This window comes from Adiantum capillus-veneris, chromosome 29 (genome assembly GCF_014529385.1).
Source record: "Adiantum capillus-veneris isolate H3 chromosome 29, ASM1452938v2, whole genome shotgun sequence".
NCBI lineage: Eukaryota > Viridiplantae > Streptophyta > Polypodiopsida > Polypodiales > Pteridaceae > Adiantum > Adiantum capillus-veneris.
Genome location: NC_140959.1, coordinates 53,798,875 through 53,943,053, shown reverse-complemented (window position 1 = coordinate 53,943,053; position 144,179 = coordinate 53,798,875). Strand labels below are relative to the sequence as shown.

The window sequence follows — 144,179 nt, the reverse complement described above, 5'->3', positions numbered from 1 at the left end:
TTTCTTGGTACCATCAGAATCATCATGATTAGTAGATGTTATGGTATCAAAAGTTCTGGATTTGGACAAGTTTTTGTAATTCAAAAGCAAGTTCTTCTGTCTGTCCTGCAGTTTTTGACTAGTTTTTGTATTTGGCTATTTTGACCAACTTTTTTTCCAATTTTTTGACATGACCCCTTTTGGAAAAGCTGTTCCAAATGATATCAGGGATGTACTTGTCAAATATCAACCCCAAATGTCAAAAAGGTACATGGATCGCGATCCATATTTGGTAGCATTTTTTGATGAATTTTGTTATGCAGGTTCTCTATGTCCTAAAGAAGCCAAATATCACCCCTTTTTGAATTTGGATCCCAAAATCTCAAGATTTGCTCAATTTTGTGTCTGCAATGTCTGTTTTGCTATTTTTTCCCTAACAGCCAATTCTGATGTGATTTTTGAGTTTTTCTTTCAAGCAAACTTGATCAGAGCACTTTTCCGCTGATGCTCACTGTAACTGGTCACTTTTCACCAAAAATGGTTTTTTGGGGTACATCCATGTTCCTCCACAGAATCTGGCCAAACTTCTTAGATTGCTTCTAGAGAGTATATTGATGTCCTAGATCCACAAATTTTTGAATTTGGATCACTTTTGAGGTCTCTACCATCAAATTTTCACAATTTTAGAGTTATGGTCATTTCAGTCAAAATATGGTTTTCACCCTTTTTTCCTTCAATCTTTTAGCCCAAATTTGATGGTGGTAGTTTCTACTTACCCTACTCCTAAGTACTGAAATGAAACATGAAATAAAAACAAACTGAACGGTACAAAATAAAGTCGAAACGAAAAATGGAACAGCACTCTGAAAGCATAGAGAAAATTGAAGAATGAAATGCTTGTGGCTATCTCACTCACAACCCTCTTTACTTCTCAAGAATAGATCTAGCAAGTCCTCGACTTCTAGACTCTATCAAGCACTAAACCCCATGTCTAGCTACTTCACTGCTAAGGTGTAAATGGAATGGAAGACAAATCTTTAGAAAAAGAACGCTCTAAATACGGACCAGGTCACTCACCATCTAAGGATCATATCCCCGATAGCGGCGCCAATGTTAGCGGGTCGCCGCGACGTCTGCAGAATAGCTTTCTGGCACTAACATAATGTCAATACTCAGGGAAAGTGACTCTGATGGGGCACAGAGACTCTATGAGATCGTCAATCTCATGAAGTGAACCTTAACAAGCAAACACACTAGCTCAACAAGCAAACCAATACTCAATGATCAGGGAAATCTGCCTATGTCCTTTCTCACAGCTCTAGGTCATCACACCATTTCGGCACTCGAACAGACTCCAAATGCAACGAAACTTTAGGAGGAGGTCTAGGAGACCTAGGGACACTATCCTAGCAAGTCTGGTCGCAATCCAATAAGGTACCAAAATCACAATCCATCATGAAAAAGGTCATGAAAACTGCAACTATCCAGAACTGTCGTTCTATGGTCTAAGAACACTCTCCTGTGGTCAAAACGACTAAAAACAGCGATTTAAGCACTCAAATCTACAATTATAGCTCACAGATGCGTAGTCGCGAACCACAGCAAAACTGACAATGCTTACACTAGAATGAAAGAGCAAAGAAAGAGGAACACAATGCAAGTTTCGGAACTGAAATTAGATTACCAAATCATTAGTTGCGTTGATTACAAGTTTGGAGCAGCTCGTAGCTTGAGCATACGTTTTTTGAGCTCCCTTCTTCTTCTAAAGATAAGCCTCCTTTCACATTAAGGTTATCGACCTTTATACCTAGGGCATTCTAAATGGCCAGTGGCCGGTTTACATGGACCTTTACAAATATCATTACAACATTACAACTCAGGGAATTGATCCATTACTCTGGAATCAGGATTTACGCAGAGTATCACTACACTAGCGTGGACAAAATAATAAACTACAAATGTGGTGTTCGGCTACGTATCCGACCAGTTGGGCGCCCGTTTGATTTATCCTCAAAAAAAATCTCCTAAGAGTAGGGTAAATCATTTTTTCTTCCACCCTTAGGGTTCTATACCAATCCCCAGCCTTCCCACGTAAGGTTAGGCTGAAGGAATTACTCTTATACAGGTCATTGTGTTCTCCTAGAGAATCGTATATTTGTTCAAACACTTCGATATGCTTTCTCACATCCTCGTCCCCACTAAATTTTTGTGTGAGCTTGGCAATTTGTACTGCCTTACTTCCACTACAAGAGGCTATTCATATTAGCGACGCTCACACAGTGACGCTCAAAAAAAAAAATCCCGGCGTCGCTATGAGCGTCGCTATAAGCGTCACAAATTTACAAAGAAATTTGCGACGCTCATAGCGACGCCGGCTGGGGTAAAAAAATAACCGAGCGCGCCCAAAAACTCAGATCTCAGATCTGAGTTTTTCGGCGCCCTCAAGCAAGGAGCAGGTAACGCTCTCCCTCACTCTCTCTCTCTCTCTCTCTCTCTCTCTCTCTCTCTCTCTTTTTCTTCTCCACACACACACACACACACGAGGAGAGGAAGGAGAGCCAGGTATGCTCCTTCCCTCTCCTCATTCTCATGTTCCCTTCCCCTCTTTCTCTCTCCCTCTCTCTCTCTCACACACACACACATACACACACACACATAGTGTTTTTGAGAGAGAGAGAGAGAGAGAGAGAGAGAGAGAGTACAAACAAAAACAAAAACACACACACACATACATAAACAAAGAATGCACACACACAATGAGAGAGAAAAAGAGAGAGAGAGCATGCAAAAACAAAAAACGCACGCATTGAGAGAGGAAAAGAGAGAGATAACATGCATAAACAAAAAACGCACACATTGAGAGAGGAAAAGAGAGAGAAAACATGCATACGATCCAAAAAAATGCACACACATTGAGAGAGAAAGAGAGAGAAACTAATTTAACGTCGTAGGAAACTAATTAAAATTAAAAGACCTAAAGATCTAGCCGACGAGGAGTTGAACTCAAGACCTATTATTCAAGAGGGAAATGGCATAATCAATCTATCATACTTGGCATGGGTGATAGAAAGGTTATACCATTTATCTCTTTTTATTGGCACACACATCCACACACGCGCACACACACAAGAAGAAGAGAGTTATAACGTCGTAGGAAACTATCTTAAAAGACGTTAAAGATTAGGTTATATGTAGACTTACATTAAATTAGATTTAGGTTTATTTTTAACTAGATTTACGTTTATTTAAGCTAGATTTAGATTTACGTTATATTAGATTAGATTTAGGTCTCCATAGACTGCGATGCCTGCATGAAGCGGGTGAAGAAAGCCCTCCATGGAATATAGGGTATTGCTGCCTTCACTCATGGTGGGCTCCGTCGATCCAAAAGTACTGGTGAAATGTCTTCAGAAGATAGGGAAGAAGGTGGATCTTCAGGGCGGCAAGAGTCACTACATCCCCGACACAATGACCATCTAGACAACCTCTAGTCATTAGACTTACGTTAAATTAGATTTAGCTTTATTTTTAGTTAGATTTACGTTTATTTAGATTTACGCTTATTTACGTTAGATCGAGTCCACGCAAGAATTACTTACGGTTTAGGGTTTAGAGTTAGACGAACAGTGAAAAGATCTACTGTGAAAAGATGTTAAGATGCTGTGAAGTTCTACAGCTAGAGAAGAGGCAAAGGGGTTTTGTCCACTACATGCAGTATCATGTAGACGTGGGTGTGTAGATTTCTTGTACCCACAAATATAGGTATTGACCAATAAAGACGAGATTATAACCCGGTGGTTCTGATCTCCGTGCACCTCTAGACCGAGGTGTGCGGGGATTGGACATGACTAGAGAATGTGAGGTAAAGAGAGAGAGAGAGAGAGAGAGAGAGAGAGAGAGAGAGAGAGAGAGAGAGATAAGACGAAGAATGCCAATAGAATATTAAATTTGTTGTCCAGGTTATAAGTTTTTTATCCTCATTATGAGTAGCGACGAGGATGTGGGACCGTCCAACCGAAACACCTATCTCTCAACGAGGGTCTTATGTCCTTGTAATCAATGCAAGCATGCTGTGCGACGGACAAGACGTGTTTCTTTGCAGCACGTTCGCGAATTTGGCGAGTTCGATCCATCTATTATAGATTGAGTTGTTGCCAATTATAACTCGTCGGACTCTGACGCTGGCCAACAAGCAGCAATCTTGCAACCCAATAGACGTGTTCGCAGGCGCTTTGGTCAAGCAGCATATGTGAGGCCACAAGATGTAGCCTCTGACAGCTCGGGGGATGATCATGCAGAGCACATTCCCAACGAGGCAATGTTTGAGCCCGATATTGATGAAATGATCGAGACGATCATGGATTCAGAAAGGCTTATCTATGATGATATGAAAAGTGAAGCCGATACGCCATTGTATAATGGAGCACGTATGTTTAGATTGAAAGCACTCCTGGTTCTTCTCAACATGCAGGCAAAGTTTGGATGGAGTGACACTAGCGTCACAGCGCTTTTCAGGTGATCTATTACAATTAGTTTACTTTAATAGAACTCTAAATGTATAATGATCTGATAGATTTTTACACGACTGTATCATATTTTTATGTTGTGTAGATTGCTGAAAGAGCACATACTACCAGCTGACAATGTGATGCCAGATTCCCGAGATGAAGCAAGAAAGATTTTGCGAAACTTGGGGATGGATTACAATTCTATCCACGCTTGTCCTAACGACTGCATTCTTTTCAGAGGGGAATACATAGACATGGAGAAGTGTCCGAAATGTGATTCCGAAAGAAATCGAGTAGATCTCCACGGGACAAAAATTCCACAAAAGGTTTTGCGACATTTCCCTCTGCTTCCTCGCATCAAGCATTTCTTCGAATGTAAGTCCATGGCCGCCCTAGCATCATGGCATGAGGAGAATAAATCTTCGGATGGTGTGCTACGAATTCCTGCAGATTGCGTAGCGTGGAAACATATAGATGGAACATGGTCGGATTTTGCCAGGGAAGCTCGAAATTTGCGCTTAGGCCTGGCTATGGATGGCGTAAATCCATTTGGTCAAAGATCAACATCTTACAGTGTATGGCCCGTTGTCATCGTCAACTACAACATTCCCCCGTGGTTGACTACGAAGAAGGGGCACCTATGGCTAAGCTTGATTGTGCCAGGGCGATATAAAGTGGGGAATATGGATGTGTATCTTCGTCCACTATTGGAAGAGCTACAACAATTGTGGATTGGCATAGAGGTGGTGGATATGAGCCGACACACAGGACGACGGAATGCTTTGATCAGAGGCATTCTAATGTGGACCATGCATGACTATCCCGGGCTAACAGAATGCTCAGGTGATCTATTGACACTCCTCACTCAGACACTGTAAATCTTGTTTTTTCCCATAGTTGATCTATTATCATGTGTATACATGCAGGGCTTCAAACAAGCGGATACAGAGCATGTGTCACATGTGGACCTAGACTGAATCCGTAACACAATCTACAAACTTGCAAAGCTGGTGCAATGGATCTCACAAAAGGAGATCAACGTAGACTCCATACCATTCGCCAAACTAAATGCTGCGGAGCTTGTGTGCATGTTTGAGAAACATTTTCCTACTACAATGCTAACCATTCAGGTGCATCTTCTTGTTCACATAGTTGATGAGGTGGAAATAGCTGGCACAGTTCATTCCAGATGGATGTTCTTCTTAGAGCGTTTCATGAAAACGCTTAAGGGATATGTGCGTCAAAAGGCACGTCCGGAGGGTAGCATGGCAGAAGGTTGGTTGGTATCAGAGTCCCTAGTGTACATTGGAGAGTGTCTAGACGGATTTGATAAATCCCGGGACACGCTATGGCGAACCATAGATGATGAGCGCATATCTGGGATTGTCATGTGCAATCTCGGTGTTGAGAAGAAGACGACGGAAGATCTAGAGGCTAAAATCAACCGATTTTGCATGCTTCACAATCCAGTGATGCAAAAGTGGATTTCACAATATGAGGATGCAAAGCAAGAGCGACAAAGGGCACGAATCGAGTGGAGACGGGGAAGACGACCATCGATGCACTATCCAGCGGTTCTGGAGAGCCTACCAACCTTCATGAGCTTAAGATGGTTGCACAACCAATTGAAAAGCGCACAACAATGCGGTGACGAAGTGACTGAAGAAGAGTTGGAGTACTCTCGGGGTTGCGCGACCAAGGTAAGTTTGCAATGTACGACTAGCAAGTGACTTTATTTATAAACGTTTGAACGGCCACTCATAATCTTTGTTCGTTGTAGTATAAGTCATACACAGCAGCATGGTGTAAAGGTCGACATTTTAGGGTGGAACGAATCGACAAAAAGCGTTTTACTCAAGATTGTGGAATCATGGCAAAATTTGAACAGTCTAGTCGACGACGTTCCTCTGATGCAGATCCTGTGGTGGCGGAACTCACTTACTTCGGCACGCTGCAAGAGATTTTGAGGATCGATTACAGAGGATTTTTTGTCGACTTGTTCGACGTGCAATGGTTCAAGATAATCATGGAGGGTCGCAACGCTACTGTGCGTAGAGGAGAGTCTGGTTTTCTTGAGGTGGATTCTACTAAGAAATGGACTGACCTAAGAGACACTTTCGTACTACCCGAGCATTGTGAACAAGTAAGTATGTAAATAGTTAACATCCCCCTTTTACAAGTTATGTGCTTGAAAGCTCTCATGTAAGTTATGTGGCTCTGGCAGGTAATATTTCATCCTACAAAGTCTACATCAAACTGGTGGTACGTCATAGAGGTAGCCCCTCGTAGTGCAAGGACGTATGAAGGCTACCATGTGCCAATCACAACGACATCAATGGAGGAGATCAGAGAAGATGCTCAATCAGAAGCCGCTGCGGTGGTGCCAGACGAGCATCAAGATGCTACTACTCTATATGGGGTGCATGCAGAGGAGCTACAAAATGAAACAGAGGATATGTGTTTAAACGGAGAGCTCTATATAGATATAGGAAGTTATGCTGAGTTATGCGAGGATGAGAGAGAGATCTCTTAAAGCCACAAATATTGTATTTGAACAATTTTGCTCCGTGTTGTAAAAGCTCTGGCTCTCTAAGTACCTTCCATGGTGTATAACGCTCTTTTCTACTCGCGCTCACATCTTTTGATTGAAAATTCTGAGTTTTCGACTTGCCTCTTCTATCACTCAATTCATTGCGTCATTGTATTTATATGCGTCATTACGTCATTGTATTTAATGGTCTTTGCGTCATTGTCTACTCTATTCATTCAATATTAAGTTTAAATATTCGTGTGTTTAATGCAGGTATGGATGATGAGGAGTTTCTTTCTTCTTTGTCACCGCAGCAGAGACAGTGGTACGTGGAGCGTCATCGCTCTGGCGCATCATCGCGCGTTCCTACTCCATCCGCATCTCCCTCTCTTTCGGAGCATTCGGCGCGCTCCGAAGCTTCGGCGTCGACGAGACGAGCTTCACACTCGTCTAGACACCGGCGCTCTAGTGGTGGCGGTGGCGGTTGTTGTGGGGATTCCGCCACCGATGCCTCCACACCGCCTCGTGTTCGACGAGGCTCTTTACCCTCCCCTTCTTTGCCCGCCCCCACACCAGCCACAGCATCGCCATCTACGCCAGGTTTTGCACGACTGACTGTTCCTAGAAGCTACACACCTCTACCTACTCCGCCAGGAGCCACCCCACTCGACACTCCTCGCTTCGGGGCCCAGACGCCGGTGGAGACACCTGACGTCCGTACCCCCATCGACACGCCGCTAGAGACCCCTGCCGGGACACCCAGGTTCACGCGTCACCGGCCAGAGGGCTTGCCTTACTCCGTCGACATCAGCGGCGGCATCATCATGGATGATGACGGCAAGAAGGTGATCTCGCGCATGCGTGGTCTTTGCTCTCAGCTGTTTAGACACTACATACTAAACAAATGGAGTGAAGTACCAAGTGATTTAAAAAACAGAGTCATCAGCATACTTCATGATGAGTTTCCCGTTCCAACACGGGATCAGCGCTTCAATGAAGACCTGATGAAGATTCGAATGCGCGAATACTGCAAACACAAGCGTTCCGAAGTGCAAAAAGCAATCAAGAATGGGTGGAACAGGCCAGATTGGCTGGCCAAAGAAGATTGGAAGAATGCGAAGAAAGCAGCGCGTGAGAATCCCGACAAGTGGAAGCAACAAAAGGATGCAGCCAGAGCGCGAGTAGAGGCAGGGAGCTCGCACCACTTGGGGAGCGGTGGATGGGCATCATTTGAGGCCGATTTTGTAAGTGTTTTCACATTGCTCTTTATGTTCGATAGTTTAGGGTTTATGAGTTTTTTAGTTCTAACATAATGAAATCTTTGTATGTTTTGACAGTGGTCGATAACAGGACGTGATCCCACACCGTACGAGCGCGAGTACGCAGGGCAGGAAGGGCTTAAACGCCCTGATGGACATTCTCAGTTCTCGCGGCGGCATGGTTAGTATTAGGGTTTACTCTTTTTTATTTTTTGTATTGTTTTATAAATGTCGTTATATGTTTATACTTACTGAAAGCTGTCTTATTGTCTTTTTTTGCAGAATCCGACAGATACGCCGCTTGGACGCGATGAGACGTCTGACTAGACGACGTCAGTTTAGCCGTAGCTAGATAGCATTAGTTTAGGGTTTCTCATAGCTTATGTATCATGAGACAGATTTTATACGTCTTTTTGAACCATGTATATTATTACATTTGTCACCACAGTTCCTTTTGCCAATCAATTCTTTATGCCTATGATGTTGTACAATTGTCATTATTACATTTTCCAATCAATTCATTTTGCCTATGATGTGTACAATTGTCAATTTTGCAAACAATGCGTCTTGTGGGTGACTATTTTGGGTCTATTATCTACCCTTGCACTTTTTTTAAAAAGTGAATCAAGTACAATATGGTTGATGGGTGGCAGGGCATGGCATTGAATGCCCTGCCACCAAAAAAAAAAATCTTTCGGGCGTCGCTATAAGCGTCGCTATTTATGGCTCTGTAGCGTCGCTATGAGTGTCGCTATAGTCTTCTGTGTAAACGTCGCTATATGCGTCGCTATAGACGTCGCTATATGCGTCGCTATGAGCGTCGCTATATAGCGACGCATATAGCGACGCTCTCGTAGCGACGCTCGTAGCGACGGTTTTAGCGACGCCGGGGGTTATAAAAACCCAGTGTATTTCCGTCGCTAACAGCGTCACAAGAGCACACAACCTCTTGTAGTGTTCTAGGTTCTCTATCAGGCGTGTTACGCATATTCTCAGCAATAGATCGACCGATAGCTTGAGCAAATGTTGCCAAGTCACCTAATTGAGCAGGCACCTCATAGAGGAACGTAAGGTTGTGTATACAAAAAGGCTCAAAGAAAACCTATCGATGGAAGCAATGGAGATTATGACGGTCCCGCGATATTTAAGGAAATAGAGTTACTAGACCCAGGAGAAGAGTCCAAACTTGTTTTCATTGCCCAAGATCTGACAGAAACTGAGGAGTGCGTACTTAAAGAACTTCTCAAGGAATTTAGGGATGTATTTGCTTGGAAATATCATGATATGAAAGGTGTTCCACCTTCCATGGTGCAACACACAATTGCCATGAATAGCATGGCTAAACCAGTTCAACAACACGATCCTACCCAATGAATCCTAAATATGCAAAGATCGTTCAAGAAGAGATTGGAAAGCCTGTGAAATGCGGATTTATATACCCTATTGAGCACTCAGAATGGGTGTCTCCAATAGTGATTGTACCGAAAAAGAATGGGAAACTCAGAGTGTGCGTGGATCTCAAGAAGGTCAATGCCGCCACTAGAAGGGACCATTACCCCTTGCCATATTCAAAACACGTGCTTGAAAGAGTTGAAGGGAAGGAAGCTTATAGCTTTTTAGATGGGTACTCTGGATACAACCAATTCACAACTGCAGAGGACAAAGCTAAAATGGCTTTTATAACCGAATTTGGAGTGTTTTCATTTCTTGTTATGGCTTTTGGCTTAACCAATGCCCCATGCTACCTTTCAAAGATTAATAAACACTGCTTTTAGAGAATATTTGAGGGAGTTTTGCAAAGCTTTCTTAGATGACCTTTGTGTTTATTCCTCTTGGAAAGAACATCTATCATGCTTACGAAAAGTGTTTGAGAAGTGCAAATTGTATCGCATCTCCTTAAACCCTTTCAAATGCCAATTTTCGGTTAAACATGGAGTCATTTTAGGACATATAGTGTCCAAAAATGGGATTTCCACAGATGAGAGCAAAATTAAATCCATTGCTAAATTGCTACCACCTACAAACTATAAAGTAATTCAAAGGTTCATCCACCATGTTGGTTATATAGCGGTTTATTCTAAACTTTGCCGAGATAGCTCGTCCTTTGTACAAGCTTCTTATTGAGTTCCACTGTGTTGGGGTATAAAGCCCAATATGGTCGCCCAGGTAAGTGGGCGGGCCGCCAGGTATGTACACATATTCTTTTGTAAAAACCTAATAAGAACTCACTATGCTCTGTACATTACAACAGAGCGAGTTCACCATATCGTCGTGCTCTTCTTCTCGCACTCTCTCTCGCGTCGCACTTCCGCTCGTACTCCTTCAATTGGTATCAGAGCTCAGATCGAGGCTGGGACAGCACTGCAAGAAGCTAGAGTCACCTGCTTAGATTGGAGTGAGATTCGACAGGCGAAGACACGGCCCACCGTTCGGCTTCGACAAAGTTCTGCGCAGGCCATTTTCGACTACGTGGTCTCGGCGGGTGCATATCCGACTCTGCAAATTTGGGGTTTCGGCCTACGATTGCAGGTGTTGAGGATATCTGCTCTTTGAGAGTACTGATTTGTGGCTGTCTACACATCGAAGGACGGCTCACAGTTCTTGGAGGCGTGTCACATACGACACGGGCGCATCTACACACAGACTGTAGGCGACATCCACTAGTTCATCAGGTAGCTTGTGTTTGCTGCTTAATATTCCAGATTTCATCCTGACATTGCAGGTACTTCCACATGGGATGTATTGTCAGAGATGATGTATGTCTGTTGAGGGTTTGCTGGCTGTGAGTCACGCAGCAAACAACCGCCGCAGCAGTTACAACATACAGTGGGAAATTTGTGGATGTATGACTTTGTGGGAAGTCTATGTATTGTCAGATTTACTGCAGCCTTTGTTGAGGGTCAAGTGAGGTTTTATTGAGCTGGGGGATTCTCGAATGTTGAGATCCTTTCGGTGATACAGGTCTTGAAGCGATCCCTCGAGCACCCTTAGATAGGCAGCTAGGATGTATTGACTGTGAGTTAGACAGTTGGGATTGCATCTTTGCTTTACTGCCGTTGAGGCATTGTCGTAGTCTATGCTTACAGGACAGTGAGAGACAGTACAGGTGCAGGACAGGTTTACCCACAGCTTACAGTGTTAGAGAGACAATGGTTTTTTGAGCTGTTTTTTGGTATGTTTTTTGAGTACACCAGAGCCATTTTACAAAGGAGACTCTGCCGAAATTTATGCAGAATCTGAAGCTTTCTTGGTTCATTTGACAGGTTGATATTGGTTCAGAGGTCAGTTTACAGGGGAAACTCTGTCGAATTTTTCCCAGGAAAGTAAACTACTGTGAAGCGTAGCTATGGCTGGATCACAGGACACTACTCTTTACAATATCAAGAAGCTGGATGAAACCAATTTCCCATTGTGGAAGAAGCAGATTTGGCACGTGTTGGTACAAAAGAAGCAGATAAAACCTATAAAGCTCAAGGGGATAAAACCAGAAGATATGGACGTAGATGAATGGAGCGAAATGGATGAATTGGCACTTTCTACCATTATGCTGACTTTGGCAGAAAGCGTTTACTTCAATGTAGCAGACGAGATGTCGGCTTATCAAGCATGGACAAAGCTGAGTGATCTTTATGAGAAGCAGAGTGCAGCTTCACAGGTATATTGGCTTAAGAAGCTTGTTGACTTGAAGATGAAAGAAGGGACCCCTATGTCCAATCATCTGAATGAATTCAACACCATCTATAGTTAGTTGTCAGCTCAAGGTGTCAAGTTTGATGAACCTGTTAAAGCTATGTTCCTGTTGATCACATTGCCGGAAAGTTGGGACACTTTTCGCACAGCTTTGAGTAATTCTGCACCTCCAGATGGTTTGACCATAGCAGGTGTAGAAGGCAGTCTGCTTACTGAAGAAACCAACAGAAAGACAATGGACAAAGGCAAAGGAACAGCCTTAGTTGTCAGGGGAAGGACCAAAGAAAAGTACAAAAGGTGGAAAGAGGGATCAGACTCGTAGCAAGTCCGCAGTGCTAAAGGCAAGAGTGACATAGAATGCTACCATTGTGGCAAGAAGGGTCACATGAAAAGAGACTGCAGAGAATGGAAAGCAGAAAAAGGCAAAGAGAAAGCAGAAGACCATGGTGAGAAGAACAAGTCCTCAGTGAAGATTCAAGAAATAAATGTGACAAACACTGTTGCAGAGGATGACAGTCTAGTGTCAGGAGACATCTACTTCTTGAAGAATACAATGGACTCAGCTCTTCTTACAGCATCTGATGGACCTGCACTGAGTGACTGGATTATAGACTCAGGGACATCACTTCATGTGTCTTCAAACAAGGAGTGGTTTACCTCTTATTTGACCACTAAAGATCATGTTCGGCTAGGCAATGGGCAGACATGTGAGATCTTAGGTGTTGGAGATGTTCAATTGAAGTTTCAGAATGGCTCTTCTTTCACGCTGAAAAATGTGAGACATGTTCCCGCTATTACAAAGAGCTTGATCAGCACAGGTTTACTTGATGATGTTGGCTACGTCACCACTTTTGGACAAAACATGTGGAAGATATCCAAGGGTTTTATGATAGTAGCACATGGAGTAAAGTCTGGAGGACTTTACATGATTTATGTATCAAATGTCTCTAAAAATGTAATCAATGTAACCGAGCAGCCGAATGTTTCTTTGTGGCATAGCCGGTTAGGACATATGCCCAAGAAGGGAATGGAAATCTTGTCTCGTTCTGGTTATTTGCCTGGCTTTTCATTTAATGATTTTGAATTCTGTGAACATTGTCTGTATGGTAAGCAAACACATCAACCACATAAGCATAGAAGCAGTAGAAGAGATACACAATTGGCACTTGTTCATAGTGATTTGTGTGGACCTATGCCTAACCTATCTCTAGGGGGAGCTTCTTACTTTATGACATTTATAGATGATTACTCGAGGAAAGTATGGGTTTACTTTCTCAAGCACAAGGATGAAGCGTTTACTGTTTTCAAAACGTTTGTGACACTTGTGGAGAATCAGAGTGGCAAGAAGCTTAAATGCTTACGCACTGACAATGGTGGAGAGTAGGTTTCAAAGGCCTTTCAGGACTTTTGTGAGTCAAAAGGTATAAAACGTGAACTTACTGCTCGTTACAATCCTCCTCAAAATGGTGTTGCTGAGAGGATGAATAGGACCATACAAGAGAAGGTCAGAAGTATGTTGTCTAATGCACAACTGCCAAATGGGTTTTGGGCTGAAGCTGTATCAACAGCTGTTCATCTTATAAATAGATCTCCTAGCAAGGTTTTTCCAAAGGATTCAGTGGCAGAGATGGTATGGTCAGGCAAAAGCTCTCATACAAGCATCTCAGAGTCTTTGGCTGTGAGGCATACACTCATGTTACAAAGGAATTTAGGAACAAACTTGAGCCAAAGAGTAGAAAGTGCATCTTTCTAGGCTATGGTAATTTTGGTGAGATGGGGTATAGACTTTGGGATCCCAAATCGAGAAAGGTTATCCGCAGCAATGATGTTCACTTTAATGAAGCCAAATATCATTCTAAACCAGAGAGGGTTGAGGAGATTAGAAGAGTTGTCTTCCAAGAAGATGTACCTGCACGTGCAAGACAAAATGTCAGGGCTCAAGAGGAGCAAGGACAGGATAGAGTGGAACCACAGGTTGTGGCTGAGCCTGAGCCACCTATTGTGCGTAGATCTGGACGTATCACGCAACCTCCTGATAGGTTTGTTCCATCTATGAACTATGTCATGTTGACTGATTGCAATGAGCCTTCATGTTACAAGGAAGAAGTGCAAATGAAGGAATCCGGGAATTGGCAATTGGCCATGCAGTCAGAGATGACAGCTCTGCATAAAAACCAGACATGGAAGCTAGTTAAGTTACCACAGGGCAAAAAGGCTCTACCTTGTAAATGGGTTTACAGGTATAAGATCACCGCTCATGATAGCCAGCCAAAGTACAAAGCAAGGCTTGTTGCCAAGGGCTTTAAGCAAGAACAAGGCATTGACTTTGATGAAGTCTTCTCTCCGGTGGTCAAGATGACTACATTGAGATGCTTTCTTGCATTGGTTGCCATGTTAAATTTGGTGTTGCACCAAATGGATGTCAAGACAGCGTTCTTGCATGGTGATTTAGATGTGGAAATTTAGATGCAGCAGCCAGAAGGGTTTGTTGAGAAAGGCAAGGAAGATTTGGTATGCCAGTTGTTAAAGAGTTTTTATGGCTTAAAACAATCACCGAGGGCATGGTACCATAAGTTCCACAAGTTTATGCTTTCTCAAGGCTACAAACGTAGTGAGTTCGATCATTGTCTATATACAAAGAAGGCTAAGGATGGCAGTTGGCTGATCCTTATTTTGTATGTGGATTACATGTTGATTGCTGGCAAGCACTTGGAAGAAATTTCAGCTTTGAAGTCAAAGATAGCAAAATCGTTTGACATGAAAGACATGGGTGAGGCAAGTCATATACTTGGTATGCGCATTGAGAGAGACAGATCAAAGAAGTTGATTTGGTTATCTCAAACATAGTATATTGACAAGGTTTTGCAACGTTTCAATATGGAGAAGGGAAAGGCATTGAGTGTTCCATTGCCACCATATGTGAAACTTAGCAAACAAAATTGTCCTGTGTCTGAGGAAGAACATGTTGAAATGGATAAGATTCCATATGCGTCTGCAGTGGGTAGTTTGATGTATGCAATGATTGCTACTCGCCCAGACATTGCATTTGCAGTTGGAGTAGTAAGTCGATACATGTCAAACCCAGGCAAGAAACATTGGGAGGCAGTGAAAGGAATATTGAGATACCTGAAAGCTACAAAGAGTATGCGTATATGCTATGGGAGTCACGAGCTAAGTGTAAAGGGTTTTACAGACTCAGATTATGCAGGTGACTTAGACAACCGAAGGTCTACGTCAGGGTATGTCTTTACATTGGCGTTCTAGATTACAAGATTGTGTTACTCAGTCTACTACAGAGGCTGAATATGTTGTAGCATCAGAGGCATGCAAAGAATCAATTTGGCTTAATCGACTAGTAACAGATTTGGGAATCAAAGAAGAGATGCCTGTGTTATATTGTGATAGTCAGAGTGCTATACAATTGGCTCGCAATCCAGTTTATCACTCAAAGACAAAGCATGTGGATGTGAAGTATCACTTCATCAGGGAAATGCTCGAGGATAAGCAAATTCAGCTTGTCAAAGTTCACACCACAGAAAATCCTGCTGATCTACTTACAAAAGGACTTCCCTCAAAGAGCTTTGCGCATTTTCGCAAGCAATTAGGTGTAGGGTAGTACATCACTTCTCTACATCTCTTGTATATTAGCTTGTATAGTAGCTTCTCTCACACTTAAAGTACCACATTGGACTTTAAGTGGGAGGTTGTTGGGGTATAAAGCCCAATGTGGTCGCCCAGGTAAGTGGGCGGGCCGCCAGGTATGTACACATATTCTTTTGTAAAAACCTAATAAGAACTCACTATGCTCTGTACATTACAATAGAGCGAGTTCACCATATCGTCGTGCTCTTCTTCTCGCACTCTCTCTCGCGTCGCACTTCCGCTCGTACTCCTTCACACTGGACCGGGGAGTGTGACCATGCTTATGAGTCATTGAAAAAGACCTTGACTAGCGCTCCTATTCTACGAGTGCCCGATTGGAATGTAATTTTCCATGTGCATATTGATGCATCAAACTTTGCTATTGGGTGTGTTCTAGCTCAACTAGGAGAACATAAATTGGACTACCCATTAGCTTTGCAAGTCGTCAATTGAATGATGCCGAGAGAAACTACACCACTACAAAGAGGGAAGGGTTAGGTATGATTTACGTAGTGAAAAAAATTTGCTACTACCTTCTTGCCAGAAGTTTGTTTTCTATGTGGATCATCAAGCCTTGTTGTATCTAGTAAATAAACCTTGTTTCACGGGAAGAATTACACGGTGGTTGTTAATTCTCCTTGAGTTTGATTTTACGGTTGTGGTGAGACTTGGTAAAAGACATGTCATGTCGAATCATTTGTCTCGCATACCCAATGGTGAAGCCCCTATTGGAGTCGATGATGAATTGCCCGATACTTCTCTATTCCTAGTCAAAACCATACCTGAATGGAGTGAGAAGATTGTGAACTTTCTAGTTAATGGTTTTCCACCCAAACAGCTTCGTAAGGACATAGCTTGAAAACTGTTAAAAGAATGTGAGCCTTATTCTCTCATTGCAGGAATTCTCTACAAGCTAGGGAAGGATGATATTCTTACACGTTGTGCCCATGAGGATGAGTATTTATACATACTGCAAAGAAGCCCACATGGGTATAGCCGGAGGAAATTTCTCAGGGGAACTAATAGCTAGAAAGGTGTTGCAATAAGGCTATTGGTGGCCTACCTTATTCAAAGATGCATCACTTTTTGCAAAAGGATGTGATGAATGCCAATGTTACAAGATCACACAACGAAAGGATAAGATGCCCTTACATCCTGTTAAAGTGACTCAACCATTTGAAAAATGGGGGTTGGACTTTGTAGTCCCAATTAGTCCGGCATCTTGTAGCACTCAATCTCGGTATATTATCGTTGCCACTGACTATGTGACAAAGTGGACGGAAGCCAGGGCGACACGTAAGACTGATGCAAGGTCAACTGCCAAGTTTCTTTTTTAGAACATTATTACAAGATTTAGTTGTCCCTTTGAGATTGTGAGTGACAATGGCACTCATTATATAAATGGAGTGATAAAAGAACTCACTACCAACTTCATTATAGCTCACCATAAGTCCACACCTTATTATCCACAAACAAATGTGCAAGCTAAGAGCACCAACAAGACCTTAATCTCTATCTTGACCAAAACAGTGAAAGCTCATCACACAAATTGGGATTTGAAGCTGACTTCAGCCCTTTGGGCTTATCGTACTTCTTACAAAGTGGCTATTAATTGTACACCATTCAAAATGGTATACGGTCAAGAAGCAGTTATGCCATGGGAGTTTTTAATTCCTAATCTGCGTGTAGCTTCACAAGAAGGTTGGGATGTAACCCTTTAGTTGAGCGCTTATATATCCTTGAAATATTAGATGAAGAAAGGCAATTGGCTATGCAAAACGCACTTGTGGAGAAAGATAGGAGGAAGAAATGGTTTGACCGTCATCTAAAGAACAAGGATATCAATGTTGGTGATAAAATCCTTATGTATGGAGTGCATAACAAAAAGAAAAAGTTGAAATATGCGGGAAAAGGACCATATAAAATTGTCCCACAAGGGACCATTCGTGTGGAGACTCTTGATGGAGTTGAAACCCTTGGATTCTTCAATGGGAGCAAATTTAAAAGATATTATGATCCTTTAAGCCAAGAGGAACTACGTGTCATCCATCAAAAAAAGGCAGCCAAGGCACAAACAGAATTGAAGAAGATACAAGCTCAAGATGAGGCTAAGGAGCAACAACAACGCATAAGACGCCAATGAGAGGCTAACCTTGGAGTTACACATGCATTCCACGTTGAAACCGACAAGGATTGGTTGGACTCTGACACACCTCTACGATACTCTATTGAGCTAAACAATGCCTATGGAAAAGTGCTATATAACGCCTTATTGGACACGGGTGCTAAGTATAATCTGTTGTCATATGGAGTGTGGTGTCAATTGGGAAAGCCACCTCTATCTGAGAGTATTATCCAAGTCAAGGGTGTCAACAAGAAAAAAACTGCAGTTTTTGGAATCTGACACACTTCTGTCAGTTATGACAATGGGGTTGTAGGTCAAGACTTTTTGGTCATGCCTGGAACTATGGAGGGTAATATAAACCTAGGATGCACGTGGATGATAGTCGTCAAATGCACTATTGATTGGGGGACTCGGGGTGTCACAACGCAGAAACCAACTCTTAGCCCTGCAGCTCAAGCCATAGTCCCTGAGATATTGCCTCTCAAGGAAATAAAACCCAAAACATTACATGTCCAAGAGGTTGAACCATATGTCCCCATAGCCCAACTCTCTAGAGTTTCAATTGTTGCAGTTGAAATAAAGCTTGAGACACACAAGACCCATCTTAATATAACAAAGAAAACATACAAGTGGGTCCCTAAAGCTTCTGTAGCGACCATAGCTAGTGCTAAAAGACAAGAGCCTGGTAAGAGACGTCCCACTCGCCCCAAGAAATGTAAAGAAACGTTGCATTGGATTCCAAAAAAACTATTGGAAGCCCAAGGCTACTATGAAGGAAATGATCAAATCTGGGTGCCAAAATGTAAATTGTGCTCTTACTTGTTACCTGACTCATGTGAGCCCAATCCTCTAGCTCCAAAATGAATTGACGATCACAGAAAGGAAAAAATCGTAGAATGCTACACACCCGCTCCAGAGCTAGTTTGGGTACCGAAGAAAGAATGATTTGTTCCACTTAGCTCAGCAAACAACAGGGAAGTCAAATGAAGCTTCTTGCGCTTCATATAGTTCCTATACGGAAATAGAAGCTTCAACACAACCTCCACCTACAATTGTACATATCCATACAAACAAGGAAGAATTTGCACCTCCCGTTGTAAGTTCAACACCTACAACAACGTTGCAAATAAAATCATGGGAGAGTACCTTACCACCCTTGCAACTAGATGAAATGCCTAGGGTCGTCTTTACCCATAACAACTTGGAACAATTGGTTTCAAAAGGTGACGACATCATTCCAAAAGGTATGATCTACCCAATGAAGGGGGGAGTGTTTGTTGACATTCATCATTCACTCACTTCCCTCTCAACCTTCCTCCCTAACTTCTCAATCTCTAATCTTAGGGAATGTATATATAAAGCCTTATACTCATAAAAGACAAAAATAGAAAAGCAAAAGAGCAAGAGCCCCCAAACAAAAATCTGGAAACATGCGAGTTCTATACATAGCACAAAATCATAAAAACACATTATGCACAAGGACACTGTAGTGGAATTGATATTTTGAAAAATGCTCACTCTTGCACGGGGGGAGATTGCACCCAATGTTTGTTTTGCTCTTCTCTTCTCTCCTCTCCACTCTTCTCTCTCGTCGTGCCAGCGTAGCACTCCGCTCTAGGAGGTGCGCCTACACGTGCCCTTCTGTGTGTGTGTGTGTGTGTGTGTGTGTGTGTGTGTGTGTGTGTGTGTGTGTGTGTGTGTTCGCATACGTCGTGGTTTATGTGCTATGGGAATCGTCAGGTATGCAGATTTGTCAGTTTATGCTAGATATTGTGTTATCTTGGGTATTTTGCAGAGCAGGCATGTTTTCCGTCTGTAGCAGTGGTATCAAAGCTTAGGATTATGTTCCAAATGATGCAAGTACATTTTTGGAGAGCTCCAAGGGATAGAGCTAAGTTCCTTTTCCTTTTTGTGTGTTAATATTACTCTTACATGGTGAAAATATTTTCTTATATGTGTATTTAACAAAGCAAAATACTATGTGTACTTAAGTGAAAAATTATTGGTGTGTTTATTTTCTCTCTCCTGTAAAGAAAGGTCATATGCCTACACAATTGGTGTACATAACTGAGCATCATAGACATGCATGTCAATTTAGGTATATAGCCGATCTCAAATGACTGATGTAATAGCATAACTAAGCATAAAAATCCATTTACCACAATTCGTGATTTGGCATCGTGGACAAAGAGAGTATCAAAAGGGGGAAAAGAAATTGCCATGCGAATGACAGTTGGTGAAGTGTTTTAATAAATCAAAGAGGAAGGACAATTAAGCTGACGATGGATGTTATTAGCATTGAGCAACTAGGCGATTATCTGCAAGAGCAGGATGTTGGTGTCATTGGAGGTGTCGGCTACGAGCAACAACAACAGCAGGCTCGACACTCGACAATGCAAGAAATCGTTCTCTCTCTCTCTCTCTCTCTCTCTCTCTCTCTCTCTCTCTCTCTCTCTCTCTCTCTCTCTCTCTCTCTCTCTCTCTCTCTCTCTCTCTCACTCACTCACTCTCTCCTCCACTAGCCGCCATGCACCATTTGCAGCGGTGGTCACTTCACGAGCAGCACTCAACCTGCCTCTCTCTATTTTTCCTTACCTGACAACCACATGCACAACCTTTTGGTTGCATGGTATGCGTGCCAACCACACACATTTGCTTGCGTACGTTATCAACTCTCTATAATGGGATGCATGCAGGTCAACAGACGTGAAGTCGCCCAAGCCACCAACTAATGCATGACCACTGGTGTCTCACTCTCTCTTTCTCTCTTATCCTGCGTTTGTAACACATATGCACACCAACTCTCTCTTTGTCTTCAGTCGTCGCCCCACACTCCCTACCTAACTCCAGCCACCCTGCACACACACTCACACAAAATGCCGTTGAACTCTCTCTCTCTCTCTCTCTCTCTCTCTCTCTCTCTCTCTCTCTCTCTCTCTCTCTCTCTCTCTCTCTCTCTCTCTCTCTCTCGTCGATAGCTAATGACGTCAACATTTTTTTTGCCTGCACGTCTCCCTTGCTTCACATACTCATGCCCACCCCTTCTTTGGCATGTTTACTCGCAGGTACCACTGCACGTGCATCTCAGTACTCATGCAATACACCCTCCACTCATACAACGAACTCAATCCTCCAGCCAACCAGCGTAAATCTACTGCATGCTTCTCTCTCGTCGCTCTCTGTGACTTAGGGCGCCCATACACCTGCAACCATATCCATTGCACATGCAGTAGTAGTAACCCTTGACGTAACTTCCATCGTCAATCTTGATCCCTAGCCATCACGTTTGCAACTCCCAGAAGCAGTAGCGATGTCTATAATCACGTTCATCAGGTCAATCAAGGACTTCATCAGGCCGACATGCGGTCAGGGGTTGGTGTCCGCATTGTCCTTCATACCTTCTGACACCAGAACGAGGCTCGTGGCTACAGAAACCCCTCTGAGCGAGAATGGTTTGAGACTCCTCTAGTTGCTTTGCTAGTTGTCTCGCCGTCTCAGTTGCCCCTCCATTTTCCAACTTCTCGTATAGATACATCGTAGCTCCTTTGAATTTATTATCATAATGATATCGACCACATGTTGTGCGCTGACTAAGCTTCCACGGACTCCTGCTAATTTGCAGGTTCCTTCTCAATTGTGTTGTCCACAGTAGTAGGTAAGTTTCTCATCGTTATGGCTTGATCATCCTCTACCCCTTGTTGCATTGCAAGTTGCTACAATACTATTCGCTCTAGGATAAATACGTGCTTGCACCTTGCAACACATGCCACACAGTAACCCATGCACATGAATATTTGCATCTAAGAAAGACAGTTGTAGCCATGGAGCTTGAAACTTTTGATTTGACAGACAACACATCGATTGCTATAAGTTTATGTAGCTTTTTTTTTCCTGAGGCAGCTCAAGTCTGACTCGACCCAACAAAAAGGTTGTACATGTAGGATTGAGCATGGAAGCTACTCGGCACCTCATAGTAGTGATAGAGCCACTTGATATTGAGCACCAAATTGACAATGGGAATGGGTCTTGGTAATGGTCAGGTGCGTGAAATATTATGGCACCCACAAAACTATGTAATGTGTTGGGCATATTGTGTTTCTCCAAGATGAAATGAACGCTTTCCATGCTAAGGATCCAACTCCATAGCTTTGCTACAATCATCGTAAGCCTTGATCCACCTGACTAGCAGCAAAAGGCATTGTGCTCGGTTACAATAAGCCAATACAAGCAATTAGCATTGTTGTTTAAACTTAATAGCACTTGATATTTTTAATAGAATGAGAGCCTTTTTTTAGGGTTTTTTTTTCTTTTCTTTTCCCGTTCGAATGTCTCTACTAGGAATTGAACCTAGCCTGCATCAAGAAATTTTCAAATGAACAATGAAGATACTTTTGAGGATAAGGTGTTGCATCAACCCAATGGCCCATACTCTCTACTTTCCTATAAGCCTCACCTCACTTTACTCCATCCTCGTAACTTATTTTGGATGAAAGTGGAGTTCGCCTTTTATTTGCACATAATCCATGATTAGGAAGGTGTGTTCAGTGAGTATTGACACTCAAGGATCCCGTTAGCTTAATAAAGAGGTTTAACAATGATCTTTGTAATGTATCCTTCCAAGTCTCTCAGATGGACTATCCCATCCCGCGAGTAACTTTTAATTTAAGTAGGGGTTTACTTTTCCCTTCTCTTGATTTCATGCATTCATCGATTTAAAGGAGAGAATATTAACTTGACTCCTCTAGATGACAATGAATTTTATTCTCTGTGATGGTTAGATTGCTGATTAAAACATAACTTTTTGAGTCAAACGACTTTAAGGCTTTGAATATGTTTTTTGGTTTTGCCCAAGAGAACATTTTAAAGGCAGGTGATTGCTTGCAATGGTCTTCATATTTAGGGACTGTATACATAGATGAGTCATGATGGTTGGAATAGACTCAAGATATTCCGCCTTTGGCCACATAAATTTAGTGTATGATTAGATTGTTGTTGAATTTAACACAAAGTCGTTTTTAGTGCTTTGTTTTTTAGAAAAGTTTTGCAGATAAATCTAAATAGAATGTTCTCATATGAAGCTCTAGGTATGTCATTTCTTAATGCATTTTGATAATACCCCTCTTGAAACATGATTTCATTTATTCTTGATAAGTAAGATCTATCTTTGACCTCAAAGTAGCATTCTCTAATTCACCTCAAGTTCCTATCCCATCTCTTCTCTTATCTTGGCCCCTCCAAATTCTCCCACTCTTCACTACATATCCTTATGCGCGAATCCTCTAGTTTAATAGTGGTTTGATAAATTAATGTTTATTATATTTGATTCCTTTTAAGTGAGTCTTTTTGCAGATATTCTCACACCCCTACAAATACCCAAGCACCTTTTCAGCAGGCAAGAATTTTTTTCCAGATGCTTTAAGACGACAAAACTTCCTTACTTGTTTACATTATGTTGCAAAATCCATTGTTTCTAATATCATGGCTTTTATTTTCTCCTGAGATGACTTGTCATACCACTACTTACATGAGCTCAGTTGGTGTGCAATGATCACTGAGATTTGATACATGCTTCCACATTCCAGTCTATTCCAATTTCATATCAAACAGGTCATTTATCTTTCACTTTTTATGTCTAGCCTAGTCCATTGGTCACAAACTCATAGATTCGTCGATTTAGGCAGTGTGTAGATACTTATCTTGGTGTAGATCAGCTGATTTAGATAGCACATGGATAAAACAAAAGATTCATGATTTTAAAACAATATCCAATGCAGATTCGCCAATTTTGGCAGCATTAATGCAGATTCGTCGATTTAGGCAGCACGTCTTATTGGTGTAGATTCGCCGATTTAGGCAACACCAATCACAAAATCATGCTACAGTGGCCACCACTGTAAACTGGTATGATTTTGTTACTCGGGTATACAAAATGAAAGATATTTGGATTTGGGTTTGGATTTATTTTGATAGATATTTGGATTTGGATTTGAAAAGGGTATATGATGATTTTTTGTCGCGATAATATTAATAGAATTGGACTTGAGACTGATGAGAATTCATCATTGAACGATGAGTGTGACCAATGATATCCTGATTCATCAGGGTATGACATATATTGCTTATTCTAGTGGTATGGGACACTAGAATAGGTAGTATGTGGATGACGGCAGGCATAAGCAATGTTGTTTAGTTTCATCATTTTTTCTTTTCCTATGCGATATATTTTTGATAGAATACTAATCATTGTTTTTTAAAAGTATGATTTGCAGATTCTTATCTTTGCAACTGAGGACAGTTGCTTTCCAATGGAGAGGTATGTAGTGGAATTGATATTTTGATATTTTATGCAGCTAATAGGTGGAAAAGTCCAAGGGTTATGCAAAAGGATAATATATTTTATCATTTAAGTGCTCTTTATGAGCCATGGCCAATTATTGCCCGGCTGGTCAATATGTATTCATTTGAGCATTCACTAATCTATAAATAAATACGTGCAAGAGGAAAATGCTCACTCTTGCACGGGGGAAGATTCACCCACTGTTTGTGTTGCTCTTCTCTTGTCTCCTCTCCACTCTTCTCTCTCGCCGTGCCGGCGTAGCACTCCGCTCTAGGAGGTGCACCTACACGTGACCTTTGCTCTCTCTCTCTCTCTCTCTCTCTCTCTCTCTCTCTCTCTCTCTCTCTTCCTCTTCGCATAGGTCGTGGTTTATGTGCTATGGGAATCGTCAGGTATGCAGATTTGTCAGTTTATGCTAGATATTGTGTCATCTTGGGTATTTTGCAGGGCAGCCATGTTTTTCGTATGTAGTAGCAGACACGACCTTTTGACACGACCCTTGTAATATTTGCACTCTAACCATCATCTATCTGTGTGTACAGATATCGCTAGTACGCTAGAGTCATCCACTCCTACCTTGGGTGAGAGGTGCCCTCGTTGCTGATACGTCTCCTGACCACAACTGATACATACTTAGTAGAGAGCGTCTCTCCCATTGCACAAGACTACCCTCTTGACCAAGATGACTATAGGCGTTTAGTGACCTTCTTATTAAACATTGGTGCCTCTAATGATGAAGACGATTTACATGATTACACAGATGGCACATATGGTCTCACGGATCATGACTTTGTTTTTCTCGACGATGAGGATAGGGCTTTAGCCTTAGGGTTCCCCCCCAATCTCTACAATATCCTATTCCCTTGATTCTCTAGGGGGAGTGCAAATAATTAGGTTAGGGTTCCTTATGTCTTTTAATTGTGTTCAATAAGGATTGGTACCTTTTCCCACTGATGTGCCTCTGGAAGGTGGATGTTTGGTGGTGACTATTGTGCACTTTGTGGCTACATAAGGATGCATGTGAAGGACAACGAAAATGGATGTTTACATGTTGCAACGGATGTTCTCCATTATATCAGGTGTACTACTTCCTTTTATCTATGCTTTCCACAATTACATATTTGCATCTTGTCATTTGAATTCTAACAATGCATAAAATTTATGAAGTTGTGACATTGCCAATTTAGATGCTATAATTTTTTCAAACTTCTAGTGCCTTGTTCTTCTCTTTGAGTTTGGTCTATTAGTTGGCTTTAAGTAGGTATCAAGACCTTAGGCTAAATAGGCCACTTAATTGCTGACTTTAATTCCTAAATAGTTTATTAATTGTAGTAACTTTAGTAATGTTTTACGCTATGAGGATATAGTTCTCTCCAGCTTATTCCACCTAAGTGTGACTTATGTTGTGGAAGTCCATGTGTTAATCTTATATTTGAGACCTCGAGTCTCCCAGCTCTACTGGATTTGAGACCTCGAGTCCCCCAGCGACTTGTAGCAACTATGACAACAACAACAACAAAAAAGAAAAAAAAAAGAGAAATCAAATAGCACAAACTTCCTTGTATTTTATGTTGATCACACTTAGGTGGTATAAGTGACAAGATCACTAGTGTTTAGACCCCGGCGAGCATTCCTAGGGTGAACTACTCTTTAGTCAATATTTTTTAATTAACGTTGGACAGTCTAGTACGTACTTTAGCCCTAGCTCTTGTGTACTTCTCTTAGAGTCAACCTAATAGACCTTAACTCAATTGCATTTTATTTAGGTACTACACTTGTTCTAGTTGGCAATGTTACAATTCATTAATTTTTTTGCATTTCCTCGAATATCATGTATGCATCTCACTTATTGCACGCCTGCACAACTGCCTTTGAGCTTTCACAATGTTGTTTTTCTTCTGCCTACAGGTGCTCCTATCGTGGATCCCGATGCTGGACTGTTATATTCCGAGGACGAAATCTACATCAAGAAGGGGGGCATGTTACCACCAAGCGACCACCTTTTATGTAGCCATGGGCCGGGCTTGTCGGACCCGCTAGTAGTGTATTATGTTATTGGCGGGGCTTGTCAGTCAGGTAGGAATGGTTAAGAGTAATCGCCAATGAGAGGCGCACTCTAAAACTGGAATCTATAATGTTTGGGTAAGATTGGCTAAGTGTGGGCACCCAAATGTGAACGGGCAAGCCCATATAAAAGTCAATCTAAACCTAAAATACCTCATTCTCTCATTTGTGCAATGCAAGAAGAGTGCTCTTGCTCCATCTCCTTTTCCATTTCCTTTGTGTACGAGTGTGTGTGTGTGTGTGTGTGTGTGTTTGAGAGAGAGAGAGAGAGAGAGAGAGAGAGAGAGAGAGAGAGAGAGAGAGAGAGAGAGTGATCGAGCATTGAGGCAGCACGACGACAGCGAGGCGGTTGAGCGCGACACAGCGGCATCTCCCTCTTCTTTGTGACGAGGAATCCTCCACGACAGCAAGCGTAGAGCGGTGAGTGACACACCGTTGTCATCTTTGAGCTACTAGTTTAGGCTAGTTGCGTGCTTGGAGCCATCTGTGGCTCGCACACAATGTTAGGCAAGTCCCTTGCTTCGATACGTGCGGCAGAAGCCCACAGGTGGATATTTAGTATGCAATCTCACAAGTCAGCATATTTATGCATAGCCCAGGGTCTAAGCTTTGACAGGTTGTTAAGCGGATCTTTTGCTACTTGAATGGCACTTTACATCTTGGGTTGTTTTACCCCAAGGGGGATCATTGCCACTAGATTTACATGCTTTTTTGGACTCAAATTGGGTTGGTTTTTTTAACACGCGAGTGTCCACAAGTGGTTTTGTTTCATGTGACAATTCATGTATATCATGGTTGAGCAAGAAGCAACCTACTGTGGCCACTTCCAGTTGTGAGGCTGAGTATAGGGTAGTATTCACAGCTACGGTTGAGTGTGTATGGCTCATACGCCTTATGGTTGATTTGGATGTTGGACAGGACACTGTCAATGCCATCTACATTGATAGTCAAAGGGCATTGGCAGTTGCAAGAAACCCTATTTTTCATGCTTGCACAAAGCACATTGAGGTGCATCATCACTATTTCAGGGAGAGACTCTCGGAAGGAAAGATTAGCTTGGCTTATGTGCCAACACAGGACAACCTTGCAGATCTTTTCACAAAGGCATTGTCTTGTGAGAAGTCCAAAGATTTACGCAAAGCTTTGGGCTTAATCCTCTTTGTAGACTGATCATGTTCTCAGGGCATGGCACTTCCCTATACTCTATGTGCCAGTTCTTGTTCACCGCATCACTCCCAGAGGGGGATTTGTGACCATACATATATGGTAGTGATGTGTGTGAACACACTTAGGACACTGGAGCATTTTTTTCCCTCACTAGGAGGTTTCCCCCCCCGTGCATTGTATATACCCCCATCACTCTAGGGCTATCTTATCTTTCATTGTGAAGTAGTAAATATATTGTCTTTTATGCCGCCTTGCGTAGTCCATTGGTTATGTGCACACCGATTTGCCGATTTAGGTAGTGTGCAAATTCTCATCTTAGTGTAGATTTTCCAATTTAGGCAACATCAATTATCCAAATAGATTTGTCAATTTAAGTAGCAGGAGTGAAGATTTGCTAATTTAAACAGCACACCAACAAACAACATATTTACTAGTTTAAACACTATCATTTGTCAATTTAGGCAGCATGTGTAGATTCACGATTTAAGCAACATGACTAATTGGTGTTGATTAGTTAATCTAGGCAACACCGATTACAAAATCATGCTACAATGGATGGCCACCATTGCCCCTAGTATGATTTCGCTAACTTGGGTATATAACAAAAGGGATTTGGATATGGACTTGGACTTGGACTTGGGTTTGGTTTATGATCATATGAGGGTGACATTGTTTGTGATTTTAAATTTGGAATCAAACAATTAGTGTGACTAATGATATCCTAATACATTAGGATTTGACATATATTGCTTATTCTCGTGGTATGGAACACTAGAATATGCAGTATGTGGATGATAGCAAGTAAAATCAAATTAGTATGTTTAGTTTATTAGATTTTATTTTCATAATTTTGACACTTAACTTTAACCACTTTATACTTTTTTTCACAAGTATGATTACCAAATTCTTAACTTATCATTCGAGAGTAGTTGCTTTCCTAACGGAGAGGTATATAATGGAAATTGATAAATATTTATTTATTGTAACTTATAGGTGGCCAAAGCATAAATGAATTTTGGACTATGCAAAAGAATAACAAGTTTATGGATATTTCATTATTAAATTGCTCTTTATGAGCAATGGTCATTTTATGTCCGAGAGGACAATTTGTACTCATTCTGGGCATTCAAAAAATTTATAAGTAAGTATATGCAAGAGGAAAATTCTCAATCTTACATAGAGGGAGATTGTAGCTCTGTGTCCTTCTTCTCTCCTCTCCTCTCCTCTCTTGCAATATGCATAGCACTCTACTTTAATAGGTGTGCATGCATGCACTCTCGTGATATCTCTGGCTCTCTATCTCTCCTCGATTGCTCTTGTGTTGGATCATGGATGTATATGTGTTGCCAGGTATGCAGATATCTGGATTTTATCATTTGTACCATGGTATTTTGTGTCTTTTGTATGCACGTTGCGCTTTCGTTTGTAGCACTACATGTAATACCTATACATGACATGCATTCAAGGACTATTTATAAAAAGCCCCTTACTTGTGACCTTTTCACCAATAAAAGGAAACCTTTTTTTATTCAATCTGCAAATTTTCTTTCAAGATCATTTTTCCAACACCCTTCACCATGCGAAAATGTAAGAAAATAGGAATAAAATAATCCCCACTATGGAACCCAGATGATAGGCGCCATTTTTCAATTGTAGTGCCCCCCCCCCCGAGGATGGTATGTGAATTTTAGTGCATTGAATCATGAGACAACCATGGTGAATGGTTTAAGGCTACAAAATTTGGACAACCTTGGATATGTTGAAACTAGGGATGATACTACACATCCTATTGCACATATAAGAAATGTGTCATTGTTCTTGATAGAGAGAAAAGTGAAGTACTTGGCTAATGTATTGCATGTAACCAATATTGCAAAGGAATTCATGTTTATAAGGAAAATGGGTGAGCAAGGTAGATTGGACGTTATTCCGGTTTACATTTCCTCTCGTGAACATATTTTTTAAGCTAGATAGCTAATAAATCATAAACATATTTATGTCAATCCTAAAGTAGTCATTATTCTCGGTTTTACGCTATCCTGTGGTGATCTTACATTCATTGAAGAAGCTTCTGGAGATCTTATTAAATATAGAAGAGATTCAACTCAGTTGGTTTGCAATTAGAAGGTCCATCAACAAGGAAGAAAGTCGACATAATGTTTGTACCCCAAAAGAAAGTTCCAAGGTTTGCACAAGGTTCAAGAGTCGTGGCAAATATTGATGTTTGGTATAAGCATTTTGGGCATGAGAATGTGCAAATGATAAAAACAATGCAAATTCATCAACTTCTTTGAGGTTCTCCAATGTTCAAGGTGGCTAAAATGCATAAGGTATGGGAGACTTGTTAGTTTGGGAAGCTTGCAAAGGCAGCTTTTCTCCATGATAAGCATGTACACAAAAACTGTGTTACTAGAACATTCTAATGTATGTGGTCCTACAAAGACTGTATCTATGGGTGGATGCAAGATTTAGGTGAGGATCATTGATGAACATACAAGGAAATTATGGGTCTCTTCATGTAGAACAAAAGTAAATTGTTTACTCACTTTTAGAATTTCAAGGTTGTGGTTGAAAAACACATTGAAAACTAACTACACTGCTCGAGGTCAGATGAAGAGGGACAATAGTAGGTATATTCCATAGCAAAAATGCTATTGGTGAGCAGAAGAAAAGGCATATTGAAGAAGTTGTAAGGGCAATGATAGATGAGAATAATACGTCTCATTGTTATTGGGCTAACACAATCTCTATGTCTACATTATGAACACAATTCCCATTGTTGCAGTACAAATTATTAGACTTGAGGAGAAGTATACTAGTAGGAAACTTTATTTGTCATACCTTAACGATGTCTTCCTTACGTGCATGTGCCACATGAGTTGCAGACTAAGCTTGATCCATAAGCAAAAAAATGTGTGTTTATTGGTTATTACCTTAAGCAAAAAGGATGTAAATGTTGCAAGTCTTAACACATGCCAAATGAGGGTGAGCAAGGATGTCATAGTTCATGAAATGAAGAGCTGGTATGCTCACATAAAATGCGATCGTGGAGCCGAATTTGGCTATAGAAAATGTCGGATCACAGTCATGGACTTTTGAGTGGACCGCAAGGGTCATCTGGTCCAAGTCAATATAAGAATCCTTGGAATATCAGGTTGCGTCATGAAGCAAGTTCTCAAAATTAATCAAGTGTAACTAGGAAAGGAAAAAAAAGACCGATGACTTCTCAAGGATGCCAAATTTGAGTGTTGTTCATGACGATGGAGATTCAAGCGGCCCAGAGAAAGGCCTTGATGAGAATTTTGGCATGCCCTCTATGAAGGCAAAAAATATAGGGCATTGATAGTGACGATGGCCCACATAAATCTAGGAGAGTGAGAAATTATATGCTACATGTCCGCTATAACCATTATGTGGCTCACAATCGTGCTGTATATGGCAAAGATTGTGTAGAATGTACAACCCACTTACTTTGAGGAAGCTTTTGGAAATGCAAAGTGGCAACAAAGTATGGAAGAGGCAATGGATACCTTGATGCAAATGAGACCTGGGATAATGTGCCATTGGCTACCAATGGGTTGACAAGGTGAAGCATAAAGAAAATGGCATAGTGAGCCGTTATAAGGCTAGATTGGCAACAAAAGTCTATGCATAAACTTACGGGATTAATTGTGAGGAGACATTCAACCCATAGCTACGATGGATACCATTCATGCTATTATTGCATTAGCTATGTCAAATGGTTGGATTTTACATCATATGGATGTAAAGAATGCATTCTTGCACAATGACTTGCAAGAAGAGGTGTATATGGAGCGAGCACAAGGATATAAAGATGTGAACACTACAAAGTATGTAAGCTGAAAAGAGCACTTTAAGAGCTAAAGCAGGCACCTAGAGCTTGGCATGAAAGGATTACAACATATTTGCAACCATTGGATTTTGTAGTGCATATTACTCTTTGTATGTATAAGAGAATGACTTGGTTGCTGGAGGCAACCATGAGGGTGAAGCTGAGCTTGTAAAGAGCCTCTTAAAGCAAGAATTGGACATGAAAGATTTGGGTGAGCTATGAGAGTTTACAAAAATAATATGCATAAATATGGTGTCAAAATATGGCATGGTTGATTATAAGCCTATTGCTATGCCCTTAAATTCAAATTTGAAGGTTCAAAGTGATGTGCTTGAAAATGCCACCATGTCTTATGGATAGCTTGATCTACTCGACAATCTCATGCCTGAATTTGAGTTATATAACTGGAATGGAGAGTCATTTTATGTACTTCCTAGGACACCACACGTGGATGCAATAAGGTGCACATTGTACTATGGGAGTGCTACGTAGGATCATGCACTCTGTTATGAGGCTAGCACAAAGTTGCAGCTATATGGGAACACATATGTAGATTGGACGGTAGTCTATCTGATTGATGATCTACTAGTGGATTTATCTTTTCCTTAGGACTACTACTATCTTTTCCTTAGGATTGCTACTATCACATGGAGCAACAAGAAGCAATACACGCTTGTTGTGCCGAGTACAAAGGCTGAGTACAAGGGTTCTCCATATAGTAGCATGTGAGGTAGCACAATTGTAGATGCCACATGGAGAGCTGGGTACATACTCAGGGAGGTTACCTAAGAAAAATGTAACCTATCACATGAGTTCAACAAAAGGGTATTTAAAGTTCTTTAAACTTACGAAATATATATACATTAGGATACTATTTTTTCAATTTTGAAAAAAACTTACAGATTTAAAAAGAAAATGGTACATTATATTCTTAAAAAAATTCAAGATAAGGGGTTTTACAAACATGTCTTGAACCCACGTGATATGGTAGTTTTACACATAGTGAACCCCCCGAGGGTACATATGTATATAGGCTAATTGTCATTCATTGTGAATATTTTATCAACATGTAGTTGGCACAAAACTTAGTGTTACATGCAAGGACAAAGCATTTAAGGTGCATCCACTTCATGAGAGACAAGTTCTTAGCTGGTGACATCGACCTTAGGTATGGGGGGATGGATGAGTAGATTGCAGGCATCTTCACAAAGGCCCTAGGAGCAAAGAGATGTGATTCAGCTTGGATCTCAACTTGGACTACGAGAGATGTGATTCAACTTGGATCTCAACTTGGACTATGAGAGATGTGATTCAGCTTGAGGGGAAGTGTTGAGATATTAAGCTCAACAAATAGTACCAAGATGACTTCTCACTCACACTCATCACTAGCATGAGGTAGCGGACATGAGGATCATTGCTAGTGCTGCTATAGCTGTACTTCGCCAGCTTGGTCTACATACCGAGAGACATGACTCTTATCTTTCCAACTACTTACTAGCAATTTCTCATTGATCATTGTGCATAGTCACTTTATTATGTCGTGTTTCTCAATTATGTATTTTACATATTCTTATGTTTTTGAGTAGTGAAGAAGAAGCGGTAGGTTTCAACCCCCATCTCAGTTGTGGACTCTACAAATTGTGTGCGAGTGTGCGAGTGTGCTTGCAAGAGCTTGAGCTCTCTCTTGATCTATCTATTTACATCTCTCTCTCTCTCTCTCTCTCTCTCTCTCTCTCTCTCTTGTATATGTTTTTATATATCCTTCTATGACTTGCATGCCTATATAGGAGGGAGGAGATGCAACGATGTTGGGTTATTTGAACAAGATGGGCATGCATAACTCTAGCAATGACAGGTGGAAAGATCTGCTCATCAAACATAGAGGCCTCCCCCTTGCCCAATGCATTTCTCATTGAACTCACTCATAAACCCAGAAAGCACATTTTTCGTTGGATAAGTCTACCATGATCTCTGGTTGGATTCAGACGAGTGCGGTGGAAGGAAAGCTTAGAGGAGGAAGAGTGAAAAAGAGGGAGAGGTTGAGAGAGGCGTGAGCTCTTGGGGGGGAGGAAGGGGGGGGGGGGGGGGGGGGGGGGGCTCGAAAGAAGTATGGGGGGCCCGGAGGAAGAGAGGCTCCAACTGCAACGAACTAGGAATAGCCACACATTTTGACGCTCCTGTGGGAAGAATTGCCACCGCCTCGTCTAAACCCAGCCTATGATTAGGAGTCACTAGATGCTATAGAGAAACCACACAAAACATTTGCCCCACATACTTCCGTGTGAGGGAGCTTTTATATGGTTTGTGTACCATGTGCACACCCCAACACTATATGGCACGGGCATATTCAAATGGGATCAAGGGTGGAGGTAAAAATGGTGAGGCGCGTGCATTGTGGGACGTGCGATCGGACGTACAAGATCGCGCACCCCGAATTTACTAGCCGACCCGCATTTACATATGTGCCATTGAAATGCCACATATTTCAGTGAACGCATGCGGATGTGGTGGTTAGATCACATGCATCGTACGGGGGAGACCGTGGGTTCAAAGCTCAAGATGCGGACCCGAATTTACCTAGTGTCCCAAATTTACACGATTGCCCGAATTTACAATAATGAATGACCTCCGCAGTCGATCCCATTTGAAAACACTCGTGCCAAATAGTGCGGAGGATGCGCACATGCTCGGAACAATGGTATCCTCGGAGTTGCTCTCGAGTACTTGTGCATCAACCTCCTCGACGATTTTCTCGCTTTCCTCTTCATCGCCATTGAAGCCTCCTCCTTACTGTCGACTGACCTTCGGCTCTCAGAATTCAATCCCCTTGCGCCTCCATTGGCCCCACTTTGCCCCTACGCAGAAGCGCATCTGTTTCAAGTTCTTCTCGAACAGAATCATGGGTAATTTTTCCTCAAGCTCTTCGATGCAGAAAGCAGGAAAACTCTGTTACTGAAAACTGAGTGTTGTATGCATGTTTCTTTCAGCTGCAGTCTCGCTTGAACTTGGCATGAAGACTTACAAGCTTTCTGAACTCAATGATACCGAACTGAGAAGCCTCAGAGAGCGCCCGCGCATAGATTTTTCATCAATCTTTCAAATAGTAATTTTCTGTGTTTTGTTTTCCTCTCGTGTTTCTCTCTCTCTTATAATTAATGGTTTCTTCTGCAAATCAGGTGAGCCCCATAGTAGAGGATGTTCGAACTCGGGGGGATTCTGCAGTGATTGAGTATGCGTTTTCTCACTTCATTTTCTGCTTTTGATGTTACCTTGAAGCCTTTATGAAAAAAAACATTGAATTTGGATTGAGGATGACATTCTCATATCTTAAGATAATTGCTCCACTAAATTTGAAAGCTTGCCTTGAAATTCAATCATGCATGGACTCAATTGCAAATGTGCCATTCTTTTATCATCATGCCTGTGGAGGAGTTTGGTAAGGGGATAGTAAAGCTGGTACTAATCTGATCTCGACAATGGCTGTCAAAGATTTTATCAAAGTTGTCTTAACTCTGAGAGAGAGAGGGACCAAGTGCTTTATTTGAATTTTATTACGGGTTTCTAATAATCCTTATGCCTCCTTCACACCCGTAAATGTAAAGACTCCAGCCTGGTCCTTCACCTAGCAAAAGGTTTTACAAGAGCAGATTTGCAATGAGGAATCCTTACACTTGTCCGGAAAATGAGATAATGATCTAAAGGAAAGAGGAGTCAATGTGGCTTTCTGGCATGATCTCAGAAAGTGGATCGTGAGCTGCAAGCCTGAAATTTACATTCGCTCATTTGAAGTTCCTTTGTAGATAGCAAAGGGTCTGAAGTGCATGGTTGATGGTTGCAACCATTTGTGTACCCTGTTCCTTGTTTTCATACCATATGTAGGGTACATAGTACGTACTGTATGTATTCCAGGGATCGGTTCACTTGAATTTCCAAATCTCTCTCTCTCTCTCTCTCTCTCTCTCTCTCTTGCATGCACGCCAGATGCACACACACAGAGCTTCTCGGCGAAGCTCTCACTTCAGCCCCCCCCCCCCCCCCCCTCCTCTCTCTCTTTCTCTCTCTCTCTCTCTAATGATTTGGCTGCTCCCGCGTTCGTGAAGAGCGCGTAGAGACCACGGAGCACGCATGAAAGGTGTAAGGCAGCCCGCAGAGCTTGTGTGCGTCCCTGCGGGGAATACACGCACTCAGACAAGCGCAAAACCGGCTGTCCACACAAATTTCAGCACTCCGACTGAGCCCAAAAGCAAATTTTAGCTAAAGAGAACTCGTGTGGGTACTCCCTACGCGAGTGAATAACAACAGAAGCATTTCCCGCCTAGAAAAATCTTAGTGCAAAGCAGACTTAGCCATTCACGGCTACATGTATGAAAAATTTCAGCTTATGAAATTCATGCATTCTTATGCTTCAGAGTAGTATTTGGGATATGAGTAGCGTATGCTGTTTCGGATTTATTTTTCTTGTAATTGTTTAGAAGTAATAAGAAAAACTCCTTCAAGGGGGGGAGAGGACCAACCCATCTTCTGGTCCCTAATGCCGTGTCTGTCTTTTGTGTCATACTTTCTTTTTGTGTGGAATCTCAAAAGAAAAGTTAGACTAATTTTAAAGTTATAAGTTTATGCTTCCGTTTATAAGTTATAAGTTTATGCTGCCGTTTCAGCAACATCGTCTCAGTGGTCTAGTGTGCAGGATCAGTTGGCAGTCTCAATAGTAGTCGCAGTTAAGTGTACCTCAGGTCTATCCATTGGGCATGGCAGATCTATACTGGACCACCCTTGGTCAATTGTATGAGCAGCTTGTTATTAGCATGGAGAGCCTTTCCGAGATCTCTCTCTCTCTTATTCTCAGATGTCCCGTCTCTTTCCACCTCTGTGATCTCTCTTCTCCAGAGGTGCCTTGTTCTTGTATGTAGCATTGCAGATGTTCTAGATCGGAGTCGGTGTCCACCGGATCACGAGCCAGTTCTCGACTTCATTGCATCTTATGTTGCCATCCTGATGAGTCAAGGGGTGGGTGGCGGGAGCATCGAAAAGGGAATATTCCATAGACAGGAGGTATTCCGAACTGAGTTAGAATTGTGCACTAGAGATGAGACAAGCACTTGAATGAAGATGGGTTCAGAGTATGCTTTGAGGAAATGCAGTTGCTTTCTGAAAAAGCGAGTTGCTTTTCGCAAAGCAAATGCTTTCCTGTAAAGGAGTCTATGTTCGCATTACATTTGTGCATGAGACTGTATCCAAGGACGCTTGGGTTGTGAGTGTGTAAGCATTGGTCTCAGCTTATAAGGTTTTACATAGTTTTTAACAGGTTCATACCGCAAATAAAAAAGGCAGCAAAAACAGGGCGCTCCCTTCTAGTAGTTATTTTTGGCCAAGATCTCTCTCTCTCTCTCTCTCTCTCTCTCTCTCTCTCTCGCGTGCACATGCTTCATCCACTCCTAGAGCCAATTTTCCAGTTTTAGAACCCTCTTGCATAAATTGTTTGCACAAGCGTTTTGACAGATGTTAGTACACTACAGTGGGCATTTGGCATGACGTGCATGAAGTTTTAGGTCAGAGGAATCCAACGAGCCGTTCCCCGCATCAATCTGATTCCGAGATCGACAGATATGTAACAGTTTCACCCGAAACTTAGCCCCGGTTAAAAACTTATAAATTAAATCATTTAATGATTTAGTTTGTTGGGTTGGTGGACAGTTTGCCCTAACGTAACCTAAACAAGTTTATAACCTGTAAATCTCACCTATAAAGGGAGCATCCAACCTAGTGTTCGAACACAAGTGGAGATAGCGCTAAGGGCAGCCAACGTTTTTGAGCATTCAGCCTTAATTTTTTCTGCAGCCAGCCATCAGCGTTTTGGCAGAGATCAGCTAGGGTTTTCAGATTTCAACCCTATCGTGACTTTTTCCTGCAGATCAGCCCTAGCCTTTTCAGTTTTCAGCCCTTCCCTTACTGGTGGCTCGGATCTGCAGCCGCTAGCCATCCCCATTGCGGTCCGGTACTTCGGCAGCCCATTGAGCCTCTTCTTGGCCATTCCCTTGCCTCATCGAGTGTTTCCATTGCTGTCCATCATCGGCATCATCGAGATCTCGTTTTCAGCCCTTCTTTCCTCTCACATTGGGAGCATAATTTTGCCCCAGATCTACCCCTTGGTGGCCATCCGCAATCCCACATCAAGAAGGATCCAAAGGTGCATCAAATTAGCCCGGAGGTGCCTCCTCTTGAGGAGTTACGGTCATAGTTACATGGGACGGCGGGTCGGGGTCAGGAACGGGGACGGGGACGGGGAAAGGACGGCAAAAATCAGGAAATGGGGACAGGGGTCGGGACGGCAAAAAAAAATTTAGAGTTTTTTGGCATTTTTTGACCTATATACATGTCACACACATAGAGCATCACTTTGACCACAAATTTACACTAAATAGACCAAAGAACATGAGTCATATAGACGCAAATGTGCTAATAAAACATCGAGAAATGAGGACCCAAAGGGTGGCTTTTATAGCCATTGGGGTGCTTCAAAGTTTAAACATATGGCTATTAGAGAGAAACTAGCCTCTAGAAATGATCAGGTTTTCAAATTAAAAAAAAAGTCCCCTCCCATCCCCTGCCGTCCCCTGCCGTCCCCTCCGTCCCCTGCTGTTCCCTGCCGTCCCCGGGACGTTTTGCTTGCGTTCCCACTTGGCAGCCATTTTTCTGTCCGTCCCCTGCCGTCCCCACCCGTCCCCGTCCCAGAAGTGGGCGTCCCCCGTCCCTAGGGTCCGTCCCCTCCGTCCCCTGTAACTATGGTTACGGTGGCGACATCCACTTCGAGTCAGTAGAGTCTTCACTTGAGGTATTGCATGTGTGTACATTCTATTTACACAATCTAAAGCAAATACCACATCGGCTACGGTGTGGGACGCCCTTTGGTTGGGACCCCCTCTCTCTCTCTCTCTCCCCCCTCCCCCCGCCCCCCGCCCCCCCCTCGCTTGCACATCTCTACCACCCTCTCTCATTCCTTCTCTTCGGGGAAAAGTAAAAGGAACCACCATTAAAGCAAAAGGGAATCCCTAATGCAAAGAAAAGAAATAAAGGATTTGTGGAAGTGTAAAACCCAGATCTTTGTGAGAGTGTGTGTGTGCGGAAGAGAGAGAGAGAGAGAGAGAGAGAGAGAGAGAGAGAGAGAGAGGCAGTAGACCACAAACGCTATATATGGTGAAGAGGGGGCGATCAGCCCCCCGTGACTACCATGAGCAGAAGACTCAATAGTAAATACACAATGACCAGATGATCTCTGTGTGATGAGATGTGGAAGTGGGTACCCCCTGGCCCCTTATATAGGTGCCCAAGGGGAGGTAGGGCAAAGCCTGGAAAATTCCCCAACAACCCAACAAGAAAATAATGATATATGGAAATATATGCGGACAGACAAAGTGGGCGGCCGGATCAGGTACAACCTAGACTATGGGTGGCCAGCCCGGAGACATACTAGCCGTACAAGTATGCCCTAGACCTCTGAAGCAGTAGAACCGTGTAAGTCTTAACACCCCCTCTCAGCACCTGATGCTGAACAAACTGCGTGAAGCCGAAGATGTGAGGCAAGTGATGAAGATGTCTGCTGCGATGTCCACTGAAAGACAATACTTCGGTGAACTCCGCGAGTGTAGTAGCAGTCTGGGGTGTCACGACCGCCAAGAAATCTCCATGGTGCGATGCCGTCACTAGTAGTGTAGCAAGCTGCTGTACTCCATCGATACATGGTGAAGATACTGTGTGAAGGTCCCGAACTGAGTGTGAAAACAACTCCTTGTCGTAAAAGAAGAGCCAATAGACCTGCAAGTGTCCTGCCCAATAGGATCTGTGGTGTCTGTAGTTAAACCGTCTAGAGAAAATGTGGAAGCCCAAAAACCATCATGAGAACGATCAGAAGCCTGTCAATGCATGAACCTGTAACCGAGTGTGGCCAGGTGGCTAAGCTGTGTAAGACTCCACGAAGGCCAGAAGTAGTAATCTGCGTGTCACAAACTTATGACGTGGCAGTGCAACCCGGACACTCACAAAGTGATGACGTTGCTGACTGTACGGACGCCCTGAAAGTACGTTGATTGGCTGATGTGGCAGACCGTACGGACGCCCAGAAAACGCACTGTCTGGTTGACGTGGCAGTTGTACCGATTTTCCACGTTTTACGCTGGCTGCTGAATCTTGCTTTTGAGTTTAATGCTTTTGGGGCTCTGCTTTTAGCAACCCTTGGAGCCTTTATAAGTGACCCAAGGGGCTCACTTCTCAGGGCATTTGGACGCAGAGTCTGAGAGCGAGCACTTGCGGGCTGTTGTACTTTGCTCAAAGATTAATATAAAAGAAATACCGAAAGGGGTGCTAGTCTTTGGGGCCAATCTCTCTTCGCACGGAACTACGCCAGGCCGTGTTGTCAAACTGGTGACGTGGCTGCTGTACACACATGGCTGCCCACTACGCACACACACTCCCGCCCTGGCTGCTGGCTGCAGTGACACGTGGCAGTGGACCGTACGGACAGTTCCGTGTTTTGCGGTGCAGATCACGGAAATCTGTACAACTGACGTGGCAGAACTGCGTACGGAAATTGCTGGCAGATTTTGGGCTGCTTTTTGGCTACGCAAGGCAGCTGAGAAAGAGAGAGAGAGCTTTTGCTTTATTTGCTCAAGAGAGCTTGTGAGAGAGAGAACAGGCTTTTGATTTTCAAGCTTTTGGGGCCCTGCTTTTTAGCATCCCTCGTAAACCTATATAATAGTTGCTTGGGCTCTAACTTCTTAGAGCATCTGGACGGAGAGTCTGAGAGCGAGTCCCAACCAATCCCTTGTACTTTAGAGTTGCAGATTAATACAAACAGAAATACCGAAAGGGGCGCCAGTCTTTGGGGCCAATATCTCTAGGCATGGAACTCCGCGGGCCAGTGTCGAATCAATTTTGAACTGTGAACTGTTTTGAAGTGAATTCTTGTGGTGTCGCGATAGATTCTCGACTTGGAGTGTCCAAGTCTGTTACAATGGTATCAGAGCGCAACCAATTTCTCTTTTACCGGGAAATCAGATCCTTTTTACGCGGCACTTATGGCTTCAGACAGAGATCAGTCGACTTCCTCTGCATTCGGAGATGCGGGAAGAGATCACGAAGAAGATTCACGCGAGGAGTACGGCCTGCCTCGGCCTACTCCGGCGGAGCTTGAAGAGATGGAGCGTGGACGATTGATCGACGATGCAGGAAAGATGATGCCGGAAATTTGCAAAATTTATGACCCAGACCTCCTTCGACGAGGTGTATGCACAGTGGCAGCAAATCACAGAACCACCCCCCAAACCGGTACTCAAGAAACCTCCTACTCCAAGGATGTTTACTGAGCAAGAATTAGAAGAGGTGTTTGATGCATGGATTTCTCAGCTTTTTGACGCGCAGAACAAAACTGAAAAGCACGACAAAAAGCAGAAGAAAGGAACTGACTTCCCGGGTTACTTGGGTTGTCAATCTACTTTTGCCTCGGCAAGAAAGCAAAAGAAGCGTGTGCGGTTTGAAGGATTACCTAGTTCTTCTTCTTCTTCTTCGAGTTCTTCTAGCTCTTCCGATTCAAGCGAAGAAGATAGAAAAGGCGAAAAGCGAAGCAAAAAGCAACGCTTCGGAAAGGGCAAGAAAAAGGCAAAGAAGTCTAAATCTCGCCCAGTTTCGGATAGTTCTACAGAGGACTTGTCTTCGGATAGTTCGGACTCCGATGACAGCAGATTTTATGCAAGGAAGAAGAACTTTTACAAAGCCAGCCAGTATGACTTTCTGGAAGATAAAAGCAAGAAAGGCCGAGAGTTCAAAGAAGGTGGACAGTCAATTGAATTTGACACGTTTTCTGGTTTTCGAGATGCTTCGAAGGCTTTGGCCTTCATACTGCAGTTTGACATGGATTTCTCTGGAGGGCGTTACTTAGAGCACTCCAAGATTCGGAGGGCTACTTCTTACTTCAGGGAAAATGCTCAAACTCGGTGGTCCACGCTTCTATTGAACAAGAAAGCGCCAGTTAAATGGCTGAAATTTAAAAGGCTTTTTATTTCTTCCTGGTTGACTCGGGAGTACGAACGCGACATACGAACTGCTTGGAACCATCTTCGGATGACCAAGAGAGATTCTTTGGACGCATATTGCGAGAGATTCTGGAGCTCTTTTCTACTAGCCTCTTCATTTAAGAAGATCTCCTTCAAAGAGCAGATTGAGCGGTTTACCTTGGGACTTCCTACAGAGATCCGAATCACTGCTTAGAGCAAAAGTCAGATTGCGTTCAGGAATTGATGAGTCATGCGAAACGGGGTTTTGCCATTCACTCAGGCAGTTTGACCTACCCCACATATGAAATCATGACGCAGAGGAACGAACAGACTTCGAACAATGAAAGTAGAAAGAAGAAGAGCAACCCAGAAAAGTAAGAAAAGGATGCGCGACCCAAGCTTACTCTTCGGGAGAGAGCTCTCTACATCAAAGAGGGGAAGTGCTTTGGATGTGGGGAAACTGGGCATATCTCCGCAAAGTGCCCTAAAAAGGCACCGAAAGAACATAACAACAAGGATGAAGACAGGCTTGAGGGTTCGAAAGCAGCTGAGGAACGTGGACGAAAAGGCAAGATGAAAGTAGGACTGGTTCCGGATTGCATGGGTACTGATCCAAGCACGATTGATGAGAGTACATAACTTTGCCGAGCTTGGGGCAAAGTGAAAGACCAAGAAGCCCTGATTTTCTTTGATGGAGGAGTCAAGGCCAACTTCATTTCACCTGAATTGGCGGCGCAGCTTGAGATCACTCCCGATTGGATGGGACCACTAGCAGAGGCAGTTCTAGCGGCACCCCGCACCCGGAAGTGACTTAGCCATTACACCTGTCATTGGCAAACTTCGGTTGCATTGTCAGGGGTATTTGGGACACGAGGACTTCTACATAATGCCCTTGGAAGGTTGTGATGTCCTCCTGAGAATTCCCTGGTACCATAAGAACAACACCGTGGTCGACTATCGGGCGAGAAAAGCGACTTTGACTACAGAAAAAGGGCGAACCATTGTACTTGATGTGAAACTTAAGGGCGAGTCTGTCCCTATTGTATCGGCTTCGGCCGTTTCAAAATTAATAAAATTCAGTCTGCTTGTTTACTCGATCTTTTTGAGAGAGTTGACTGATGAGCATAGGACAAATATGTGTGAACTTGATAAAAAACGCCAGGATTTTCTCCACACTCATGCCGATTGCTTTTCAGAGGGCCTGCAAGGCGAGTTACCACCCGCTCGTCTTGAGGATCATACCATTGATCTGATACCTGGAAGCACACCAGCGAACCGGCCACCTTACCGTGTGAGCCGAGCCCAGAACGAAGAAATTATGAACCAAGTGAAAGACCTCTTGGAAAAGGGTCTTGTCCAGCCTAGTACTTCACCGTATTGCTCTCCAGTGTTGTTGGATTTGAAGAAAGACGGATCCTGGAGAATGTGCATCGATTATAGAGCACTCAACAAAATCACCATCAAGAACAGATTTCCGATTCCTAGGATCGATGATATTCTTGACCGACTACAGGTGAAACCGCTTTCACCTGAAATTCTTTACTTTAGACACACACAGAGTACTTTGCAAAGGTAACCTGTAACGAGGATTAACACCTAAGTACACACACGGCTCGGGAGCTAGAATGCTCCGAGCAGACGCCGACAACATGTAGGCCCCAAAATTGGCGCCCCTTTCGGTATTTCTTTATTCTTTAACAGAGGGAATAAAACTTGTGTTCTCCTACAAGCTGCCCCACACAATCTAGGCTAAGAAACACCTGTTCTGGCCCGATTTCGGCAGCATAACTGTACTAGGACGCTTCACAGTCAGTATCCCCACGCAATAGGTGACTTTCCCGACGCATACGGACACTTTGCAAAACCTGGCGAGAATCTGCAGCACGCTGAATTCTCTGTTTTCTGCCCCGAAAATGCGCCAGTTCACCTGTACAGCGGTCCCCTCGCGTCCCCGAACCTCCTGGGGGTATTAGGGTCCGTTTAGGGCCGAAACCCTAAACCTGCAAAAATACACAGCAGGCTGTAATTCCCTGTTTTGGGCTCCGTTTCGCGTGCCGGTCGCATCTGTAGCAAGACCTCGAGCTCCCGCACTTTTAGGGCTACTTGCCCTTTGAATCGGACGAGATTTCTGGCGTGAAACCTCTCCGAATTCACCTTTACCTGCGGGGGATTAGCCGCTAGCTAATCCAGTACCTGTGCAAGAGGCTCTTGCCTCGGCAATCGCGCATGAACCCACATAACTGTACATTGGTCAAATGAAAAGCCCACTAGTGGGGCATAACATACTGCTCGTAGGGGAGAGAGAGAGGGCAGTGCGTAGCGTGCTGGGCATCACTCTTGGCACCGCACTGTACATAAGAGGGAAAGGAAGCACTCCATAGCTCTTAACCTATGACAGAGTGTTGCAAAGGAGCCTCCCTTCTCTAAATTCAGCGCCAACTCCTCCTTGCATTGGAAAGTGCACAAAAATGTGACACTTGGCGCATTTACAAGCATTTCCCGTTTCGGGTTCGTCGCTTAAAAATATCCTGACGGTTGCCCAGTTGACTTCGCAGCAGAGTTGTAAAATGTTCCCCTAGTCATACCGGAGGTAATGACGTGAACACATTTCTCGGCCCAAAATAATTTTAGGAGATGCTTCCGTTGGGCTCCCACTGGTCTTCTGACCATCTATCCTCATTGGGACTGCATCCAAAAATGCAATGTGGCCCAACTATCGGATACTTTCACTTGGTAGTCACACCTTGACTTTAGGCCTTTATTGAGTTCACTTCCTAGTATCCACCAACTTGCTAAGTGCGACGGGGGGACCTATATGATCTTGCTCTGAGCCTAGACATCCTCTTACCATACGAATTCCAGTGCCGACCACTACCCATCTGCAGGTGAAACTACCGTTCACATTGCCATGCAATGTCCGACCGTTTGCTACTTCAAGAAGAGGGTCTCAAAAATAAAACAAAACCCCTTGGAAAGAAACCAACAACTAAAGTTAGCATTTGCCAAGTCCTCGTGACATAGTTAACAGTTGCCACGTCCCCGTGACATACCCCCCTCTTGAAATCGCAAACGTCCTCGATTGCATACCATAAATACACGCCACTGATGATCTTGTGCTATTAACACTCTTTTATCATCGCATGTATCCGCAAGAAAGGTCATAACACATAGATACAAATGACTTAATGAGGCCTTCATACTTTTGTCATTTCCATCTATTACACTGAATTCATATGTACATTTGATGTACTAGCTCTATCATTACCCCTCCTTTGCACAAGTTGGGTTGGGGCATAAGTAGGCTGTAACCCAAAGGCTTCAAGGTAAAGCTGCAATACATTCGGTGACTGTGACAGTTCATGCTCTTCCATCCACTTTGCATCCATAGGCGGATAGTTCTTGAACTTCACCAAATAGCGTCTTGCAACTTGTCCTTTAACTTTTCTGTCCTTATGTGCCAAAACTTGCTTTGGTACCAGGATCTCATCAAGTTCCTCAACTTCTGGCTGATCCTCATTTGGCATATCTTCTGGCACATCACCCACGAAGGGTCTTAGAAGACTCACGTGAAACGCATTATGAATCTTCCACGCATCAAGCAATTTCAGCCTGTAAGCCACATCGCTGATCTTGTCAAGCACTTGAAAAGGCCCATAGTAACGCATGCTGAGCTTAAGAAAGCAAAAGATAAAGTCCATAGCAATGCTTTCCCATGGCCTGTCTGGAATCGGCAGTGGTTGTAACAACCCTGGTGTCTTTTGCCTGTCAAACTTGACCTTTTGGCAAACTATGCATGCTTGCACAAAGGCATCCACATCTCTCCTCAAGGTAGGCCAATAGGAGAATGTCTCTACCGCTTTAACTGTTGTTTCAATGCCAGGATGCCCTGCATACGGTGGGACATGACTCTCTTCCATGACCTTATGGCGCAGTGGCCTATTGACACAAAGTCTGCCATGCATCATCATAAAACTATCTCTGAGGAGGTAGTGCTCGTGATGTTGCCCCTCTTGTAACTGTTCAAAGATCCTTGCAAAATCTTCATCAGCAGTATACTGTTCCTTCATGTCATCTAACTCATGATGATAAGGAATCGACATAGCTGAAATTTGTGTCTTTCTTGATAATGCATCAGCCACAACATTCTTCTTGCCTTCCACATGCATAATCTGGAAGTGGAACATGGAAAGAATGTTTGCCCATCGCATATGCTTTTCGGATAACTTTGATTGTGTCAAGAAGTATCGCAAGGTCTGATGATCTGTTTGGACAACAAAATCAGCACCTAAGAGGTAGTGCTTCCAACTAGAAAGCGCATGAATCACGGCCAAGAGCTCTTTCTTTTAGACTTGCATAGTCCTCTCTGGCCCTTGCAAAATTCGGCTTTCATAAGCTACTACCCGTCCATCTTGCATTAGCACTGCTCCGATGCTACTGCCACACTCGTCACACTGGACCACAAATGACTTCCTGAGATCTGGCAAAACAATAACTGGATCTGAAGTCAACTTTTCCTTTAAGAGACTAAAAGCTGAAATCTCTTTTTGGGTCCATCTGAAAGTGACCTCTTTCTTTTGCAATGCGTGAAGAGGCGATGCTATCTCTGCAAAATTTCTGATAAACCTTCTATAGTAGGAACACAATCCCAAGAAGCTTCTAACATCGTGCACAGTCTTCATGTCTGGCCATTTCTTGATAGGTTCGACCTTTGCGGGATCCATTCTAACACCATCCTTTGAGACTATGTGGCCCAGAAAGTGGATCTCTTCGAGGAAGAATTCACTTTTCTTAGGATTGACAAGTAACCTGTGACTGCACAGCTCTTCGAACACAATGGTCAAGTGACGCCTATGCTCCTCTTCATTCTTCGAATACACTATCATGTCATCGAAGAACGCTCCAACAAACTGTTGATGCGAGCGGAAAATCCGGTCCATCATTCTGTTGAACGTGGCAGGAGCATTTGTTAGGCCAAACGGCATCACTAGAAACTCAGAAAGACCAAATGTCGTTCTAAACGCAGTCTTGTGCACATCCTCTGGCCTTATAGGAATCTGATGGTACCCACTCTTAAGGTCTATCCCGCTGAAAATTGCAGCACCCTCTAAACGATCGAGAAATCATCAATTCTAGGAATAGGTAACCTATTTTTGATGGTATTCTTATTCAACGCACGGTAATCAATACACATGCGCCATGAGCCATCCTTCTTCTGTACTAGGAGCACTGGGGAGCAAAAGGGTGAAGAACTAGGGTGAATCAGCCCCTTCTCTAATAACTCCTCAACCTGGTCCATAATCTCTTTTTGTTGCGCCGCACTAACCCTGTAGGGAGGTCTATTTGGTGGGCTACACCTTGGCATCAAATCTATCCGATGGTCCTCAGGTCTCTCTGGTGGCAATTGCGACGGATTTTACTGTCTTCATAGACCATCAGAGTTTACGCTACTTCTTGTCACAGAAGCAGCTATCGGAAAAGCAGATGCGGTGGGCGAACATCTTGTCACAGTTTCACTTCTAGATTGTCCATGTGCAGGGACAGAAGAATTTGGTGGCGGATGCTTTGTCTCGGAAGCCGTTGGTTCTGGCTATTTCCGCGATACATTATAGGAGCTTCGAGGATATGGTCGATCAATATGCCACGGATACAGATTTTGCAGTTATTTTCACTCGGATACAGAATGGGGAGATAGTAGCGGGATATTCCATTCGGGATGGCTACTTGATGAGGAAAACCATGTTGTGCGTTACACATCCGTTGAGGGAAAAGGTTATGACCGAATGCCACTGTCCACCTTTTACGGGTCACCTCGAAATTGCTACCACCTTGAAAGGGGTAGAGAGATACTTCTTGTAACTAACTGCTGAAACCCTAATTCTGGAAACCCTAACCCTAAAACCTGCAATGTAATAGACATGGACACTCCAAGTCAAGAATCAATCACCACAGCACCAAATAACCACTTCAAAACAATTCATAGATCACAATAGATTTGCACTGGCCCGGTGGAGTTCCGTGCCTAGAGATATTGGCCCCTAAGACTGGTGCCCCTTTCGGTATTTCTTTATGTATTAAATCAATGTCAAAGTACAAAGAGCGGTTAGGGTTTCTGTTGCTAAATTGGCTTTATCTGACATAAAAAATAATTCTAAATGAATTATTGGATTTATAAGTTAGAGGGTTTTCTCGCTTGGAACAATTATTGGAATTTTAAGTGAGAGGGTTTTTCTCACTGGAGACATCCGAGTACAGAGTATTCCTAGTGCGTCATTCAAAGTAATGACGGAAGCATTGAAAACGGGAATATCTGTAAGGCCACCAGGAAGGGGTAATTATGATGCGTCACATCGGATGGGTGACAGGGAGCATCGGGAAGAAGTATCCGACCATCCAGGAACGGACATCTCTGATGCGTCATAGGATGGGTGACATAGAGCATCGTGAAGGAGATTGTACCGTAAGTTAGGTAGGAAAGGACTAGGTGATGGGTATTCCTGATGCGTCACAAGGTGGGTGACGGGTGCATCGGAAAGGGGATATCCATAGTCGAGAGGAAATCCGAATTGGAAAAGAGGAATACGCGTAAAGACGCAAGCACAAGAATAAAGATGGCTTCCCAAAAGCGGAAAATTTGAACGAGTTTTCCGGGAAGAGCAGACGCTTTCCCATGAGGAATCTATGTTTGCATTGCATTCGTGCATGTGGTTGCATCTAGGGACGCCTTGGAAGTGTTGTGAAAAGCATTGTTTTAAACTGAAAAGGTTTTATTGAGTTTTTGGGCAGGTTCATACCAATTTTAAAATATGCCGCCCGCACACTTAATAAGTGGGCAGCCACTTGGAAAATAAAGCAACAAAACCAGCCAGCGAATTCTCTCTCCATACTTCGAGTAGAACAGCCAAAAAAAAGAAAATAGGCCGCGATCTCTACGTGAGCAGCTATTCGTGCCGTTGCCAAGGAGCTATAAAAGCACCACATGTCCTCACTGAAAAGGAGTTCCCAACGTCAGCAAGAGAAGACTCTACCGCCAGATAACGCAAGAGATCGCGAGACTACGAAGCATGGAAGTTGCTTTTCCCGCGCAAGAGCGACAGTATCTATTGTGGATTCGCCATACGAATTGTTGTTGCGTGTTTGCATGTGTGTTTGCAAGTACTTCATGGCGAAGGAGAAGCGAGAAGGCTTCGGTCTAAGCTTGGGAATTCCGGAAACGAAATTCGGAAATTGTCTACGGAGTCTCAACTCCGAGTATAGGCAGAAAAAGGATTGAGAGCTTGTCTCTCGGATTTCCCTTACGGGAAGAAACGACCATCGTGTCAGAGAATTAGAACGGAGGGGTTTTCTCCGGTTCTTGTGCTTGTAAAAAGATTCTCCCTAATAAAGGATTCTCTTTACGGGGGGGGACTAGCCCATCTTCTGGTCCCCAGTACTGTGTCGATCTTCTCACTCTCTCTCTCTCTCTATCTATTTCTCTCTGTATCCTTTGGCTTCAATATTAAGTGATAAATTCTATTTATCTGAGTATATTTTATATTGGTATGCGCTCGCGTTTGTGACAGTGGTATGAGAGCATGGTCTCCTGTTTTCTCTGTAAAGGAGGACGACTCTGGGAAGATACGGGAAGAAGCCATGACAAGCCAAGAGAGAAATAAGCAGGCGGAACCCGAAGTCTTGCAAGGAAAAGCTCGCAGAGTTGGGAAAATGTTTTCTCTCTGCAAGAAGTCAATACAAGACTTGGGATTCTCTGCGAAGGTGACAAGAGCATGATGCTTAAGAACCTAGAGAATCCAAGGAGCGGAATGCTCAAGATACTTCAAAACCCAAAAGATATCCATGAACATCAATCCAAAACCATAGCCAAGAAATCCCGTCATTTCGGGAAGGATAGGAAGAAGGTCTCTAGACCTAGGAACACTCCAATCAAGTTTGATACTTTTAAAGGAAGGAATCATTCCGCGATTTCAAGCAAGAACAACTTTCACTAAGCTTGAGTACCTTATGAAAACCAACACTCCTTACCCGGGAAAATATAGTAGTGCTTTTCGCACAAATGAAGGAATACTCTCTTTACGAGGGAAGGAACAAGCGACGACTACGGCCTATGATCAAGGAATCCAAGGAATAAAATCCTAAGTTTATTTGGTGAGCAGGTTTTGCTCTGAGATTGAGCCAAGGGATCCTCAGGTTGAGCGTCTTCGCTCTAAGGATCTTACGAAGGGAAGGTAATTTCCTAGGCTCAATGAAACTTAGGTACACCTTTGGGTACATGGATAACACACGAAGATGCAGACCTATGCTAAGGTGGGTCATCTACCAAACGAATTTCTTTCTTGCTGAACGGAATGAGATGAACCAACTTCCTTTTCAGGAACGGGACGGGAGTTTGTTATACTCTCTTGAGCGCCTTTTTGCGCGCAAGGATATTCCGACACGAGAATCTCTATTTGAGATGTGTTCGGTAGAAGGACTTTGAGTCTCTACAGAGAAGAGGTTTTCTGATGATCGTTGATCATTGAGTACGCTATGTGCTTGTACCATTACAGAAGCAACTTTTGGTTACGGTATATGTTTCTCCATGAGCAGGTCAAGTAGCATTTACACGCTGCTGGAATAAATTCGAACTATTATGTTCGTAAGAATATAGTTCGCCAACCGTTTCAAAATGGTAAGAATCAAAGAGGGTTCGCTCTATTGTAAACCGGGTTTGAACGTACGTTCAAAAAATGCTATGGCTAGAATCCTATCTGTTTGAGATTTTGCAAGGCGTCATTGATGCTCGCAAGGTGAATCAACTTTTATGATTCTGTAAGGAAGAGACTCTAATGGGCGTGTGGAAAACACTGCTGGTGGTAATAACGCGCAGGAGGAAAAGATTGGAAGGGAGTGCCGCCTTGCACAAGGAATCTTCGGATTGGAACCGTCCGCCTACGTTGAGCGACAGCCCGGAACAAGAACCTTCTTTAATGTCGTCGCAAACTCTCTTTGTGAAAGAAAGACATCGAGCTTAATGCTCTATGACTTGGGCATTCCCTATGTGGGAGGACACAAGAGGTTTCATACCCTATGGACTAACAGCGCAGGATTATGCGCAAGGACAGATACCTAGATTGATTTCTAGAAAGATTATTCTTCTCGAATTTGAGAAGACGGAATAAGGAAACTTTGGATCTGAACAATTGGCCTACCCAAAGCAAAGGCTTCGGAATAAGAACTTACTTTGGTAAGATGGCCACAGGAAGACTCACATGAGCTTAATGCTCTCGACATGCCCTATGCGAGAGGACACAAGAGGTTTAATATCCTCAGGACTAATAGCGCAAGGTTATGTGCAAGGGCAAAGACCTAGATTGATTTCTAGGAGGATTATTCTTCTCGGGATTGAGAAGGTGGAATTGAGTTAACAGATTCTCGGATAAGGAAAACTTCCGATCTGTTGGAAAGACGTGAATGATGAGTTCTTACATGGCTCGTAAGTCTGATGATTGGTGAAGGATATCCTCGAGGTACTAGAGGAAGGACATGAACCGGTAAGGTAAGTATTGAATTCTTGAATTTTTGTTTAATTTAATTTTTAAGTTCTCTTTTGAGAAAGGACTAGCTCAATTCACCCTTGAGCAAGATTTGGAATCTTTCGGTTTCTCCCCGGCAGTTTAGTTGGACCTCTACAGTTGAGGACAACTGTTTATAAGTGAGAGGGATGTTGCTAAATTGGCTTTATGTGACATAAAAAATAATTCTAAATGAATTATTGGATGTATAAGTGAGAGGGTTCTCTCGCTTGGAACACCAGGAAAAATAATTCTAAATGAATTATTGGAATTTTAAGTGTGTTTTTCTCATTGGAGACATCCGAGTACAGAGTATTCCTAGTGCGTCATTCAAAGTAATTACGGAAGCATTGAGAACGAGAATATGTGTAAAGCCACCAGGAAGGGGTACTTATGATGCGTCACATCGGATGGGTGACAGGGAGCATCGGGAAGAAGTATCCGACCATCCAGGAACGGACATCTTTGATGCGTCATAGGATGGGTGACATAGAGCATCGTGAAGGAGATTGTACCGTAAGTTCGGTAGGAAAGGACTAGGTGATGGGTATTCCTGATGCGTCACAAGGTGGGTGACGGGTGCATCGGAAAGGGGATATCCATAGTCGAGAGGAAATCCGAATTGGAAAAGAGGAAGACGCGTATAGACGCAAGCACAAGAATAAAGATGGGTTCTGAGAAGCTTTTCTTAAAAAGCGGAAAATTTGAACGAGTTTTCCGGGAAGAGTAGACGCTTTCCTGCGAGGAATCTATGTTTGCATTGCATTCGTGCATGTGGTTGCATCTAGGGACGCCTGGGAAGTGTTGTGAAAAGCATTGTTTTAAACTCAAAAGGTTTTATTGAGTTTTTGGGCAGGTTCAGACCAATTTTAAAATATGCCGCCCGCCCACTTAATAAGTGGGCAGCCACTGAGAAAATAAAGCAACAAAACTAGCCAGCGAATTCTCTCTCCCTATTGCAGGAAGAACAAAAAAAAAAGAAAAAAAAAGGGCCGTGATCTCTTTGCGAGCAGCTATTCGTTGCGTGGCCAATGAGCTATAAAAGCACCACATGCCCTCACTGAAAAGGAGTTACCAACGTCAGCAAGAGAAGACTCTGCCGCCAGATAATGCAAGAGATCGCGGGACTACGAAGCACGGAAGTCGCTTTTCCCGCGCAAGAGCGACAGGTATCTATTGTGGATTCGCTATACGAATTGTTGTCGCGTGTTTGCGTGTGTGTTTGCAAGTACTTCATCGCGAAGGAGAAGCGAAAAGGCTTCGGCCTACGCTTGGGAATTCCGGGACCGAAATTCGGAAATTGTCTACGGAGTCTCAACTCCGAGTACAGGCGGAAAAAGGATTGAGAGCTTGTCTCTCGGATTTCCCTTACGGGAAGGAACGACCATCGAGTCAGAGAATTAAAACGGAGGGGTTTTCTCCGGTTCTTGTGCTTGTAAAAAGATTCTCCCTAATAAAGGATTCTCTTTAAGGGGGGGGACTAGCCCATCTTCTGGTCCCCAGTTCTGTGTCGATCTTCTCACTCTCTCTCTCTCTCTCTCTCTCTCTATCTATTTCTCTCTATATCCTTTGGCTTCAATATTAAGTGATAAATTCTATTTATCTGAGTATATTTTATATTGGTATGCGCTCCCGTTTGTGACAGTGGTATGAGAGCATGGTCTCCTCTCTTTCTCTGTAAAGGAGGACGAGATACGGGAAGAGGCCATGACAAGCCAAGAGAGAAATAAGCAGGCGGAACCCGAAGTCCTGCAAGGAAAAGCTCGCAGAGTTGGGAAAATTTTTTCTCTCTGCAAGAAGTCGACACAAGACTTGGGATTCTCTGCGAAGGTGACAAGAGCATGATGCTTAAGAACCTAGAGAATCCAAGGAGGGGAATGCTCAAGATACTTCAAAACCCAAAAGATATCCATGAACATCAATCCAGTACCATAGCCAAAAAATCCCGTCATTTTGGGAAGGACAGGAAGAAGGTCTCTAGACCTAGGAACACTCCAGTCAAGTTTGATACTTTTAAAGGAAGGAATCATTCCGCGATTTCAAGCAAGAACAACTTTCACTAAGCTTGAGTACCTTATGAAAACCAACACTCCTTACCCGGGAAAATATAGTAGTGCTTTTCGCACAAATGAAGGAATACTCTCTTTACGAGGGAAGGAACAAGCGACGACTACGGCCTATGATCAAGGAATCCAAGGAATAAAATCCTAAGTTTATTTGGTGAGCGGGTTTTGCTCTGAGATTGAGCCAAGGGATCGTCAGGTTGAGCGTCTTCGCTCTAAGGATCTTACGAAGGGAAGGTAATTTCCTAGGCTCACTGAAACTTAGGTACACCTTTGGGTACATGGATAACACACGAAGATGCAGACCTATGCTAAGGTGGGTCATCTACCAAACGAATTTCTTTCTTGCTGAACGGAATGAGATGAACCAACTTCCTTTTCAGGAACGGGACGGGAGTTTGTTTTACTCTCTTGAGCACCTTTTTGTGCGCAAGGATATTCCGACACGAGAATTGCACGTTGTTGGAATAAATTCGAACTATTATGTTCGTAAGAATATAGTTCGCCAACCGTTTTAAAATAGTAAGAATCAAAGAGGGTTCGCTCTATTCTGAACCGGGTTTGAACGTATGTTCAGAAAATGCTATGGCTAGAATCCTATCTGTTTGAGATTTTGCAAGGCGTCATTGATGCTCGCAAGGTGAATCAACTTTTATGATTCTGTAAGGAAGAGACTCTAATGGGCGTGTGGAAAACACTGCTGGTGGTAATAACGAGCAGGAGGAAAAGATTGGAAGGGAGTGTCGCCCTGCACAAGGAATCTTCGGATTGGAACTGTCCGCCTACGTTGAGCGACGGCCCGGAACAAGAACCTTCTTTAATGTCGTCGCAAACTCTCTTTGTGAAAGAAAGACATCGAGCTTAATGCTCTATGACTTGGGCATTCCCTATGTGGGAGGACACAAGAGGTTTCATACCCTCTGGACTAACAGCGCAGGATTATGCGCAAGGACAAATACCTAGATTGATTTCTAGAAAGATTATTCTTCTCGAATTTGAGAAGACGGAATAAGGAAACTTTGGATCTGAACAATTGGCCTACCCAAAGCAAAGGCTTCGGAATAAGAACTTACTTTGGTAAGATGGCCATAGGAAGACTCACATGAGCTCAATGCTCTCGACATGCCCTATGCGAGAGGACACAAGAGGTTTAATATCCTCAGGACTAATAGCGCAAGGTTATGTGCAAGGGCAAAGACCTAGATTGATTTCTAGGAGGATTATTCTTCTCGGGATTGAGAAGGTGGAATTGAGTTAACAGATTCTCGGATAAGGAAAACTTCCGATTTGTTGGAAAGACGTGAATGATGAGTTCTTACATGGCTCGTAAGTCTGATGATTGGTGAAGGATATCCTCGAGGTACTAGAGGAAGGACATGACCCGGTAAGGTAAGTATTGAATTCTTGAATTTTTGTTTAATTTAATTTTTAAGTTCTCTTTTGAGAAAGGACTAGCTCAATTCACCCTTGAGCAAGATTTGGAATCTTTCCGGTTTCTCCCCGGCAGTTTAGTTGGACCTCTACAGTTGAGGACAACTGTTTAGAAGTGAGAGGGATGTTGCTAAATTGGCTTTATGTGACATAAAAAATAATTCTAAATGAATTATTGGATGTATAAGTGAGAGGGTTCTCTCGCTTGGAACACCAGGAAAAATAATTCTAAATGAATTATTGGAATTTTAAGTGAGTGTTTTTCTCACTGGAGACATCCGAGTACAGAGTATTCCTAGTGCGTCATTCAAAGTAATTACGGAAGCATTGAGAACGAGAATATCTGTAAGGCCACCAAGAAGGGGTACTTATGATGCGTCACATCGGATGGGTGACAGGGAGCATCGGGAAGAAGTATCCGACCATCCAGGAACGGACATCTTTGATGCGTCATAGGATGGGTGACATAGAGCATCGTGAAGGAGATTGTACCCTAAGTTCGGTAGGAAAGGACTAGGTGATGGGTATTCCTGATGCGTCACAAGGTGGGTGACGGGTGCATCGGAAAGGGGATATCCATAGTCGAGAGGAAATCCGAATTGGAAAAGAGGAATACGCGTATAGACGCAAGCACAAGAATAAAGATGGGTTCTGAGAAGCTTTTCTTAAAAAGCGGAAAATTTGAACGAGTTTTCCGGGAAGAGTAGACGCTTTCCCGCGAGGAATCTATGTTTGCATTGCATTCGTGCATGTGGCTGCATCTAGGGACGCTTGGGAAGTGTTGTGAAAAGCATTGTTTTAAACTCAAAAGGTTTTATTGAGTTTTTGGGCAGGCTCAGACCAATTTTAAATATGCCGCCCGCCCACTTAATAAGTGGGCAGCCACTTAGAAAATAAAGCAACAAAACTAGCCAGCGAATTCTCTCTCCCTATTTCGGGTAGAACAAAAAAAAAAAAAAAAAAAAAAGGGCCGCGATTTCTTTGCGAGCAGCTATTTGTTTCGTGGCCAAGGAGCTATAAAAGCACCACATGCCCTCACTGAAAAGGAGTTACCAACGTCAGCAAGAGAAGACTCTGTCGCCAGATGACGCAAGTATCAGTATCATAATCAGAAATTCCAGTTCATTAAAGTAATACAGCAGAATACTGTCAGCTTTCAGTATCCCTGAAGCTCAAAGAGACATTAGTGACTCTAGTTTCTAAATCAAGGCATCTGTTGACAAAGGAGCGGAGTGACTCTCTTCTTGTGCATCCCACTGCACCAGATCTCCGGCCAAGCTGAATTCTGGGTTCCGTTTGGAGTAGACTATGCTAAACCAAAAGCATCGAGGTTAAGTTTCACAATCCGAGGAGTATCTGCTAGGTCCTCCTCCTCCAGCCGCTTCGCATCTAATGCAGGATAGTTCTTGAACTTAACCAAGAACCGCGTTCGGACTTTACCTTTTTTCGTATCCTTATGTGCCAAAATTTGTTCAGGAACAAGGATCTCCTCGTTTTCTTCCACTTCGGGTTGCTCATCAGGCTCCCCATCATCAGACACATCACCTTTCAAAGGTTTCAAGAGACTCACATGAAATGCATTGTGAATCCTCCAAGTATCAGGCAGTTTCAGTCGGAAGGAGGCATCATTTATCTTTTTAGTGATCTGGAAAGGTCTGTAGTATCGCATACTAAGCAAAGCCTCTCCTTTCGTTTTTTCTTTCTTTGTCGAGAGTCTTCCCATAATGTAAGAGCACCTAATCATTCTCCTTCAATTTCAAATCGCGACAATGGCGATCTGCTGCCTTTTTTTCTGTCTTTCCCGAAATTTTTGCAAAGCCTTCCGGACCAAGTCCCTCGTGAACTGGTCGGCTTCAAAGAAAAATCTTATCTTTCGTGCTAAGGAAGGGTGAAACCTTCGTAGCAATTTCGAGAATCTCAAATGGCACCTTCCCCATCAAAGAGTTTAAACGTGTTTCTGTAGGCATATTCCACCAAAGGTAAAACCCTTTCCTAAGTAGTCGTCTGATCCAACACAAAAGACTTTAACAAATCCAGTACCACTGAATTAGCAATCTCTGATTGCCTGTCAGTCTGCAGGTGGAACGAGAACTGCAACCACGTGCCTATGTTCTCCCAAATAGCCGTCCAAAACAAACTCGTGAACCTGGGGTGCCTGTCGGAGACAATCGTCTCAGGCATGCCATGTAATCTGAAGACCTGGGAAATAAAGAATCGTGCCCACAATGTGTTCTCGGGAGATGAAATCCATTGCAATACTTTCCCAGGGCGGGTGGGTATGGGTAAAAAGGCTGTAACAATCCCTGTGCGTTATGCCTGTCAAAAGTTGACCTTCTGGCATACTGCGCACAAACTCTTCCACATCCTTCTTGAGTCTCGGCCAAAAGAAGTATCTCTCTACCCCGTTTAAGGTGGTAGCAATGCCGCGGTGACCCGTAAAAGGCGGATAGTGGCATTCAGTCATAACCTTTTCCCTCAACGGTTGTGCAACGCTCAACATGGTTTTCTTCATCAAGTAGCTATCCCGAATGGAACAGTCCGCTACCATCTCCCCTTTCTGTAATCAACGGAATACATTTGCAAAATTTGTATCTGTGGTGTACTGACCAACCAATACCTCAAAGTTTCTATGATGTATCGTGGAAATAGCCAGAACCAACGGCTTTCGGGACAAAATATTTGCCACCAATTTCTTCTGTCCATGCACATGGACAATCCGGAAGTAAACCGTGACAAGATGTTTGCCCACCGCATCTGCTTTTTCCGATAACTGCTTCCGTGACAAGAAATAGCGTAAACTCCCATCATCTGTAAAAATTGTAAAGTCGACTCCGAGTAGGTAATGTCGCCACTGAATAAGAGCATGGATAACCGCCAAAAGCTCTTTGTCATAAATCTGTGCTGTCATCTCCGGCCTTGAGAACGATTGGCTCTCGTAAGCAATGACATAGACTTCTTGCATTAAGCCGCACCCAGACTATGACCACAAGCATCACAATATACTTCAAATGACTTCTGCAAGTCCGGCAAAGTAAAAACTGGTCCCGTAGTCAATTTCTCTTTCAATGTCTGAAAGGCAGTACCTTTGTGGATCCCCACGAGAAAGGGACTCCTTTCTATGTCAAGATATGCAAAGGGGAAGCAACCTCTGCAAACTTTTGAATGAACCGCGTGTAGTACGAACACAGTCCCAAGAAGCTTCTAACTTCATGGACATTCTTCAAATCGGGCCAATCACGTATAGTCTCTATCTTGGCCGGATCCATTTGCACTCCTGTTGCTAAGACAATGTGTCTCAAAAAGTGTATCTCTGGTAGAAAAAAAATTCGCTTTTCTTTGTATTAATCACTAACTTGTGATCTCGTAATGCTTGAAAGACCTGAAGCAGACGATCTCTGTGTTCTCCCTCATTCTTGGAGAAAATAATATCGTCAAAGAAAGTGCCAACAAATAGCCTGCACTCTCGAAAAATCCTGTCCATCATCCGGTTAAATGTCGCAGGAGCATTGGTTAAGCCAAAAGGCACCACCAAAAACTCAAATAACCCAAAAGTCGTCCGAAAAGCTGTCTTGTAGACGTCTCCCGGCGCGTTCCTGATCTGATGATATCTACTCCTCAAATCAATCTTGCTAAAGCACAAGGATCCATGTAATCTGTCGAGTATATCATCGATCCTAGGAATCGGAAATCTGTTCTTGATGGTGATTTTGTTGAGAGCTCTATAATCGATGCACATTCTCCAAGATCCGTCTTTCTTCAAAACCAACAACACTGGAGAGCAATACGGTGAAGTACTAGGCTGGACAAGACCCTTTTCCAAGAGGTCTTTCATTTGGTTCATAATCTCTTCATTCTGTGCTCGGCTCACATGGTAAGGTGGCCGGTTCGGTGGTGTGCTTCCAGGTATTAGATCAATGGTATGATCATCAGGCCCTCTAAAAAGCAATCGGCATGAGTGTGGAGAAAAATCTTGGCGTTCTTTTGTTCAGGTCAAAACATATTCGACCTTTATCCATCGTTCAGTTCTCTCCCAAAAGAATCAGTAAAGAAACTGAAGTTCATCAAGTACAATCTCTGAGCCCTTTATTTGTCAAAGTCGCTTTCTCGGCCCGGTAGTCAACCACGGCGTAGTTCTTGTGGAACCAAGGGATTTCGAGTAGAACATCACTCGCGTGCCCTGAACACCCCTGTCATTGCAAACGAAGTTTGCCAATGCTCGGTGTAATGGCAACATCCCGTCCGAAGTACCTCCGCCTATGGCCTCAGCCTGTCGGGCGTAGTTCCAAATCAAGTCGCCAATTCCAAGTGAAAAGAAGTTGGCCTTGGCTCCTTCAAAAGAGCTTCCCGATCCTTCACTTTGCCCCAAAAACGGCAAAGTTTGTACTTTCATTCATTTGATTCGGTTCTGGTCCCACGCCATGTGGTACCAGTTCTGCTTTTTATCTGCCTTTTTTGCCACGTCTCTCAGCTGCTTTAGAACTTTCTGGCCTTTCTTCATCTTGTTCATTGGGTGCCTTGTTAGGGCACTTCGCGGAGATATGTCCATGTTCCCTGCATCCAAAACACTTCCCCTCTCTGATGAAGCGAGCTCTCTCCTCAGGAGTAAGCTTGGGTTGTGCATCCTTCTTTTCTGGGCTGCTCTTTCTCTTTCTACTTTCATTCATTGAAGTCTGTTCGGCTTGTTGTGTCATGACCTCATCGGTGGGGTAGGTCAGACTGCCAGAGTGAATGGCAAACCCCGCTTCGCATGACTCATCAACTCGTGAATAGAAGCTGACTTCTGTTCCAAGCAGTGATCTGGGATCTTTGTAGGTAGACCCAAGGTAAACCGCTCAATCTGTTCTTTGAACAAGATCTTCTTGAATGAAGAGGGGAGTAGAAAAGAGCTCCAGAATTTCTCGCAATAAGCATCCACTGTATCTCTCTTGGTCATCCGAAGATGGTTCCAAGCAGCTTGTATATCGCGTTCATACTCTTGAGTCAACCAAGAAGAAATAAAAAGCTTCATAAATTTCAGCCATTTAACTGGCGCAGTCTTGTTTAAAAGAAGCATGGACCACCAAGTTCGAGCATTCCCCTTAAAATAAGAGGCAGCTCTCCGAATCTTGGAGTGCTCTGAATAGCGTCCTCCCGCGAAAGCGATGTCAAACTGCTATATAAAAGACAGCCTTCGAAGCATCTTGGTATCCTGAAAAAGTGTCAAATTTGATGGAGTGTCCACCTTCCTTAAAACTCTCAGACTTTCTTGCTTTTATCTTCCAGAAAGTCATACTGGTTGGCTTTATAAAAATTCTTCTTGTTCGCATAAAATTTGCCGTCATCAGAGTCTGAACTGTCTGTAGACGAGTCCTCTGTAGAACTGTCACCCACTGGGCGAGATTTAGACTTCTTTGCCTTTTTCTTGCCCTTTCCGAAGCGTTGTTTCTTGCTTTGCTTTTTACCTTTTTTGTCTTCTTCACTCGAGTCAGAAGAGCTAGAAGAACTGTCAGAAGAAGAAGAAGAAGACGAACTGGGTACTCCTTCAAATCGAACACGCTTCTTTTGTTTCTTTGCCTTATCAAATATCGACCGACGACCCAAATAACCCGGGAAGTCAGTGCCTTTCTTCTGCTTTTTGCCGTGCTTTTTAGCTTTGGTCTGTGCGTCAAAAAGCTGAGCAATCCGTGCATCAACCACCTCTTCTAATTCCTTCTCTGAATACGTCTTCGGAGCAAGAGGTTTCTTGAGAGCGGGTTTCGGGGGTGGTGTTGTGGTTTTCTGCCACTATTCCTGAAAAAAAAGTCTCGCTCATATATTTTGCCAATTTTGGGTCCTTCGCAAAACTGAGCATCATCTTTGTTGCATCGTTGATCAATTGACGACGCTCCATCTCTCGTTGCTCCGCTTGGGTAGGCCGAGGTGGGCCATACTCTGTGCCGGAATCTTCGTTGTGATCCCTGCCTGCATCTCCGGATGTAGAGGGAGTCGACTGATCCTTGCGTGAAGCCATAGGTGCCACGGGAAAAAAAATTGGGGATTGGATTTCCCGTAGAAGAGAAATCCGCCGTGCTCTAATACCACTGTAACAGACTTGGACACTCCAAGTCAAGAATCAATCACCACAGCACCTAATAACCACTTCAAAACAATTCACAGATCACAATAGATTTGCACTGGCCCGGGTGGAGTTCCGTGCCTAGAGATATTGGCCCCAAAGACTGGTGCCCCTTTCGGTATCTCTTTATGTATTAAATCAATGTCAAAGTACAAAGAGCGGTTAGGGTTTCACTCTCAGACTCTGCGCTAGATGCTCTGTAGAGTGAGCCCTAAAACCGTTTACTTAAAGGTTACAAGGGATGCCCAAAAGCAGAGCCCCAAAAGCTTTCAGTTCAAAAGCAATTTCTCTCTCTCTTTCAAGAGAGCAAAAATAAAGCAAATTCTCTCTCTCCCTCTCTCCAATTCCTCTTGCGTAGCAAAAAGCCTCAAAATTGCGTCGCTAGAAAGGAAAAAAAGCACCTTCGGCGATTTCCAGAAATCCGTACGCTGGCCATGTGGCAGTTTTTAGGGTTTCAGCCATAAATTAGGGTTAGGTTTCCAGAAATTAGGGTTTCTGCAGATTAGGGTCTCTGGTAGAATTTAGGGTTTACAGGAATTTTAGGGTTTCTGCTGTCAGTAGCCACGTTATCACTTTGTGACATGCAAACCCTAATTCTGGAAACCCTATCCCTAAAACCTGCAAACCCTAATTCTGGAAACCCTAACCCTAAAACCTGCAAACCCTAATTCTGCTGCCAGAAACCCTAAAACTGCAGAAACCCTAACCCTAATCCTAAGGGCAGCAGGGAAATTTCCAAAAATTGCGTTGGCTGATGATGTGGCAGGCTGTACGGATTTCCATGATTTACGCTGGCAGCTTTTTGGCTTTGCTTTTGGACCAGAAGCTTTTGAGTTTTAAAGGCTTTTTACTGTAACTGCTTTTTAGGCCAAGGGCCTTTAAATATGAGGCTAGGGCTCGTTCTCTGGCATGCTTCTTGGAGAAGGTGCAGAGTCCGGAGTACCAGCTTGTACTGTGTTGATGCAGTATAAAGAAATACTCAAAGGGGCGCCAAGGTTTGGGGCCAATACTCTCTGGGGTGGAATTCCGCCACTCCGTGTCGCGTGTCGTTTCTCTCTTTCAGTTCAGTTGTTATTGAAGTGCTAAAAGTCTGTTCAGTTTGTTCTTTTCTATTGGCACGTGGTGCCCGTCTTGTGACACTTCTTTTGGCCGAGACTCAAGAAGGATGTGGACGAGTTTGTGCGCAATTGCTTGGTATGCCAGAAGGTCAAGTTTGATAGGCATAAAGCACAGGGATTGTTACAGCCTTTACCCATACCCACCCGCCCCTGTGAAAGTAGTGCAATGGATTTCATTTTTGATCTCCCGAGAACACAGAGTGGTCACGATGGTATATAAACTGTTATTGACAGATTCAACAAATAGGCTCATTTCATTCCAGTGAAGAAAACAGTCAAGCCGGATCACTTAGCGAGACTGTTTGTGGCCCAGATCTTCATATTACATGGCATGCCCGAGACGATTGTCTCCGACAGGGTCCCCAGATTTACGAGTTTGTTTTGAAAGGCTATTTGGGACAGCATTGGCACGCGGTTGCAGTTCTCGTCATCTTTTCACCCGCAGACTGACGGGCAATCTGAGATTGCCAATTCAGTGGTACTAGATTTATTGAAGTCTTACATCTCGGATCAGAAGACTCAATGGGAAAAGTATTTACCTTTGGTGGAATTTGCCTACAATAACACGATACACTCTTCGATGGGGAAGGTGCCATTTGACATATTTGAAGGTGCTACGAAGGTTCCACCCTTCCTAAGCACGAAAGATAAGATTTTTGAAGCCGATGAGTACACACGCGACTTGGACACGGCTTTTGCCAAGGTCTGCGAACCTTTGTAGAAATCTCAAGAAAGACAGAAAAAGGCAGCAGATCGCCATCGTTGCGATTTGAAATTGAAGGAGAACGATTGGGTGCTCTTACGTTTTGAGAAGGCACGCCTCAGAAAGAAAAAGGGAAAGGAGAGCCTTTTTCCAAAGCTTAGTATGCAATACTACGAACCTTTTCAGATCTCCGAAAAGATAAATGATGTCTCCTTCCTAGTGAAGCTGCCCGAAACTTGGAGGATTCACAATGCTTTTCATGTGAGTCTCCTGAAGCCTTTTAAAGGTGATGTGCCCGAAGATGGGGAGCCTGATCAACAGCCCGAAGTGGAAGAAAACGAGGAGATCCTTGTTCCAGAACAAATATTGGCACATAAAGACAGAAAGATTAAGGGTAAAGCGATAAGGCGGTTCTTAGTTAAATTCAAGAACTATCCTGCATTGGATGCGAAGTAGATGGAGGAGGAGGACCTAGTAGATACTTCTCAGATTATGAATCTTTACCTTGAAGCATTTGGATTAGCATAGTCTATTCTAAATGGAACCCTGAATTCAGCTTGGCCGAAATCTGGTGCAGCGGGTATGCACAAGAGGGGAGTCGCTCCACTCCTTTGTCAATGGATTGCCTCGATTTTTGATACTAAAGTCACTGATGTCTCTTTGAGTTTCAGGGATATTGTGAGGTGACAGTATTCTGTTGTAATGACTTTATGAATTGGAATTCCCGAACATGATACTGACTTGTTCTTGACTTGTTTAAGTGCAGGAACTGATAGACGAAATGACTGTAGCATTTTGGTCTGAATGATCTCGATAGACATGGTTGCAATAAGGATTAGACAATCGGGCATCTATGAGGTTTGGAATGGATCTAGATGCGATTGCTAATTGCATTGCCGATAAATCATGGTCTGAGATCCGAATGCATGTTGAATGTGATTTGTCATGTGATGTCCGATTGATGTCGTGTGATGTGACTGTTGATTAGTACATGTGCTAGATGTGTGTTCCTAGTACGTCGGTACTAACAGTCAGTGTCTGCTAAGACAATTTATGGCTTCTGTCTGTTTTGCAAGCATAATCGAGGGCGATTACAATGCTTTCAAGAGGGGGGTATGTCACAAACTGGTGACGTGGCTGTACACACATGGCTGCCCACTGCGCACACACATACTCCCGCCCTGGGTGCCGATTGCAGTGACATCTGGCAGTGGACCGTACGGACAGGCCTGCGTTTTGCGGTGCAGATCACGGAAATCTGTACAGCTGACGTGACAGAAATTGTTGGCAGATTTTGGGCTGCTTTTTGGCTACGCAAGGCAGGTGAGAAAGAGAGAGAGCTTTTGCTTTATTTGCTCAAGAGAGCTTGTGAGAGAGAGAACAGGCTTTTGATTTTCAAGCTTTTGGGGCCTTGCTTTTTAGCATCCCTTGTAAACCTATATAATAGTGGCTTGGGCTCTCACTTCTCAGAGCATTTGGACGTAGAGTCTGAGAGTGAGTCCCAACCACTCCTTTGTACTTTGAGTTGTAGATTAATACAAAAAGAAATACCGAAAGGGGCGCCAGTCTTTGGGGCCAATATCTCTAGGCATGGAACTTCGTCCGGCCAGTGTCGAATCAATTGTGAACTGTGAACTGTATTGAAGTGAATTCTTGTGGTGTCGTGGTAGATTCTCGACTTGGAGTGTCCAAGTCTGTTACGGTGTCAACTCTTAAAATTTGTGAAGTGTTTTGAAGTGAATCTCTGTTGTGTCGTGACAGAATTTTGACTTGGGGTGTCCAAGTTTGTTACAGTGGTATTAGAGCACGGCCTATTTCTCTTCTACCGGGAAATCCGATCCCTTTTCTGGCGACACTTATGGATTCCGAAAAGAACCAATCAACCTCTTCTGCAACCGTGAGGCGGGAGGAGGCAACGCAGAAAATGCAAACGACTTAACAGAAGATGAGTACAAGCTACCTCGGCCTACACAGTATGAACTTCTGGAGTGCAACGTCAACAGCATGTTGACGAGTGCACAAAGCAGATGCTTCAGTTTCCAAAATTTTTGACCCAGCAGTCCATTGCTGAAGTGCATACTCAGTGGCAGAAATCCACCGAACCACCAATCAAACTGGCAATCAAGAAACCTCCTTCTCCGAGGATGTTCACTGAACAAGAACTTCAAGAGGTGGTTCAGAGACAGATTAGTCAACTTTTGGACACAAAGAATAAATCGAAAAAGCAATTGAAGAAGCTCAAGAAGGGGACTGACTACCCCGGTTACTTGGGCCGTCAATCTTCTTTTGCATCTGCAAGAAAGCAGAAGCGTGTGCGTTTTGAAGGACTACCTAGTGCTTCTTCTGATAGTCCTTCTAGCTCTTCCAACTCGAGTGAGGAGGACGGAAAGGGCAAGAAGCGAAGCAAAAAGCAAAGCTTTGGAAAGAACAAGAAAAAGGCAAAGAAGCTCAGATTCCGACCAGTTTCTGATAGCTCTAAGGAGGAGTCATCCTCTGACATATCGGACTCCGACGACCACATGCTTTATGCGATAAAGAAGCACTTTTACAGAGCCAACCAATACAACTTCCTCGAAGATAAGAGCAAGAAGACAAAGGAATTTAAAGAGGGTGGACAATCCATCAAATTTGAATCCTTTTCTGGATTCCGAGATGCTCCGAGGGCTTTGGCCTTCATCCCGTAGTTTGACATAGCCTTCTCTGGAGGGCATTACTCAGAGCACTCCAAGATCAGGAGGGCTGCATCATTTTTAAAAGGAAATCCTCGAACATGGTGGTCCACTCTTCTTCTGAGGAAGAAGCCCCAGTCAAGTGGTTGAAATTCAAACGGCTCTTTATTTCTTCTTGGTTGACTTGGGAGTACGAACAAGATGTAAGAACCGCTTGGAACCATCTTTGGATGACGAAGGGAGATTCTTTGGATGCATATTGCGGGAGGTTTTGGGATTCTTTTCTACCGACCTCTTCGTTTAAGAAGGTCACATTTAAAGAACAGATTGAGCGGTTTTACTGCAGACTTCCTACAGAGATCCGAGATTACTGCCTTGAACAAAAGTTGGACTCCATTCAAGAACTAATGGGTCATGCGAAACTGGGGTTCTCGATAGATTCGGGGTATTTGACCTACCCCACTGATGAAATCTCCCCACGAAAAGAAAGATACACGACCCCGACTGACTCTTAGAGAAAGGGCTAACTATTTCAAAGAGGGGAAGTGTTTTGGTTGCGGGGAACAAGGGCACATTTCTGCAAAGTGCCCCAAAAAGGCACAACAAGGACAGACTGAAGACATGCCAGAGAGTTCTAGAGCAGCAGAGGAACGCGGCAGAAAAGGCAAGATGAAAGCAGGACTGGTTCCGGATTGCATGGGAATAGATCCAAGCTAGATAGATGAAAATACAGAACTTTACCGAGCTTAGGGCAAAGTGAAAGATCAAGAATCCCTTATCTTTTTTGATGGAGGAGCCAAGGCCAACTTCATTTCACCTGAATTGGCGGCAGGACTCGAGATTACGCCCGACAGGATGGGGCCACCGGCGGAGGCAGTTCTAGCGGCGCCCGGACGGGATGTAGCCATTACGCCTGTCATTGGAAAACTTCGTTTGCATTGTTAGGGGTATTTAGGGCACGAGGACTTTTACATCATGCCTTTAGAAGGGTGTGACGTCCTCCTAGGAGTCCCTTGGTACCATAAGGACAACGTCGTGGTCGACTATCGGGCCAAGAAAGCGACTTTGACAAACGAGAAGGGCAAAAAAATTTACTCGATGTAAAATTGAAGGGAGAGTCCGTCCCTATTGTATTGGCTTCGTCCATTTCAAAATTAATGAAATCTAGTCTTTTTGTTTACTCGATCTATTTGAAAGAGTTGAATGATGAACATCCAACGAACATGTCTGAATTAGACATAGAACGCCAAGATTTTCTCCACACACATGCTGATTGTTTCTCTGAAGGCATGCCAGGCGAGTTACCCCCATCTCGTCGTGAGGACCATACTGTTGATCTGATTCCTGGAAGGACACCACCGAACCGGCCACCTTACCATGTTAGCCGAGCCCAGAATTAAGAAATCATGAACCAAGTAAAAGACCTTCTCGAAAAGGGTCTCATCCAGCCGAGTACTTCACCCTCCTGTTCTCCGGTTTTGTTGGTTCTAAAGAAAGACGTATCTTGGAGAATGTGCATTGATTATAGAGCTCTCACTATCAAGTACTGATTTCCGATTCCAAGGATCGATGATATTCTTGACCGACTATAGGGATCCTCTTGTTTCAGCAGGATTGATTTGAAAAGCGGATATCATCAGATCAGAATCGCTCCAGGAGATGTCTACAAGACAGCCTTTCGGACAAGCTTTGGTTTATACGAATTTTTCGTGATGCCTTTTGGACTTACCAATGCTCCAACGACTTTCAACCAAATGATGGGTAGGATTTTTCGAGAGCATCGATCTTTTGTGGGCACATTCTTTGATGATGTTATAGTTTTCTCCAAGGATGAAGCTGAACATCGACACCATCTGCTACAGGTCTTTCAGGCATTGCGTGATCACAGATTAGTTATCAATGCCAAAAAGAGCGAGTTTTTCTTGCTGGAGATACACTTTCTGGGACACATCGACTCAATAGCAAGAGTACAGATGGACCCGACCAAGATTGAGACTATCCGCGATTGGCTAGACTTGGAGAATGTTCATGAAGTTAGAAGCTTCTTGGGCTTGTGTTCTTACTACCGGCGGTTCATTCGGAAGTTTGTAGAGGTAGCTTCCTATTTGCACATTTTGACTCAGAAAGGGGTCCCTTTCTCGTAGGGACTGACATAGGTGACTGCCTTTCAGACACTCAAGGAAAAACTGACTACTGGACCATTGTTGGCTTTGCCAGACTTGCAAAAGCCATTTGAAGTTTATTGTGATGCTTGTGCTCGTAGTCTGGGAGCGGTCTTAATGCAAGAAGGCCATGTGATTGCTTATGAAAGAAGATTGTTTCAAAGGCCAGAATTGACAGCACACATTTATGAGAGAGAGCTTTTGGCAGTTACTCTGAGTGGCGACATTACCTACTCGGAGCCGATTTCACGGCTTTATTGATCATCAGAGTTTATGCTACTTCTAAGACAGTTTATGGCCTCTGTCTGTTTTGCAGGCGTAATTGAGGGCGATTACAATTCTTTCAAGAGGGGGGTATGTCACAAATTGATGACGTGGCAGTGCAACCCGGACACACACAAAGTGATGACGTGGCAGATTGTACGGACGCTCGGAACACGCGGTGACTGGTTGATGTGGCAGCCGTACGGATTTTCCGCGTTTTACGTTGGTTGCTGAAATGGCCTGGCCGTATGGATTTCCGCAATCAGCGTTGATTGCTTGTGACTGGCAGATTTTAGCAATTTGTTTTTGGAAGCTTGCTTTTGAGTTTAATGCTTTTGAGGCAAGCCTTGTAACCTTTATAAGTGACCCAAGGGGCTCACTTCTCAGGGTATCTAGACGCAGAGTCTGGGAGCGACCACCCGCGGTAGTTGTACTTTGCTCAAAGATTAATATAAAAGAAATACCGAAAGGGGCGTCAGTCTTTGGGGCCAATTTCTCTACTATGCCGGGCCGTGTCGACTCTTAAAATTTGTGAAGTGTTTTGAAGTGAATCTCTGCTGTGTCGCGACAGAATCTTGACTTGGGGTGTCCAAGTTTGTTACACTGCCGTAAACTCCCTCCCAAACAAGGAAAGCCACACTACACAGTTTGCACGGTAGAAGCTACCGTAAGTTGCAGCAGTCACCGAGAGACCGCACGGACCACCACCAGATGGTGTCCTGTCAGTAGGTAGGGTAATCCAAGATGAGGGGAAAGCCAGACTCAACAGTTTGCGCTATGAAGGGCCTGTGAGAAGAGGTGTGGTCAGACCAAGCTGTCTGCACTGCAATCATCATGTAGAAGTAGGGAAGCCAGACTGAGAAGTCTACGCAGTGAATTGGCCAGACCAAGATGTCTGTGCCGTCTTGCCTGTATTTCTTGCCTCCAATCCTCTGGTGTCAACCAAAACAAGAATCCACACCAACAACGCCACCAAACCGCATCTCGGTGTGGCTCTCAATGTGAATGAACTTGGAGTGGCCTATTCCCCAGGTTGGGGGATAAGTCTGCTATAAGGTTACCGAGGGTGAGTGTAAGCAACTTTGAAGGTAGTGACGGCCAGTTTTCGAAACCGTGACCACAAGAACCATACCCTAAGAAGGGGAGAGCATATTACCAAAGAAAAAAAAACAAAAAAAAGGAAAAGTTCTTTACCATTCACCACCCCTATAGGCTTAATCACTAGCGGGGCGCCACCAATTTGGCCACACCTCTCCATTATCGCCAGAAGACGGACTCTCTCTCTCCTACTGCTCGGCTCCGCCAATTCTCTCTCTCTCTTACTCTACCGCTGCATCACCTGGCCCAGTGGGCGCATAAGATGGGATACCTTTGTCACACCCTCTGGTGGGCCGCCACAGATATTGTATATTCTCTCTCTCTCTCTCTCTCTTTGCTCGTCCACATCCCAGCCCGAGGGGGCCACCATACTATACCCCATCTCCCCTCTTGTCCACACCCCCTTCAGCCTCACTCTCCATACCCCCCCCCCCCCTGTTTTCTTCCCAGCCCTGGCGGACCACCAGCCTAACACACCCCCCCTATCTTCCCCTCTCTCTCTCTCTCTCTCTCTCTCTCTCTCTCTCTCTCTCTCTCTCTCTCTCGGGAGAGCGGTCCCGCAAGCAATAGGAGGGAATCCACTTAATATCTCTCTCTCTCTCTCAATTCGCTTCCCTACACAGCCACCCTTTCCTTATCTAACGCCCCCTCCCCTATCCCACTCACCTCACACTCTCTCTCAATCTCTCCCCCCCCCCCCCCCAACGGTGGGAACCCGCCTCTAAGGATACTCCTCTCTCTCTCTCTCTCTCTCTCTCTCTCTCTCTCTCTCTCTCCTCTCTCTCTCTCTCTCTCTCTCTCTCTCTCTAACTCCAACCCCCCCCCCCCCCCCCCCCCATTCCGTTGACTAAACCCCCTCCCTCCCGTTTGCGCCCTCTTTCGGATGCGCCCACCTACGCCATGCTCTCTCTCGTGATCTCAGGAAGTCATTTGTGGTCCAGTGTGACGCGTGTGGCAATAGCATCGGAGCAATGCTAATGCAAGACGGACGGGTAGTAGCTTATGAAAGCCGAATTTTGCAAGGGCCAGAGAGGACTATGCAAGTCTATGAGAAAGAGCTCTTGGCCATGATTCATGCGCTTTCTAGCTGGAAGCACTACCTCTTAGGTGCTGATTTTGTTGTCCAAACAGATCACCAGACCTTGCGATGCTTCTTGACACAATCAAAGTCATCCGAAAAGCATATGCGATGGACAAACATTCTTTCCATGTTCCACTTCCAGATTATGCATGTGGAAGGCAAGAAGAATGTTGTGGCTGATGCGTTATCCAGAAAGCCACAAATTTCAGCTGTGTCAATTCCTTATCATCATGAGTTAGATGACATGAAGGAACAGCATACTGCTGATGAAGATTTTGCAAGGATCTTTGAACAGTTACAAGAGGGGCAACATCACGAGCACTACCTCCTCAGAGATGGTTTTATGATGATGCATGGCAGACTTTGTGTCACTAGGCCATTGCGACATAAGGTCATGGAAGAGAGTCATGTCCCACCGTATGCAGGGCATCGTGGCATTGATGCAACAGTTAAAGCGGTAGAGACATTCTTCTATTGGCCTACCTTGAGGAGAGATGTGGATGCCTTTGTGCGAGCATGCATACTTTGCCAAAAGGTCAAGTTTGACAGGCAAAAGGCACCAGGGTTGTTACAACCACTGCCGATTCCGGATAAGCCATGGGAAAGCCTTGCTATGGACTTTGTCTTTGATCTTCCAAGGACGCCAACAGGGAATGATGGTATATGGACCATTATCTGCAGGTTCAGCAAGCAGGCCCATTTTATCCTTGTCAGGAAGAAGATAAAATCTGATCAGATGGCACGCTTGTTCATGTACAATGTGTTTAAGTACCATGGTATGCCACAATCGATTATCAGTGATCGTGATCCTTGCATGACCAGTTTGTTCTAGAGAAGATTGGTTGAGAACATGGGCACTACGCTCAAGTTTTCGTCTTCGTTTCATCCACAAACTGATGGACAGTTAGAAGAGGCAAATTCTACTGTCCTAGATCTGCTGAAATGTTATGTGTCAGATAATAAGGGCAAGTGGGAACAGTATTTGCCTATGCTTGAGTATGCGTACAATAATACGGTGCATTCGTCTATTGGCAAAGCACCTTTTGAGATTGTTGAAGGCGGCAAAAAGGTTCCTCCCATTTTGCATACAAAGGACAAGATCTTTGAGGCAGATCGATATGTTGAGAACATGGATGAGATGTATAAGAAGATTAAAGTTGCCTTGGAGACGACTCAGGCAAAGCAGAGAAAGGCTGTTGATCGTCACCGTCGTGAATTGCTACTATCACCTGGTGATTGGGTTCTGTTAAGGTTCGAAAAGGCAAGGTTAAAGAAGATGAAGGGCAAGGAACGGTTGTTTCCTAAGCTCAGCATGCGTTACTATGGGCCTTTTCAAGTGCTTGACAAGATCAGCAATGTGGCTTACAGGCTGAAACTACCTGATGCGTGGAAGATTCATAATGCGTTTCACGTGAGTCTTTTAAGACCCTTCGTGGGTGATGTGCCAGAAGATATGCCAGATGAGGATCAGCCAGAAGTTGAGGAACTTGATGAGATCCTGGTACCTGAGCAAGTTATGGCACATAAGGACAGAAAAGTTAAAGGACAAGTTGCAAGACGCTATTTGGTGAAGTTCAAGAACTATCCACCTATGGATGCAAAGTGGATGGAAGAGCATGAATTGTCAGAGTCACCAAATGTATTGCAGCTTTATCTTGAAGCCTTTGGGTTACAGCCTACTTATGTCCCAACCCAACGTGTGCAAAGGAGGGGTAATGATAGAGCTAGTACATCAAATGTACACATGAATTCAGTGCCATAGATGGAAATGACAAAAGTATGAAGGCCTCATTAAGTCATTTGTATCTATGTATGTTACGACCTTTCTTGCGGATACATGCGATAATAAAAGAGTGTTAATAGCACAAGATCATCAATGGCGTGTATTTATGGTATGCAATCGAGGACGTTTGCGATTTCAAGAGGGGGGTATGTCACGAGGACGTGGCAGTTATTAACCATGTCACAGAGATGTGGCAACTGCTAACCTTGGTGGTTGGTTTCTTTCCCATGGGGTATATTTTATTTGTTTTGAGACCCTCTTTTTGAAGTAGCAAACGGTCGGACATTGTATGGCCAATGTGAACGGTAGATTCACCCGCAGACGGGAAGTGGTCGGCACTGGAATTCGTATGGTAAGAGGATGTCTAGGCTCAGAGCAAGATCATATAGGTCCCCCCGTCGCACTTAGCAAGTTGGTGGATACTAGGAAGTGAACTCAATTAAGGCGTAAAGTCAAGGTGGGACTACCAACAAAAAGTATCTGACAGTTGGGGCACATTGCACTTTTGGATGCGGCTCCAATGAGGATAGATGGTCAGAAGACCAGTGGGAGCCCAACGGAAGCATCTCCTAATATTTAGGAAACTGGTATTGTGGGCCGTGAAATGTGTTCGCGTCATTACCTCCGGTATGGCTAGGGGAACATTTTATAACTCTGCCGCGAAGTCAGCTGGGCAACCGGTCAGGATATTTTGAAGTGGCAAACCTGAAACGGGAAAATGCTTGAAAATGCGCCAAGTGTCAGTTTTTCATGGACTTTCCTCCTACAGAAAAATGGGCGCTGATTTTTAAGTAGGGAGAGGCCTCATTTCAGCTTTTGTCACAGGTTAAGAGCTATGGAGTGCTTCCTTTCCCTTTCATGTACAGTGTGGTGCTAGGAGTGATGCCCTGCACGCTACACACTGCTCTCTCTCTCTCTCTCCACTACGAGCAGTATGTTATGCCCCACTAGTGGGCTTTTCATTTGACCAATGTAGAGTTATGTGGGTTCATGCGCGATTGCCGAGGCAAGAGCCTCTTGCACAGGTACTGGATTAGCTAGCGGCTAATCCCCCGCAGGTACAGGTGAATTCGGAGAGGTTTCACGCCAGAAATCTCGTCCGATTCAAAGGGCAAGTAACCCTACAGGTGCGGGAGCTCGAGGTCTTGCTACGGATACGACCGGCACGCGAAACGGACCCGAAAACAGGGAATTACAGCCTGCTGTGTATTTTTGCAGGTTTAGGGTTTCGGCCGTAAACGGACCCTAATACCCCCAGGAGGTTCGGGGACGCAAGGGGACCGTTGTACAGGTGAACTGGCGCATTTTCGGGGCAGAAAACAGAGAATTCGGCGTGCTGCAGATTCTCGCCAGGTTTTGCAAAGTGTCCGTATGCGTCGGGAAAGTCACCTATTGCGTGGGAATACTGACTGTGAAGCGTCCTAGTACAGTTATGCTACCGAAATCGGGCCAGAACAGGTGTTTCTTAGCCTAGATTGTGCGGGGCAGCTTGTGGGAGATCTCAGGTTTTATTCCCTTTGATAAAGATTAAAGAAATACCGAAAGGGGCGCCAATTTTGGGGCCTACAGGTTGTCGGCGTCTGCTCGGAGCATTCTAGCTTCCGAGCCGTATGTGTGATTAAGTGTTAATTCCCGTTACAGGTCTCTTTTGCAAAGTGCTCTGTGTGTGTGTTTAAAGTATAGAATTTCGGGTGAAAGCCAACTTCTACCGCCCTACGGGCCGATTGCATGGTTCCGTCGCCGGGACTTCAATCACTTTTTCCTTAAAGAGTGAGCCTGGATTGTTTTGGGATAAAGACACAGAGTGCAGGAACACGGGGATTACACTATGGCCGACAAGGGGAAGGGAATTATGGAAGAGGGTTCCTCTTCAAAGGACAGGCAGGAGATTCCTATGGTTTTTGAGATTGGCGAGAGCTCACGGCCACGTCAGTCTATACCTCCTGTCAACGTGAATGTCCCTTTTGTAGTACAGGGCTTTATGACAGGGCAACTTGAGGATGATGCGTTCAAGACTGAGTTAGTTGCCGCGGTGAATGTCTTTTTGCAGCTGGTGCAGAATCCGAGGTTTATGGAATTCTTGCAAGCGCCACCAGTGCAACAACAAAATAGGCAACCTACGTCGCGTACGGAGCTTGTTGATGCTCAAGCCTAGGTACTTCATGTGACGCAGGAGGAAAGGGAACACTCGCATGTTGCGGAGTCGGGGGCTCCAAAGCAGGTTCCTCCCGTGCTTGAACAGGTGGCTAGAACGCCTATTCCACAGGTTATGCCAGTTCAGCCCGCCACCTTTCAGAGCCAGCATGCTGTCTTGAATGGACAGGGAGCTGGATACCAGGCTATGCATTCAGTTTTTCCACCACCCACGGTATATCCTAGGTATTTCGGGGGTGGATCAGTGTTCCAAAGTATGGCTGGTTATGCGTCTGGAAGTCAGCCGTACATGCCAGGAACAGTGTTCGGGGGTATGCAAGGCATCATGCCAAACCCCATGTATGGTAATATCGGCATGCAGCAGGGTTTTCGAAGCAACCACGGCCAGTTTGGGGTGCCACAGGGTCATTTTGGCATGGCTGGTTTTTCTGGACAGCAGCCAGATATCGCACCTCTGACGCAAAATGTGAATGGCCAACACGTGCCGATGATGCCTAGTACAGTGCCCATGTTGCAGACCATTCCGTATGAAAATTTGGGGGCACTAGAGAAGCCGAAGGCTTACAAAGAAGGTGGTGCAGCGGTAAAGTTCAGTACCTTTAGTGGTTTCGAGGACAAGACAAAGGCACTCACTTTCCTCCAGCAGTTTGATACAGCTTATGCGGGAGGGAATTTTACAGAGGCTTTGAAGGTCAGGAAAGCTGCCACTTTCTTAAAGGACAATGCGCTTACATGGTGGACAACATTGTTAATGCAAGGACAGGCACCCGCCACTTGGGTTTACTTCAAGCAAATGTTTGCATCTGCTTGGCTATCAAATGAATTTGAAGCCGATGTCCTGACAGATTGGCACCAGCTTACGGCAGCTTCATGCAAGAGCTTGCTGGAGTACAATAGGAGGTTTTGTAAAGCATTACTCTTAGTGACCTCCTACAGATTTGTGCCATTGACAGAGCAGATAGAGAAGTACTGTTGTGGGCTGCCTAAAGGGCTTCGCGATTATTGTACAAAGAACAGAGTGGCTACCCTTACTCAGCTTATGGAAGTTGCGAACACTGGTCTTGCCTTGTTGAAAGGAGAGGACAGTGGATTTCCGAGCAGTGACAAAGGAGGGCAGCAAAAGAAAAATTCAGCGAAGAAGCCCTTTGTGAAAACGGCTCCTGATGCGTCGCAGGGGTCAGAAAAGGCCACCAAAGACCAGGATTCAGCCGGGACTTCTGGAGCGCAGGCAAAGAAACAGAAAAGGAAGCCTTTTGTGCGCAAGTCGCTCGAGGAAAAGAAGGTCCTAATGGCTGAGAACAAATGCTTTATATGCGAGCAGCCTGGTCACTTTTCTATCAATTGTCCACAAAGGAAACGGCCAGCTGACTTAGAGGATAAAGAAGACCAGAAAGGCAAGAAGCCAAAACCCACGGCAGGTTTAGTGCCAGACATGGTGGGTGACAGGCCCAGCACATATGCCAGTGAGTTATACAGGGCATGGGGTAAAGTTAGGGATCAGATGGCACTCATCTTTTTTGATCCAGGTGCCAAAGCCAACTTTATCTCACCAGAGTTAGCTATGAAGCTGGGCATCAGAGCTGAAGAGATGGGGTACACAGCAGAGGTAGGGTTGGCATGTCCTGGCCACTCAGAGTGTGTTACTCCCATCATTGGAAAACTGCGTCTGCATATTCAGTCGTATGTGGACACTGAAGAGTTTTACATCATGCCGCTGGAAGGTTGTGACGCCTTGTTGGGGATCCCGTGGATGTTCCGAGTGCATGGAGTCTTGGATGCCTACAACAAAAAGATCACTGTATAGCATAGGGGCAAAACTCACATCTTGGGTGTTAAGCTTAAAGGAGAGTCAGTCCCTATTGTATCTGCTTTTGCTATCACTTCTGTAATAAAGAATCGTCTTTCTGTGTACTTGATTTTTGCACGTGATGTCTCAGATAGTGATCAGTCAAATTTATCTGTGTTAGATAAAGAAAGGTCAGCATTTTTGCAAAAGTTTAGTGACTGTTTTTCTGATTCATTACCGTCGCAATTGCCGCCAGAGAGATCTGAGGACCATCGGATAGATTTGGTTCCAGGGTGTAGCCCACCAAATAGACCTCCCTACAGGGTTAGTGCGGCGCAACAGAAAGAGATTATGGGCCAGGTTGAGGAGTTATTAGAGAAGGGGCTGATTCAGCCTAGTTCTTCACCCTTTTGCTCCTCAGTACTCCTAGTGCAGAAGAAGGATGGCTCATGGCGCATGTGTATTGATTACCGTGCGTTGAATAAGAATACCATCAAGAATAGGTTTCCTATTCCTCGCATTGATGATATTCTCGATCGTTTAGAGGGTGCTGCAAGTTTCAGCAGGATAGACCTTAAGAGTGGGTACCATCAGATTCGTATCAGGCCAGAGGATGTGCACAAGACTGCGTTTAGAACAACATTTGGTCTTTATGAGTTTCTAGTGATGCCGTTTGGGCTAACAAATGCTCCTTCCACGTTCAACAGAATGATGGATCGGATTTTCCGCTCGCATCAACAGTTTGTTGGAACGTTCTTCGATGACATGATAGTGTATTCGAAGAATGAAGAGGAGCATAGGTGTCACTTGACCATTGTGTTCGAAGAGCTGCGCAGTCATAGGTTACTTGTCAATCCTAAGAAAAGTGAATTCTTCCTCGAAGAGATTCACTTTCTGGGCCACATAGTCTCAAAGGATGGTGTTAGAATGGATCCCCCAAAGGTCGAAGCTATCAAGACATGTCCAGACTTGAAGACTGTGCACGATGTCAGAAGCTTCTTGGGATTGTGTTCCTACTATAGAAGGTTTATCAGAAATTTTGCAGAGATAGCATCGCCTCTTCACGCATTGCAAAAGAAAGAGGTCACTTTCAGATGGACCCAAAAAGAGATTTCAGCTTTTAGTCTCTTAAAGGAAAAGTTGACTTCAGATCCAGTTATTGTTTTGCCAGATCTCAGGAAGTCATTTGTGGTCCAGTGTGACGAGTGTGGCAGTAGCATCGGAGCAGTGCTAATGCAAGACGGACGGGTAGTAGCTTATGAAAGCCGAATTTTGCAAGGGCCAGAGAGGACTATGCAAGTCTATGAGAAAGAGCTCTTGGCCGTGATTCATGCGCTTTCTAGTTGGAAGCACTACCTCTTAGGTGCTGATTTTGTTGTCCAAACAGATCACCAGACCTTGCGATACTTCTTGACACAGTCAAAGTTATCCGAAAAGCATATGCGATGGGCAAACATTCTTTCCATGTTCCACTTCCAGATTATGCATGTGGAAGGCAAGAAGAATGTTGTGGCTGATGCGTTATCCAGAAAGCCACAAATTTCAGCTGTGTCAATTCCTTATCATCATGAGTTAGATGACATGAAGGAACAACATACTGCTGATCAAGATTTTGCAAGGATCTTTGAACAGTTACAAGAGGGGCAACATCACGAGCACTACCTCCTCAGAGATGGTTTTATGATGATGCATGGCAGACTTTGTGTCACTAGGCCATTGCGACATAAGGTCATGGAAGAGAGTCATGTCCCACCGTATGCAGGGCATCGTGGCATTGATGCAACAGTTAAAGCGGTAGAGACATTCTTCTATTGGCCTACCTTGAGGAGAGATGTGGATGCCTTTGTGCGAGCATGCATACTTTGCCAAAAGGTCAAGTTTGACAGGCAAAAGGCACCAGGGTTGTTACAACCACTGCCGATTCCGGATAAGCCATGGGAAAGCCTTGCTATGGACTTTATCTTTGATCTTCCAAGGACGCCAACAGGGAATGATGGTATATGGACCATTATCTGCAGGTTCAGCAAGCAGGCCCATTTTATCCCTGTCAGGAAGAAGATAAAATCTGATCAGATGGCACGCTTGTTCATGTACAATGTGTTTAAGTACCATGGTATGCCACAATCGATTATCAGTGATCGTGATCCTTGCATGACCAGTTTGTTCTAGAGAAGATTGGTTGAGAACATGGGCACTACGCTCAAGTTTTCGTCTTCGTTTCATCCACAAACTGATGGACAGTCAGAAGAGGCAAATTCTACTGTCCTAGATCTGCTGAAATGTTATGTGTCAGATAATAAGGGCAAGTGGGAACAGTATTTGCCTATGCTTGAGTATGCGTACAATAATACGGTGCATTCGTCTATTGGCAAAGCACCTTTTGAGATTGTTGAAGGCGGCAAAAAGGTTCCTCCCATTTTGCATACAAAGGACAAGATCTTTGAGGCAGATCGATATGTTGAGAACATGGATGAGATGTATAAGAAGATTAAAGTTGCCTTGGAGACGACTCAGGCAAAGCAGAGAAAGGCTGTTGATCGTCACCGTCGTGAATTGCTACTATCACCTGGTGATTGGGTTCTGTTAAGGTTCGAAAAGGCAAGGTTAAAGAAGATGAAGGGCAAGGAACGGCTGTTTCCTAAGCTCAGCATGCGTTACTATGGGCCTTTTCAAGTGCTTGACAAGATCAGCGATGTGGCTTACAGGCTGAAACTACCTGATGCGTGGAAGATTCATAATGCGTTTCACGTGAGTCTTCTAAGACCCTTCGTGGGTGATGTGCCAGAAGATATGCCAGATGAGGATCAGCCAGAAGTTGAGGAACTTGATGAGATCCTGGTACCAAAGCAAGTTTTGGCACATAAGGACAGAAAAGTTAAAGGACAAGTTGCAAGACGCTATTTGGTGAAGTTCAAGAACTATCCACCTATGGATGCAAAGTGGATGGAAGAGCATGAATTGTCAGAGTCACCAAATGTATTGCAGCGTTACCTTGAAGCCTTTGGGTTACAGCCTACTTATGTCTCAACCCAACGTGTGCAAAGGAGGGGTAATGATAGAGCTAGTACATCAAATGTACACATGAATTCAGTGCCATAGATGGAAATGACAAAAGTATGAAGGCCTCATTAAGTCATTTGTATCTATGTATGTTACGACCTTTCTTGCGGATACATGCGATGATAAAAGAGTGTTAATAGCACAAGATCGTCAATGGCGTGTATTTATGGTATGCAATCGAGGACGTTTGCGATTTCAAGAGGGGGGTATGTCACGAGGACGTGGCAGTTATTAACCATGTCACAGAGATGTGGCAACTGCTAACCTTGGTTGTTGGTTTCTTTCCAATGGGGTTTATTTTATTTGTTTTGAGACCCTCTTTTTGAAGTAGCAAACGGTCGGACATTGTATGGCCAATGTGAACGGTAGATTCACCCGCAGACGGGAAGTGGTCGGCACTGGAATTCGTATGGTAAGAGGATGTCTAGGCTCAGAGCAAGATCATATAGGTCCCCCCGTCGCACTTAGCAAGTTGGTGGATACTAGGAAGTGAACTCAATTAAGGCGTAAAGTCAAGGTGGGACTACCAACAAAAAGTATCTGACAGTTGGGGCACATTGCACTTTTGGATGCGGCTCCAATGAGGATAGATGGTCAGAAGACCAGTGGGAGCCCAACGGAAGCATCTCCTAAAATTTAGGGAACTGCTATTTTGGGCCGTGAAATGTGTTCGCGTCATTACCTCCGGTATGGCTAGGGGAACATTTTATAACTCTGCCGCGAAGTCAACTGGGCAACCGGTCAGGATATTTTGAAGTGGCAAACCTGAAACGGGAAAATGCTTGAAAATGCGCCAAGTGTCAGTTTTTCATGGACTTTCCTCCTACAGAAAAATGGGCGCTGATTTTTAAGTAGGGAGAGGCCTCATTTCAGCTTTTGTCACAGGTTAAGAGCTATGGAGTGCTTCCTTTCCCTCTCATGTACAGTGTGGTGCTAGGAGTGATGCCCTGCACGCTACACACTGTTCTCTCTCTCCCCTACGAGCAGTATGTTATGCCCCACTAGTGGGCTTTTCATTTGACCAATGTAGAGTTATGTGGATTCATGCGCGATTGCCGAGGCAAGAGCCTCTTGCACAGGTACTGGATTAGCTAGCGGCTAATCCCCCGCAGGTACAGGTGAATTCGGAGAGGTTTCATGCCAGAAATCTCGTCCGATTCAAAGGGCAAGTAACCCTACAGGTGCGGGAGCTCGAGGTCTTGCTACGGATGCGACCGGCACGCGAAACGGAGCCCAAAACAGGGAATTACAGCCTGCTGTGTATTTTTGCAGGTTGAGGGTTTCGGCCGTAAACGGACCCTAATACCCCCAGGAGGTTCGGGGACGCAAGGGGACCGCTGTACAGGTGAACTGGCGCATTTTCGGGGCAGAAAACAGAGAATTCGGCGTGCTGCAGATTCTCGCCAGGTTTTGCAAAGTGTCCGTATGCGTCGGGAAAGTCACCTATTGCGTGGGAATACTGACTGTGAAGCGTCCTAGTACAGTTATGCTGCCGAAATCGGGCCAGAACAGGTGTTTCTTAGCCTAGATTGTGCGGGGCAGCTTGTGGGAGATCTCAGGTTTTATTCCCTTTGATAAAGATTAAAGAAATACCGAAAGGGGCGCCAATTTTGGGGCCTACAGGTTGTCGGCGTCTGCTCGGAGCATTTTAGCTTCCGAGCCGTGTGTGTGATTAAGTGTTAATTCCCGTTACAGGTCTCTTTTGCAAAGTGCTCTGTGTGTGTGTTTAAAGTAAAGAATTTCGGGTGAAAGCCAACGTCTACCGCCCTACGGGCCGGTTGCAACTACCAAGTGTTGACCTCTCATGAACTTGCCCCCCCCCTCGATAGTGACCGTTCAGTGCCTTTTTATAGGTGCTGGCTGCTTTAGATTAGGGTAATATGGTTTGATTAGGATAATCTAACCAGGGGAGACAAAGCAAGGCGGTGGGGCTTGGGTGGTTGATCCTTGCTTTGTCTTGGGAAATATTATAAGGAAAACCTCTAGGTGGGCCTTTGTGACCATCACCTAGAGAGATGAGAATTTACAATTTTGGGATTTTTTACAAGGTTTGGTTGAAACTGGAAAAAAATGATGACAACCTATGGTTTTTACTGAAGAGGGCGTCGTGGATGCGATGCCGGCGAATGGCAGCCTCATTGATATGTCGGTGTAGCGCATTCGTCACTTTTGGGTTCGGCCGGGGCATGCCTTCGGCGCCTTTGCTTGTTTCAGTGTCGGTGTCGCGTGATTTAGGCCGTCTTCCTTCTTGTTGATGGCGTCGATGTCGTTGAATCCTTCGTTTTTGTTTTGTATTTTTACTGGTTTATGCGTATATGCGTGCGTGTGTATATATGGGTGAGTGGGGGTAGGCGTGTGTATATATATACGTGTGCGCGAGCGTGCGTGGGAACAGGGGGGGAAACATATTATATATATATATATAAATATATATATATATTTTTATGTTTCTCGGTGGTTTTACTGCTGCAGGGAACGCAGAGCGTGGGTGAGAGAGGGAGAGTATGTTTAGGGGTGTGTGTGTGTGTGTGTGTAATGGGGATGAAGTGTGTGTGCGCGTGTGTGTGTGTATTTACCATGCGCGCCCGCACGGCTTGCTCACGGCGAGAGGGCGACAAAGAAGGGGGGGGGGGGCGGGGTGGGGAGGCTCGGACGGCGGGCCAGCATGTGCCGGGGGGTTGAGCGGGTGAGGATGGGGTGTGTGGGTGGGTGTGTGTAGGCAATGCGAATGAAGTGTGTGTGTGTGTGTAATGGGGATGAGCCTCCGATTGTTCTGATGCGCCCGCACGGGCTATCTGATGTAGGCGAGAGAGCGCGAGGGTGAGAGGGTGGGTGAGGTGGTGAGGGAGGGTGAGAAGAGGGATAGGGTGTGGGTGGTGTGGCGTTTCCAATGGCGCCCGCATGAGCTGGGTCCGGGGCGAGAGAGAGCATGGCGTAGGCGGGCGCATCCGACAGAGGGCGCAAACGGGGGGGAGGGGGTTTAGTCAACGGAATAGGGGGGGGGGGGGGGGTTGGAGTTAGAGAGAGAGAGAGAGTATCCTTAAAGGCGGGTTCCCACCGTGGGGAGGGGGGGGGAAAGAGAGAGAGAGAGTGTGAGGTGAGTGGGGTAGGGGAGGGGGTGTTAGATAAGGAAAGTGTGGCTGTGTAGGGAAGCGAATTGAGAAAGAGAGAGAGAGAGAGAGAGAGAGAGAGAGATATTAAGTGGATTCCCTCCTATTGCTTGCGGGACGGCTCTCCCGAGAGAGAGAGAGAGAGAGAGAGAGAGAGAGAGAGAGAGAGAGAGAGAGAGAGAGAGAGAGAGAGAGAGAGAGAGAGAGAGAGGGGAAGATAGGGGGGGGGGGGGGGGGGGGGGGGGGGTGTTAGGCTGGTGGTCCGCCAGGGTTGGGAAGAAAACAGGGGGGGGTGGGGTATGGAGAGTGAGGCCGAAGGGGGTGTGGACAAGAGGGGAGATGGGGTATAGTATGGTGGCCCGCTGGGGTTGGAATGTGGACGAGCAGAGAGAGAGAGAGAATATTTGAAAGAGAGAGAATATACAATATCTGTGGCGGCCCGCAAGAGGGTGTGACAGAGGTATCCCATCTTATGCGCCGACTAGGCTAGGTGATGCAGCGGCAGAGTAAGTGAGAGAGAGAATTGGCGGAGCCGAGCAGTAGGAGAGAGAGAGTCCGTCTTCTGGCGATAATGGAGAGGTGTGGCCAAATTGGTGGCGCCCCGCTAGTGGTTAAGCCTATAGGGGTGGTGAATGATAAAGAACGTTTCCTTTTTTTTGTTTTTTTTTTCTTTGGTAATATGCTCTCCTCTTCTTAGGGTATGGTTCTTCCTGTCGCGGTTTCGAAGAACCGGCTGTCATTAGCCCTCCCATCTGGCTAGAGGCATTCATGCTTCTAGTCCTACCTCTGAATCTTTAGTTGTGGAGTTGGAGGGTTCTCCCTCTTCTGGAATATCTAGCATGAACTCTGGATCAAACCTAAGAAAATACCTTTTTAGCTTCCATCCATTGACTCTAGTTTTGTGAATTATTCCATCTGCTTCCATCAGCTTATAGCTGCCGTTGTCATAGTGCCTTTTGACAATGAATGGTCCTTCCCATCGGGGTTGAAATTTCTTGTCCTTCCTAGTGTCAAATCTGTTGTCGTATCTCAATACTAGCATGCCTTTCTCCAGGCCCTTTTCCTTAAGCCCTTGATTGAAGGTGAGCCGGCGTCGCTCTGCCTGCGCTGCATAGTGATTGATTGGTTCTTCCCTATCTAGTTGAAGCCTTTCCAGATCCAGGATGTGGTTGCGGATATTTACAACTGGGCGCTGTAATTGGCTAGCCATGACTCGTAAGCTGGCTATCTGTACCTCAATGGGCAGAATTGTCTCCTTTCCATAAACTAGATGGAAAGGGGTGAAACCTAATGATGTTTGGAACGTCGTTCAGTAGGCCCATATAGCGGCCATGAGATGTTTATCCTAGTCTCCTGTGTGGTTGTTCACCTGCTTTGTGATGATTTTGCAGATCATTCCGTTTACCTTTTCTACTAGGCCATTACATTGTGGATAGTATGGTGTGGAATGTCGGCGTGTGATGCCTAACTTTTTTATCAGTTCTCCCACCAGATCGCCTCTAAAACCTGGTCCCCTATTTGATATTATCTCAAGAGGAGTGCCAAAACGGCAACAGATATGCTCAAATATGAACTTTGCTACCTCTTGGGCTGTGATGCGGGTGGTGGCTGTTGCTTCCGCTCATCGGGTCATGTAATCTACACCCACTATAATGTACAGTTTACTTGATTGGGCCCTTGGTAGAGGACCGATTGCATCTATTCTCCACTTCTCAAACGGACCATATGAGATGATAGGAGTCTGTGGCTCATAGGCTAGTGTGCGATCACTAGCCACTTGACAGGCCTTGCATGTTTTACACCAATGATGTACATCCTTGTTCAGATTAGGCCAAGAGTATCCTGCCTGTAGAATCTTCCTACTGGTGATATCTAAAGCAAAATGACCGCCGCAGACGCCATCATGGCAACTTGAAATTACCTCTGTGATCTCACTGGAGGTTGGCACTCGCCTGAGAATCTGATCCTTGCCCTTACAATACAAGTGGTTGTTTACAAGGCGGTATCTTGTAGCCTTCCTTACCAGCCACTGTTTCTGGCCTTTAGTGTACCCTTCCGGACATTCTTCTATATCTAGAAAGCTAATGATATCAGGCATAGCATCACTACCTTGAAAGAGGGGTAGTTTCAGTTTGATTGCTCGTACGGGAACGTCTTGTATTCTTTCCTTGGCTAGAGCATCTGCCTTCTGATTTGCTGTCCTGGGGACATGAAATAATTGCATCGCTTCAAACTTCCTTAAAAGATCTTTAACTTGGCGTAGTTGACCAAGTAAAACCTGATTTTACAAACCCAAGTGCCGTTTATCTGCTTTATCAAAAGCAAAGCATCGCCAAACACATTTAGGCATTGAATTCCTTGTGAAATACATTGTTCTAACCCAAGAATTAAAGCTGCATACTCTGCTTCGTTGTTGGAGTGGGAGTGTAATATTTGCCCGATGGAGAATACCCTTTCTTGTTGCTCATTGAAAATGACTATGCCAGCTGCAAACTGGTCCACGGTTCTTTTGTATGCTCCGTCAAAGAAAAGAGAGTGAGCTCTTCCTAGCTTAGGACTTTCTACCATTGGTGTCTCTTCTTTTGCTTCCGTGTTGACCTTAAGCTTCTTCTCATAGTGGCGATGGGTAAGAATACCCCTAGACTAGCCCTGGTGGAGTTTTCCACTTGCATGGTGTAGTCAAACTCTTGTAATCTAACCAGCCATTTAGAGATCCTTGATGAGACATCCATGTGTCGCATTTACATACGGGAAAACCTCCTCCATTGTCAGAATTACAAAGGGTCTAGGTAGAAGATAGGAGCGGAACTTTGTGGTAGCAAACATTAGTGCGAGAACCATGTGTTCTACTTCGGTGAATCCCTTTTCTGATGGGGTCATGACACGACTAGAGAAGTAAATAGGACGTATGAAAGAAGTTTGGGGGTCCTTTTGCATTAGTATGGCTCCGAGTGTATCACTTCCTACACTGGGGTTACATAAAATGGCTCGTCCCACTTGGGGGATGAAATGGTGGGAAGCGTAGCTAGGATTTGCTTCACCTTGGTAAATTGCTGCTTATTTTCTTCACTCCATGAGAAGACATCCTTCTGGGTGACTTGTTGTAGAGGGAGAACCACTTGAGATAGCAAGTGAATGAACCTGCTTAAGTATCTTACCTTTTGAAGGAAAGAAACCAACTACTTAGCTGTGGTTGGTGATGACAAAGATACCAAAGCTTGGATCTTGCTAGGGTCAGCCTCAATCCCTTTTGTTGAAATTACATGGCCAAGGAGAGTGACCTTGCTTTCACCAATGTGGCACTTATCCACGTTGAGCTGGCCACCCAAGGTTTGCAGACCGGTCAGGCAATCATAGACTTTGCTCAAATGGAGGGAGCGTGAACTATAGATGCAAAAATCATCTATGAAGACCCGTATTGACGTTCCAAAGTAGGGTTGGAAGACAAAAGTCACATAGCGTTGGAATGTGGCCGGAGCGTTGGTGAGGCCAAAAGGCATCACTCTGTAAGCAAAGCATCCCCAAGGTGTGATGAAAGTTGTCTTTTTCTGGTCTTCTTCCGCAATGCTAATCTGAAAGTATCCTGAGTAGCCATCACATACTGTGTAGCGCTCATGACCTGCCACTTCATTGAGAATTTCATCCTGGAATGGGAGGGGAAAGTGATCCCTCTTTGTGGCTGCATTGAGAGGTTTATAGTCCACACACTCTCCACTTGCCATCCTTCTTTGGTGTTTTTACTACTGGAGAGACCCATTCTGAGTCTTCGACGGGGTAGATGAAACCTGCCTGTAGCAAATTCCTCACTTCTTTGAGTAGTGCCTCTTGTTGGATTACCCCAAGTCTTCTGAGCTTTTGCACTACGGCTTTACTTCCTTCCTTGAGTTTTATGTGGTGTTGTACTACTGTGATTCCTGTGATCTTATCATAACCATCAATGAACAATGTAGTGAAGTTACCTAGCATGGAGACATATTCCTTCCTCTCTTCATCGGTTAACTCATTTGAGAGCATCAGATGTAACTTACTTGCATCCTCTAAGAATTGTGTACCTGATGGTTCCTCTCGATTTGTCGGGGGTGCTTCAGATTGTGTCAATCTTTTTGGGTCTTTAAGGATGACCCCCATCACTTCGATGCTACTGTCACTCTCATCTGTTGTTGTTGTCTCTTCTCCCGAGGTAGACGAATAGTCGCTGGTGGAATCATCTTCTGAAGCCTCCCAGATTATGTTGCATTGCTTCCCAGTCCTCATGTCATAGAATATGGACTTCCCTTTAGCGTCCTTTATCTGAATCATTCCGGTGCTCTAGTCTTGCTTAGCTTCCATAGCCATGAGCCAGGGTCTCCCAAGAATGATAGGGTAGCCCTCCTCTTTATGTGGCATGACAAAGATGTCTACCTCCACTTCTGTATTGAATGCCTTTACCTTGACCGCATTCACAATGCCTACGCATTTCACTCTTACGTTATTTGCCATTTTGGCTTGGCAGGGTGCCGGCCTACTCACCTCTAGACCTAGATGGTGCATCATTTTTTCACTCATGACGCATATTTGCGGCCACCATCTATGTAGACGTTTGAGATTCGTTGCCCCTTGATGTGGGCATCCACAGTTGGTAGGATGTCGTCGAGATCCCTCCCAGAGATAGCCCCAACTATCCTTGGTCTTGATTTCTTGGTACTCACCATCTTTGTCCATTGCCTCCTCATCCTTGGTGCAAGGTGGAGTAATTGGGGCCAAGTTATCTTCGGGCCCTACATCAACACATCCTGAACTAAGTCATAGGGTTTAGCATACTCACCTAGTGAGAAATCCACGATGTCTATCTTCCGTCGCGGTTTAGCTGCTTGCTTGCTAGACTCGGCTTTCCCTTTCATTTTCTCTTCTCTTTGAGAGGCTTCTTCGTGCCTGGCACGCTTCACTCCCATAGCATCCATTTCTTCTACTTTTGCTTTCCCTTTGTGCTTCTCTCGAACTGGTTCTTCTACCTTTGCCTTCCCTTTAGCTTCCAAGCTAATAACACTCACCGCTTGGTTTACAGCAGGTGGTGGGGGTAGTGTGGAATAAGAGGTTGTGGTGGTGGTTGTTGTTGTGCAGGTGGTCGAAGGATCTGGACCGGTGGAATCGGTCCTGGTTGCCTGAGTGGTGGTGGTCTTGCCCTTGGCGGAGAGATCTGATTCTGTCTCCCTCCTCTATTGAAATTCTGCCTCCTTGGATGTGGGCAGTAGTACATACCATGGCTGTCTTCCCCGCAATTATAGCAGTGGTACTCTTGGTTTTACCTTCGTTGTCCTCTTCCTTGTTCTGGATTTCTGAGAGGTGTATGTCCTTGCTGCACCAGATGTGTAAGGTGCAGCAGAATGATTGTTTGCGCTTTGCTCAAGATGAGTGCTCCGAACTGTGCTCAAGGTTCCTTTTGTTCTTATGGAAGGTAGAGCCTTCCGTTCTTAATGAGAGAATGCTATGATCACAAACAAAGTGAATGGACACTGTGCATGCAAGTGTATGAGATTGAGAGATAGAGAGAGAAGAGAGATACGACACCAGAGACGTAAAACCCTCCTCCGAAGGCCCCACTCTCGTCGACGAGAGTGGTCTACTATTGATTGCACAATCTGGTACAAATGAATGCAAGTGACTGATGCAAGTCTAGGCTATGTCGACGATGACGACGGTGATGACGAAGTCCACCTAAGGGCTGAAATCTGCAATCTTTCTACTGCTGTCCAAAAACCCTATGGACTGAAATCTGCAAATGTTCTATCTGCTGAATTCTGACTCTATGTCGATGATGATGTCGATGACGACGATGCGACGATGACGTGCTGAAAGCGCAGATGCTGAAATCTGCGTTTTCCGGGCTGAAATTGTAAACCTTGCGGAAATTGATCGTGCGGCGAGAACTGTTGCGGGAAGGTGAGATCTGCGAGGTTCGGGACTTGATCTGCGATGTCTGACTGCTGAAAACTGAAAACGCTGATCCTAGGGCTGATTCTGTCACGATAGATCTGCAAAACGCTGAGGTTGCTGGTAGATGCAAAAACGCTAGGGCTGAAAATGGAGTTTTTGTCGCCGGGATTCTGCAGCTGCAAAAACGCTAGGCTGATCTGCTGTGGTCTTGTCGTCGTGGCTTTGCAAATGCAAAACGCTAGCTGATCAGCGGTGTCTTGTCCAAAAACGCTAGCCAAGATGCTGTGGAGCAAAAATGCTAGAAGCCTTTGGGGTCCTGTTGAGAAGGTGCCTGTTGAGTGGTGCTCCTGCTGCCTCTTCTGCCATTTAGTGCTAACTTGGGTTTGCTTATATACAAACTTAGCAAAATTGCCCTACCTACTTTTGTTGGAAAGTCACTTAAAAATAATAAGTTAAAAATACCAAAAATAGGGAAAATAGGCTAAATGTACTGGAAAATTCCCCTGACTGATTCTAATGGATTCTGATGGGAATATTGATGATCATGCTGTGTGCAACCGGAGGATATGCATCTACAGTAAGTGACTGGGTATGCACGGTCTACGAATAGACTCACAAAAGTGCCAGATCACTTCTAATCTAGACTGACTGGACTGACTGAACCCTTGTCGTGCTGTAGCTTGTCCACGGACACATAGGGTTGGATGTGTCACGTGACATCCCCTCCTTTTCAAAGCGAGGTACTGGTACCGAACTGTATGGCATCGAGGGAGATCGCCAATAGCATCCGGAATCCTGGAAGGGACTCTTCGCCGGCCCACTCTGTTGTGTGGGTCGAGTGGTACTTGAACTTCAGAATGGTCTGCAACGCTTGCTTCTTTGGGCCGCGCCGAAAGCGACAAAGTCTTCTGTGGCTCCTTCGATGCTTCAACTTCGTTGAGAGTCATGCTTTGTTCTTCTTCAAGAATCTCTATGGCTGAAAATTCCTGAAACCACTTCCAACACAAAAACATGAACATACCCATTCCATGTAAAGTGAATGGAAAAAATGTTGTCTTCCTCAAAAAGTGTGTATGCAATGTAGATGAACATAGAGACGGAGTGACAACCCGTTCATCAAACACATGCAAACAATGCGCTCGAATCTTTTCTGTTTGATCAAAATCAATCAACTGTGGCAAATTACCATGGAAATGCCCATGCTTGGTGCTCACACTATCATGTGCTCGTTCTGAAACTGTGTCATGCCAAGGAAGAGACATGGAATGCGACTTCCTTACATACAAACTTTTCAACTTTTCACGAACAATCCCCATATATTCGTGCTCATCCATGAGAGAAACGTGCTCAACATACAATATGTCATGCTTAGGAAAAGGGATCACATAACGATGCTGACTAAAATACAGGAAACCGTCACGAATGAAACACTCGAACAATGCGTGCGTATCAATCATGCGAACACATAATACTTCCTGTGATGGTTCCTTGGACCAAGGCTCGAGAGCCAAGATCGGTTCTGCGGAATCTAGCAAATCTTCTTGTGGGGGATCTGTGGACCTCAACTCGAAAGCCAAGATCGATTCTTGGTGCTTGATCAAATCTACAACGAGGTTAGCTTTGCTAGGAAAAGCATCCACTAACTCATCATTCTTGTGAACAATTACATCTTCAATATGCAAATCATCATGCTTGTCATTGTCATCCAAATCATCATGCAAATCATTATCAATCAAATCATCATGCTTCTCATAATCATGCAAATCCTGTGTATCATGTTGTGGAGAAAAAGAGATTGAGAGAATCTCTTTATCCCTAATCCTTTCAACCTTGTCTTGCATAGTAGCAATGAGAGATGGAGAAGGAGCAATGTCCTCTCCATGAAAGACAATAGGAGAATCACTGTCGACATTGATAGTTATAGTGTTAGCCTTAAATTTCATGAGAGCGTCATTATCACGAAACCATCGAATGCCTTAAATCATATCAGATCCTGAGAGAGGAGAAACAACAAATCTTCTAGTGAAGGCAGTTTGTTTAATTGCAAATAACACATCAAGACATTCCTCGGTGATGAGAGGGTCCATACCAGGACGAAAGCTAGAGACCTCGATATGAGATCTTGGACTAACTTCGAGGCGGGCTCTCTCAACAAGAGAGGAACTGATCACATCATGAATACTACCTGGGTTAAACAATATGACAAAACGGTGCCCCGACGTACGACCATAACATTTAATGAGAGAATCATCAATGGGAGGGTCCTGAGAAACTGTGGGCACAATCGTGTTATCATTCATTGCATTGACAGATGTAGTGGGTGTTGTGGGTTCTTTAGATTCATTCGATTCAAGTTTAGGACATGTTCGTTTTATGTGACCCTTAATGTGATAATGAAAACAACGACCTTCTTTAGAATAAGTGCTTTGTTCTTCCGACGTGATGTATCCTCCTACAATTCCTTGTGCTACCTTTTCATCTGGAGTAAGCTTAGGTTTAGCAGTTGTGTTAGCCTTACCCTTAGATTCATTGGAAGAATTCTTTGATGAGATACTGTTGGTAGATTGGTTAGAAGAGTTATCATTCTTACCATTCATACCGTTCTTACCGTTCTGAGGAGTCTCCGAGGTACTTGTGGAAGTCTTGTTCTCCTTAGGCTTTCCCTTGTTGTGCTTCATCTCCTGTGCAAGAGCAATCGCTACCGCCTTGTTGAGATCGATTGGATCGAGTACCTCGACATCGTACTTGATATACTCGTCCAATCCAGAGAGAAAAGCCTCTTTTCGCTCTTCATCCGACATGTGTAATTGGGTACCTAGCTGCAAAACACGATTAGAAAAAGACATGACCGGCATACCATTTTGCTTGAGAGCGCGCCAATCGTCCTTCAATCGTGCGAGGTACTGAGGTGGCATAAACCGCGCCTTGAGCTTGTCTTGGAGATCAGCCCAACTAAAAGAGAGGGGCGTGAAATCGTCGGTTGCCTCTAGGTGCGCGGCTAGCTGTGCCTCTTGCCATGCGTGGTACCAATTAATGGCATCATCGGCAAGGTACATAGTTGCCGTCAAAACTTTGCTATTGCTTGTCTTCTTAGTTGTCGCAAAATAAGCATTAAATTGATGCAACCAAGAATGAATAACAGTAGCATCCATCTTACCGTCATACTTATTGAAAATCAACTTTTCTGTGACTGGATGGTCGGAATCCGCGTCGTGGCTTGCGCCACTTGACCAACTCTCACGATCTTTGGGTGGTTCGGTCTTCGAGGCGCGAACTTGGGCAAGCAATTCTTGAGTGGGCAGCGCTCGTCGAGCTTCACGCTCGGCCTCCAATGTTGCATTTCTTGCTGCCGCTTCTTCCTTCCTTAGTTCTTTTCTTTCTTTTCTTGCCTCATGCTCGCGTTCTAAAGCAAGGCGCTTGTCTTCCTGTCTATCCATCATGGCCATCATTTGCTTCATCATTGCCTCCATAGGGTCTGGCGTAGATGGCGATGGGGGAGGGTTGGAAAAATCTCCTGGTGGGGAAAATCCTTCGTCGCCTCTCTCATGCTCATCACTTGAATGCGAAGTATCCATGCCGCTTCGGGTGACGACCATGCACTATGATCTTGGGGTCTGAAGCTCGCGAGGAACTTGGGTTCTTGAGGGTCTTGAAAGTTGAGGTTCTTGAGGTCCTTGATTAGTGAGAATCTTGGGTTCTTGAGGTTCTTGGGGTTCTTGAGGTTTTCTTTCGCTTGCAAATCGAGTTGGAGAAGGATCTTCTCTTCACTCGAGTTCTACTCCTTTCTGTGGGCGCACCCCTTGGCAGCCTTGCGCTCACACCAAGGTTGCTTTTTCTCACCTCATGTCGATTGGCCGGCCGCTAAGTGCACGGTCCGCTCTCAATGAGTGAAAAGAGACACAAGGGGAGGTTGGACAAGCCCTTCTTTCTTGGGATTCTTGTCACTCTTCAACAAAACACGATTAGGAATCGACACGCCCAAGCGAACTTGGGTTTGTGCGACCGCAACAAGCAAAAAAATTCTTGTGGTTCTTTCCTTGAGTAATGCAGAACACTTCCAAAGCTCTGATACCAATGTAAGGTGCAGCGGAATGATTGTTTGCGCTTTGCTCAAGATGAGTGCTCCGAACTGTGCTCAAGGTTCCTTTTGTTCTTATGGAAGGTAGAGCCTTCCGTTCTTAATGAGAGAATGCTATGATCACAAACAAAGTGAATGGACACTGTGGGTGCAAGTGTATGAGACTGAGAGATAGAGAGAGAAGAGAGATACGACACCAGAGACGTTGTAAAACCCTCCTCCGAAGGCCCCACTCTCGTCGGCGAGAGTGGTCTACTATTGATTGCACAATCTGGTACAAATGAATGCAAGTGACTGATGCAAGTCTAGGCTATGTCGACGATGACGACGGTGATGACGAAGTCCACCTAAGGGCTGAAATCTGCAATCTTTCTACTGCTGTCCAAAAACCCTATGGGTTGAAATCTGCAAATGTTCTATCTACTGAATTCTGACTCTATGTCGATGACGACGATGCGACGATGACGCGCTGAAAGCGTAGATGCTGAAATCTGCGTTTTCCTGGCTGAAACTGTAAACCTTGCGGAAACTGACCGTGCGAAGAGAAACTGCTGCGGGAAGGTGAGATCTGCGAGGTTCGGGCCTTGATCTGCGATGTGTGACTGCTGAAAACTGAAAACGCTGATCCTAGGGCTGATACCAATGTAACATTTAATAGCCTAATAACTTATGTGTAGCGGAAATTAGCATGAACATAGTGGGCATTTCATTAGAATAGATTTCTAATGAGAATTACAAGAGTGCTTGGGTGGAGAGAGCAACAAAAAGCATAACACCTAGTTAGATAGCATCGACAATACTTTCAAAAGAGAGAGCAATTAAGCTATTGACAACAGTTGAGGACCGGATTTTCATGGAGCCGGTCCCCCCTCCAAAAGGCTTTGTATTATGGTTTCTCCTATCAAGAGAGACATTGTACAATACAATTCTTTGTGTTCCTTCAAGACTAGCTAGTGCAATGAAGATGGAAACTTCATGCACTAAGCAAAACACTTAACAAACACAACTTGAATTATCCCCGTTCTCAGACCCAAGACCTCACACACCTTCGAAGATGGTGAGAGCTAGCAGGGTATGAGAGTAGATTGAGAGGAAGAAGGAGTATCTTAAGAGAAAGATGTACATCTCCTCACATAATCACTCATATGTAGCATAGCTTAGCTTAGTAATTAGCTTGGTAGAGGAGATGAGCATGCATTGAAGCTTGGCTCTTGGTTGGATTTGCATCCACATGCCAAGAGAGTGTTGATGTAGGCTTCTATCTCACAAGCTTGGAGTAGGTGATGAGTTCTCCATTAAAGCTTGGGAAGAGATAGTCTTCTCTTTCTTCACACATGAGCTTGTGTGAGTGTGTGTGTGATAATGCCTTGCAAAAATCAGCCCCCTCTCTCTCTTGGGCGAGCCCTCTTGCTAAATGCTCTTCCTGAAGCCTCATTGGCCCTCCCCAAGTCAAGCCAATTACAATTAAGCAGCATAAGTGATAGCCTTCTGACATGTGTCCCCCTTTCCCCTTTTGTGAGAGCTTTAGGTAATTAAATAATTAAACTAAACTCTCATTGGACCCCTTTGCCTCTTGGCCAATAGGAATCAGGCAAGCCATGGGGCTCCTGAATGCTCATTGGACCCCTTGGGAGACTGCCCAATAGTCTTCTAGAAGACTTAATTCTCATTGGTTTCTTTTATTAAATGTTTTTAAATTAATTAAACTAGATTTACTCTAGCTTAATTTTCATTGGTTCACTTCAAGGGTCATCCAATAGAAATTGGGCACACCTTGTGGGCATCTGGCCTAGGGAGCTGACATGTGTCCCTCATTCCCTTTGTGTAAAGGGAGCCTGTGTGTGTGTGTGTGGCTTCTCTCTCATCCCCTACCTTTAGGGCTCGCCCCCTCCCATGTAGGGATGTGCAAAGACTTTTAGGGCACACACAAAGCATCCAATTTTCCCTAGGGTTGACCTTTGGACACAACCTTTGAATTTTGGAACCTTAGCATTTTGGAAGTCTTAATGGGCTGAACCTTAGGGTCTTTTTAGCCCATTGTTGCACATGGCTCTTTTGCAGATGGCCCCCCCTTTGGATCCCTATTTTCCCTCCTTTGGATCCCTTCTGTGGCCGGTCTGCTAGCTTAACCAATATTCTAGCTTTTTCTCCCCTGGCCTTCCCCACATTAAATGATCAGTTTAATATGAGAAAATCATTTAGGAGAATTAGATATTGATTATTATGACATTACCTCTCTCTTGAAATCATAGTCGTCCTCGACTATGGTGTAGAGAAGATAAAGCATGTTCATGAGTCCTTTTCTTAGCGGGTAGAGGATCCCTATGTTACCCTACGACATCATTCCACAATGGATGACTAGTCCATTTGGCGCTTGAGAGCCTGAGGTTGCCGCAAGCATGTCTGCACATTAGTCCTATCAGTCTTCCATAGTAGAGTGACAAGCTCTACTTGGTGTTTGGGAGACGTCGTCTCCGCAAACTTGATCTAAGCATGCATACTACTTCATTTTTGTGCATAAATAAAGAAAAAGAGAGTCTTATAAGACAAAAATTTTGTTCATTTTTAACATTTTGTATATTTGCTTACTCTTGGGAAGCATTGTGAGCATTGACAAGGTTTAGGTTGTCCTTTAATTGTATGCCTTGCATCCATCTAGCATCTTCAAAAGGATAATTCTTAAACTTAATAAGATATCGTCGGTTAGTCTTACCGCCTCTTAGTACCTTGTCTTCATGTCGGAGAATGGACTCGGGCTGCAGCACCTCTTCTTGGTCCTCGATCTCCGGTGGGTCTTCAATAGTTGGTTCTTGAGGTGGCTCTCCTTTGTAAGGCTTTAATAGGCTCACATGAAAAAGCATTGTGTATGAGCCAATGATTGGGCAACTTGAGTTGATAGGCCATCTCATTGATTGGCCTAAGAATCTGAAAGGGACCATAGTACCTTTTTGCTAGTTTAGCATAGTACTTTTGGTGACCCGTAGGATTCTTGCCCGTTGTGTGCCTTAATCGAGCCTTGGGAAACTTTAACAAGACCCAATCGTTTTCTTTAAAGGCTTGGGCTCTTCTGTGCTTGTCAGCAGCAGCCTTTTGCCTTTGCTGTGAGATAGAGATAGCATCCTTAATCTTTTGGAAAGATTCTTGTAGGTCTCGGCTATACTCATCTGCAGCGAAGATCTTCCCATATACCTTAAGTAGCAAGGGACTTTTTGATCTTCCCTCAATTACCTCGAAAGGTGCTTTTCCTGTGGAAGTATGTACAGTGTTATTGTAAGCATACTCCACTAAGGGTAAGTACTTCTCCCATTGGGATCTTTGATCTACTTCCGTTACATAGGCTTTTAGTAGATCGAGAATGGTTAGGTTAGCTATTTCACTTTGGCCATCAGTTTGTCGTGATGCCTCTTGTGGTTGGGCTCTATGAATGGCTGTTGCAGTCACTAGGGTTAGTCGAATTGAGCTTGGTTCCTCTGACTCGTTGACTCTTGCTTGCATGGACAGCTTCTTGTCTTTAAGGCGGGCTACTTCTACTGCCAACTTATATGTTGCAGGAAACCTTCCCTTCACCTTCTCCTGAAGCGGCGACCACAGGCCAGCAATGAAACGGTCCTTCTTCAGGAAATTAGGCGCTCCTTCACCTTCCTCCAGTGAGGCAACCCATCTCTCCCACAAATCCACAAACTTGGACTCGTAGGTGGCATACTCTAGCAGACCTCCGTGCTTCAATTCCGTCACTAACTGCCATAGCTTCTTCGAGGTTGTGCCTCCACCAAACCTCTTCACAAAGGCATCATGTAACACATCCCATTCATTTTTGGTAGCTTGGGGCAAAGCATTGTACCAGACTTGGCCTCTACTTTCATTAGTAGAGGAAAAATTCGAAGCCGTGAGGCGTCGTCATCCTTGTTGGAAATCACACAAGCGATGTCGAAATCATGCAAAAAGTCGGTGGTGAGATCTGCTCTCTTCTTTCCATTGAACGTGGGGAAAGAAACACTTGCCATGGTAGTGACTCAGGAAATTACAAACCTTTTTAAAAAATATATATATATATATTAACAACAGTAGCAGCTCATAGCGGCTTTTTACAAGAGTTGGGTGGATAGATTAAAACAAGATAAAGATGGAAACATTGAAGGAGTGGTGGTAATCCAGTACGGGGAGAATAATAGGGTTTGGGGAATTAAGGATTTCTCCTAGCACCGTCGCACCGAACAGATACACGATCGTCTGTTGGTAGAAGATTTTCCCCTCTATATAGATATTCACATGCATATGTTGCAGGAATCTAAATGGGAATGCTGTCGGCCCGTTTTCCATCATGCACGGAGGGTGGAGTACTTACTTATACTCTTACCGTACCAGTGTTGATGAGTTGGCACATCCACAGGAGGTCATCGTCTTTCATGGGCTCTACCTTTCCTTCGTCGCTCAGCACATACGGGGTGATGGCGACGCGTCTGACTACTCCTAGCCTTTTGGCTAGCAGCAATTGCAGATAATTATCGTAGTCGGCGTGTTGCATGAATTTCACTCCATTCAACTATAATTCGTCTCCAGCCCACTGGGTCTCACCCATGGTGGAGAGCTTCTTCAGGATAAGCTGTACGGGGAGAGGAGGAAGACTCTCTCCCCGTCTTCCAAAACAGCGAGAGCAGTAGCCGAACCACTCTTCCTTAGGACATGGGAACCTTCTTACGACTTCTGCTTCAGGATTGTCGAAATGGACTGGCAGTACTCGCATGCGTCGTGCGAATCGGTGGGCGACCTTCCGCCGCTTAGCCTCGGATGACCTTCTCTTTGGCAAACTAGGTACGACCCGGCTTTTCGAACTTAAAGCACTCGCTTGGCCAAACGCTTCTTCCTTTGGGGTCATGTGTTTCTAGACTGGCTTAGCCTTTCCTTACCTTTGGTTCGAGCACCCCCTTCTGGCCATTTTGGAGTAGAGGTTGTACCTTTGATTGCAGTTTCCTTAGGAAAGAGATGCCTTACCGTTTTCTTTCCTCCTTTGATGTGGATGACTTCCTCGCGGTGAATGTCGATGTAGACGATTTCAGCCCCTTCGTTGCCTTCGTTGCTGGCACTCATTGACAGTGTGTTTTGGTTGAATGCAGTGATAGCACTTCATAGACCTCCCACCTGATGCTCTCAATTTGTGGTTAGAACGAGCGACACGAGATGGGGAGCTTACCTCTTGAATACTGACGACACTGCAGCCTGGCAGTAGTACTTCAATGAAGGCGGCTAGTGTCTCCTTAGTCTCCTCCTCTTCAGTCCTCCAGTTAGAGAATTCCTTCAGCCATTCGTCCATCATTGATGGTATGCATTACTTTCAACATTGTAAACTGAAGGTTTCCGAGAAGCCCTCTTTAGTGGGGGCACCAAATGACGGGAGCAAAGCGAGACACGAACCCCGACGGCCTCTAAAACGTCGGGAGCCGATGCACGCTGCAAGCCGGTCACGGTAAAGCGAACAGGGGACACCACCTAGCTTTGAGCGGCTAGGACGCAGACAACGGTGATTTAAAATATCACGAATTCTACACACACACACACACACACACACACACAGAGAGAGAGAGAGAGAGAGAGAGAGAGAGAGAGAGAGAGAGAGAGAGGTGATGAAAACCCTTGGGGGTGTGAGGGAGAATTATTCTCTTGTAATACTTACAACAACCTTATTTCCAGCGAGGTGGCACATCTTGGTGATAGAGAGATAGAGGGAGAGAGAGTGAACCTACTTGGTGCGTTCTCTAGAGATGACTCAATGACATGAAACTTTGCTAACATTAGTGTGTGTGCATCGATCGTTGGAGTCAAGATGTGGACATAGCTTCCTTTACATAGTACAATTCTCAAAGAAAATCACTACGCTAAGTCCCCTCTCTTGTGATGCAAATGTTGCCAATTCCTCCCACCAAAATACTACCAAGTGCTGACCTTTCATGAACTTGTCCCCCTCCTCTCCCCGATAGTGACCTCTCAGTGCCTTTTCATAGGTGCTGGCTGCTTTAGATTAGGGTAATCTGGCTTGATTAGGATAATCTAATCATGGGAGACAAAGCAAGGCGGTGGGCCTTGGGTGGTTGACCCTTGCTTTGTCTTGGGAAATCTGGCTTGATTAGGATAATCTAATCATGGGAGACAAAGCAAGGCGGTGGGCCCTAGGTGGTTGACCCTTGCTTTGTCTTGGGAAATATTATAAGAAAAACCTCTAGGTGGGCCTTTGTGACCATCACCTAGAGAGATGAGAATTTACAAATTTGGGATTTTTTACAAGGTTTGGTTGAAATTGAAAAAAATTAATGACAACCTACGGTTTTTACTGAAGAGGGCGTCGTGGACGCGATGCCGGTGAATGGCAGCCTCGCTGATGCGTCGGTGTAGTGCATTCGTGACTTTCGGGGTCGGCCTAGGCATGCCTTCGGCGCCTTTGCTCGTTTCAGTGTAGGTGTCGCATGATTTAGGCCGTCTTCCTTCTTGTCGATGGCGTCGATGTCGTTGAACACTTCTTTTTTTTTTTGTATTTTTATTGGTGTGTGCATATATATGGGTGAGTGTGGGTAGGCATGTGTATATATATATACGTGTGTGCGCGAGCGTGCGTAGGAACGGGAGGGGGAAACATATATTTTATATATATATATATATATATATATATATATATATATATATATTGGCGGTTTTAAAGCTGCAGGGAACGCAGAGCCTGGGTGAGAGAGGGAGAGTATGTTAAGGGGTGTGTGTGTGTGTGTAATGGGGATAAAGTGTGTGTGTGCGTGTATTTACCATGCACGTCCGCACGGCTTGCTCACGGCGAGAGGACGACAGAGAAGGGGGGGGGGGAAGGCTTGAACGGGCCAGCATGCGCCGGGGGGTTGAGCGGGTGAGGATGGGGTGTGTGGGTGGCTGTGTGTGCGCAATGCGAATGAAGTGTGTGTGTGTAATGGGGATGAGCCTCCGGTTGTTCTGATGCGCCCTGTAAGGTGCAACGGAATAAATGTTGTATTTTCTCAAGATTAGTGATCTTTATTGCTCAAGGTTCCTTTTAGTTCTTAGGGAAAGAGAGAGCTTTCCGTCTGTAGAGTGCTGTGGTCATGAACAAAGTGAGTGGATTGTGCGCGCAAGTGAATGAGACTGAGAGAAGGAGAGAGAAGAGATACGACACCGAGAGGTTGTAAAACCCTCCTCCGAAGGCCCCACTCTTGTCGGCGAGAGTGGTCTACTTGATTGCACAAAAGCGTACAATGCGGATGCAATGGACTGATGCAATGGGACTATGCCGATGACGACGGCGACTTAGGCTGAAATCTGGGATCTTCTTGCTGGCTGAAAAATGTCTGTTTCTCGCTGTGTTAATGGCTGAAAATGACTGTTTTTGTCGGGGTCGAAAGGGTGATGAAAAACGCTGCTGTAGACTGCTCTTTGGCTGCGTTTTTGGATGGATTTTCCTTGCTGAAAAACGCTGGGACAGCAGAGGGGTTCTTGCTGAAAATTGCAGGTTTCAAGGGCTTAAGAACTCCTTACCTGGCCATGGACATCTGTTGCAAGTGCTTGATGAAATCGCTGCCTTGGCTGGGATTTATCTGGCGTTAGTGGATGGCAAAAACGCTAATGCTTCCAAGGTGAAAAACGCTGGCCTTTTTCTACTTGGTGGCGATCTCTTGCATGGAAGGAAACGCTAGGGCAGCCAGAGGGATGGCGATGGCAGATCTTGGAAACGCCAAGGAGGGAGAAGTGGTCTATGTGAAAATGCTGGCCTTGAGGGAGTGGCCTCGCCAAGGAAATGGAGAGGGTTCTTGCTGAGAGAGGGTGGGACACCTGTTGCTTGGGGAAGCCTGCTGTGTCTTTGGTCATCTGCCAATTTGTGCTAACTTGGGTTTGCTTATAAATTAACTTACCCAATTTGCCCTACTAAGTACCCAACAAAAGTCACTTAATAAATAAGTGGAAAATGTCAAAAATAGGGAAAAATGGGATAAAGTCTTCTGAAAAATTCCCAAACTGACTCTGATGGAAATGCTTATGCTTATGCAAGGTGCAACCAGAGGATATGCATCTACACTGAGTGACTGGGCATGCACCGTCTACGAATAGACTCACAAAAGTGCCAGATCACTCCTAATCTAACTCGACTGGACTTGACGGAAACCCTGTTATGGTGTAGTTTGTCCACGGACACATAGGATTGGGATGTGTCATGTGACATCCTCTCCTTTTTAAAGTGAGGTACTGGTACCGAGCTGCATGGCTTCCTTGTAGTCTGTCAACAACTCTAGATAATCCTTGAAGAACTCTTCGTCTACCCACACCGCTTCATGGGTTCCTCGATCTTTGAACTTCAAAAAATATTGTCGTACGTGTTTCTTCGAAGCATGGCGAAACCGATGCAACAAGACTTGCTCCGGCTCCATGACTTCTGCTTCATCGATGATCTCCGGTTCTTCTTCTTCTGAAACGTCCTTTGGAGGTGTTCCTTGAAACACTTTCAACCAAGAAACATGGAAAACGTTGTGCATTGACCATGAGTTAGGCAACTTTAATTTCATTGAAACCTCATTAATCTTTTTGATGACTGGAAATGGACCATACATATGAAAAGATAACTTAGGACATTTCTTTTCAACTTGCTTAAGACGCTGTTTCATAATCCGTAGATACACCCAATCTCCTTCCTTGATTGAGACCTTCTGACGATGCTTGTTAGCCTGTCGAGAATAAGATTGCTGAGCCTTGCTTAGCCGAAGCTTCACACTCTCAGAAATCTCATCCAATGACTGACTCTCAGCATTGGCATCAGGCATTTGACTGACCGATCGAGTCAATAATGACTGGAATTGGCGGCCAAAAGTTGCCTCATACGGAGTTCGACCAATAGCAGAAGAGAAGGAATCATTGAGAATAGCTTGTACCAATGGAAGATAGAGCTCCCATTGAGACTGCTGATCATGAACATAAGACTTCAACACATCAAAAGCCAACTGATTAGAAATTTCTGTTTGACCATTTGACTGTGGATGAAAAGCGGATGAAAAATTCAACTTTGTGCCAAAATTTTCAAAGAGTGCATGCCAAAAGTTGGACGTAAACTTAACATACCTATCTGAAACAATGGACTTTGGTAAACCACAGAGGAGGTACCAATGCTTTATGAACAATCGTGCAACATCTTGTGTAGTAATTGTGGCCTTACAAGGAATCAACATGCAAAATCTGCTGAAACGATCAACAATAGTTAAACATTGAGTGTTCCTTGAATGCTGACTTGGTGGTAAGTTAGTCACAAAATCCATAGAGATATCCTGAAAAGGTCCCTCGTGAATAGGCAGCGGAAGCAAGAGACCTTTCTGCTTACCCCGAGGAGCTTTTACTTTTTGACAGATAGTGCAATGTGTGACATAACTAAACACATCTTTTCGCATTTTAGGCCAATAGAAAAATCGTTCAATCTTTTCCAATGTGGTGTTCATATCCCTGTGCCCACCCGTGAGAGAGTCATGTGCATCATGCAATATGGCTGGCCTGAGAGAGGGCATCACACATAGACGCTGACGAAAAAATAACAATCCATCACGAATGAGATAGTTGCTAGGCCCTTGGGAAGCAAGAGCCTGCAACCAATACTTACCAAACTCCGAATCTGCATACTGATTCTTCATGTTGTCAAAAGACTCACCCTGTATAGAAAAAGTAGTTCTTGGCTCAAGAGCCAAAATCTGTCCTTTGCGACTCAACGCATCTGCAACAGGGTTAGCTTTTCCAGGCACATACTCAATCAAACCGCCAAATTGCTCAAAAAATTGTGACCACCGCGCTTGACGATCACTCCAATGTGCACCAGGCATAGACTGTAGCCACTTGAGGGCTTGATGATCTGTGCGCACTGTAAACTCTCTACCATACAAAAAATGCTTCCAATGCTTAAGAGAGTGAATGACATACAAAAGTTCTTTATCATAAACTGAATAATTCTTTTCCGCACTATTGAGCTTCCGGCTAAGGAAAGCTACTGGGCGACCATGCTGCTGGAGCACAGCGCCTATGGCGACATTGCTCGCATCCGTCCATACCTCAAAGGGGTCATCCCAAGAAGCAAGGATAAGACACGGTGCTTTTGTCACCGCAACCTTGAGAGCTGCGAAAGCCTCAATGGCTGCCTCGGGCAAGTCTACGCGCTGACGGCGAGTCTTTACCTCTTTCAAAACATCAGTCATAGGTGTAGCAATGCGTGCAAAATTCTCTATGTGCGAACTATATGCTTGACATAAACCAAGAAAAGAACGCACATCATATGCAGTTTTGGGCAAATCCCAATTACGAACCTGTTCCACCTTCGCGGTGTCTAGCTTGACACCATCTGCAGAAATGATATAACCCAAATAAGTGACTTCAGTAAGAAAAAATTCAGACTTCTTAGCTGCAATGTACAACTGACACTCATCCAAACGAGTTAGTACCCTTTTAACATCTCTTTCATGTTGTTCCCACGATGTAGAAAAAATGAGAATATCAGCTAGAAAGATGAACACACATACACCTACCATGTCGCCGAAACGACCTACCATGAGACGATTGAACGTACCCACGGCTCCTGTCAATCCAAAAGGCACAACAATATACTCCCATTGCCCTCGCTCGGTGCGAAAGGCCGTCTTGAAAATGTCACCTTTGAATACCCGTACCTAATGGTATCTACTTTTGAGATCGACCTTGCTGAAAACCTTTGCCCCGTTGAGCCTATCAAGGATATACTAAATGCGAGGCATCGGAAACTTGTTCTTGATAGTCATCTTGTTTAATGCCGTGTAATCAACACACAAGCGAGACGAACCATCCTTCTTGCGAACGAACAAAATAGGGGTAGCAAAAGGACTTACACTAGGACGTATGAATCCTCTAGCCACCAACTCCGTGAGTTGTCGCTCTAACTCTTCCTCCTGTGACTTGTTCAAACGGTAGGGAGCCTTACTGACAGGCTGCGCTCCCTCCACAAGCTCGATGCGATGGTCCTCCGGCCGCTCCAGTGGAAGACGAGGTGGAAGATCATCCTGCAAAAAGAGATGTTTAAATTTCGTAAACAACTCCGAATACTTACCTGGAGCCTGAATGCTCTGGGAAACTGGGGCAGCATATATGAATGCCGCTTGTGCTTCTCGTCGTAATTCACGCTTTACCTGCACATGCGAGATGAGAGGCAAAGAATGCAAGCCCTCCTCAGCATGAATGATGAGGGGGGAATCTGTTTTGGCATGCAAAGTGAGAGTTAGAGCCTCCCAATCAACGAGAGGGTTTAGTTCACGAAACCACTTCATGCCTAAAATCATATCACATCTTGAGAGAGGACACATAAGAAATTTCCTACGAAAAGAGGCTTGCTGAACGGTAAACATCACATCAAGGCACTCCTTCGTGATGAGAGAGTCCATACCAGGAGCGAAGTCAGAAACCTTGATAGGAGATTTCTGACTAACCTCTAGGCGGGCTCTCTCAACAAGAGGGGGACTAATCACATCATGCATATTGCCTGGATCAAAGAATATGATAAAACGTTGTCCTTTTACATGACTATAACACTTCATGAGAGATTCATCAATGTGTGTGTCAGAGTCATGAGAAGATGCAGGTTGTGTTGTGACAGAGTTTGTGGTAGTTGTGGGTGCCTTTGGTTCTTTAGGTGGGACTGTCTTAGGACAGTTTTTCTTAATGTGACCCTTAATGTGACATTGAAAACATCTACCTTCTTTAGCATAAATCACTTGTTCTTCAACCGTTATGTATCCTCCTATAATTCCTTGAGAAGCTTTTTCATCAGGGGTTAGCTTAGGTTTTGCAGGTGCTTTAGCTTTACCCTTAGATTCATTGTTAGAGTTCTTTTCCGAGGAATTAGAGGAAGAAGGGCTAGAAGAATTACCATTCTTACCATTCTTACCGTTCTTACCATTCTGTGTGTTCTCAGAATTCTGCGGGGTTCCTTGAGAAGTTTTGTTTTCCTTAGGCTTTCCTTTGTTGTGTTTCATCTCGTAGGCGAGAGCAATGGCTACCGCTTTGTTGAGATCAGGTGGATTGAGTACCTCGACATCATACTTGATATACTCGTCCAATCCGTAAAGAAATGCCTCCTTGCGCTTCTTATCCGATTTGCCTAATTGAGTGCCGAGCTGCAAAACCCGATCAGAGAAAGACATAACCGGCGTACCGTTTTGCTTGAGAGCTCGCCAATCGTCCTTTAGTCGTGCAAGGTACTGAGGTGGCATAAACCGCGCCTTGAGCTTGTCTTGGAAATCAACCCAACTAATAGAGAGGGGCGTGAGATTGTCGGCTGCCTCTAGGTGCGCGGCTAGCTATGCCTCTTGCCAAGCCTGATATCAATTTATGGCATCACCGGCAAGATACATAGCTGCCGTCAAAACTTTGCTATTGCCTGTTTTCTTAGTTGTCGCAAAATAAGCATTAAATTGATGCAACTAAGAATGAATAACAGTAGCATCCATCTTACCGTCATACTTACTGAAAGTCAACTTCTCTGTGACTGGATTGTGTGAATCCGCCTCGTGGCGTGCGCCACTTGACGAACTCCCACGATCTTTGGGTGATTCGCTCTTCGAGGCTAGGACTTGGGAAATAAATTCTTGTTGACGAATCTCCCTTTGAGCTTCTCGCTCCGCGTCCCTTTCTGCTTTGCGTTCTTTGCGTTCAGCGTGCTCGCGTTCGAGGGCAAGTCGCTGGTCTTCTTGTTTTGCGGCAAGAGCAATGCGCTCACGTTCCTGAGCAAGTCGATGTTCTTCTTGTTGTGCAGCAAGTTTGTCGTTTCTTTCATCGCGCTCGCGGTCCTTGGCTTCTTGTGCACGGTCCTTTGCCGCTTGTTCATCTGCTTTGCTTGCGAGTTGTGCCAAGGCAACTCAATTCGTTTCTTGTTGTTGTGCCATCGTGTCCAACATTGACTTGACCATCATCTCCATAGGAGTGAGGACAACTCGTGGCGTAGATGGCGAAGGGGGAGGGTTGGAAAAATCTTCTGGTGGGGAGAATCCTTCGTCGCCTCTCTCATGCTCATCACCTGAATGCGAAGTATCCATGCCGCTTCGGGTGACGACCATGCACTAGGATCTTTGGTTCTTAAGTTCACGAGGAACTTGGGTCTTGAGGTCTTGAGGTTCTTGAGGTTCTTGAGGTTCTTGAGGGTTTCTTTCGCTTGCAAATCGCGTTGGAGAAGGATCTTCTCTTCACCCGAGCTCTACCCTTTTCTGCGGGCGTACCCCTTGGCGGCCTTGCGCTCACACCAAGGTTGCTTTTTCCCACCTCACGTCGATTGGCCGGCCGCTAAGTGCACGGTCTGCTCTTAATGAGTGAAAAGAGACACAAGGGGAGGCTGGACAAGCCCTTCTTTCTTGGGATTCCTGTCACTCTTCAACAAAACACGATTAGGAATCGCCACGCCCAAGTAAACTTGGGTTCGTGCGACCGCAACAAGCAAAAAATATTCTTGTGGTTCTTTCCTTGAGTAATGCAGGACACTTCTAAAGCTCTGATACCAATGTAAGGTGCAACGGATTAAATGTTGTATTTTCTCAAGATTAGTGATCTTTACTGCTCAAGGTTCCTTTTAGTTCTTAGGGAAAGAGAGAGATTTCCGTCTGTAGAGTGCTGTGGTCACGAACAAAGTGAGTGGATTGTGCGTGCAAGTGAATGAGACTGAGAGAAGGAGAGAGGAGAGATACGACACCGAGAGGTTGTAAAACCCTCCTCCGAAGGCCCCACTCTTGTCGGCAAGAGTGGTCTACTTGATTGCACAGAAGCGTACAATGCGGATGCAATGGACTGATGCAATGGGACTATGCCGATGACGACGACGGTGATGACGACGGCGACTTAGGCTGAAATCTGGGATTTTCTTGGTGGTTGAAAAATGGCTGTTTCTCGCTGTGTTAATGACTGAAAATGACTGTTTTTGTTGAGGTCGAAAGGGTGATGAAAAACGCTGCTGTAGACTGCTCTTTGGCTGCGTTTTTGGATGGATTTTCCTTGCTGAAAAACGCTGGGACAGCAGAGGGGTTCTTGCTGAAAATTGCAGGTTTCAAGGGCTTAAGAACTCCTTACCTGGCCATGGACATCTGTTGCAAGTGCTTGATGAAATCGCTGCCTTGGCTGGGATTTATCTGGCGTTAGTGGATGGCAAAAACACTGATGCTTCCAAGGTGAAAAACGCTGGCCTTCTTCTACTTGGTGGCGATCTCTTGCATGGGAGGAAACGCTAGGGCAGCCAGAGTGATGGCGATGGCAGATCTTGGAAACGCCAGGGAGGGAGAAGTGGTCTATGATGAAAACACTGGCCTTGAGGGAGTGGCCTCGCCAAGAAAATGGAGAGGGTTCTTGCTGAGAGAGGGTGGGACACCTGTTGCTTGGGGAAGCTTGCTGTGTCTTTGGTCATCTGCCAATTTGTGCTAACTTGGGTTTGCTTATAAATTAACTTACCCAATTTGCCCTACTGAGTACCCAACAAAAGTCACTTAACAAGGGAACATGGACTGACTAACATGGCATGAAAAGACTTTTTACTCTCCCGAGGGGGAAACTTGCTTCCATTCCCCGTTGACATGCCACGATACGGCATGGAGGCGCTTTTCCCCTTGTCGGCAAGTCCGCAAGATAACTTGTCTTTGACTCGTTTGCGTGCACGCGAAGCAAAGGCAGTTTCTTTCTGGCTTGCCGGCTCTAGCCCAAAAAAGTAAAAAGTAAAAAGTAAAAAACTTAATAAATAAGTGAAAAATGTCAAAAATAGGGAAAAATGGGATAAAGTCATCTGAAAAATCCCCAAACTGACTCTGATGGAAATGCTTATGCTTATGCAAGGTGCAACCAGAGGATATGCATCTACATTGAGTGACTGGGCATGCACCGTCTACGAATAGACTCAAAAGTGCCAGATCACTCCTAATCTAACTTGACTGGACTTGACGGAAACCTTGTTATGGTGTTGCTTGTCCACGGACACATAGGGTTGGGATGTGTCATGTGACATGCCCGCACGGGCTGTTTGATGCAAGCGAGAGAGCGCGAGGGGGTGAGAGGGTGGGTGAGGTGGTGAGGGAGGGTGAGAAGAGGGATAGGGTGTGGGTGGTGTGGCGTTTCCGATGGCGCCCGCATGGGCTGAGTCTGGGGCGAGAGAGAGCATGGCGTAGGCGGGCGCATCCGACAGAGGGCGCAAACGGGGGGGAGGGGGTTTAGTCAACGGAATAGAGGGGGGGGGGGTTGGAGTTAGAGAGAGAGAGAGAGAGAGAGAGAGAGAGAGAGAGAGAGAGAGAGTATCCTTAAAGGCGGGTTCCCACCGTGGGGGGGGGGGGGGGGAGTTCATGAGAGGTCAGCACTTGGTAGTATTTTGGTGGGAGGAATTGGCAACATTTGCATCACAAGAGAGGAGACTTAGCGTAGTGATTTGCTTTGGGGATTGTACTATGTAAAGGAAGCTATGTCCACATCTCGACTCCAACGGTCGATCACACACTCATGTTAGCAAGGTTTCATGTCATTGAGTCATCTCTAGAGAACGTATGAAGTAGGTTCACTATCTCTCCCTCTATCTCTCTATCATCAAGATGTGCCACCTCGCTGGAAATAAGGTTGCTGTAAGTATTGCAAGAGAATAATTCTCCCTCACACCCCTGAGGGTTTTCATCACGTGTCTATTCTGTGTGTGTGTGTGTAGAATTTGTGATATTTCAAATCACCATTGTCTGCGTCCTAGCTGCTCAAAGCTAGGTGGTGCCCCTTGTTCGCTTTACGGTGACCGGCTTGCGGCGTGCATTGGCTCCCAGCGTTTTAGAGGCCGTCGGGATTCGTGTCTCACTTTGCTCCCGTCAGTAGCAATCTAAATGATCAGGAGTGTAGAAGAGCAACTGTACTACCATCCAAGCCAAGCTCTGGGTGACTCCGAATGTAGTCACGGAATGCCTGATCTCCCGCATCTTGGGTAAACTGTCCAAGAGAGTCCAAAGCACTGAAGTCCCACTCCAGTGTGTAGGTCCAAGCAATGAACATGTCCAAGAAGAGATCCAAGATCTTCTCCCTAAGTCCATGTAGATGCTCCTGTGTAAGCAAGTGATCTGACGTGTCAAGGTCAAGTGGTAAGTGTCTGTCCACGCAAGATGGTGGTGTCTTCCCTGGGAATGTCGAAATCCCATATGCCATGAGCATGGCCATATCTCGTGTGAACTCCTCTGATGAGTGCATAGGTGTGTCCATAGCAAACCACAAGTCACCACCCCCTCTGGAGTGTGCAACCGCCGAATGATGGCGGGAATGAATGGATCTCCCAAGGATCGTATGCCTGTAGATGATCAAGTGAATGTCGAAGATACCCTGTACTGTAGCAGTCACTGAGAGACGGCACGGACCACCACCGGATGGTGTCCTGGCAAGAGGTAACTTCGTTCTGTGCGAAAAACACAAGCCACGTGGTTGCTGTCCACCCAGAAACGCAAGTGCGAGGTGATGAAAATGCTGCTGTCCAGCGATTTTCAGCGTGCTCGTACGCTCCCGGCATGGTCTGAAAACAGCCGTTGGAGGGCTAAAAACAGAGAAAACAGCAAGGGTCTATGGCTGAAATCTGAATGATTTGAAGAGGAACATGATCAGCAAGGCACTGGATGCTGAGCCGGGTCGAGTAGGCAAGATCCAGGGTTGAAAAGCTGAGCACTGCCCTCCTGCTGCAAAAACGCTGCAGCTGTCCAAAATCTCCAGATCTCAAAAACAAACGCAAGTAGAGGGAGGGATGTTCGGGCGATGAAAATGCCCCAGAATTGTAGCGCTGGCAGCCAGAAGCAAAAACGCTGGCCTGATTTGCAAAAACACAGGTGGAGAGGGGTCCTCCGCGATGAAAAACTCCAAATTTCGTCGCTTGCCTGGCTCTTTGCAAAACGCTGGCAGATTTTCAGAAAATGCTGATTGTGTTGATCCCTTGGGAGGAGAACTTGATGCAGAGATCTAGAAGCGCTGGTCCGACCGATGGAGAGCCTTAAGCTGCTGTGATACCATGTGAGAGTGCGCGTCTGAGAGAGAGAGAGAGAGAGAGAGAGAGAAGACCACAAACGCTAGATATGGTGAAGAGGGGGCGATCAGCCCCCCGTGACTACCATGAGTAGAAGACCCAATACACAATGACGAGATGATCTCTGTGTGATGAGATGTGGAAGTGGGTACCCCCCTGGCCCCATATATAGGTGACCAGATGATCTCTGTGTGATGAGATGTGGAAGTGGGTACCCCCCTGGCCCCATATATAGGTGCCCAAGGGGAGGTAGGGCAAAGCTTGGAAAAATCCCCCACAACCCAACAAGAAAATGATATATGGAAATATATGAGGGCGCTCTGACAAAGTGGGCGGCCGGCCCCAAACTCGGGCGATTGGACCAGGTACAACCTAGACTATGGGTGGCCAGCCCGGAGAAATACTAGCCGTACAAGTATGCCCTAGACCTATGAAGTAGCAGAGTGGTGTAAGTCTAACAATCTTCACCATTTCAATTCTGCTGCACCTCTCTCTCTCTCTCTCTCTCTCTCTCTCGCTAGAAAAGCAAGGTGCCCGCTGTGTCCCTATTATGAGCAGCAAATCTCTCCTATTATTGCCGGTCCCTGGTGGCTATAAAAGCAGCCTAGTGCCCCAATTTTGGGAAGTTGCAGGATCAGAAAAAGGAAGGCACTAGTGTTCCCTAGAGGCTGCAGCCTGCTGCAGATTTCAGCTGCCAAGATGATGGTGCAAATGACTCCCATGGCTGCCCAAGTGCACCAGATGTCGCCAACACCAAGTAGACGAGTCCCATCGCTAAGCAGTGTCTTCCGATAAGCTGCTGTTTTTCTCTGTTTGCAGCCCACAAAGGTTGTAGACGGGGCTGATTCACGAGAAGGAACCCGAGAGCACACCTCGCCTGTGTGCAGGATTGGAAGAGAGGCTTCTCTGCATAGAGATCTCTTTTGGGGAGTTGCTTTCCGAGAACCGAGTTGCGCTTCGAGTTTCAAACCTTCATAGGTGATGCTTTTCTTGTTTTGATCTATGAGTGTTTGTTTGCAAGTGCACTTCCTCTGCATGAGAAGTAGGCGCAGAGGAAGGCATGAGCCTTTGCAAGAGAAAAGTGCTTTGTGGGAACAAAGCCAGATCAGCCCAAGGGTTTGCACCCTAGGTTCCGGGGTCAGATCCACAGATTTGAGAGTTGGGATCAAGGAGTTGAGATTACCGAGGAGGGACTTTGTGTTGAGGATGGTAGAGTTGATGCTAAGATTTCCTACGGAAAGGGACTCTGGGAATAGAGTTATAGGGATGCCATGCCCTGAGACTGGAAGGTGAATTTCTTAGGTGAGAACCTTGGTTCTCGAGGATTCTGAGTAAGAAACAAAGGTTCCTAGCAATAGGGTTTTACCCAGAGAGAGAGAGAGAGGGTACAATGTCTGCAATGTCTACAATGGCTCCTCTATCTAAGAGGGTACAATGTCTGCAATAGCACGTGTGGGTTGTGGGGGCTAGGGGGTGATACAACAAAATTGCAACAAATGTCACTTATGGGGTAGGGGTGGATGAGGGAGGAGGAGGAGGTGGGGGATGCCAAGTGGATTTCTTTGCTCGAAACTCCTCAATGATGGCTCTACAGCCACGGTATATGGCGTACTTGCCTGCGGCCCGTGCATCTCGTACCTTCTGCAACTCTTGCTTCTTTATCTTGAGTTGGGTGGGGGTTAGAGCCTTGCTAATCCATATGGTCGTGCTTTGAGAAGGTGGTTTGCTTTAAGAGTGCCATGTGGTTCTCTTTGGTCTTGAAAACAAGGATCCCTTGGTTGGTGCGAGGATCCCGATAAAAATTGTCATTCTCCTCCCACCAAGTGGGGGGCAAGCCACTGATGCATACGGTCAACGCAAGACCTTCAGAGCGACAACGCTCTTGCAAGCACTCCTCCACTTTGGAGGGGATGGTGGCAGCATTCTCTTGGATTTGGGTTGCTAGTGAAGCCACATTCTGGGTGAATGTGTGATCTACCTCGCTGGCCTTTGCTAGAATACAGTCTGTATCCGTTATCTTCTGAGACTCGAGCGATTGGAGGTGCGCCTTGAGGGCAGCAAGGCGTGTTTTGAGTTCGTTGTTCTCGTTCTTTAACTCCTTGACTTGGGCTTGGAGGCGGTCGAACGGGTCCACCCTTGGGGTAGCCACGAATGAACGGGTCCTTCTTGGTGTTGAGGGTGCCCCAACACTGTTTTTGGCTATTTGACCATGTGTAGGGTTTTCTTGGGTGGAAAGGAGAAGTGAACTCCTTAACAAAAAAAGAGCGAATTGATTGTCCCTCGGAAGTTTTTTTGAGCTAACTTGAGTTGTTTTGCAGATATACTGTAGTCGCGGAATATTACTTTCTTTCAAGAAGGGGGGGATGTCACAAATTGCTGACGTGTCAAGCCACTGAAGAACAGAGCCGACTTGCAGATCCTGGCCGAGGGGCCTAAACCCTAAGTGAAGAAGCAGAAGCAACAGAAGAAGTTTTACCAACTTGCAAAGTCTTGCCAAGTAGACTATTTTCAAAGAGAAATTCCCGCCAACTTATGGGACCCCGTCCGATGGGGTCCAAGTAACTTAAAGACAATCAAATTAAAGCAACTGATGACGTGGCAGCAATATGGACGCTTTACAAATTGCGCTGACATGCTGACGTGGTGCTACTGACGGGGTACTTGTATAGATTTCTATAAATCGCGCTGGTAGCTTTTGGCGCTTTTGGACCAAATGCTTTTGAGTTTGAGGCTTTTCACTGTAACTGCTTTCAGGCCAATGGCACTTTAAATAAGTGCAGAGAGCTCAGTCTTTGGCACGCTTCAGTGAGAAGGTGCGGAGCGTGAGTACCGGCATTGTATTGAGTTCAAGTAATATAAAGAAAGGGGCACCAAGGTTTGGGGCCAATATTCTCTGGGGTGGAATTCTGCCACTCCGTGCCACGTGTGCTCTCTCTCTCTCTCTCTCTCACAGTTCAGTTGTTACTGAAGTGCTAAAAGTCTGTTCAGTCTGTTCTTTTCTATTGGCACGTGGTGCCCTCGTGTGACACTGATGCCCCCCACAGGGCTGCCCCTCTACCACGAGGGATTGTGGGAGCTGGGAGCGGAAGTGACGCTTCCATAGGACTAGAGAGAGAGAGAGAGAGAGAGAGAGAGAGAGAGAGAGAGAGAGAGAGAGAGAGAGAGAGAGAGAGAGAGAGAGAGAGAGAGAGAGAGAGAGAGAGAGAGAGAGCTTTACACACAAGGGAGAGCTAAGTAGGATTCCTTAACCGCCCTCGACACTCCTTCGACGATCTTTTTCTGACCCAGACATATACATTTACCATGAGGGAGGATTGGTGACACTTGTTATCCTCTATGTAGATGATCTTGTGATTACAGGTAGCCATGTTGTGCACATCCGCAGTATTATGGTAACCTTAGCAAAAGAGTTTGAGATGACAGAGCTTGGCTTGTTTCATCATTTTCTTGGATTGGAGGTTTGGCAGATAGAGGGGGGCATCTTCCTCTCTCAGGAGCGCTATATCCAAGAACTATTGGAAGCATTTGGTATGACCGAGTGCAAACCCATCTCAACTCCCATGGATCCCAATTAGAAGTTGTCACATTTTGATCACCCCGTTGTAGGAGATGCTACGCAGTACCGGAAACTGGTTAGTTCACTTATTTGGGTACTCAACACCCGATTTGATGTCAGTTTTCGGTGGGTCTTCTCAATTCTTTCATGCAGAAACCCCCCAAGTCACATTTGAGGTAGGCTCTTCGGATCCCGTGGTATTTGAAGGCGACCAAGTCATTAGGCATTCACTATGCAGCTCAAGGTATAGACTCCCAGATCATTCTACGAGGATAGAGTGATTCGGATTGGGGTGGAGATCCAGATGGACGACGGTTGACTACAGGTTATACCTTTTCTTTTGGCTCAGGAGGAGTTTCATGGAGCAACAAGAAACAGCCAACAGTTGCCTTGTTTTCCACAGAGGTAGAGTAGCATGCTGTTTGCAGTGCTACATGTGAGTCAATTTGGATTCGGAGTCTACTTTTGGAGATGGGCTTTCCGCAACAGAGGACCATTATGTACTCAGACAACCAGAGTTGTATAGCCATTGCAAGGGACCTGGTGTTCCATACCCGGACCAAGCATATAGAGATACAATACCATTTTGTTCGTGAGAAGACAGGATGGCTCTATCCGACTAGAGTACATCCCGACTTCGGATAATTCTGCTGACATCTTCACCAAACCTCTTCGACAGGCGACATTATCCTCTCATGCCAGCTCCCTTGGACTCGTTTCCCATCCAGGAGCTAAGAGGGGGTGTTCAGATTCCTATCCGGTGGTAGCTCTAGCATCTCCCAGGAGCAGATTAGGGAGTGAGGGCTGTTTTGTTGCCGTGCCCGGCCGTACTTGAGGTAGATATCATAGTTTCAGGGAATGGCCATTTTCAGGTCCCCGTTCCCTGTCCCCATCCCAATTTTCTGTTTTGGATTCCCTTTCCGTGTTTTAGACGTGAGTATTTGAAGAAGGGAATGACATTTCATGCATGTTGCCGTTCTCCGTTCCTTGTACCGGTAACTATGGTAGACATACCTGTTCACGGCGGTGCACTTCACTGTGCTGCTCACCCGATAGGCTGGCATGAGGCGGGACCCCCGTTCCTAGAGTTTCCCGGGGTCAAAGTCTCGAGTCTTCTGCAGTTCTGCTACTAAATATGTGTCCCAGGTCACTTTCAGTGAGTTAACATATTTATTAGCATTTTAGGTCATTTTACCAGGGTAGTGGAGTTTTGGTTGGGGTATGGCAAACTGGTAGTTTGCCTATATAGGCAGCCCCCCCCTGTACTTTTGGCATGTTATTCAATGCAGAGATCCAGCGTTTGGATCTCTGTGTGTGTGTGTGTGTGTGTGTAGCGTTTCTGCTTGGTAGCGTTTTGGTGTGGCGGCGACCTTCCTCTCTCTAGCGTTTTGTCTCTCCACAACAATCTCACCTCCTCTGGCGTTTTTCCATTTTGATCTCTCTCTCTCTCTCTCTCTCTCTCTCTCTCTCTCTCTAGCGCTCCCTTTCTCTTGCAGTGTACACACCCTCTCGGTGTTGCATCGTGTGCGACAACTTCACGTGCCCATTCGGTGGGCGGTACGCACTAGGACCTTGACGGCGAGGAGATCCATAGCGATAGATACGAGTTCTATTGGCTGCCCTTGTATGGAGAGGTGGTTTGCTCGCGGTTGCAGACAAGTTCATCACCCGATTCACCCTTTTCCGCTTCACCTTTGACGGTATAGTGGTGTGTCTCTGTGTAAAAAGCAATGTCTCTATCTCTGTATTTATCCTCAAATATCCAGCATGAAGTCCTAGAGAGCCATTACAGTTCTACACTGTCTTTCTTGGGGTCCTATGGGCTGCACACCATCATGTTGACCAATGTTTCGTAAAGATCAATCATCACCCTCCTGTCCTTGTAAACAGCCCATCTTCCTTGTGCCTCGAAGACCTTTGGCATATTTTTGTGTGCTACTCGTGCAAGTGTAAGATCGTCGTCCAAGTAAATTCTTTCCCCCTTAAGAGCACTTCTCTTGGATAAGAAGCTCCTCTCTCCATGTTTGAAAACTTCAAAATCAAGGCATGTGCTTGTGGTTTGCTTGTTCATGCACTTGGGAAAATCCAACCAGACATCACAATAGCTTGAATAAGTTGTCCACATCTTTTCTATGTGTTACCAGTAACCATATTCAAAGCTAGGGGAAAAGGTGATATTAGGGACTCCATGGATATTGTAATATAAAGCAGTTCCTAATTGGGACACAAACTCGACCAGAAGGGCATGCAAGGAACCAGGCAAGTCTAAGCACCGAAAAGCGTGCTAAATATTTGGATATTCAAAACTCAACTGTCAGCAACCGTGACCAAGGCAGGAAACATCTCCAAAGAAGCCCACACAAAAGAATTCAACAATCCATGAACCAAGGCTGTCCATCAAAGAAAGAGCAATCTAGTTGCAGAATCTTCTGTCCAAATCTAACAAACGTCACAGAGAAGCCTCACCATCAAAAGCCCTTGGGCAATCAGCTCAAAAACCTATCCAATTTCGAGTCTGATATTCCCATCTTATTACCAAGTTCCTTCGCATCTTCTTTGGGAGTGTTTTTCTCCACCTACTTAGTAACTTGTACATGTAATACACGGGCATGTCTCTTAGCTTCCTCTTCAAGGGTACCATTCATAACCTCCACCTTATTAGCGGGAACACCCTTTTGTCGCTTCTCGACTTAAAATCCAGTTTTCATTCTCTTAAACATCTGCCTTGGTTTGTTTGGCAACCTCGGCAAAACTTTTGATCTCTTTCTCCGTGTTTGACTTCAATTGCTTTATTTCATTTTGTAAATTTGGGCGTCACAGCCCTGCCTTACCCTTCATATAGCCATTTCCTCTTTGCATATGATCAATTCCTTTTGCCAAGTCTTAGACTATCTTTTCTTGCTCAGCCATATGTTTGCTCAGTCCTTATTGCATTTCCTTACTCGTATTGGCACATATTAGAGTCTTAACAAGCAGGCACTTGGGCTTGCATCTCCCTTTTCAACTTGGCATGTAATTTTGCCTTAACATTTCATACATTGCAGTCCTTTGGGCATTCTGCCTCTTCGTCCGTTTCTTACTTCATGTAGTCGTGCTATCTTTCCAAGCCAACGAGAGCCCCCAGCCCGAAGTCTGTAACTAGTCACCAAGGTGCAAAACATAGTCAAGGTTGGGGGCCACATGTTCAGTCCCCATGCTTTGAGCTTTGTAGTTTTACTAAATTCTATGCAAACAGCTATAGATAAGGTGTATGCTCAAGCTCGTATGCTCAAGCTCAAAAAGTTGAGCTACTTATTTGTGTCAATCATGCTGGATTATAGTATTTTTGTGAGAGGAGAATGATTGGCTAGTTGTGTGTGTGTTTGCTCTTCAATCAGTCATTGGATGTCTCTTTATATGCAGTTCTGTTGCTGAATGCTGTATGAGTTTCTACTGATCATTCCCCAGTGACCAATTGTTTGTTAGGGCTAATGTTTTAGTACGTTTTGGTGGTACTCATACTTTAACTTTCACTTACAGTTATACTGCTAAATTTGATGGGGTACAAATCGATAGCGTGCTTGAATCAGTGGCAGATTTACCAGATCCCAAGGTATTATAGAAATATTTAGGCCTTTAAGCCACCATGCAGCTTTGTGTCCATCACTTTGATGATAATCATTTTTCTTGTAACTGTATGTAGATTGACGCAGATGTGAAGGCTGCTTTTGACGTAGCATATGATAACATATATGCCTTTCATGCTGCTCAACAAAAGACCCACGAGCTTCAAGTCGAAAATATGCCTGTAGGTTTTGTCTGTTCAGAATCATGTTGTAATACTTCATTTTGTTATTGCTATGAGAGATTGGGGTATGCCTGGCAAAACAGGGGGTAAAATGCAGAAGAGTTGCTCGTGCTATTGGTGCTGTAGGCTTATATGTACCTGGAGGAACTGCAGTTTTACCATCAACCGCACTAATGCTTGCAGTGGTATGTGCCTTTGTATTTGAGGTTTTCAACAAGTTTGGTAGGTTATGCTGTTGAGGACTTCTAACTTTTATTTACAGCCTGCTCAAATTGCAGGCTGTAAAACAGTCATTATTGCCACACCTCCAAGAAAGGATGGGTCTATATGCCCGGTAAGTGCACAATTATTTGATTCTCGGCTTACAAAACATCGTGTCTTTGCTTTCACATTCCCAGAGGGTTTATATTCATCGAATTGATAACTTCTGGTTGTGTGCAGGAGGTATTATATTGCGCAAAAAAAGCAGGTGTTAATTTTATTCTAAAAGCTGGAGGAGCACAGGCAGGTCCTTGGATATCCTCTCACCTGTCTTTGCTTCAAACAGGCAGCATTGATATCTAGGCAGTAACTTTCTCACACGTGTATATACAGGCTGTGGCTGCAATGGCTTGGGGAACAGAAACTTGTCCCAAGGTGCCCCCATTCTCCTCTCTTGTCTATTTGTGTCTCTCTGGGCATGTGTGTCTTCTGCAAGGCTGTTTCTATCTAGACATGTTTTGGAGTGAAGATTCTTGTTGCTGCTACTGAGATATTTGTCTAATCTGCACAAGAGCTTGATCTTGCAGTAACCGCATCCTTTGTATGTGGTGCCGTGCCCCCTTATCATGCCTGTGTCTGCTACTAGACTTTAGGACTTAGTATGGGTACCACTTGACAGCTCATTTCATATCTGATTGAATTAGCTCATCGGCATTACTGGGAGTAGTCTTTCTCCGCTAGAGCATCTGTGAGTATGGGAAGCAAGCTTGTCCGCCATTTTATATGATGGAGGTCAAATTGAAAGGGTCTTCGAATGCATTAACATGACAGGTCGGGACATATTGGGCAATCAACAAACACAAGGCCAGCCCACATGGGGCTAACCTTTTCGGCTTGATAAAAGCACAGTGATCCTAAAGCAAATTGTGTGATTGGCCTCTTGAAACTTGTTGCTGTTTCTTCCATGGTTGATTCTGTAGATTTTGGACCATCAAGTGATGTAATGATGTAGAAGGCAATGTCCCCCCTAAAAATGTGACCTTGCTGCAGATGCCGCGACATAATTATAGTGAGCAACCTACTGTGAAAAAAGTCTTCTTGTGATTGTCAATGTCTTTCTTCATTTGAGGTTGCAATATGGCTATTCATCATCAATCTTGCCCATAGGCAATAGGTAACAAGCCTCCTGATCATGGCTTAAGATGGTGAATACATGTTGAATGGTGCAACCATTCAACATGTGTATCCTACTGTGTATGCCATTTTTGCAATGATCTCTAGAGTTTGTAAAAAGATCCCTAGAGTTTTTAATTTTAATGGCCGAGAGGAATGATGAAGCGAGTGAGACGCTCAGGATTTGATTAGCACTTGGTAGGGTTACGGTGGAGCAAAACCAGTCGCACTGAGCATTTTGATAGAACTGGCTTTCGTGTAGCCAAAGGATGAAAGCTGTGCAAAAGGGTTCTGCCCTTTCTATTAGCTTAATCTGTAAATGGCTGGTAGCTGTTACCTTTGCAAGTTTCTCATCCCTTTTGCATTAGGGGAGGTATGATAGAAGGCTCAGCCTATTGGGTGGTACAAAAGGGAATATTTTTTGGTTTGCACTGATTTTTGTGATTCTTTTGGGATCATAATTTTGTTATTTACAGAAGGTTTTCTGTTCTTTAGGGATCTGTGTGTGTACACGCACATCCAAAATGCGAGATTCTTGCAAATCTTTTAAATTGATGGAGGGGCTCTTTCAACTCTTTTAGAATGGAGAGAGGCGAGGATCTGTTCATTTGAGAGTGGATTGTGTGCATGGGGTGTATGTAAAATGCGTCTAGTGCATTACATTCTTTATTTGGTCCGGTCAAACCTTGAGATTCTTTGTCTGTTTTGGCTTTGACATGGTTGTGAGTCAGGTGGACAAGATTCTTGGGCCTGGGAACCAATATGTCACGGCAGCCAAGATGTTGTTACAGGTATGCAAATTTGTATATAGTTCATTACATGTACAGTTGTGCTGGTAACAATTGGCTGCTCTGTTATTTGTTCTTGAAAAGGTGTTTTAGAAAGTCACTGACATGAACACAGGTGGTAGACTTTTTTGGGGGAACTAGGTGTGACAGGCCTTTTTGTCAAACTTTAAATGCCCTCCTCCAAACCCCTCAGGTCATGGCTGGTGCAAATGCTTTCCAGTGATATATGTCCAAGCTTCAGAATTTTAGGTACTCTAGTTTTATCTTTGGACAGATGAAAGCTGAATGGTTCTTTGTTGCATCTTACTTGTGTACTCGCTTATTTGGGAAGGATCAGAAATATTTTACAAGAGCTTGATTCTTCAAAGAAAGAGAAGAGACAAAGATACAACTGTTAGAAGGAAGCCCACTCTTGTTAGTGTGACAAGCATTAGATGCTTGTCATTGTTCTCATCAGTAAGAAATAGGCCACAAAAGGTTATTCAATCAAAATGAAGGATACACAGATTACTTGAATGTTATTTAGTGCAAATATCAAAAGATTTGTCTGATTTCTTGAGAGCAGTTCATTGCTCCTCTTTTAACAAGAAAAAATTTCCTCGTTTCCACAATAAGGAGTATGTTCTTCAGCAGGAGAGTGTTGTCTAATCAAGGTTTAAGATTTCTATGGCCGTCCTTCTGTGGGAGCAGACTTTGCTCACATTGTGTCATTCATGAGGTCTATTGTGTGGTATGAGAGGAAACTTGTCCTCTTTCCAATATGTTTTGTACAGCACAACCCATCCTGAGATAGCACTCGAGAATTTAAGTGAAGGCAGTTAATGATAATGACCACACTCATGATTAATCGTATTTTCTTGGACGCCATGAAATGGAGTTCATGCAGCAATGCATACATAGCTGACACTGATTTTGTTCTTTGATGCAGAATAGTGAAGCCATGATCTCTATTGATATGCCTGCTGGTCCTTCTGAGGTGTTAGTAATAGCAGACAAAACCTCCAACCCGTGTCATGTAGCAGCTGACTTACTTTCACAGGTATGAGCAAAAGTTTCAAGGTGTGAAGGTCTTATATACTGGTACTCCCACTATGTAGGATGCCATGGATCGTGATTCAAATTTTTTTATGTGAGGAATATATCCCCTTGTAATTTTTTTTTCAAATTGAATCTCTTTTGCTTTCCCAAAATGACAATATTCTATATCAAGTTTTTTGATTCAGATTCTACTTGGATGACATACTTTTAGCTGTCTCAATCCAGATTGGAAAGCAACAATGGATTTCTTATCAATAGGTCTACTAGTGGTGTGTATTTTATGACCTTGTGTTTTTGACACGTTCTCTTGTTGCAGGCTGAGCATGGGTCCGATAGTCAGGTGGTGCTAGTTGGTGTTGGGGACATAAACATCGAGCCAATTGAAGCTGAGCTGAGGAGGCAGTGCAAAGAGTTGCCACGTGGAGATACAGCAGCAAAGGCCCTTACCCACAGCTACACGCTCCTCGTGCCTGATATGACAGAGGTTGTTTTTGCATTTAACATGAGGCTGCACTAACATGAAAACATTGTTATTCTGATTCAATAGGAACACAACTCAATGCAATGGTTTTTGGCTTTCTAGAACAAGCCTTTTGCCTCATATGGGTCCTTATGTTTTGGAATGCCAATTTGACCCTTCACCTTGCTTTCTGAACAGGCATGCGCCTTTTCAAATTTGTATGCTCCAGAGCATTTGATTGTGAACATTGATGATGCGGAGCAGTGGCTTGGCCACATCGAGAATGCTGGTGGGTTTCTTCTTAACTTCTCCACAGATGTTTTCTTTTGGATTTCATTGATTATCCTGGTTTGATGTTGTTGGTGGTTACTGGCACATGGCATAAGCAGGCTCTGTTTTTTTGGGGAAGTGGACACCTGAGAGTGTTGGCGACTACGCAAGTGGCACCAACCATGTGCTACCAACATATGGCTATGCTCGAATGTACGGTGGTGTTTCACTAGATTCATTCACAAAGCAAATGACCGTTCAGTCTCTGACAGAGCAAGGCCTTCGAGCTCTCGGTCCTTCAGTTGCCAAAATGGCAGAAGTGGAGGGGCTCGATGCTCATAAGCGTGCGGTGACCTTAAGGTTAGAGGATTTTGCAGTGAGAGTGTAGTGTTGCCAATCCTGCTCTAAAATATTGGAGTATAATCACAACGAAATTTTTAGGGAGGCCCTTTTTTTTTGTGTATATCTGAGGTGTTAGTAATCTGTTTGCTTTGACCTGTTTTTTTGTCAAGATGCTCATCATTGCTGACAATGCCTGTGGCAAGGATGCATTAATTTGGAATTCACTTCTAAGTTTTGTGCTTAGTCTTTATTGTTGCAACATCATTTTGAATCGGAGCAGATACTGTTGTGCACTTCTGCTTTTGTGTACGTTGGCTTTGTGAGTATAGTTGCTAAGAAACTCGTTTCTTCAAATCAAGAAACTTACAGAACCCTTCAAACGTTTCGAAACTTATCCTCTTGGACGATTCAAAGGTGAATGCTTTCAAGTTTCAACTGGTGTCCAAGTGACATGGTCTTGTCCACGTGTTACTTTGATTCCAGTTTTCAACATAGTCTTTTAGTGTCGATTTGTCTGTACATGTGCTGTGAGTGTCAACAAGCTCTAAGCATACATATTCATGGCTTTGACATTGAACTAGTATGCCTTTATAATCTTGGAATGTTTTTGAGAGAGAGAGAGAGAGAGAGAGAGAGAGAGAGAGAGAGAGAGAGGAGATGAGATGAAATGTTATATTAATGTTTTCAAAAGGCCAAAGTGACCTATGAGACCAGAAAGTTACAATGTGGTGGATCTGATACAAAGTCAGAGTAACAAGTAACAAGTAACAAGATGACAAAATGACAGAATGACAAAATAAAATACTATGGAATCCTAAACTGCTAGGTGTGAACCAAGTAGCTAAACAACTAGTTGGGATAGCTAGATCACAAGAGATCCAACATCGGTCGTTGGTGGATCTCATCAATCTCCTCCATGGTCAGTAGTGTGACCGGGTGTCGTGCATGTCGAGCCAAACTAATCCGAATCCTCTGATGCAGCCTCCGTCGATGCTGTGTAGTCCTTCGCAGTTGTGGGCGTTTGGATCTCCCCAGCTCAGTCGCTCGGTCGATCAGTATGCCTCTGGTGTAAAGCGACGAGCTCTGCTGTGGTAGTAACTCCTCCGGGTGTCCAGTGGCAGCTCTAAAGAGGTCTGTGATCTGTCTCTGGGACTGGCTAGCCTCTCCTCTCATCAGGCTCTCTTTGTGTCTACGCAGTTCGAGCAAAAACAAACCCAGACATCTCTGATCCTTGTACCACATGACTCTAGAGAATGGTCCAAAGCCCTCTCTGAACAAGCAATGGAAGCGGCCTCGTATCTCGTAGTAGACGGGGCAGTGGCATGTGCCGTGCAACTCTGTCTCAGGCCCGATGTCACACGGGGCATGTCTTGGCCTTTGTTGGTACTCCGCTGTATCTCCCCGTCTCGATCGGCAGCTGGTGTGAAGATGTGCGTATCTCGCCAATAGCACATCGTATCCCATGAGACAAGTGGGTGTCCATGTATCTGGGCCTCGTCACAAAACCATCCTCCGTAAGCTGGAGAGATGCTCTCTGTAGAAAGCCATCTTCGTGCCCAGCTCTTGTGTTGGCTGTATCCATGTCCACTTGGTGTCTGGTTGAGTCACGTCCTGGCGAATGAGCCTGGTGATCTCGGATTGTGTAATAGTCAGAGAGGGTGCATCCAGTGAGTATTGGAAGGGAGGCAATCTGTCTATGCTGCGCCTGAAACCATGATGTCATCTCCCCATACCAGCATGTTGTATCTCCCTGCATGGCTAACTGTCGAGAGGACTCAAGTGCAAGGCGTGCATATCTGTCTCTGGGAAGTTCCCACATGGGGTGTATGAAGGAGATAGATTTGGTGAGCGCCTCAACCACTAGTGGGGGGACAGCTAGCTCTGCTCGTACAATAGCACGTGGCCTTGGCTCTAATGAGCTGCGAGATCATAGAGACCAGAGGCTTCTCCATGCCCCCACATCCATCACTGCGGCCTGTCCTCCCGTGATGATCCAGTGAAGGTCCCCAAATCTCAGCTCCATAAAGCAATGCAGAAGCCACCAAAGTGTCAAAGAGCCAGAGCTTCGTCCGAGGCTTCTGAAATTGAGCCTGTGAACACATCCTTTCCAATCTACCCAATGCTGCATGGGCTCTGGTCAATCTAGTCTCTGCTGCCCTCCTCAATGAAAATGCTGGCCTACTAAAAACCACTCCAAGGTAATTGTAAGCATTTGTATACTCCACCTTCTCGTGGCCGTATGTGAATGCGGGCGCTGACATCCTGATCCACTGTGGGGTGGTATTAAATACCATGACCTTGGTTTTACCAAGGTTGATGGACAAACCACTTTCCTGGGCAAACCTATGCAATGCATCCCCTCCGGAGAGTCGGAGATCAACACAATATCATCAACATATAACCATAGTGGAATCCATGTCCCTGCCAGCTGTGCACCTCTATCACCATCTCTCTCAATGTAATTAGAAACCTCATCCACATACATACCAAATAGAGTAGGAGAGAGCGGGCAGCCCTGCTTCACCCCAATAGTGGAGTAAACCTGTGTGGATAGACCCTCTGGGATGCGTACATGTCCCACTACTGACCTGTATAATGCCATGACCCCCCAAATGAGCTTTGTGGGTATTCCCATCTTCTGTAATCTGCGCATCAATCTAGCTCTGGGCACTGTGTCAAATGCTTTGCGGAAATCCACAAAGCTACAATAGATCCGTCTCGCACGCGATCTGCCCTCCTCAATGATCTGAGTGTCAAGATATGGTCAAGGGTAGAAAAACCCCTCCTGAAACCTGCTTGCCCGCTGCGCGTATCCCCTCCCTCTCTGCCCATCTACTCAGCTGCTGCTCAAGAATAGATGTGTACAACTGTGCCAATGTGTGTCCAATCATGATAGTGCGATAGTTCCCAGGCTCCATAGGGTCTCCCGACTTGAAGATAGGTACAATAGTAGATAGGCTCCAATTATCAGGCAAGCCCTCACACATGGCACGGTTAAACATAACTGCTAGAAGCTCTGCTAGTAAATCTCTCCTCTGTGCGTCCGTCTCCCGCGTGAAGGTGTAGCGAGTAGGGGCTGCTGCCCGTAGCCTATGTGCTACACTAAACTGAACAGAGATGGTCAATGACACAAGAGCATGGTCCACTGCCACACCAACAGGTCTGGGTCCAACCGTGAGATCCTGGATACTAGAGATGAGGCTCGGATGTGCCATGACACAATCCACACTGCTGGCTCCATGTCTGTGTGGAAATCATGTAAAACCCCCTCGCAGCGGGAAATCTCTGTAGGCCATTCAAGATGGCCAATCCATGTGTAGTTCCCACGTCTATCAAGTGTCGTCCATACTCAGTGTGTTCTCCATCCTGTGATGGTCTGGATAGGTCCGTCTCTGCAACATCCAACTCTCTCAACATCTCCTCTGCAGTATCATAAAATAATGTCTGATGATGGGCAGTCCTAGCATTGAGAGAGAGAGAGAGAGGGACGAAATGGACGTTGCTCTGTAGGTCCCTTCTCAAAATCAAGTCTCTCGGAATTCTCAATTAGTGGGATAATCTCTGAAGCAGTGTATATCCAACATATATCTGTCTATAAATACTCAGCATGGTTTGCCCAAGTAGGCTGTGGACATATGTTCTCACCACACGATTGTTTATTATCTATGGTCCTGTTTTGGGTGCTTAATGCTCGGCAATTGCACATCCTCTCGTTTCCTACCACTCACCCTCACCGTACTAAATCAGACCACATTTGGAAATATACATCCACATAGCACAAGAATGTGATGCATAGTTGCTTGATCGCTAAATACCCAGCCTTCTCTAATATCTGCATCCTAAGAGAACTATGGCATCTCAGAGAAAGACCTTCACTTGGCATCTGCCAAAAATAGCCTGGCGCTTGCTTGCCACAGCCGTGTTGTGCAATCAATGCTTCCCAAGAGATGAAATTTTGGCCATATTGGCTATACATGGCGAATAGACCACCACAAGCAACATGTTTTTTCAACAGCCCTTGCACAATGGTGCATGCCTTGAAGGAGCAGATATGGGTGATTGCATCTGGAAAGTAGCCTTCACGTAGCATCTGTTGAAAGTAGCCCAAAGTGTCCTTGCCACAGCCATGGTGGGCATATCCTACTCCAAATGAATCAGCAGGTGCTACACTTGTGGAGAGGACAACATTAGACAACAGTGAGAACATCATTGCGAGCTGCGGTGCTACAACAGGTACAAAACTAAAGAGTACCCTTGCTACAATTGCTTGCATGGAGCTACCTCCGCAGGATCACTAGTGTCATCAGTAATAACACTATAGCCATTACTAGTAGTACTACAAGCACATCCTCTGCTACCTCCATGTCCAAGTCAACAAGATTGGTTGATTACAATGACAAAGAGGATGAGGATAGTGACTCCATCCATCTCTCATGGTGGAAGAGCCAGTTGGCTCTCACAGCAGTTGGCCTCCTTACAACGCCAAGGTCAAGGCCATCTCTTTGAACTGTGCAGGGTCTCCCTTTGCAGGCCTGCCTTGTCAGCATGCTATGCAAAGGGTTGTAGGAAAGGCTCAATGAGGGGTTGACCGTGGGCTGATCAAGGTGCGTGCCAAAACAAGTAGGTTGGCCTTAGAGACCCGCACCACATATTGACCAAAGCATCGGCAATGACAACATGTTTATAAACACCAAATATACAACACACGAAAAACACTCATTCATAAGAGTGATTGTTGGTAGGGAGCTCTCTCTCTCTCTCTCTCAGCAAAAAAAGAAATGTCGATATGAGTAAAAGTTGCAGTAGCCAAGAAATGCCAAACTAAGGTGGTGGTCACATGAGGCTCAATTATCAGTTATTTGGGTAGATAACTGAGCTGATAATTATTTGGGTAGATGACTGAGCCTCATTTATGGTCACGTGCTAATAACTAAGCTGCTCAATTGTTTTAGGCACGCCCATTTGTAACTATGCCAAAATCGGAATAGTTGCAAAAGGGAGACAGTTTAGGTCATAAATGCAAGCTCTTTGTTCTGTTGCAAAGTGGTGATTTGTACGTGACAGCGTTGTAGATAGTCGATTTGTACGCATCTTGATTGACTTCCCAACTTGTGGCATGTTAGAGCTCTCCAATGATACTCTCTTGCTCTTTGACTACTGTCTGCATGTTGCGCAGTTTCGGTAGATGTCCGTAGTTGTGAATAGAGCTTAGTAGGCACAATTATCAGTAATGTAGGCACAAAACCGAACCATTTGACCCAGAAGAGTTCACAACATCCATTCCTTGTTTGGCTACCTCTTGAGGACAACGAGCCCTGTTGCGCCAACGAGACCTCCTTTCCAAATCTGCATTGTTGGGGTTAGGGTTATGATTAGGGTCTTCGTTACGGTCAGGCTTGATGTTAGGGTTATGGTTAGGGTCTTTGTTACAGTTATGCCTCAACACTGTATGGCACGAGCATGTTCAAATGGAAGAGGTGAAAATGGCGAGGCACGTGCATTGTGGACCGTGCGATCAGGCGGCCCGAATTTACAAAATTGCCCTGAATTTACCTACTGGTTTGAATTTACTTGCTAGCCCGAATTTACTAGCGGGCCCAAATTTACTTTTCGCCCCGAATTTGCACAACGACCCAAATTTACAAAAATGCATGTGATGGCTCGAATGACCCCCACTGTCGATCCCATTTGAAAACGCTCGTGCCAAATAATGCGGAGGTTAGGCTAGGGTTGCGGCGAGAGTTAGGATAGAGGGGGGGAAGAGGAGGCACGGCCTGTGAGAGAGAGAGAGAGAGAGAGAGAGAGAGAGAGAGAGAGAGACCTAGGTGCGGTGCTCTGGCCGTATGTGGGTGCGCAGAGAAGTTGTACATATTTTTGGCCTGTCCAAAGGGCAAAGGCTATAGCGTTGCCTTCTCTTTTTGCTGTCTAAAATAGGAAAAAGATTGAGTTGTATTTTTAAGCATTTTTTGATAGGCCAAAAATATTGATTGGTTGAAATAAGATAGTGGGCATTCATTGAAATGAAGAGTGTGTATATCTAATGATGGACATGTCTTGAGTTTTGAAATATGAAACGAACGTTCATATATCAAGGAAAAGATTTTGGGTTGTCGAATGCTTTTGAAAGCATGAAACGTTGACAGCCTTACATGTTAAATGATAAAGCCTTTGAGGCTCCACAAATCTCAAGAGTCACCTTTTCATTTTGAAATTTGAGAAGTTCTTTTACCCACCTTTTCATTTTGAGAATTTGGTTCACCCGTTGAAACTTGAGGTAATAGACTAAAGTCGTCATTTTTGTTAGTTAAAACTTTATGAAAGGAATTTATCCTTTAGAGCTTTAATCTTTAAGATTTTTTATTTTTATTTTTAAAGATCTTAAAGTTAAGTTTAGAACTTAAAGATGTAGAACTTTTAAAGTAAGGTCTCCAATGATCCAATGATGACCTAGAGTTTTTTTTAATTAGAAGGTAAAACTTTGAATTAAAGAAAGTGAAAATGTTACATGGATCCACAAGTAGGGGGAGGGTCACTCCGAGACACCAGAGTTTTAGGACTTAGAACTTTAAAGCTTTTAAAGTGGGATTTACAACTTAGGGATCTAGAGTTTTAAATTTGTAAAAAGGGTTCTAGAGCTTAAAAATGTAGAATTTTTAAAGTGGGGTGTAGAGCATAGGGATCTAAAGCTTAGGGTGTAGAGCTTAAGGGTGTTCTCTCAATTCAATTCTCTATGCTTATGTTTATTTTTTAAAAAAAAGCTTAGAGATGTAGAGATTTTAAAGTGGGATCTAGCCTCAGATCAAGGCTTGAAATTGATGCCGATTTTTTTTTGTCAAGGGCTATTTTGTCTATCAAAACAAGTGCTTTTAAAAAAACTCATGTCATTTGACATGCTAGAATCTCAAAATTGCTTGCCATTTTTGTGTTTATATCTTTAAGTTAACGTTATATATGGAAAATTATATAAGTTGATTGCATTACACAAAGCATATGAAAGGGGACTTGAAAAATTGCATGTCAAAAGGAAATTTTTATCATGCCTAGCAGGCCTCGTGATTTTATCACTTGTTTTTGACGGAGATCAGCGTATACAGGTTTATAAATAGGAGTGCTTTTAATAGGAGAACGACGAATTTTTTCTCGTGGCATTTTTATTTTTATTTTGGGCTTTCTTTGGCTCCTTGAGACATTAAGGTAAAAATCTTGACGGCATTTCATAAACTAGTAACCGTTTCAATTTTTTTGAGACTCATATGGAATATTTTGAAACTTCATGGCTATTATCAGATCCTACTTACTAGCACTTACTAAATGAAAACACAATACTCTCCCTCATTCCCCACCGAGATTCCATCCTCCCTCTCCAACACACACACACACACACACACACACACACACAAAAATAGCATGAGGTCTTTCATCTGACTCTTCTATTACATGGGACAAAAAGAAGCAAGGCTGATAAGTATTTTGGGAGCATCTCATCTACATCTCTATTAAGCCGCCCATTACATGATCACACAAACAGCTATCGCAGTAAAAGCAGGTGTTTGGACGCTCTGCTAAAGGCAAGATACGAGTCGCCAAGACTAACCCATACTCTCGGGTGCGTGGAATACAATTAAAATACCCTCTTAATTGATGACCATAACTACGATACAAAAAGATCTTATGAAGTGGAAGGAATTGGGCTAGCAGGTATAACCGCTCTGAAAAACCTGGCTTCATTGAATGTTCTAGGTAATAATACTGTGACCCTAGGCCGAGAGCCTCAGTAACCATCGCTAATCTGATATTGTTCCTAAAATGCTCGCGACCCCAAAGGGTTACACGAGTCACTCGATTTTGGTATGACCACCATTTAGTCTGGGAAACAGAGGTTCCTAATTGTGGGAATAGATGTAGTTCATAACGGAGTAAAGTAGCTCTCCGAGTAGAGTCACCTGATTGATAAAGGTGTGCTGTTGCTATGGAAAAAACCAGTTCTCAATCGTAGGCCATTTTTTGATTAGCACACCTGAGGAGCAAATATACGGATATGTATATTACTTGAGTACAGTTACTCCTTACTGTTACCTTGGACGTGTTTATGTATAAGTGTCATCTGGCTTTTATAGACCCACATTTTGACTTTGAGTCAGAATTGGAAGTAATAATTAATCACAAAAGTGTTGTTGCTATGTAGTGTATTGTACACCGTTAAGATCCTTGTTGGTATACTGTACCCTAGTGGATGGTTGCATGACTTAAGCTGAGTATAAGGATCAGTTGAATTTGTAATGGGATGTGTGGGATCAACCTGAGCCAGGTTCTAAAAGCTCGAAAGTTGATTTGAACCGAGTATCGACCGCATTGGTTTTTTTAGTTGGTATACATAATGAGACTTGATATTTTTGGACTTGACCTTGCTTTAAGATAAATAATATCTCTCTCTCTCTATACACTCAATAGCGTATTTCTTTAAAAGCTTCTCTGTTGTGTCGGGCTGCCTGCAACACGCTACTGTCTGCGCTAGGGTTGAAGTGGTAGGTGAGTGTAGTAGCAAATGCTGGGGTGAGTTGATCAAGATCAAACCGGATCTTCAGCTGGGATAATCTCGGAGTATCTGGCCCGTATGGGCGCCGTCTAATGCTGTAGCTGGTCTGAGTCAGTGGCGGATCTCCTCCCGATTTGCTTCAGCAAAGTATAAATGCCCCTTAAAAAAGTGAGTACTCTTGCTCACTTAGCATCGTGCTGTATTCATTTGTGTGCATTCTATACTGTGAGGGTTAAAAGATATTTTCTACTGTGTGCTCAATCATGCCGAAAAAGAATGGGAAGGATATTGTGGATGCTTCGTTGTCTCCTAATCTACAGGTTAAACAAATTTTCTGTCTTGCTCTAGGGAATTTCTATAAATACCGTGTAGCTTTGCTGAGACTGTTTTGAGAAAGTTTTTTTAAAAAGCCAGTTAATTCGTTTCCGGATATTGAACTTTCGTGTGTAAAAGGTGTAAGAGGAGATATAAGATTGGCTTGCTTTGGGATTGATGCAAGTTATGGTTTTTCTTTGACTTATGTAGTATGGGTCCGTGAAATCAGTGGAAGGGAAAATAAAAAACAGGTTTTGTATGCTATATCTTTTTTGGAGGGGATTAGTCTGACACTGTCGGCTATGGAATAAAATGACTTGAGCATGTCTAATGGCATGATTATGGAGTGGATTGCATTGGAAAAGGTAAAGTTAGCTGGGATTATTCAATTGTTTGATGAATGTCTAGCTGGTCTTTACATAGAGCCAGAAATTCACAAATATCTAAAAAATAAGCTAAAAATAGTGTGCATGTAATGTTGGAAACCTTTGTCTGCTGTAATACTAAGGAGTCGGAGTACATTTTGTACATGTGCTGACCTCAGACTGAATAAACTCAGAATACTGGTACCGAATTTTTGGAATGAAGAGACTTTGAATAAATGAAAGGCTGTTTTCAGATTCGCTGACCATATTGGATACTGACCTTTCTTGTGTCAAACTGAAAATATCTCTTACTCTAGAGACTGGCAATTGTTATTTTGAAGCTATGCTGAAAAAAAGTTTTGAAAGGCCTTGAAAAACCAGTAATATGGGTTTTTTTTAAAATGGAAAATTGTCCCGGAAACTGTTCTTACAGGTTTATGGGAGTAATTTTAGTGGGAGTACATGTCTGCTATGGGACAGATAGGAAATTGTAACCCTCTTTGACTAATGGTGTTTGTTTTCGTAAAATAAACAAAAAAATAGATACATAACCTGGTTCTGGAAACTGACTCTTACTGTTAAGGGAAGAAGTGTGAATGGCTCAGTTAAACTAAGAACTACCTAGTTTTTTTTGAATGATGGTGGTAATATGTCTGGTTGCCGTAAAAAGTGCTGTAAAACTGGTTTTCTGAGGAATAAACTGTATTTAAAAAAAAAAGAAAAAATGGGGAGATTGCCAGGTATAAGGGAGTTTGACTGCTGAGGTAAGAGGATTGTATGGTACTTAAAGGAAAGGATTTGTATATATGGGTGATTATGTTATGTTCTGTTAAAAAACTACTCAATAGATATAATGTACTTTTGAAAGGGATACTGCAAAGAAAAAAAACCAGAAATTCACAAAAAAAATGAGCCGTAATTATCTTATAAAGTTGAAAAGATATTTTGGCTTATTGTAACACTACTTTGCTGAGGTCCTTTTGGTAAGAGGACTGTCCCCTGACTGATTCACTTTCTAAGTTCTGGTACCTATTCTATTGAATCAGCTGTAGATTATTCTGAGGGCACTTAATACAGGTTTCGGAAATGGTGTCTTGGCGTTTGATATTTGGTTGGTAGTAAGTAGTATCTCATAACCATGTGTAGGAGAAAATTTTGGTTTTGCAAATTGACTTAACTGGTTTTACCACATTACATCATCTACTAGTAAGATCGAATTGTTTTTTAGAGCAGATGCCTATCTCACCGAATCGGCTAAAAACTATTTTGTATTTACTTAGTACTAGCTTCTGATATGTTTCTCTTTCTCTAATTCTTGATAAAGCTGAGAGTGGCAACACATACTAGGTTGATTATGAGAGGCAACACATACCGGATTGTCTATAGAGCTAAAGAGTGGTAACACATACCGGATTAATCTGGTTGCAAAGTTACTTGATCTTTTTTTCATCTCATACTATGAAGTTTAGTGATAGTGTTCGGTGACTTAACATTACTTCAACATAGTGACTGAGGTCTGAAGGTCTTGGTTGGTTTGAACCTCGGTTATTCAATAGAATTTGCTTGTCATCATCTGCTGGCTTTCTAATTTCACTCAAGTATATATTAACTGATTCGTACCTAATATCTTGCAGTATATACAAAAAAGCTTCTAGTAGTTGGTTTTTAAGGCCTTTGTATTATAAGGAAAGTCATATAATTCCCTTTAACTGATCTTTGCTGGTTAATCTTTTGTCGTATCTTTCTCGGACAAGGTCTGAGTCTGATCTAAGTACTGACTCATCTAGGGCTTTATGATATATATTTAAAACAAACAGTTTATAGCTGGCTTGGGCTACAGTATGTCAGACATGACATGATAAGCATAAATATTTCTTGAGAAATAATGTTTTTTTAATAAAAATAAAAAAATAAAAAAAGGGAGTGAGCTCAGGTTTATAAATTTGGAAATTCTGACATACATAGATGCTTTATGAGTGTTCACTTTTCTGTATCAGATTGGCAAAAATGCCAAAGAAATGTTTTTTCAAATATAAACAATATACTAGTTAAGAACTATGTGTTTTTTTAAGGTGGCATGGATAACAACTGGGATGCCCTGCATCACCTGCGTACAGTCACGTGCTAACGAATAGTTTTCTTGTGGCTATGGGTGCAGGTGAAGGCTACCTTCCTTGAGTAAAATGTCCAGTTCTTAACAAATGGTGGATATCTTAGTGTGACGCAAATTTTCCCAGACTTTGGGTTTATGGATCCTTGAGCTGTATCTTGTTATCTTCATTACCTTGTACAAAATTTATTTTCAACTGCAAATAAATTATTGTGCAAAGCCACTGTACTTTTCTATAATTGTTAGTCTGTGAACAGTTAGTGTTCGTTTGCGTATATATATATATATAGATTTAAAACTGCTACACACACACACACACACACACACACACACACACACACACACACACACACACTTGTCGTCTTCTGCCGCCTGCCCAACAACGCATTCCCTCTGATCCTCTGCGAGCTGCTCCTTTCACAGCGCCTGCCTTCTCCCTCCACCTCCCTCTCCTAGCCCATGCATCTCCCTACCTCCTATACTGAGCTCGCCCCCTGTTGCTCCGCAAGGCACATGCACGTAATGGCCTTTGCCCCATTTCCCTACACGCCTTTGTATTGTGGCCTTGCTCAAAGATGGCACCAAAGACATGGTGTGAGCACCACTTAGGATAAGGTTAGCATCGAATTCTAGAGGCTTTGAAGACCAGCTCAAGGAAACAAAGCTATGGACTTGACTACAAGCTCAAGGCCGAATCGATGTAGCTTGGCATCTGAGAGCCGACAATGTGTAAAAACAAAAGTCCTTTGTATGAGCACACTCCAACGAATTGCCTCATTTCTTCACCAAGTGAGTTCATCTCCGCCATCGATGCCAACTTCTAAAATTAGCCAATGACCTCACTTTCCATCAATAAATTGGCAAGTTTAGGCTAGAAAATTGGCCTCATGTGAACTAATTCCCAAAGGGTTTTTCTAACAATGGACCTCTCTCTCTCTCTCTCTCTCACACACACACACACACACACACACACACACACACACACACACACACAGAGTTGGTCACTGTGCTTGGCTGTGATTTCTTTATCCAACTATAATCTTCTGGTGGCCTTACTATTACACACACTCACTTTGTCAATTCAGGTTGCACTATTTGGCTTATGCATGATGGAGCTGATGGTTATCTTATGGGTGATCACCATGAGTCTTTACCTGACACACACACACACACACACACACACACACACACACATGCACCTATGCTTACTAAATTTATCCTGATCCTCGGGCTTTGCTATTCCCCCCCCCACCTAATCTAGGACTATAGAGCGGTTTGCTCTCTGATAAATCAACATAATATTATCTATAATTTGAACTTGCATAATCCTTTGAACTTAGCTATAAAACTTCCTTCTAGACTCCCCTTATGGAATGCTTTGATGTTTATACCCAATATTGCCCGACAAGCTAAAAACCGGACGTAATTTTTTGACGAGCGCTTTTTTGGACTCTGACGAGTAGATTTCAAAAAGATTCTTTTTCTATATTCTCAACTTTATTCTCTCTTTTGATCCTCCATCGCTCTCTCTCTCTCTCTCTCTCAGAGGTGTGTGTGTGCTTTGTCGATGGTTGTATGTGTGTTGAAAAAAAGGGGTAAATGGTTCAACCATTCTACCCAGGGATTTAATATTTACGTGATCACTCAAAAATTTTACGTGATCACAAAGTCTTATTGACACATTTACATGATTACACTAAATATGATCACAAAGAATCCGGTTAAGGGAAACCTGGAAACCCACTAAAATCCCACCGAGATTTCCAGTATTCCCGCCGGGCCCGTCGGGCTTTTATATTTTCCCTGTGGACCCGCCGGGTATACTGGAAAGCCCGACGGACCCACATAATTATATATATACGGGTCCGACTGGGCCCGTTGGGTGTTATTTCGTTGTTTCATCTTGAGAGAGAGAGAGAGAGAGAGAGAGAGAGAGAGAGAGAGAGAGAGAGAGAGAGAGAGAGAGAGAGCTTGTCGACCGCCTTTGCAGGTACATCGAGAGGAGAGAGGAGAGAGGGGGTCGTGTGGGAGCGTGCTCTATGTCGTAGTGCGCGACAGTAGCGGAGTACTTGACCACATGATCCGTGTATGTGTTGTGTGTGTGTATGCGTTGTGTGGTAGCGGACCTTTTGTCGTATTGCACGACAGTTATAAGGTACCTTACCACACAATGGGAGTGTGTGCGTAAGTTGTTCTACGGAACAATGCTTACCACGGGGGCATCACCTCGGTGACGCGGGGAAGATGGTGTCCTTGTGGTAAGTATTGACTTACTGTCTGGGTACTACGTCGGTAACGCGGCGAATCTAGTATCCTTATGGTAAGTCAACTTCCCTTCCCCTTTTCAAAAAACATATGGGCATCGGTCGGTAACACGGCTATATGATGTTCGTATACAAGCCATTATTTCTCTTTAGATTTAGGCGGCACTCGGTCGGTAACGCGGCTAATAGAGTGTCGTTTGTTAGAAGCATCTTTTTTTGCATAAATGTGGTGTTCAAATTGTTAACCCGGCCGTACGAATGTCATATAATTTGTATGTGCATGTGCAGTTAAGTTTTTAAGTATTAAGTATATGAAATACTTGGTCGGTAACGCGGCTGTGAAGAGTATTTCATATACAAATGTTTAAGTTGTTTGATTTTGTTGTTTTTAGCTATCCATATGAAATTATATATTAGCTAGTCATATTCAAAAGAATGCTATTCATCAATCATTGCTATTTTAAATGCTCAAAAAAGTATTTGCACACAATTTGCATGTTAAATATTCTTTTTTTATCTTTTTAAAAAGGACCTCAAGCATTATCGCTATTTTTAATGCTTCATTTAAATAAATTCTCTGTGAAAAATAATTTGCATACAATTTGCATGTTAAATATTCTTTTGTATCTTTTTAAAGAGCATCAATTATCATCGCTATTTTGAATGCTACATTTACATAAATTCTATGTAAAAAAGTGTGTGAACACAATTTCCATGTTAAATATTTATTTCTGTCTTTTTAAAGAGCAAGAATTCTTTGCAATTTTCTAGTCCAATTTGTATACTTCCAATGTTTTAAATGTTTTTGAAGTCTCTAAGTCGGTGTGTGATTTTTTTGAACTAGTATGTGCACACAGAGAAAAATATAAGTTAAAATTCAATATATGCTGAAATGTGCCAGACTGTTAACATGTATTGTTTGATTTGAATTAAGTTCTTATAAACCACTTGTTTGATTTGTATTTTACACTTGTAACAGATTGCAATTTTAAGTGAAGATTGTTTTCAATTTTTATCAATATAACCTTGCACATTTCTTAAAGTCTTCAAGTTGTGGTTAAGGGTTTTCTTGAAATAGTGTGAGAGTGTCATTGTCATTCACAACCATGAATTTGTATTTGATATGCTGTTTTTTATTGTCGAGTGCAAATATAACGCCAGATCAAAAGAAAAGCATTATGTGTGCCATGCGTAAAGAATGTATTTTGGCAATCTCATCGTGTGCAGATGGTCGCATACAGCAGATTAGTGAAAGCGATGTCTTCATCAATGACGCCACTAGCGCTATATGGGAGAACACATAGCGTAGGCTGCGAGGTGAAGGCCAATACGAGTTGTTGATACCCGCAGGGATTCGAGAATTTGACCCCACCACAAGGTTAGGACAATGTTGGGCAATATGAAAGTATGTTGCAGAGACTTAAAGGAAGATATCCCACCTGCCTGCAACATGTCAAAATTAGAGCTTTGGGATAAATTGTGAGAAGAACAGAAGGTAAAGATGAAGCATGTGAAAGCACAAGACCAATCAGCCTTACCTAAGAGATTGAAGATGGCCCAAGATGCACAAGCATCTTTGGGAGGTCGATCCGATGCCAACGGCACCGGCACAATCATGCGCACGGCTTTGAATGCCAAGTGCGCTCATCTTGTCGGCATCCCTCATGAAGCCTTGGTAGAAGGCATGAGGATTGGAGCAGTGTCCTTTGGTGTGTGCACATTGTACACCATCAAAGGCATCTCTTTTTTTTGAGACCACATTACATATGTGGGAAAATGTTACAAGGGAGGGAGTGAGGCAAAATTTGACAGCTTTCAGACAGAGCAAGGAATACAAACGCTTCACCCCTCCATTGTAAGGTGCATTGGATTTACTACTGAAGCTTCTTGGATCACAATATTCCCATACTACAATGGGGGTACCGTAGGCGACATGATGTGCCGCTTACCGTTCGCTCACGGATTGTTCAGACGACACATGCACAGACTACAACACGACTGGAGGTCATTCCCCATGATAAATCTTCTTGTACAAGAGATAGACATGGTGCGGATCAAAGCAGTGATCGAGCAGATGCCAGCCATTTGTCACACCTTAATCGATGGCGTTGGGGCTGCCCACTCAGCTAGGATAGTGCACAGTGACCTACACCTGTTTAATATAATGTTGGACTTTACTCGCGTCAATAAATCCCATGTCAGCATCATTGATTGGGGGATGATGCTTAGAACGCCAGCTAAGTACGCATCAATTAATTATGTGCATCCAAGCGCACATTCAAACTCTACAATTTTGGAGGCACAAAGAGCAGGGGATGCCGAGATGGCTAAGCGATCGTGGATTGCTCCAGAACTATACGATCCACGGTGCAAAGATGCATACACAAAAGTCAGTAACATTTATGCATTGGGCTATCTATTCGACATGCTGGCAGATTTTTGGAGTGCAACCAGAAAAGTTTATTTTTTAGAAGAAGTTTTTCACCACCCGGAGGAAGATGTTATAAGGGCTATTCGGATTAAAGTAGATTGTTGGATGAAGTTAAAAGAGCGGGAACAAAGAAGAAATGCTTCTGACGTGTTGATATTTTTCAAAGAACAATTAAAGACAGACCCTAACCCTGTCCAACGTCCCCTTGTTGAACTTGTACCATCATTTTATCCGATCTAAACATTTTTATGATATATATGTCTTGTCCAGGGTATTGTATTTTTTATTGAAGTGTATTATCTTGTTTGAAGTGGTTCACCTAATTGAGTCGATTATCTTTAGTCATTTCAAATTTGTCGTGTTGAGTGTCGGTATTTCAAATTTTCCTTGTGTTTCAATTAGTTGCATTAGTTATGGTTTGAATTAGTGGATTCTGACGTCTTATGTAGTGGATGAGAATTTACTATCTTGTGCATCCGTGAGACTGTTGAATCGTGAGAATATATATTTGCCAATGATATTGAATATTTGTCTATATATTGATTGCAGATCCAAGAGAAAATAGCTGATGAAGAACAAGATATTGGCACCCAATTAGTGCCCGATGATCAACAACGAGTGACTGTTAATGCATTATAGCGCATGAAGTCTCTAGCACACGGTATGTCGGCACAACAAGCGACGCGCACTGCTCGACGACTCTTAAAATGGGCAAATCCTAACCACATGCAATGGAAAGAGATCAATAAATAAGTGATGAAGGACATGATCAAGACAATATGGCCATGTAAGGACGCAGAGATCAAGAAAGGAAGGTGGAAGGTTTTGAAGTGCAACCATGATGCGATCAAAGAAAACGCTGAGAGGATTTACTTGGAAGTTTATGGCCATCCCATGCACAATGCAGATTGTACGCTATATTTTACAAAAATATTATATGTTCACAATTGAGATCGACAAACTATGTATAATCGCGAATATGAAGCATTGTACATGATCAAAACACATTTGAATACAAGGTCTTTTACAATGGTTTTTGACACGATCTTCATTCTACTCTCAGGCCATATTGAATCCGTAAAGTTGTTATCTAGTTCTAAGTCTGAGTGTTGTGGTTCTCCTTGTATTTCCACCTCCACATCTATTATCAAATTCTCTTCTATTTCGTCTATAGTGCATTGAGATACACCAACATTGAACTCTTCTTCGTCTTCATTTTGACAATCATACAACCAGGTTGGCATTTTCTCCTCGTAGCCAGCACTTTTGATGTGATTTAATATCTTTTTGTTGCAAAACATATACACTAATTTTTCCGCTCTGTCTGCTAATAGTATGTTGCAAATAGTGCTGTGAACATACTTGTACATACTCCAGTTTCTCTCTGAACTTGAGTTTGCTACACATTGTGCCAGTACTTTCATTGCAAGGGGACGTAAGGTAGAGTAATGCTCTCCAGCATTCATCATCCACCACTTCCATGCATGTTGCTCTTTTGCCATTACCTATACAAAATCATTCGCAAAAGGACCTTCTTTTAATCCAAATGCACTCATTTCTTTGATGGAATCAATTCGATCTTGAACGTTAGAGTAGAACATGTTGACCACGTGATAGAAATCACTGACCACCTCTGTATTAGACATCAGATCTAAATTCCAATACTCCTAATCGAGCATGTAAGCAACGCTATGGAGTGGACTATGAGTGCTCTTCCACCTTGCATGAAAATACTTGGCCAAAATTTTTCGATGTTTGCCAGAGAATGGTAGTCGCCACTCCTTCTCTACTACAGACTCTTTCAACTCTTTGAGATTTTCAAGACTCTGTTGGACTGACCAACATGTCATCCACACTTTGCCCAAGTTTGGCGCCCTTTGATCAAGATTGCGGATCGTGAACATAACGGACATCATTACATGGTATGCATCCATTACACTCCTCCACCAAGCATCTTTGTTTACATTGCCAGGTAGACATGTAATTTTATCTTTCACTTTTTCTTTCTGCTCAAGCTGCCATTCATAAAAGGTCGTGCAAGGGAATGTGTCAATCACAGCACATTTATTGCGGAGAAGTGATTCCAAGGTACAAAAGTGTGTGCAGAACCGAGTTTCAGCAGGAAGTTTCAACATCACTAACATGCGCATCCTATACAAATCAAACACTCTTTGTCATTTCAAGATAAATTTCACAACCTGACGCATTGTATCAATTATTTTGGCAAACCATGTGGTTTTTTCGCTAGTATACCAATCTATCAGCACCAAGTTTAAGCTATGCGTATTACAACCATTGGAAAAAATGTGTGCAAAGCACCTCTTTATTAATTTACTGGTGTTTTTACAATTCTTTGCATTGTCCATGACTACTTGAACGACATGTTCAACACCAATTTCTTTAATTACATTAATCAAGACCTCAGAAATGTATTTGCCACTTTTAATTGCACCAGAACTATCAATCGCCTTTATAAACGTTTCTCCCCTTGGACAGACCAGCATTACATTGATCAACGGTCTTCTTTGAACATTTGACCAACCATCACTCACAATCGTACATCCTGAAAGCGAAATATTCCCAAGTATTATTTTACCAACACGCTCTTTGACTTTGATGTAATATTTGTCCAAGAAAACATTTCGTATCATGTGATAAGAAGGAGCTGAAAATCCTCAGCCAAACTCACCGATTTTCTTCCAAGTAGCCTTCCAATGATTGCTGTCTACCATGACCAAAGCACTTCCAGTAAAGAATATTGATTTGACGAGTGCAGTTTGTGCTTCTTCTAGAGACTGCACTCGAAAGCTTTGATGTAATGATTTTTGACGCATTTGACTAAGTCCACCTTCATTGTGACGCTTAAAAGGAACACTGCCTGGAATTTCCTCTCCCTGCGCAGGTTGTTCTCCAAGGTTAGTTGGCGTTACTACAGGATCTGTAGAATTAATATTTGGCTCTGAGAACTCTTGACTAGAAGCCTTAGAGCTATATATCTGTTATCTCTTGCCACCCTTTTTGGCAAGCTCTTCTCTCAAACGCTTTGCAACTGCAGGTGCCTCAGGATGTTCACATTTCTTGCAACTCTTTTTAACGCTACCCAAAAAATGATCCCTAATACGTGGTGCACCACTTGATTTTGTTGTGTGACAAAATTTACATTGCCACTCCATATATCGGCCGCATATGTTGTGAGAAGAATCCCACTCTTTGTCAGGAGATTTTTTATTCTTTGGCTTCTTCGTACCACTTGTGCCCACATTTTGCTCCATTGCTTTTAACTTAAAAGTGAAGACAAAAGAACCAGATGTTCAGTTTTTGAAACATTTTTCTTATTTTTAATATATATTAAATTTTAAAAACCATTCAATATGAAAGTAACCATGATGCACAATATGAGATTTTCAATGCACGCTAGTCAATCCACATATCGATCACCTATATTGTGAGCAAACATACACATTGCAATACAATCTATGACGGCATAATAACTACAACAATGCTATCTCTGAATGCAATTATTATTATAATGATTATTTATATGTCCACTTTGATTTGCAAATAATAAGACACATATAATTTCAATTGCTACAAAAAACAAACGAAAGTAATTATGATTGGTCATTTCATGCACTAATAATCTATCGTAATACATAATGCACTCTCTATATAAACCAATGCAAAATCTAACACAAATAAATCTTCAATATAATCACTCAATTGAGGACTACTTATACCCAGTGAAGGATTGTAGCTCCCCCATGCAACCAATGCAATATATAAAAGCTATTTTAACCCAATTAAGGATTATAGCTCTTTTATTGTGGAGTGACAAGTGTAAATCAACTCAAATCAATGATGGTGAAAAATACAAGACTTCAAGGATCTTTTATATGCCCACTACGCTAGTACAAGACATCCGACCCTTGACTATCGACTCGTCATTTACATATGCTCATCTTCTAAAACCAATTACAACCCTCATTTGGACCAATGGCTTCTTTGCAATGAGCATGACTCTCCAAGTTTTGTTTTGGTTTCGTACCTTTATGTCGGTAAATGAATTAAATTTTTTTATAAGTGGTTACCGAATTAAGAATCACGTTCGGACCAAAAAAGGACCTATGACTCTATAACCTTAGGTCACTTCACAAGGAGATGACTATACCCAGCACTCGGATATACTCCCCAAGGATTTGCCTAGCTAAAGGACTGTGGTTAGCACACTGTTTACTATATATAATCACTCCCTCCGGGATTTTATATTTTCTTGGCGGGCCCACCGGGTATTAGAAGATACCCGGTGGGCCCGCCGGGAAACTAAAAAAGCCCGTCGGGCCTCGTCGGAAAAAACAAAAACCCCAGAGGGATAAACGGATCTATGGGTTTTTGCAGGTCATAATCAAAGTCACGTGAACAAATGTGATCACGTGATTTTCTTGTGTAAATACTAGAGTTATTGACGTAATCACACGATCATCATTACGTTAATGAAATCCCTTATTCTACCATCCAAGCTTGGTAGATGGTTTTAAGGTATTTCCATCTTGAATAACCTATCTTAAGTTCAACTCTCCTTGTTGGCCCAAGGTCTCTTTGGATAGTTTCCTACAACGTTTGATCAAATCTACTTCTTCTTCTCCATCATCATCTGCTTCTCTCTCTTTCTCTCTCTCTCTCTCTCTCTCTCTCTCTCTCTTCGCCAAAAGAGCTTCAATTCCTACAACTATATCCCTTGGCAGTCTTGACACCCCACACACCAAAAAATTTCCTTCATTCTTTCGGAGCTTAGAAGGTACATCATTTGGGAAAGCTCTCTTTTGGGCTTTATCTCTATTCGTAACCTCTTCTTTGCTAGGCTAAGAGAAAAAGGTTACCCCCCCTCTCTTTTGGAAGCTTGCTTACTCTTGGTTTCTTATAATTCTAGACCTTCTCTCCTCCAAAATTTATTAAAAACCAAACTCTCACCAACCATTGTAAAAATTCCCTTTTCACTCCTTACTCACACTCACGACCTATCCAGCTCCATTAACAAACTGCTCACTAAACTTCTCGAACTAATCCCTTTTTTGCACCTTTGTAAACCAATTGTATGTTGGCTTAATGCACCTAACCTTGACACCCTTCTCTTGAAAAAGCCCAATCATACCTAACTTTCCCTTATTTGGATTTCCACTTTGGCTAGCTCCACCTAGTGTATTACCGCTCTTAAATTCCTTACCAATCCTTGTACCTCACAAGCCTCATAACCCCCCCCCCCCCCCCCCCCCCCCCCCCCCCCCCCCCCCTTTTTTTTTACTAGCCTCCTGTTTTGTACACTCTTTAAAACTCCCACTAATTCTCTCCCTTTCCCTCCTTTTTTGCTAGTAACTCCTAAAGTCTTGATTATTGACCCACCTTTAAACTAGCCCTCTCTTCCCTTAAATGCAATGCTTTGTACAATGTTTTGAACTATGTGTCCCTATTTATACCCCCTCCTTCCTCCATTGTTTACACCAAATGAGCTAATTTAGCAAAACGCATTTAGTGTAGACATTATCTCCCCCCCCCCCGGTTCTCTCTCTTTTTTTTTTCTCCCTCCCTGTACCTTTTGTCAAAACAAGTTTCGATCGCTATGGAAATTTATTTAATATTTTGTTATTCAAGGAGTGTCCAACTCCCTCTTTGATGTACAACGTAGCACTTGTTTCCTCGCTTTGAATTCCCGCCCACCCTTTCTCATTCTTTTTTTAAGTTTTCTTCGCTTGCATCTTGTTCTTTTAATCCTCTTATCTCCTTAATTTTCCTTCTACTCGCATGAATCCTCCCTACTTCTAACATTTCTTTCCCTTTTCCATTAAGCTTTCTTTCCCAAGTCTTTAATTTTTGGCCTTGCTAACCGTTTAGCTCTTGAGTTACCTTCTACATCAATTACACTCAGCTTTCCTGCGTTTTCTTCTTTTCAAGTCCTCCGTCATCTCTGTGCACCGCCTTGCTCTACCTTCTTTCAACTCTCCTTGCCTTTTGTTTCCCTGATTGCTACTTCTCAACTCACTCTTCCTCTCTCACTTTACCTCTTCTCCTTCACCCTTTGTATGTCCACATGCACAAACCCTCCCTCATTGTTGGTTATACGGACCCCACCTTTCACATTGCAACAATAGCTGGCCTAGGATTGATGAAGACACGCCTTCCTCTTCTTGTACTGGGGTGGAGTCTACAAGACTCTCCAGGATGGTTAATTGCAGGCCTCACCAACGACTGTTTCTTTGTTTGTAGCCACGACCTCCGCCTCTCCACGACGACGAACTACAGGCCTCACCAGTGGGCATTTTCTTTGTTCATAGTTGCGGCCTCAACATCTGCAAGATGATGTCTGCAGGCCTCACCAGTGGGCATTCTTTGTTCGTAACCGCGGCCTCAACATATCGACACTCTCTCTTTGTAGACGTAGCCTCAACCTCAACCTCTCACCCGTGGGCGCTATCTGTCTGCAGCCGTGGCCTCAACAACATAGTACTCTCTATCCACATAATTAGCATCAGCAACCCTTAGTATCCCATGCTTGCAGCCTCAACAAACTCGCAAACTCAACTCTCTTTGGTTGCAGCTGCAGCATCAGCAACCCTCAGCATCCCGCACCTGCGGCCTCAACAAGCTCGCAACCTCAAAGGGTATAGCTCACCGGGCAGCATTTCACTTTCCTTTGGCCAGGCAACTCAGCAAGGTTGTGCGTGCTCAGAAAGCATAGCTCACCTGAGCTAGGTGGCACCAACTGCTTGCTGCTTAGCTAACAAAGCTAGAAAAAAATAATCGAAGGGCACCACTCTCATTTTTATTTTGATTGATTGTATTAAACCCCTTTGTATTAATGAGAAATCCCATAAAGTCCAAAGCTGTTGTAATATTATTGATTGCCAATGAGTCTAAAGGGACCAAGAGCTTTCGAGTTTGCAACTTTATGCAGTTCTTAAGCCTTGTTATTGAGCCCAAATAGTTAGGAATCCATTCTTTGAACCTTGGCTAAGATATAAAAGCCATTTTTTGTAACTATTGACCTAAGTTTTTGGATAATGAAGTGAGCGTACGCTGCAGAAGCTTACTATAAGTCTATTGTTTCTTTAACTCTTTGTGTCTCTCATACTAATGGGTTTGCAGGTGAAAGTTCTTTCATTTAATGTAAGTTTCTCATGATAAAATTTTGTTTCTAGTCGTGCCCATCTACGAGCTGTTTTTGCTCCCTACACAGAATACATGCACCAAAATTTGTTTTTGACCTTAGGAATAGATGGAGCACGTTTAGAGGAAGCTATGGAGTGCTTTGGACACTGAAATTGACTAACCTAAAATATGATGTTTATCTTATGCACGATTTTTTTTTAAGTGTCAGAAATGACATTTGAGCACATGAGAGTGTTGAGCATACTCTGCTCATGCTAGGCAATAAGTTTCATTGCTTTCAAAGTCTTGTAGCTACACAAACTTGTTCGGATAAGGTTGCGGTAAGGAAATCAGGTTTTGATGCCTGACATACATTTGATACCGAGTTAGGTAGAAACCACTTAGACTTGGGTTTTCTAAGAGATTAGCTATTGTTTGTAGCCTCCATGCACTAGTTGGGTCAGCTATAGCCCACAGATTGACAATTTTTATGTTTGTGGTTCTTGCTTTGCTAGCTTCGAAATGGTGAGGCTTGGTAGCCGGCCGAGATTTTGGCGCGGTTGCAGGGGATGAGGCAACTTGGACTAGAGAAAAACCTAAAGAATTCACTTGAATTTTTATTACTTCCTCTAGTTTTGGCTAGAGTAACACCTTTTTTTACTTTATCACTGCTGCAAGGTGCTTGAGAGTAGGGATACTCGATAAGGACCTCAAGAGCTTTTGTTAGTAGGATAGATTAGGTAGAGGGTCCTTGAGACGAGCTAGTGCTCGTAATGTGCATCACCTAAGTAGAGAGACTGATTTCAGGCTGAAGATTTAAATTTTACTTTTTGTACTATTTTTTCATGTTCAGTAATTGTAGGGTAAGTAGGAAACCATCAGGATTGCATCTGATTTGAGGTGTAGTGAGAAAACCACAAAAATAGTCAGATCTATCTTAGGTACATCGAAGATAGAAAGGGGGTTTTTAAGACTGATTTTGGTAAACTAGACTTGCAAGGTGGTAGAGTAACTAAAGTAGACTACTTCCTTGGATTTTGGAAA

The 144,179-nt window shown here is 44.0% G+C and overlaps 1 protein-coding gene across 1 annotated transcript; it reads left to right on the top strand.

Moving 5' to 3' along the window:
* Positions 1–33,792: 33,792 nt before the first annotated feature.
* HDH (histidinol dehydrogenase) lies at positions 33,793–120,217 on the top strand. Its single transcript, XM_086505633.1, has 14 exons — positions 33,793–34,057; positions 34,142–34,257; positions 34,331–34,383; positions 115,435–115,507; positions 115,598–115,702; positions 115,786–115,887; positions 115,965–116,036; positions 116,144–116,206; positions 116,297–116,338; positions 117,808–117,867; positions 118,793–118,903; positions 119,219–119,386; positions 119,561–119,651; positions 119,752–120,217. Exons 1-14 carry the CDS (start codon positions 33,838–33,840, stop codon positions 120,018–120,020), a joined length of 1,545 nt encoding a protein of 514 aa, XP_086361759.1. The 5' UTR covers positions 33,793–33,837; the 3' UTR covers positions 120,021–120,217.
* Positions 120,218–144,179: the final 23,962 nt, after the last annotated feature.

Coding starts and splice junctions, on each gene's coding strand:
- HDH (XM_086505633.1), top strand. CDS start 33,838: ATGCTCGGAACAATGGTATCCTCGGAGTTGCTCTCGAGTACTTGTGCA. Junction 34,384..115,434: donor GGGGATTCTGCAGTGATTGA/GTATGCGTTTTC, acceptor TTTCACTTACAG/TTATACTGCTAAATTTGATG. Junction 119,387..119,560: donor TCGTGCCTGATATGACAGAG/GTTGTTTTTGCA, acceptor CTTTCTGAACAG/GCATGCGCCTTTTCAAATTT.